Source organism: Melopsittacus undulatus, chromosome 4, assembly GCF_012275295.1.
Source record: "Melopsittacus undulatus isolate bMelUnd1 chromosome 4, bMelUnd1.mat.Z, whole genome shotgun sequence".
In the NCBI taxonomy this organism is placed as follows: Eukaryota; Metazoa; Chordata; class Aves; order Psittaciformes; family Psittaculidae; genus Melopsittacus; species Melopsittacus undulatus.
In genome coordinates, this window is record NC_047530.1 from 53,708,635 (window position 1) to 53,809,644 (window position 101,010).

Sequence of the window (101,010 nt, forward strand, 5' to 3'; positions counted from 1 at the left end):
CTGCAACAAAACAATGAGAGATTTTAAGTTCTCTCACAAACAAGACAGGACTATTTTATGAAGTAAAAACGTAAAGGTATTCCAGTCTATCAGTTTTTACCGACAAGAATTGCATACCCAGAGAATATCACTCAGATTACCTAAACCAAGCCTCTGAATTAGTCATATGAATAGCACTTACAAATAAAAATTCTAAGCAGCTTTCATTTGCTGATTGCGAAATTAAATTATGACCACCCATTCAATTCACATACCGCTTGTCTGACAGTCACCTGCACCACTTCAATACACGTAAAAGTTTCTCCAACAGACTAATCTTACACCTTTATTAGCTTTACTGTATCTCTCCTTTTCATGAGGGACAAAAGACATGAGTATTTTATGCCCATGCCACAGAACATGCAGTCACCGTGTTCCCTAGACTATTCCTATTTCTCCCACTGTTCTCTTCCCAACTTCAAAATAAGCTGAATTTATTCAACTTCTCATCCTCAGCAATTCATTAATTTTCCTCCTTACCTCAGACCAGGTCTTTCACCACAGTTTCATCTGGTCCTCCCATCTTCACAGTCATGGGTTCCACTTCAAATCTTTCAAGGGCTTAATCTTTCCAACATGTAGTATCATTTCTGAAGCTGTAGAGACAGACTGCTAGATACTAATGCAGACTGTGGTGCTTCCCTCCTACAGTAACTATCAGAAAGTATGTCATCTTCCACTCTCACTAGAGGGAGCCACAAGCATTACACAGGAGCAGGAAGCCGATCTAATCAGATCTTGCCATAGTATATTCCTAACTCAGTATTTTATTTCCACAACTATAGGGCTAAATAAGTGTAAAAGACAATATTAAACAAAACTTTTAACTTTAATATTCAAATTCAACACTAGTAAGAACAAACATCACAAATGGGAAACACTGTTTTAAACTAAAATTAATGAAGAGACAAGCCAGTAATTAGAACAGTTCTATTTTTTAGCAACATCTGTCAGGCTAGGTCCAACATTAGTACAGATTCTGATGGCCACTTCCTGTTCATTTTGGAACTTTGAATAGTTAATCTTTGTCTGCACGTCAAATTGCAGTTAAGTATACTATAAAACACCAAACTTATGTACATAAACAGTGAAGAACTTGAACACTTACACTAAACAATTATTTACAAGTACTTCAACATTCAAAAAAAGAAAAATAAAATAACCTCAAAGAATGGACAACTGAAGAGAATAAAAACACTTCCAGAACCTTATTAGAAAGAATTACAAAACATCAATAGCCAAGACATTAACAATTGCACTACACTAAAATACAGAGCCCAAATATTAAATTGGTGCATTATTTCACAATGCACTAGCTTTGAGAGAAAAATGCTGCCTTCACTAAAACGCAGCTTAGATTTGTTTCACGTAGTTGTTTTAACAAGAAGCCTAAAAACACAATAATGATTGTTTTAATGCTACAGTTTACAGCAAGGACAACAAACTAAAAATAGCAGCAGTTCCACTTGGCACTTAATTCCACAGGTTTCTAAGCTGTGGTTTATGCAATGCCTACAAAGTGCTCCCAGTTGAATATACAAATAAAATTCACAATAAAAGTCTACCTGACATCAGGTACATTGAATGTAGGTGGCCTTAAAGCCAAGAAACATATTCCCCTCTGCTCCAAAAATATCAGTAACTACCAAAGCAAGACTCCCTCCCTACCTCTTAAAGATCATTAGGTATATCACTTCTTATTACAATGCCGTTATGCTACAAAGCAGCACACCACTATAGTGGTTAACCCTGGGACGATGTAACATCTAACTGTGTAACTAAAAAGCTTATGGATGAACATCCAGGATCTTCTATGGACAAGATAGTAACAGAGTCCATTAACTCAAATGGTTAATACAGCTTATCAGCCATACTGTACAAGAACGAGCCCAGAAACAATTCCTGTAAAAATAGTGACACTGATCGAAGACAGGACAAGAAACCAAGAATTGAATTCTTTCAATTCCTTGGGCTTCAATCTGGCAGAGATGCTTAGCTATCCTCAGTAGTTCTTTTATATGTCATAGTTAGTATATAGTAAGACTAACTGAGCGGTTCATTTTCTTTCCAATGAGTCGAGATGGTCTATTTTGTGTTGTAGATCTAGTTGTCATTCTGTCAGTGAACAGTGCTCGCTCCTCAGCTGCAGCCTTTGCCATCTGTGCCTTCTTCAGCTCTCTGCAAGACATTGAGATCAGAGTCACACATATGCAATGGTAGCAGTAAGGACTATGGGCGTATCACAGCAAAAGCATTTCAAATGAATTACAGCAGTTTCAGAACTTAAGATCTGCCACTGATTTAAGTCATACTAAGACCATTACTCTCATCTACCTGTTTACAACCCAGAGGACAGAGGTGGGATGTCTGTTACTCATCTAGATGTTATTTCTTTTAAACAAGGGAAGGAAACGTCAAATTCACATAATTTGGTCAGATTTTGAAACCCCATCCTTTTACAGGCAGCTCAACACTTCACTTACCAGAACATGGTAGGATGCCGTTTATTTTCTAGTACAAGCATGTGATAAATCACCGAAGAGCTAGTTACTGAGGTCTGCCCAAATGAAGCATTCAGTCACAACTGAACTTTTGTGGAAGATTCAGACAGAGAGGCACATGCTTAGATTAACAAAGAACATAACCAGCAACAGACAACTCGGGAAGCATCCTTTTCCCTTTGTATTACCCACATCAAAGCTTATCACCAACTACATCTTTTTTTGCCTAACAAATAAATTTGAGCCCAAACCAAAGGTAGCATAGGTCACTGTCCCTGTGCAACGTTCTCTCAACTATTCTGTTTCAGAGAATTACTAATATTCAATCTGAGAAAAAAAAGAAGTTACTAAAACTCAGGAGAAAACTATTAAACAGTCTGAGTAAAGAACATAATTATCTTTATCAACTATTTCCCCACACACACCTTTTTCTCCTTTCCCTAAATGCTGACTTATGGCCAAGTGTAATATTTCCTCATATGCTTTTCTTTCTTCTATCCCAAGCTAATCCTCCTCAAAGAATTTCCTCTACCATAAGAACTAGCATTTGTAATGTCACTTTAAAACTGGATTTAAAAGCAAGATCAAATTTCACAAGCTTGCTGCACATTGGTGTAGGTGTATTTAGTTTTAAGTTACATACTTTACTTTAAAAAACTACTCCTGTTCTTGTCAGCCAAAGTATCATTCAGTAACACCCATGCCCCATCTAATCCTCCCCACATTAATACTGTGTCAGTTCACTGCAAGAGAACGCAAATCAATTTTTAATTGTCTTCCCTAAAGATTAAACATGCACATGTGCACAACCACCCACCACACCATTACCAGGACATAAGTTTTATAATATACTTCCATTCTTTTCTAGAAGTCTGATCTTGAATTCTTCCTTCTCCTGAAGAAGACAATACAGTAGAAAAGCATTTCCCTAGCAAGGATTCCTTTCACTGATCGTAACTTACATACCAAAGTGGTATCTTAAATGGGTCAAAATGCAAGAGGGCTAAAAAATAAAAATCCCAACAAACAAAACAAAAACACCTCAACTAATTTATAGAACACTACCCCCACAGTGCTAATAATTACTATGGAGAATTGCTCTTTTTTAAATCATTTTTTGATTTACAGTTACAAGAATGCCAGGCAAGAAGCAGTCTTCACAAAATATTAACTTTCCCAATTTCCCCTTTCACATATGATACAAGAATATGTCATCTTTACACAAGCAAGCTACTTCAACAAAACTGACCAACAATCTGCATGAACTGTCAAATTATTCTTTCTGCAATCAGTGTAATTCAAAATAAGATTATAAATATAACCATCTGAAACAGCAAGTCTGGCTACATTCAGACTGCAGCAGTGGCAAGATAAGCAGAGAGCAACAGAGAGAATCCAAATGCAAAGTTAGTACCTTTATTCAAAATGAACCATTCTGTAAGTAATCTTTGTTGTATATTCCCTCATAGAAAACTGCCTATTATGCATAACACATGCAAGGTTAACTGTAGTGAAAGATTTAGATGCCTGCTTCTTAACTTACTAACTATTTCTCTGAAACTTATGCAGAAATCAGACTTTCCTAAAGGGAAACTCTTCTTTAAAGCTTTAATTCAGAGTTGAGTGTTTGAGCAAGGGGTAGGACAGGATGACCTCCCGATGAAAATGATTCTCTGATAACTGAATAACACTGCTTGTATACAAGTCATATTAATTCAAAAACATTCCTGATGTGCCATTCCATTTAAGTTCAAAACAGGTCATTTAGGTCATGTTTTCCACCATGTTTCAATGTACAGACTACCTAGAAAAAACATACAGATGTAAATTACACTCTCCCTGTCATGAAAGCATGGCTTATGCTTGAAAGGATTTTTAAAAACCACAATGTTTCTTATGCCCTGAATACTAATAATGTAGTTGCAATTCCCTTAGAGTGTTCAAGAAGTTCCTTCTATGAAGAAAGTTCCTTTTGAAGTTACATAACCCATTCTGTACTCTCAGGTAAGTACATGCATACAGATTTGTGGACTTCATGCACAAACAAGGACAGTCCTGCTTTACCATCGCTCTACTATCATATGAACACCCATTAGTAACATTTAAGGTCCCTGAGGAACTACTTACTTCTGCAAAAGTGAGTTTTTGAATTTTTCAGCATTCAGTTCTATCCGGAGCTGCTCTGCGCTCTTTTTTGCAGCAGAGAGAAGCACTGAATGCTTGACTAGTGCCACAGCTGAAGGCCTTTTCTCTGGATCAGGATTAATCATAACCTTAGAAAAAAAAAATGAGGCATTCTACTTAAATCCAGTAATACAGTAAATTACGCTAATCAGTGAGCCACCAATAAAAGAGTTCTTACTTTTAGTAGGTCTAGTAATTCTTGAGAAAGCACTTGTGGTATTTTAGGTATTTTTCCTTGTCGAATTTCATGCCATTGGTCCCCATTAGATGGAAGTGGTTCAGCCCCAGCAGCACAGACAACAGTCAGAGCAAGAGCAAAAATATCTGCTTTTGGCAAATGAGTGTAGTTCTTGGGAAAATAAATAAATAAATAAATAAATAATTTACTAGGCATAGCCCCCAGAAGAAATTTAACAAACAGCTCAACTATTGAGCACTGAACACATCTACAGTATTACAAGTACTACCAGAGTTCAAAGGGACACCATTTAGAAAGCTTCCCCCTCAGCAAGGAGGCAGCAAACAGCAACTCATTACTCTAAGGAAAACAGCATGCAGACTAACATCACTATTTTCCACAAACAACATTACCTCTTGTAGAACTTCATTTGCAAGAAAACGGCTATCACCTTCCTCCACTTGTGGACTAGATACTCGAGTTACATGACCAAGGTCACCTACAAAACCAGAATGAGGTTAGTTTTTCAGAAGACAAACAAACAATGCAATTCTTTTTAGCACGTGTGCTGCTTCTCACCTATTTTAAATATGACTCTATCAGATGACCAGTCATCATCATCACCTTCTTCTGAAGTTATGCTTGGGACTGATGTCCGAGATATGAAAATATTACCTGAAAAAGAGCAGATTTGTAAAAAACCAACCAAACAAAAAACAACAAAAAACCCACAAGCAAAAAAAACCCCAAACCCAAGAAAAACCCAAAAAAACCCACCACCAAACCACAACTGTCCAATTTCTACTTCATCTAGTTTCACTGCAGTAGTTGTATACATATGCTGTTTTGCAAGAAACTGTAACTTACACTTGCCCCGCTGCTGGGAGAGGAGCCAAGTGTTATGCAAGTAGAGTCAATTACACAAAAGGACCCAAGATAAACGCAACAACAGCTTAAGTTTGCTAGCCAACTTTATAACTGACATCTTTGTACTGCTCTTTAGAACTTCAGTGAAGAAGTTACAGTTACTAAGGTGTGGCTAACTGCTCATTTTTCTACAGCAGATTAACTGAGAAAGTTGTCAATACAGAGCAAAACATTTTACAGACTTACTCGGTTTGATATCCATGTGTACCAGTGACATTGAATGAATGTACTTTAAACCACGAGCCACCTGAAGTAGCAAGTCCTTCAGTTCTGGTTCAGTAAAATAACGCATATTCCTGTAATTTTCACTTATGGCATCTGCTAAACTGCCACCTAAAACAACATTAAAGAAAACAACAATTATTTTGCATCAAACAGCTTACAAAATGACAACTTGTTTCCAAAAGTAAGTACAATTGGCTCCCAAAATAAACAGTGAATATGTATCAACAAGAACATGCTAGTGATGCACAGGAATGGCAAAATCTAGTGCTGCATCCCCCTTTTGTAGCCATAGAAAATAATAAAATTATTTTTCTGCTGTAGTTGCCTTGCAAATTAACAAGATACCAACACAAGGGAAAAAGATCCCTTCCCTCTCTTCTGAATCTCTGGCCCATTATCAACCATAGCAAATGCTCCAGAAAAAAGAGCCACCTCCCTTTTAAAAACAAACTCGCTGGTAATTCTCTATTCCAGCTTGTACTGTTGTACAGAGAGAGAACAGTTCTGCTGCCTGCAAAATGCCTCACTGTAGTTCCAATATTCTTGAATGCTCAAGACTTTGTCTAAAATTTTGTGCAGGTTTTGCTTCATGTATCTGATATGCCTTTTCAGATCAGACGCGTTTGAGACAATAATGTATGCGCTATGTGCAGGGCAATCAATTCCTAATTAGTGCTAGGGATTTGTAAGGACACCTATATAACTTCAAAAATTTGTTTTTAAAGCAAGTTCAGAACAAGCTGTAAGCTTTACTTACCATTGCAATATTCATTCTGTATAAGCATATGATCATCTTCTGCCCATGCTGAGTAGTATCTTACTACATGAGAATGCTGTCCCAGAACTGCGTGCGCATAGACTTCTCTTAATGCATTTTGCCTGGTACAGTCATAAAAATAACAGCACTCAAGAATGTTATGAGGTTGAATTAGCCTAATTTCAGCTTGATAGAAATATTCATTATAATACCATACCCCACTGCAAGCTCAGGTTTCTAATAAAAAACTTCATATTCAGTTCTGAGGCACCTTAAGGTGGATTTGTATTTATATTCAAATAGCTAAAATAATTAACATTGCATTGAAGGTCTAAGCATATAGAACACCAGGTTTTGTTGTAGATAATTCTTAATGGATCTACCACTTCCACAACATGCTTTCTAATCAACAAGCTTTGAGAAGCATCAGTAAAGACTTAGGAAAAAACTAATGATTATCATGAGCCAGGAATATCACTGAACTCAAGATTCACAACTTTTTGTATGTAAGTCTGGTATGCAATTTTGAGCATATCAAACTTGTGGAGTTCTATATTAAGTTACTATTAGAACATTTAATTATTTAATAATTATTTGATTAATTAGAATTAGTGAATTATTAGAACAGTGAGGAGGGAAAATATGTCATGAATCATAGTCTCCTTCACAAGTACCAAAACAAGTCCCAAAACTGAATCGATATGTCGACAAGGATGAGGACCTAGTTGGGAATACTGTTTTCCTTTCATATGCCAAAGGATCATCACTGCAGTTTATTTATATAGACCCTCCTGCAATCAATGCAAGTATTATTCTTACTTTGCAGGTCAGAACAATCTGTTTCCACACAGATAATTGGGATAAGTATCTGCTAGAAAAAGACCAGCTAACCTGTCCTCCACAGTACCGCACACTACTCATAAAAACACATAAGTGACTTCAAAACTGTATCTCTTTTACATTTAATCCATGCGTATTTACACTTTTGCCTTAAATTTCTTCCCTAGACACCAATACAAAGAGACATGGGAGGAAATAGTACCAAGAGGTGGCTTTTAACTTTTAATAGCAGGAAACACTCACTCATCCACTGAGCCAGCTAAGGGTTTCTTGGATCGCTTTATTGCATAAATACAGCCGTCAAGCCTCTTCACACATTTAAACACAGAGCCAAATTCACCAGAGCCAATTTTCTCCAACTCGTGAAATTCGGTTGCGTACCGTGATTTCATATTACTTTCTGTTATTGTTATCCTCTGTAAATATTAGAAAGGAAAACAGTTAGATCTGGAGATACACAAAATGCCAAATGTAGTATCAAGATCTAAAGATTAATCACCTTAGCTGGTCTGATCGTTTCATCTTCAGGCTCTCCATCACTTGCCTCCATGTCCTCTCCACAAGAGCTGAAATTCACAACAGTTTTTTTTGCAGAAGTAATATGGCTTAAATAAATTTAAAACTGAAGCCTAGCAGATGTTGTTATAATCAGATCTCAGTGAAATCATTATACCTAAGTTTAGTTGAACGTTAGACATTTCGTAACTGCGAACTCTTATATAAGGGTACCATTTTTTTTCCTCCTCAAGAACAGACTGTGTGCATAGTTTATGCAGTCAGGTAAAGACTGTAGGTCACAGCCTTGTCTATACTGTCTATCTATTAATTGGAAGATCTAGTGCTAAACCGTTACAATATCATCTCAAAGCAGATACTTTAAAAAGTTGCAAGGAAAAAATACTTTTATAGAATCAATTTGTAACAAAATTTTTCCAGCTAGAAGCAGTTCTAAAGGTAAGCTTAACAAAGGAAGATAAAAGTTACTCACTCATTCCAGTGCGTTCTCTTCCTCCTACGACATTTTCCTTCAGAGTTGTGAAGGAACATGGAATCAGGAGTGAAGGGATTGATGTTCACATGAGGTGTTCGTCTAATATCATCATCTTGTTTCTCTGATTTCCCAACATTCATAAATAGAGAGCCCCCTCGAAGTTTAACTGAGCTGGAGCCCATTCCTTGTGCTTTAGAAAGCAAACTCTGAATTTATAGGAAAAAAAGACATTTATAAAATTATTAGGCTTTACGCTCCACACAAAAACAGTTAAATGAAACACTAAATGTTAGAATAGTTTTTAATAGACAAGAAAGATTACAAAAGCAGTTGCTTTTTTATCTTTAATCATGTAATCACCTAAGCTTCCTGGACAACTTTCTGTCCATGAAGTAAACACAGATGAAACTCACAGACCATTCTGTGCTGTATCACCACGATTTTAACATACAAGATTTAGAAATTAGATCAGACACAGGAAATTATCTTTGGTGACTACAAATATAGGTGGTGATTAATACTCATGGACAGATGCCTCTTCATGAACCTACAAAAAGATGCTCAAGAACTGACACCAGTGTTGTGCTGTAAGTTCAACATCCAGGCCAGAACTTTTGGGTCATGATTTGTCAGACCAGGTGTCTTTCAGGCACATGATGAAACTGCCCCAGTTTGCACCCCTGTCTCCTGCATCCTGGTGATGATGTCAAACACTGACCTACTGGATCACAAGCAGGAGTATTGCCTTATCCTAGTGCCTAACACCTTTCAAAATAAAGAATTAACATAACTAAAGCCTAAACCATCATAGGAAAGAAGGCTGAATGCTTGAAATCTCAACTGCACTCTCCAAATCTGGAACAGATGAAGAGCCTTAAATCACTGTTTCAACACACATTTCGGTACTTCCACTGGATACCCTGGCCAACTGATTCCTCCAGATTCCAAAAGTAACCTCTCCAAGATAACCCCTGTAGAATTTGGGCACCTAATTTAAAAATCACACTGACAGGCAGGGTCAGGACCTTGTTTTGGTGTCACAACCTAGAAGCCTCTTGCAACTGTAAAGTGTCTGCTCCTTACTCGATACAAGATCATCACCAGTTTTACAATTTCCAAATAAGTACCGCTCATTTCTACCAGTGAAACCTCACTTAAGATGGAAGCTGTAGAAAACCAATTAACAAGGTTGCTTTCCTCGCACCTTAAATCAGTTGTTTTCGATCTACAGTCTACAGACCTCTGGGAGATTAACCCCGGGGATTATCCCCGGATTACTTCTAAAGGGCTATATAAAAAGTAATGAGGAAAGCAAGTCTATTGTCACTAGATTTAAATTCACTATACCGTGTTTTACATGAATGTCGAGTTCAAAAGTTGAAATGCCTTCCAAAAGTTTGCTATTGCCAGAGTTAAGAGCTACCCATCCCTTTAAGACTTCAAATCCATTAATTTAACAGCATCAGCTACTCAAAGAGCCTTTTACGTTTCACGAGGAGTGCAGGCACTGAGCTGGCGCTGGCATACGGCGCCACAACAGCAATGGCACTCGAAGGAGACGCATCGATTAGACACACAGGGCAAACTCCAACTCAAGCTTTAGCTTTCTGTTTACTTAGGGACAAATGCCCCCACAACACTAAAATATTTATTTTAAGAGTTTACTATTGTAGTTTCCCATTTTTGTAGTATATTTCCCACAAAATACAGCAAACGCATCACACTTATCTATGTATAAGTCATATATATGAAAGCGTAAAAACATTTTTACACATGTATCTTTCACGTACATCGCGGGGTGTGCCCCCAGCCCCGTTACTCTACGGGACAAACCGCAGGTTTGCGGGTCGTGGCCGGCCGACAGGCAGCCACTGCTGCGGAACGAGCCGGGCGGCGCCGGGCCCAGCGGGGGGCCCCACCCGGCCGGGCTGAAGGAGCAATGCAGAGAGCGACGCCCACCCCCTCCCTTCCCCCCCCCCGCTTCTCCCCGTCTGGGCCCACCGGGGCGAGCAACCCGAGCGTCTCCCCCCGCCGATTACATAACCGTAACGGACGGCTATGCGCGGTCCCCGGGGCTGACGCCAATTCGCCGTTGCGGCCAGGCGGGGCGGCGCAACAGGCTCGCGGGACGGACTGCGAGCCTGTCCGGGCCCCCACCGCCCGTCAACACCCGCATTTCAACCGCCGGGCGCCGCAGAAGAGCCCGGCCCGGCCCAGTCCCCCCTGCCCCCTCGTCCCGGGCAGGCTGCCCCACGGAGGCGATGCGGAGCGTCCGGTGCCTCACCTTGGGAGTGTGGGGCGTGTCGAAGAGGCGCAGCTTGCGGAAAGTCTTGTGAGGCGGCGTGCCGGGGTAGTCGGGCAACGGCGAGCTGGGCTCTTCGCTCCGCACCCGGTATCCACTAGCCGCGGGGCGCGGCGGGGAGCCACCGTAATAGCGCCGGCCCTTGTGAGGGGGAGGCGGCGAGGGCGAGCCGGCCATGAAATAGGCTCCGGGAGACTTCACCGGAGAGGAGCCGAATCCCTCCTCCTCCCACGAGTCCCCCTCGTCCGGCAGCGGCGCTGCCGCGGGTTCCATCTCCTCCTCCTCCTCCAGCAGGGGCGGGTCGCCCCGCGTCGGGGTGCGAGCAGCCGAGAGCGGAGAGTCTGCCTCCTGAAAGGCCGAATCCGCCTCCTGGAAGGCCGAGTCCTCGCCGGTGCTGTTGCAGCTGCTGCCGCCTTCCTCCTCCTCGTCCTCGTCCTCCTCCTCGCAGTCGCTGTGGGCGCTCAAGAACAGCAGTTTCTGCCGGATCGGGGCCGCCGCCCGCCGGGCCGAGACCCGCCGCGGCGGCGCCGCCTGCTGCAGGCTGAGGAAGCTCATGGCCGCCCGCTGCGGACCCCGCTGAGGGCCGCGCCCGCTGGCCCTGCGCTGCCCCAAATCCGCCGGGCGCAGCACGTACCTGGGGTTAACGGTGCCGCGGAGCACGACTCACCTCACGCCGTTCGGACTCCGCGGCTTTCCCGCGACCGTTAATCACGTGGCACACGCACCAGCCAATCACGCCCACCCCCTCGGTTTGAAAACACGGAGGGCGGGGGTGGAACTACAACCGGCCGCGTCACGAGGCGCTTTGGCGCGAACGCCGGGAGGGGGCGGGGCGGGGGCGGGGCACATGCGCCCAGGGCCGGCCCCGAGGCGGGCGCACGTACGTGTCAGCTCGCGGCGCCTCAGGCCCGGCGCCATGTTGGCCGCGGGTGCCGCCCCGCACAGCAGCGGTACCGGGAGCGGGCGTTGGACGGGCGGGGAGCTCGGGCTGCCTTCTGCCCTTCCGTGGCCGCAGAGACCCGCCTCAGAGCGAGGGAGTTGTGCTCCCGGTCTGCTGCTTGGAATGCACAAAGATCGCGTGGCGCCCCAAACCAGTAACAGTTCCTACTAGGCCAGTTAAAGACGGCATTTTTAAGCTAAGCCGTAAAAACAGTACATTCCAAGTAACTCGATTCAGGTGATATAAATGCAGTCAAAACAGCAGAAGCCTCAAATACAATGCCTCACGCTGTTAGCAATAACTCCTACAAGACAAAAAGGAACTCTCTGCACAGCAAATGTGACTACAATAGATGCCATTTATTAGGCTGTCTCTCTACACATGCCAAAACTTTCGGCTTAATTTTCCACCTCTTACCAACTTGATGAAATGTATCACAACAAAGCCACCAATCTTTCTCCTGTACCAAATCACCTTCAAATTAATCCCCTGGGAAATGTCCTGAGAAATAAAGCTCTTTCCAGCCACAGGAGCTGGTGCATGTCGCTGTTGAGTTTCCCTGTCCTTCCCTAGGCTCTTAGGGCAGCAGGGTGCTTGGAGTCCACAGCACAGCCCCTCTTCTGCCAGCCTGTGCTCCTCACCAGCCTCCTTCCCAAAGCCTGCGGGGAAAACCCCTCATCAATGGCACTCTTCTGCACAGAGCAGCACGATCTGCCTGAGTCTGAAAGCTTCTAAGATAACCAGAACACCTAAGACCCAGCCAATAGAAGGCAGAGGTTTGTACTTAGCCATGTTTCCATCGTTTGCTGATCTGTTGCTGGGTGGCTGATCCTCAATATCCATGGGCAGAAGCCTCAAAAGCAATCTGGGACATGGTTCCAGTAGCTGAGGTACAGATGTTGTTGCTGCAGAAGGAAGAGCTGTGATCAACAGCAGGGCTCAGAGACCCTTTTTTTGCTGCCTGCTGAAATGGAACACCCGTATGTCCATCAGGTAGTTATTGGTACACAGATTTTCCAGCGAAGCACAAACCAAAAATAACCAGAATACGTTTTTATCCTTTTTCAACACTGGTGCTGTTAATACAACTGCCGCTCTCCAAGTGCCCACATGCTTTCAGGAGGTAGGAAACAACATGGGGATGTTAGTGTCCCATACTCTGCTTTTGCTAGCAACTCCTCCTTTTTAAACCTTTTCTATGTGAAAATACCCACTTCTCTGTGGACGGCTGCTGTGCAGGGCAGTGGAACTGACTCCAGCAGCTCTCACCACTACTCTGCAGGGGGTGGCTGGCTGTGCCACCCGTGCTGCACGAACCTGAGAGCATTTGAAATTGACTGAGTGGACCAGCCATCATTGTAACTCTCCACTCACACTCCCCATGCCTGTGCAGTGAAATGGCTTTGCTCTGAGCTCTGTCACCTTCAGACATGTGGGTCATAACCCTTTTCTTTTGTAAAGCCTACATAGAAACATTTCTGCTTTAGTATCACATCCTTACCTGTTTCCCACACTTTCAATGGCCTGAAAGCTGAGACAGTTGTTTCGGTTTGGAGTTTTTTTGTTTTTCAGGACAAGCCACAGTGAGCCACAAGAGCACACTTTTTGACATTATGGAAACCTCCTGAAAACTAGTTTCAGAAAGCTGAAAGTAGCCAACCTAACCTATAAAAACAGGATTGGGCAGCATTTACAGAGGTACAGTTACATCAGACTAGGTGCTATAAAAATACTTGGTGTGCAGTAATTTAGAATCGCACTAATGTCCCATTAAAAAACCTAATGTTTAAAACCAGTGTGCTGTACAACAAATACTAAAGCATTCAAATTTTAGAACAGATGATGTAAGAGAAGGCTATTAAAAATACAGTCTCTATCTCTTCAGTTAAAGTCCACAGAGGGAGATGCAAAGCAGTCCCTAAAACATCCCAGCTACCATCTGCGGCTTGCTTCAGTCATATATATAGTTTTCTTTTAAAAAAGAGTAAAGAATTTAAGCTTCCGATAAACACCTTCCCCTGAAATGTCAAAGTTTCCTTCCCAAAATCAACCTAAACAGAACTGGTGCAGCTTTGCTTTCAGCAGTCTACAAACTAACACAGGTATTTAGTGAGGGTAAGCAGCAAAGTGAAATTCAGCAGCCCTATTGTATAGACTCTAACTAATGAATTGCTAATCACTTCAACAGTTTAAGTGGGGCAAAGTCAAATGGAACAATTCAGAATTTGTACACAGAAGGAAGTATTTTTGAAGACAAGACAGAGGAAAGGAAAAAAGGCAGAGAGAAAGAAAGAAACACCAGTAACAGCTTTAAAAAGAAAGTTTATTTCCAAACTGAGAGCAAATAAGAAAGGGAATTACTGAATAAATACGTATTTATAACAAAATGCATAGTTGCTATATAAGGACAGCATTTGTAGGCTTTATAAATGTGCTGTTCTGAATTTGCATCACCTGTTTTTCTGCTGTGCTTTGATGGGACCATAAGCGGTTGCATTGAAAAGATTATTTTTCCCCCAGACAGTGGCAACTCTATTCTCTTGCCCCCCATGACACCAGTACAATGAGCACTGGTAGGCCTACAAACAGCCTAACTAAAAAGCACCGCAGAGCCAATTTGCTTAGACAGAGCACATTAACAATCGTCACAGGAGGAAGAGAGGTGAACAGGGAAGAGCTGTGAAGGCTTCTCCTGCACCATACTCTAAGCCAAATTCATCACAAATTCTCTGAAGCTGAGAACTGCACCTGTGAGCCTTACAAACTAAAGCCCTGATCCTCCAAATGGTTGTAACAGCATGTAACCTTATGTCCAGGTGGTGACTGACTGATACTCCTGCAAATGTGAGCAGTTGAAGAGTTTTCAGGATACCTTTGCAAAACTTGCTTCTGTTTGTTTTCTGTGGCTTTTTTTCCCCCAATAATACTTTCTTTTAAATTAAAAAATAAGTATATCAGTCTGGTGCACTGAAGATTTTGATGCCAGAAATACTTACCGGGGCAACACACATTCACCAACAAACAAGTGCTTTTAACTAGTTTTCAGGCTCAAGGGAAAGTTCTTCCCTCTTTTGTAGGTAGCAAGGGAACACAAATAATGATGAATGGAAAAGAAATGGAACAATGGCTCATTTGTCTGGCTGTCAGAGGGAACTACCACAGAAGAAGGTACACTGCTATCTTATCAGGATTTCCTGAACTCACAAGTTCATCTGCAGTCCCCCATATTAGAAGAGTTCTGCCAAAAACTGGATTAAACCCATTCTGCATCATTACAAGGTGCAGAGTTGAATGGGTTCTCCATCAAAGGTGGACTTTGTGTCCAAAGAGGTGTCTGTAGTTGATGCTGCCAGTCCTTTTACTCTTTTTAGCCTATAGTCTGCATGCAGGTAGAGCATTTCTTAAGGATGTATTCACCCAGGAATTATAAATAGAGCAAGAAAACAAGGTAGAGAACAGAATGGGGAATTTGACAGCACCTAGGATGCTTCCCAAAGTAAAGAGCAGCTTCTGGGCCCAAAACCTGGGAATTTAAGGGAAGATTGGAAGATACTCATCAATCATAATACACAAGGTACATTAAAAAAAACCCAACAAAACAACAAAACACAGGCTTTGCCAAGCAGTCACATACAATTCAGTATTTCTCTGTGACTATGAGAGCACACTCTTTTTAGTGACTCCCTTTTTGCCTGTACAACTGCCTCTTAACACTTGAAATCTCTGCTTACAAAGTGGCAAAAGAATCTATTTGAGAGTTGTATTCAGATCAGCAGTTTCCTCCATAACATACTAAGAGCTGAAGAGACAGAATGATTGCCATGACTGAAAGCAGGTACAATTTGAATGCCCCATTCCTTTGCGGAAGTGAACTTAAAATGATCTGAATAGAAGATAGATCTGCAATTAAAAACCTCAAAATACCTAATGCATGTAAACTAAAGAGTCACTACTAGTTTCCCAGGTTCACTAGCTTGCTTTCTTTTCCTCCTTCAGGGAACATGTAAAATCGTTGAATAGGTACTCAACATTTTTTCCAAATTTACTACTATTCATTTTTTAAATCTCTTACACATTATCATGTAAGGTAAGACATTTTTCCAAGCATTTTTAGGGATGCAGATAAAAAGGCAGTAGCCTACTAAAAGTTTCAAGAAGTTCAGACACCTTCTTCCCACTAACGTCATCCTTAGGAGGTTATATACATTCAAAAATCTGTCTCTTACATCTGGAAAACATGGTTGAAAACAAAAAACAGCTAATCCTGCCTGTCCCAGTCTTTCAGAAAGCGCAAGACTTGTACTTCATGACTTTTCAGTCATTACAACCTATATTGAAAATCGGAATTAGCTCTATACGAAAGCAAAGAGCTCATAAGAGATGCAGCTTTGGAACCCTGTCTTCTCCAGAAGCTTTCTACAGTCATGTGATTGTTACACCAGGAGACCTGCCAGATGTTGGGCTTCCTTTCCTGTCTTGCCTCACTAAGACAAGCTCAGAAGCCTCTCAGCCAAAAACTGTAGAATCGAGCAATAACATTGTGGAGAGTCTAAAACTCCCCAGAAAAGTAAGTAAAATACAGCAGTCAGTCAATCTAAGGGCTGTCAAGGGACTTAAACAAAGGAAAGAGGAAAATGTTGGGGTTTTGACAGTAACATTGAACACTTTTGTTACAGAAATAACTCTGCACAATCACTTGTGCCCTGAAATTGTGTTTTGCCATTCCTTTGAGTAAAAGGCTCAAATAATCAAACCAGAACAAAATCCAAATAAAATCTCTTACTGCTTCAGAACCTGAGATGGATGGCATTTAAGGGGGTCATATTTCCATTAGAGATAAATATGCAAACTGCATAGGACAGAGTGTTTGCTTGTTGATAAAAGCTTGTATGTTTATTGGGATAATTAAAGTCTGCTTTGAGTATAACCCTCAGTTGAAAACGTCTGGTATCACATTCCCAATAGGGTTAGGTGTCAGCCACTTACTGCTAATGGTGATGATCTAATTAGACTGTTAAGTTTTCCTTTGGCCAACTGAACTTCACTAGCAGAATTAAAAACGGCATCCAAGGAATGTCAAACTCCTAAGCTACATTTTACAATACACATAACACAAAGAAAAATGCTTGTTTCTATGTATTATTTGGAGTGTAGTTTACTACACAGGACACAGAAAATGACAGTAACTCTTGATTTTTTTTGTCTTTTGTAATAGGGGTCCATAGGGAAGTTTTTCCATACATGAACCAAAAAATACTTTTGGGGGATCTAGTGTTCAAATATATATATTACTTTGCAAAAAAAAAAAAAACAAACAAAAAAACAAAACAAAGAATACCTTATTATGCACAACCAGCTGGAGTTTGAATTTATGCATCTGCAAAGACAAGGTATGTGTTAAGTTCTGTCTTTTTCATAACAAAAGATGCATGCTGAATAAATATATTTTTAAAGTTCCAAACAACTGTAAATAAAGATTACAGATCATTTCATTGTTTTCATTCAATGACAAACTAAGAGTGACTGAATATATAACAAGTGCCCTTGTTATATATTGACTGAATGTGTGACTGAATATGTAACAGGTGTCCTTGTTATAGGGCACTTGGTCAATCCAAGGTGTGCAATCTGACTAACAGCTGTAACGTTGAAGTTGCCAGATTCCAAAACACTGTTTATCACATCCTGACTCCATGCCGTCTTTTCCTGGTGGCTGATTACCTTTTAAGTATCTTCCTGTCCTTTGGAAGGATCCCTGACTGCACTCAGAGAAGTTCACAGCATACAGTCCAGCAAGTGACTCCCGGCAGTATTTGAGGGGTTATGAGGGTTTGGAACTAGAGCAAAGTTTAGGAAGATCATCCTTCCAAGCTCAGACGTTTTGTTTATTTGGATTATCAGCTTTGACCTTCTCCTGGGTGCTAAGCAGACACCACATGCTTTATCTTCTACACTGTGCCTGAATATCTCTGGTATCGGTCAGCTGATCAATTGCTGAGATTAATTATACCATCAGGGATTATGGCTGTCTACAACTTTAAACAGGCTTCAGGATTTACTCTTATAAAAACCCACTCTTCCAGCGTCAGCCTATTCATGTGTTCTTTGGCATTAGCTCTTTAGGGCAAAGACTCTCCTATTGTTATGTGTGGTGTTTGTGACACAATAGGTCATCAGGCTTGAGTACCGAAAATAATCGCCTCTCTCTTTTTACTACCGGGAGAGGCACTCGACTATAGTAACAAAAAGCAAAACCACGGTGGTGAAGAGCTGTAGAAACATTTAAAAGGGAAGAGTAGACTGCAGAGTCTAGAGAAACTGTGGTTTTATTCCTTTAAGGAAGGAGTTTGTGTAGACTTGGATTTCAAATTGAAAGAAAAATTCTGACTGGGAATGCTGGAAATGTGGGATCCAATTTGTAAGTGGAAGCGATATACTGAGTTGCTGTATATGATTCCTCTGATAAATTATTTCATTCTAGTGTGCCAAAGCATTCCTGCTGAATAGAATTTTCAAAAAGAGAAGTAAAATCTATGGGGACAGGATAGAGATTTCTACTGCCAAATGCCCAACCCTTTTTGTTGTATTACTTGTGTCTTCCTGAAATCCTTTCCATCAATATTCCCACCTAACCTGAATTCATCCTGTCCAGTTTCCATACAGGACCTTCTGACACCATCAGGCAGCATCAGCTTACCAAAACAGCTCCTTCCACTGCGCTCTGAATGGAAGCAGGGCAGAAAGTCACACAGGTCTCTCCACTCTGAAAACAAATCCATTATGAATGCAGGTCTCACAGCTAAGACACATGTAGTCACCTCAGCTTCTCTTTAAACACCAAACTGTCTTATTTATTCAGTAAGTATGTTTTCCTTTATAGGGGTAGCTAGCACAACATGGAAGCACAACTTGGGAGTTTTTGCAAGACTAGCAGGTAAGATACCAGTAAGATAAACAATTAAAAAACTACTGCAGCTTTTCCCGGCTGAGCTAGTTCTGAATGCCTTGCAGCAAACCAACTAGTATGAAGGAAGAATACTCACATTTGTACAGTGGTCAGAAAATGTCCTGGGAAATGAGAAGTAAGAACTAAAGTTATTTCTTTGCTAGAGTCAAAGCCACTGTTTCAGCCACCATTTCCAGAAACTATTAAGCAATAAAATATAAGGAAAAAACCCTTGAATGATCTTGTCAAAGGATATGTTTTTAATGTCTAAAAGGTAATAAGTACTAAGAAACTGACCTAGTTGACAGGCAATGAATCCTCCTTGCATAGTACATTTATCTCCGTGGGATATCAAGAATTACAACACTTTAGGAAAACTGGCACCTAGGTGAGCAAGCAGCCTCAATCCTATACAAAAGTTACAGAAAAACCTCAATGTTTCCAGGTTTTACTTTGGAATAGATCCACACCTATCCCACAGTACCATATTCTTCCATTGCACTTTTCAATTGGTCATCTGTATGAAAAACAAAAGGCTGCAAGCCACTCTGATACAGTAATTCATGATAAATTAGCTTTGTTCTATTTAAACTTGGCCTTTTTGAGGTCAAATACCTCAAGGTATGTAGTTATGGACTTAATGTAAAATGTGTACCTCACAATACTTATAAAACAATTACTTGATTAACATTTCGTCCAGAAGACGTTTACTCCTTCCGTTGAGAACGCAAAAGATGAAGCTTCAGTTTCAGAAGTGCTTTTGCCACTCATCTAAAATAAGCACTGAATTTTACATAAAGCCAAAAATTTTTAACATAACAAGCTTACTAACAAAAGACATTTTTCCATATATATAAAAAAATTACTTTTTACTGCATGTGTTAGACGTATCTACAATGGATTTTTTCCCTTTACAGAATGATAGGCATAGAGAGGCATTGTACTTACATCATCATTAACTAATTCCTTTTTTCTAGTAACTTGTGTCCTGATTTTCAAAAGCACTGATTATCAGCCCAACCTGGGCACTGAATGGTAGCAGCAGGCACTCAGAACTGTTGAAAATAGACTATTAGTACTTGTACTTTTGCTGCAAATGCACCATTTGAAAAGTAAACTTACCTCTTGAAAACAGGTATGTTTACTTTTTAAGTCAAAATCGGTTGCCTAATTACTAATTACTTACTACTTTAATCATTCTTATAGTGCTTTAGAATGTTTAAAGTAACTATTAACAATAATTAATACACTATAGTGGATTATGATCAAAATTAATACATCAGAAATTATGATTAATAAACTTTGAAAAATTTATACATGGCCATAAATAAATAATTTGAACTTCAGTCTCATGAAAAAGTAAACCAGTATGTCACACAACAATATCATCCTATCTAGACAATACAATCTCGCTATATTTTATTGCATATTAATTTGAGAGTAACATCTTAAGTAAAATATGTAAAGAAACAAAAATCATTAGATTTACTTCCTTTAATATTGAACAACCAAAGTGTCGCCTTTGTACATAATCCAATTTAAAGATAATATAATTAGCACTTCCAGCATTAACAGTCTGTATTTACAATGAATGAGACAGGGTAGATAATCCAAAGAGTATTCAAATCCGTATGAAACAAATCAAAATATGAAGATTTACAGCTGGCTCAAATCCAAGACTTTTCCATTTATGGAATGCAATTTAAAAGGCTCTGTTATCTTTATTACTTGTAAGGGTTCCTGAATTTATGATTTTTTCAATAGTATTTTAAATATTTGAGTTCTTCAGTAATGCCTGCATTATTCGCACATGACATTAAAAATTAATTCCAGTACTTATATTCAATTTTTTGCTTGTAGACCAGTCTGAAATCTGATGAAAGGATAACAGGGACATTTACTATATAATCCTAATTACATATTCCTGAAAATACAACAGTTGGAAGCAGGTGATGTCAGTCCATTCCAAGGGTTACGTACACAAAACTTACAAAATGTTCTTTCACTCTTGCATAAAATGTGTACAGTTTCAGTGAGTGTGGAACTTCAAAGTTTTTATGGGTTGCTGCTGGCATGGACCTTTGATTGAAAATAAAATACCTTTCACTCTATTGTTCTGGTAGCAGTTCTGGAAGTTAATCATCAATCCCTGGTGTTTCACCCTGTTGTATTCTGGAGGCTATTCTAATGGCTTCTTCCAGAGACTGCTGTTCTCCAAGCTGAAACAAATGCATTTAAACATAAATAAATCCAAAATGTTACATATGGATATAAATGTGTAAAAAAACACAACAAACCAAACAACACACAACACAGAACCAAACCCCAACAAACAAATTAAAGATGAAAGCAAAGACCTGGATATGGATCAGTTCTTTAGCACAAGTGTGATCAGGAGTCAGACCTCTTCTGGGTAATATATACTAGTAGCTATCTACTCGACATGGCAATTAAGCCAGCTTCTGATAGCAGATTAAACTGAGTTTCTATGTATTTACTAAATAAAGTTTCTTCAAAGAACTGCATGGTAAACACATTTCATGACACACAAAACAGATGATATTTCAGCTTGACAGAAACAACAAAGCTAATATAAAGCTTTCAAAAGTCATGGTGGCTGTTGAATTACATTTTAACATTGGTAAACAACGTTGGCAAACAATCTTCATTTTTCTTAACTCTTGCAGATCAGCTCTTTGAAACACCATATGACATTAATTTACATAAAATGTTTAACTGTTTTTTCAGTATCCTGACTTGATAAGAAAAACAGTCATGATGACATTGATTCTACAGTAGTTTAGGAAGGAAATTATCTTGTAGTAAAAGTACAAGGCTGTTAACATATCTGCAGTGGTCAGAAGCAATTTCAACTAACCCTGAATAAAGACAATTTTAGGAAGAATATGCACACCATGCACGTATGTCCAGTGATGGGAATACTGAAGACAACCTCAACCTATTAAAAACAAAGCTGGTCATTAACCTGTTGGCTCAGGATAAAGCTGCATGACAGTGTGAAAAGGAAAACCAGATTCTTTGCCAGATGGACCTAATGGGACAGTTCTAAATACTGCTTGTCATTTAGTCACTAGCTCGAACATTCTGGAGCTACTCAAAGCAAAGGCAGCTCTGTTATCACCTCCTTAGGACTTCAATTTGGCTGTCAGGCTCCTGGCTTTATCAGTATTTAGAAACTGAATGGATTCATTTGGAAAATCAGGTGCTTACTTATTCCTCTTCCTAACCCTATATATTATTTAAAATATGAGATCATATGGTTATGGGGTATTTTTTTTGGTAGGGGAGCCAAGCTTATTAGAAAAATTTTGTTGCATAGTTCTAGAAGTAAGAAACACTTCAAAAAACATGTATCACCATCTTACCTGTACTGCAATTTGTGTTCCATTTGATGTAGCCAATAATGTGACAGGTCTAGTTTCTGTAGTCACTAAATGGTGCCCATGTTGCTGATGTCCCATGTCTGATGAGGCGCTATGAAATGCTGCTAAGTCTTGAGCCACAATAGCAACCTTCAATACCAAAGGAAGATAATCAACTGGATGACAGATCTGTTACAATAGTTGTCTTTACTTTAAAGTTACAAGTTAAATTCAAACCTGTGATCATGCATGAGCATGATTTTATTGTGTAAAAGATAACTTTTTTAAGAAAGGTTGCCATCTCAAGGCTACCTGTTAGCTCTCAAAATATGAATTTCCTGAGAACTGCACAGAAATTCAGTCAATGGGTCTATAAGCCTGTGTTTATACATACAGAGGATAATGATTAGTAAGTATATTCACTTTCATCTGGTGCATTTTTCAAACAGTGGAATCCATTATTAAGTTAAAGTTTAAAAACTATTCACTATACTTCTACCTTAAAAGCTAGGTATTGTATTTGTATATTAAGAACAAACCCACAAATACATACTTACACAAATGCTTCCTATCTGCCAAATTAACTACAGTCCCATAATACTGATAATGTTACAGTTCATACTAGATTCTATTCTTAGTTCTGCCACTTATTGACTACGTGACTTTGGGGAAAACCCTTAACATTTCCAGGTCTTATTTTACATGCATGCACCTAAATAAAATGCCAGACTGGTTCCTTATTTTTTTCTTAGTGGCCAGTTGTTTTTAGAACATTCTGCCATATGTTATGTATAGCAGTGGAGTAGAACACATCATATGTATAAGTGTGAATATGAATAATCATTCCCTTTATGTGAAAGGAATGCTATGGCCAAGTGTTGAAAACTGCTTTACTTAGATAAATTCATGTGAATGACAGAACTGTGATGGCTTAGATAGAATCACAGAATAGTTAGGATTGGAAAGAGCCTTAAGATCGTCTAGTTCCAACCCCCTGCCATGGGCAGGGACAACTCACACTAAACCATATCACCCAAAGCTTCGTCCAGTCTGGCCTTGAACACTGCCAGGGATGGAGCATTTACAGCTTCCTTAGGCAACCTGTTCCAGTGCCTCACCACCCTAACAGTAAAGAACTTCCTCCTTATATCCAATCTAAACTGCCCCTGTTGAAGTTTTAACCTGTTACCCCTTGTCCTGTCACTACAGTCCCTAATGAACAGTCCCTCCCCAGCATCCCTGTAGGCCCCCTTCAGATACTGCAAGGCTGCTATGAGGTCTCCACGCAGCCTTCTCTTCTCCAGGCTGAACAGCCCAAACTTTCTCAGCCTGTCTTCATATGGGAGGTGCTCCAGTCCCTGATCATCCTCGTGGCCTCCTCTGGACTTGTTCCAACAATTCTATGCCCTTTTTATGTTGAGGACACCAGAACTGCACACAATGCTCCAAGTGAGGTCTCACGAGAGCAGAGTAGAGGGGCAGGATCACCTCCTTCGACCTGCTGGTCACGCTCCTTTTGATGCAGCCCAGGATACGGTTGGCTTCCTGGGCTACAAGCATGCACTGCTGACTCATGTTCATTTTCTCACTGACCAACACCCCCAAGTCCTTCACTGCAGAGCAAAGATGCCTATTTTAGATCATCCTATAACAGAACATTACACATCTACACAGGATTATATCTTACTTGTTGTCCTTCAGTGCCTTCAGCAGTAACCATTGCTACAGAATGTGTTCCTGCAGAAGAGATGACGGCATCATGGGCAGGTACTGTGATGGTGGTGCCATCTTGTGTTACCATAGTGATAGTATTGCCAATTGCTTGCATATCTGCCTGGGTTATGTTGACCTGAAACACAGAATAGTTTCTGAACTAAAAGAAGGTTTAATTGTTGCTCAGGTCACACCTAGTCTTAGTTTTTGGCAACACAACATATGTTTTAAGTAAGGTTTTAAAAAAAAAAAAACCCAAAACCAAAACCTGATGATAAGCATTTGAAGTGTAACAGCATATATCAAACAAATTCCTGTTAGTTGGTTCAGCAGGAATATTCTCAGCTAGCTTAATTTCTTCATTTGAAACAAAATGTGTAGCAAACTGGAACAAAAAGTCTATTAATAATGGGGAAAAAAGTCTTTTAAGCTGGTCATAATTAATATACTGGCCAAAAGATACAGTAGCATTACTCCACATCCTGACCAGCATGCTCATGCATTCCTCGAGAATCACCGTCACTCTTTGGCCAATTCCCAGTCTTAGACAAAGAGGCATCATCACATTCATCTTACTAATCAGGACCTAACATTCCATGACCTTTCAGACAATTATCTGTTTACAGAAATTAAAATATGGCTCTCAGTAACAAGAAAGAGAATGCATACTTGTGCCCAGAGACTGCAACTCCATGTTAATCAGATCATACCCCAAATAACTGTGTGATACATTATCTATGCAACTCACACAATGGACAATGTGATTCAAGGCAGTAATACTTGACACAGGAGCTTAACAGAAATACTAAAGGCCCTCCTAGGGCTTAGAACTTAAACCACAAACAAACAATAAAAATTAACAATATAAATTACTAATGTCTCCAGTATAAACACATTAGAGCATCAGATAAATGACTTCATGTCTGATTTACAAGGTAATAAAACATCTGAGAACTAAAGTCAAGCTAAAGGATAACCTAAATGGAAGAACTCCATGTCAAGACTTTCGGCCTTCATTTTAGAGGGTAAAAACTGCCAGTTACTTAGTGCTGCTGCAATGTTCAAGGCTGGTAATATTTAATTTCCAATTTGAATTTAGGAGATATCTTACATATGCTACTGGCATTTCAGCTACATTTCCAGCTAAGATAGAAACTTTTTCCCATATGTCTTCAATATATTACCATAGCTAAACCAATGAGTTGTGCTGAAATCCCCTCTTAATGAAATTTCATAGGAAAACCTTAAAAAATATATCCCTCGGAATCCTTAAAAAAGTATACCCATAGGAAATTTCAAGTGGGGGTAGTTCAAAGCATTCCTTAATCTCTTGATTATGTTAAAAATTGTAAGAACTGCACAATACCAAACAGCTTGTAAAGCAGGCACCTGGACTAGAGACATTTCTAAGCCCTCCACCCAACAACAAAATACATGCAGACAAAACAACAGTGAAGATGACTGTTAGGTATTAATATATTGTATTAATTAGGGATTTCTGAGAAACCTCAGGAACTAGGCTGTAACAATTGCTATGCCTGTTTTATTAGTGGCAAAGATAACAAGAAAAATAAATAAATAAAGCTTTGTATTAATGCAGTTTCAGATGTCAGAACATGGGGTTTAATTTAGGTATTTCACAGGAGGCTCAATCCTAAACATATCCTAACCCAGCTTCAGAAAAGCTTCTGTTCTAAAGAAACCCACGTATGTATTTATCAAGAATCCCAACTGATCTTAGAAAGCACATGAGTATCTGCTATACCTGCCTCAATCATCAATGTATTTTTGTCAGCTCTTCAACACTGTGTTTACTTACATGTTGGGTTCCGTCCTGGGATATTAGTGCTACTTGTTGACCTAATCCTGACTGAGTAACTGTAGCAACCTGTGCAGAAATTACATCTTCTCCGTCTACACCTGTCACATAGGCTATTTGGGAACCTTTGAGAACATCTTCACCTTGACCTATTTGATACAAAGAAGGCAAAACCGTAGTTTACATACTCTAGATGCTGCCAGGAAAGCAAATGACAACAGTTAAATGCCAGCCTGGTTTGAAGGTTTTAAACACTCTGACAGAAAAAAATTTAATGGAAAGAGGAGAAAAATAAAAGCAAATCAGCAAGTCTGTTTTAGGAACATGGGGTATAATCTTTTAGCAGTGAGTTTTATCACATAAATACTATACATAAAGAAAATACACACTGAGTTTATTAGCAAATATTTGAAATGGTGACTAATTAATTCATTATATGTTAACCTCTCCATACAAGATGCTCCGTGCAAACACAACTGGCAGCTTTTAAAGGGTTATTAATTAACAAACACACAGAAGAACACAGGGTTGCCTTTGTGTGACTTCAGTATCTTAACAAATGTTTAACCTCAGCAAATGAATCTTATAATTTCCTTAAAAGGAACTAGATTCCAGCAGATCTCCTTGAGGCTTTCAGTGTAGTTTCCCACATATATATAGGAAAATAACTTCTTTGACCAAAACAGTTTGTGCACTGATTTCCAATCTTCAGTCACATGTAAAAACATCACAATTTGACACGTGGTATTTGTCCTATCCCAGTACTTCCTTCAGTCTGATCTTTAATAGCCATAGGATTCAGTGGCAACAGTCACACTGCAGCAAATGAACTCATTTTCATCTTTGCTTCTAGGACAGTTTACATAAACTGCTATTAACCACAGCAAAAACAGCACAGTATCAGTGCAGTGCAAAGATGGATTTTCCTTTTCTCAAGGCAGCGCCTTCACTCCTGCACAAAAGACTGTCACCAAGCATGGTGTTCTAGATACACTCTTAGAAAAATACCAAAGAAGAATTCAGTAGCTTGCAAACATAAGCATTTTAGATTCTCCCAGGTCCCTCCCCACATTCATTTTTATGGCAGGTTTGCTGGGACTGCATCTCAAATTTCTCTTATCTCCAGAACTGCTGTGAATAAGTTTATGATCTGATCAATTACTCTCTCAGTTTCTGTTTACGAGTTGTCTACCAGACTAAAAAGTCCTACAAAGAAGTTAAATAACTTTATTAAGTGCTTCAGATTTTTATCTATGCTTTCATTTCCTTGGTTATAAAAAAACCCAGCAAAATATTATCCAGCTCAATTTTATACAACACAAGATTTCACAACTGAAACTCTAACCTGGAGGGGGCTCAAAAAAAGCCTCTTGTTCTTCTTCAATGGGCTCCGTGTCATTGTGCGCTGTCCGCTTATGCATAGCAAGTGTAGAAATCTGCTTGTATGTTTTCCCACAGTGATTACAGTTATAGGGTTTGGAATGAGTATGTACAACATGATGCTTGTATAAACTAGAGTACTCCGTAAAACGTTTGTCACAGCCAGGAACTGTACAGACATAGGGCTTCTCCCCTGTATGGAAAACAAAAGGGATAAGGAGAACTTTATTCAGGATGCACAGAAAACAATGTCAACAAATGATATCTGGTGACACAACTTCATTACCAGCCACATGTCAATTTCAAAGCCAACAGTGAAGATCAAGCTCACAGAGTTTATTGATGCAGCTTCTCACTGTCTTTTTTGTAGAACAACTGCCAGTAAAACTTGGCCCCTTTTCTCTCCATTCCATCTAAAACATCCTTCTGATGAAGGCAGAAGGATACAGGCTGAAAGCTGCAATGCCTGTTTAGCATTGTATTGAGACTTTTGTCCTTTTATTACTGGAAGCCCCACTTCTCCTCAGTAATCAGGTATGCTGATATCCTAGCACAATTTCAATTACTTTTGAGTCTTTAAGCTCTGAAAAAAGCTTATGGGAAGCATATGTTTAAACAATTATGGTTTCATATGAAAACAACTTTAATTTAAAGGTCAATGAAAGAAATGTCCAAATTATGAACTAAAAAGATTATCTGAGATACAAAACATACCTCTATGAAACCTGTGTGTGCTTCCATAAAATACCTAAGGCTACCAAGATTATACAGCTATCACTGGCTTTTACATTTTGGAACCTTTGAATCTGTGCTAATTATGTCTGCTAACTGATCAAGTTGGATACATATTTTTACCTCCACTCTATAGAAAGGTTTTGAACACTGCTCCAGCAGCAAGGAAAATACAGCTGGGATGAAACAATGACTCACAATGATGAGCCCAAGTCATACTCAGACTTGTACTTTACTGTTATTTATTTTAAGAAGCAGCTCACAATGGAGACAAACCCCAGAACCATATAAGGATGTAGCCCAATATCCACTGAAGATGAGGTTTTGCATTCATTTTAAAGAATTGTGTATCCAAAACAAAATTAATCTGCCTTGACAACAAGGCAGGAAACCTAACTGCTTAACTGTCCTCAGCTCAGGGTAGACAAGCCCAAATGAAAGTGCCAAGACAGGTCACATAAACATGACTAAACCCAATTACAATGTACCAAAACAGTGTTCACAAGGAGAATAACAAAGCCTTTCCCAAGCAGATTCCACTTCAAAATACAAAACATCACTCATATACCTGTGTGTATTCTCACATGATTCTTATAATTAGTTGCACTGGCAAAAGCTCTCCCACATCCTGGCTCTGTACAGTAATAAGGCCTTTCGCCTGTATGCGTCCTGATGTGAACCTTTCTAATATTAGATGTTGTGAATGACCTGCCACATCCTTCGAATGGGCACTTAAAGGGCCTTTCACCTGAAAAATAAAGAAAAAATGGCACACATGCAAAAATTATAAAAGAACAAAAATCTTCAGTTACACTCAAGACTGAATGTAGGAATCTAAAGCTACCTAATTTTCTCTTTGAGATCCAGTGGGAAACATCATGAACATGCCACCGTGGAGTGTTACACTGTTTAGCCAAAACTGTCAAAATTCAGGAAAATCATACTATCTGTAAACTAAATTATGAAGTATTTAGATTAGTACTTTGTGATGTATAAAACAGACTCAGTTGCTTGGATTAGCTTCCACACTGTCCATATTCTAGTATGTATTTAACACTCCTCCCCATTCATACATACATTACCTAAAATAAGTATATAATAAAATGTTTACATTTGTCAATTGTAATTCATAAAACTAAAAAAAAACAAAAAAAACCCCAAACAAACAAAAAAAACCTCCTTCATGATTTAACATATAACCAAGATACAAGTGGATCAGTAAAACTCATTATAGAGAACACTCTTTAAGGACAGATAGCCCTGAAAATCATTTAAAGCCTGAAAAGCAATCACAAATACAGGTTATTTTAAAATAACTCTATTAATGCAATATAAATCTAAGCACAATAACTTAACATCATTGCACCAAAACACTTCAGTAGATAATGTCTAATATCCCAATACCCCTGACATTTCAGGTCTATTAGAGCACACAGAGCAGGAGAATGAAGGGGGTTAACTGTGCTGTCCTGTTGTAATTTAACACTTCCTAGAGCTATGTAGGTTCCACCCACTGTACTGCTTACCAAAGGGAAGAATCTGAGAGCCAGAGAAGACACATTACCACTACAGACATAACATTAAGTATTTAGAGACAGAAATAAAAAAACGAAGTCCTGATAGAGACATTAATACCATGAAACTCTGAAGTAGTTAGCTCCTTGGCAGAGGAAACTATAATTCATTCCTTAGGGCAACAGCTGCTTCAGAAGGTTTTTCAGCTTTCTGCCAAGGCAGTGTGTGTGTGTATTAAGCATACACGCCCCAGTGTTGTGTTACCATAGCTCCCCTAATCCTTGCTTAAGCATAGGATCTCAAATCAAGCCTGAAAGGAGCAGGGCTGCAGAGTCAGCTCTGCCCAACAACAGACCCTGCCTTAGAAACCAGACAGAAGACTCTTAAAGAATGCCTGCAAGAATGTCACCCAACTGGTTGGTGAAGCCAACGTTTTCAGTTTCTAATGCACTTGTTAGAAAAGCGACCTGTTTCCAGGTAACAGAGATTTCTAGCACTCGAAATGCAAAGCAAGTCAGAAGCTTTCAAGCCCTATCCCACAGTACCTGTGAGGAATCATCCACTGCAGCTTTTCTGATACCAGAATGGTATGTCTAGGGAAGTCATGGAGGACCCTGGGCAAGCATTTGACAGCAAGAGGAAGTGAGACTGGACTGCCATGAAAAGAAAGAGCACTGGCTAAAATAGGCAGAAAATGAAGGAAGTGATACCTTGCTCTACATGATAAAGGAATGCAAAGTTTTGGGAGCCCTGTGAGAGTGGGCAGAGCCCAGACTTGCCTCCATCAGATGCACTGTTGGAGCTTGCATAGAGGTGTATGAGCATATACCTCTCCATCCATCTGCTCAATGGACTTGGTGCAGTTCTCTCATTTTCTTGGTTTCCTGAAACTACTCATGCATCTAAAAACTTACTCCCCTGAACTCCAGTCCCTGGACTGCTGGGAGCTTACAGCTGTATTATTAGTATTGTTTAAATGTGTAAATGGTTACACATGGCTGGCTCAAGTCTTTTGTCTCCATTGCTAGATTACATGAAAGTGATTAAATTATTGTACAACTTCTGTGGCCATAAAGAAGTAAAGAAAACATTCTACAGCTAATCAAGCTATTGTCCGTACTACGGAAGTCTTTTAGCTCATAGTCTGTACTTGTTGTACTACATAATGTTAAACAGTTCTCTTCTAGAACTGAAAACAGATAACAATTTTCTGTCTTCATTCTGATGACCAATTTAACATCAAAACAGCACTAACCCCAACAGACTGTCCTTGAATACAGAAGCCCAGCAGAACTTTTATTGCCTGCTTTTATCCCTCCCCGCTTTGTTCTTTTTAATACAAGGAAAAAATATTTCTTTTGCTTTTTTTTCCTCTCTAAGATTCAGAAAGTTTAGTGGGAAAAAAATGTTGGTGTTCTAGCAGGCAGGTAAATATACATAATAGAATAAGTGACAGGTTATTCCTACATATGAGATTTGGGTTGGTTTTTTTTTGTTGTTGTTTGTTTGGGTTTTTTTTAATTGGAAATGTCAGAAACAAAAGAGACATTATGGAAATTTGTTCACATATGTGTGCACCCATAGGGTTGGCCTTTCTCATACATGCTGTCTAGAATTTACTGCTTTCAAATTAATCTTTTTGAGACAAAACAGAAGATGTTATTTTTTATGGATGTGGATGTTTTGATAACAGCTGTTTTTCTGTGACATTTTTGTTCATGTTTCTGATACGAGAAAGGAGGTCAGGGTAACAAAAAGCTCAGAACTGAAGACCTTCATGAAGCTGTCATGCAAGTTATTTTAAAGCACCAAAACCTAAGACCACTGCCATTTCTAAGAGGCAAGCCACATTATTGAGGAAAAGCAACTTGTTCTGTTACAGCTGCAAATGAAACTGTAAAGGCATCAAGTAACTCAGTGACAGTGTAAGTGGTACACTGACAGAAGTTAGCACATTTGCCATAGCAGTGTGAAGGCTTAAGCACTTTTTCCAAGATAAGCATGCTGGATTTTCAGTAAATGCTGTTTTGCTCATCGTGCTTCAGGAAGAGAATATACACAGGCTGATTTCATAAGTACAAAGTCACAGAATAGGAGGGGTGACAACAGTACCTGTGTGGGTTCGGATATGTTTCTGCAGGTCTCCTGAAGTCTTGAATGACTTGGTGCAATTTTCTTCTGTGCACCGATAAGGCTTTTCACCAGTGTGTGTTCGGACATGACTTTTTAACCCATACCCTAAATATCAGAAAGGATGTTACAACTGTATAATCACAAAATTAGGATATCATAAACCATCACCAGCAAAAGCTACGCTTGCCATTCCAATCAGGAAGCTCCCGGGTGAGTAAAATTTGCTCTTTCACTCTTGACAAGCTCTTATTCTACCATACAGAACAGCAGAACTCAAGATACACTTTAGAAATTCTTTCATCCTTCATTTATGAAGAAATTACACTTCCATAATGCTTCTTCCCTTCAAAAGGATAAACTGCAATGATTACAATGTAGACAAATATATATTTTTGTCTTCTGAGGAAGCTGTATAATCTATATTCCACATACTTTTTAATCTCTTACCAGCAATATAATTAAAATGACAACTAATTATTTGCTTATACAAAAATCAGTACCAATAATGAAGTCATCACAAAAAGAACTACTATTATCCAGGCTTTAATTATGTTAAACCATGTTATTAACATCATCACATATAGGTACCAATTGACAGCAGTCATGGACGTCCATTCTCTTTAAGATTACTTTAAGGAACTCATTGTCATCAAGAACTCTCCCAGTCTAACGCAAGCTTCCGATCAGGCCCTCTGTAAATTACTCTACAAAGACCATTTTACCAGGATTTTTCCTTCTGCACTTCCCTGAAAACATCATGACTAAAGAGCCCTGAAACAGCCATTTCAGAAATGTTCCATCTGTTGCATTGGGAGAGAATATTACATTATGCAGTTTTGAAATCTCTTTACACACACTATGCAATTAAACTTGGGTGCAACTGTTTCAGGATGGTTGTTTCCCTTTTGAACTTTCTCATCAGCATTTCTTTTGCTTTTTCATATTCAAAGAAACAGTACTTCATGTATTAGCTGATTTTGTTCTGTTTTGTGGGGGTTTTTGTTGTGGTTTTTTTTGTTGTTGTTGATTCTCTCGGACCTTCACTTTTCCAAGCATCATGCTAGTTTGCATTCAAAGTAAAAGAATAAAATTTGAAGCAAGATTTGTTCTTTCACTTTCTTCCGTATTTCATTCTTCATAACTACATTTTGCATAATAGAATTCAATCTCAGGAAAAGCATCATATAGAAGCAGAGTAGTCTATATGAAATGTACAGCTCACTCATGAGAAACATGACTGATACAGATACAATAAATATCACTTAAAGCAGCTTCTTCCATCAAAGTTCCTTCTACATGTGGAACAGATCAGGTACTTACCTCATACTAACAGGTTCAGCTTCTTATTATCACCTCAATTTATACTATTAGCTAAGAAAGGACTATTTAAATAGCATGACAAGTGAACAGTAAGGGAAAATATTAAATGTTTCATGTCATTCATCCTTCAGTAACTAAGTTAAATCCCCTGTACTTTCTACACTAGCTGAAATTATGACCTTTGTTTTTTTATTGCAGTTCTCGCAACCAAGATTTTAGCAGTTTAGAAAAGGCAATATTAAAAACTTACTTTAAACAAGCACTAGCAAGCAGGAGGAGCTAGTCTACCAAGGATTACCTGTTGCAAAGGCTTTGCCACATCCAGGATGTTCACACTGATATGGCCTGTCTCCTGTGTGTGACCTTTCATGCACCTGTCAAGACATCCAATAACCTTAATGAAATGTTGTATTTCAGTATTTCAACACAGAAACAGTTCATTCTCAAATACAATGTGTTTTATTTCTCTTCATATGATTCACATTCAAGTGTCTTCTGATTTTTTTTATTCCACTGAGCGCTTCTAATGATCCTCTTACATTTCATGAAACCTCTACAGAAAGGACACAATTTTAGAAACTGGGACACTGCTTTTAGAAACTATCTCAAGACATTTCTTATGTGCTGGCAATATAGGAGCCTAACACGATCCTACACCTGCAACTGTCCAAAACACTGAGCAAAATCAGCAAAGCACCTGGGACAACCAATTATTGGATATAAAATCAATCCAATAAACATTTGATAAACGAGCACAATTATGACTGCCTCTTTGTCAATTTCTGTTACTTTTAACCACATAATCATGCCTGCTAAGTAACAACACTCATTTTACATCTCATCACCTTAAGATGGTGAGCTGTTGTGTATAGTTTTCCACAGCCATCGTAGTCACAGCGAAAGGCTTTCTCTCCACTTGGCTGAGATTTTGCATTCACTCGTGTTCCATGTCCTTGCAAGACAATCTTAAGTTTAAAACAAAACAAAACGCAATAGATCAGAAGAGTCACACATTTCATTTTGTTATATCAAGCCACAGTTGATTCTGACAGGTTTTCTTTTCTCTCTCTCTCTGCTATACCATATATTTCTTAGTCCTCAATAAATAAATAAAAAGCATAAATTCTGATGAAAGGAAGGAAAGAAACTAAAATGTATTTACTTGTAGCTAGTAAACTTAAATGCATACATTAATTAGCCAAATAATAACAAAGACAAAATAATTTGAAATATAAGCCCAGTGGCAAGATGACCGAATTAATAGACAGAAGAGGCTTAAGTTACATTGGATACAGGATCCATTCCTAAGGGAGATTAACTATAAATCAGACCACCTTCAAGGATAAGTTCATGCAAAGGCCAAACAAGAATTAAATGCACTTATAATAAGCACTTTTTGAAAAAGAAGGAAGGAATTTTGCTCTTTGTCAGTGATGCACCTGTTTTGATCAAACTAACTGGAGCAATCTGAGCCAGGTTCTACTCTTGTTTCTGGCACAACGCAACAGGAAAACATACAGAATAGCTTTGCAATGCAAACTCCTTTTAAAGGCTTCTTCATACAGACTAAAGAAAGAGGCAGAAGCCCAAATGTAAACATTTTAATACAACTTTACACAAATCAATCCAGACTTTTTTTAAAACGTCTGTCTTTCTTTTAAGCTTCCCCTCTTTTCTTACGGAAAAGTGTGTTCAGAGTATCTCTAAGGAGCTGTCTCTAAGCTATCTCTAAGGCTGTCCCCAGTCTTCACACTCTCAACTAATTCTTCTTATTAAGTATGAGGTCCATCCAGCAGTGTCTCACCTTGGCAGTGCTCAATAACCTGCTTTAGGTTACCAGTTGCCATTCCTGAATCCCAGAAAGCTCCTCAATTTCATGTGCCCTGTTATGGTGCTCTTCCAGCAGATACGGAGTTGGTTAAAATTTCCCATGAAAACCTGGGCCTGTGAATATGAGGCACCTTACAGTTCTCTGAAGAAAGCCTCATTATCTTTCTGATCTGGCACTCTGCAGCAGGCAGCACCATAATGGCACACACACTGCTCTGCCAGCTAATTCTGACCCATCACCTCTTGACTGGCTCGTCACTTATCCCAAACCAGAGACCTATGCAGTCCTGCTGTTCTCATATGAAGAACATGTCCCCCTCCTCTCCTTACCCCTTGGCCTTATTAGAGTCTGTACCCATCCATCACAGCAATCCAGTTACCCTAACTATCCCATTACATGTCCCTCATCCTAACAGAAGTGTAGCCCTGCAATTGCACATATACTTCTAATTCCTCATTCAGACAGACCAGATATTTGATTGAGAACAACTTCTTATGGATTATTCAGGGAGGACGTGCACTGTTACCTTCGGACTGTTCTTGAAACTAAAAACGTAAAGTCAAATGTGAAAACTTTAACCAACTGAAATGTACAACTCTACCACTTCAGAAAAGCTTCTCTGGAACAACAAAGAAAAACAACCTCATGACTCAAGAAACCCATTACTAATACTACTGTTTAACTTATGATACAATGAATTATTAAAGTCACTTTAATACATTAAATATCGTGAAGAGGAGGCTTGGTTGAGAACCTGCACTTGAGCATTGATTTATTTTTCCTATCAGTAAATCTGCTAGTATTTCTTTGTTGTTTCAGCATATAAAATATGCATATAGTTGCTAAGATCTGATATAAAGCTGAAGTATGCCAAAGATTAAAAGATTACAACAGTTCTATAATGTGCTAATATCTGTAAGAAAATAACCAGACATAATTTTAAGATTGATACAAAGAGGAGGGACAAATAAAACAAACAGAACTCTTAGGAAAAGATTATCTGAACACTATAAGCACTTGTGTGTTAAAAAACTTCATAGAAGTATGTGTTTCTTCATAATACATTAGTTGGTATGATTTAAAGATTTGTAAGAAATCAGTCAGCATTATCATTCAGCAAGGACAGATATAGCATTAAAATTACTATTCTTAGAAGACAATATACTCTAAAGAAACAAAAAAATTAGAAGTTAGAAGGCACAAAGTCAGAAGAATGTGCCAATAAAGCCCCTTTGTAATAATGTGAAACATCGTGAGGAGCTGTATCTTGAAAATACATTCAGCTAGACAAAATTTACACACACACACCTCCCCCCCCTTTAAAAGAAATCACAAATGCATCCTGATTTCAGACAGGTAACCGGAGAATTAACAAAGGTAAAGATTTCAGGTATGATTTTTATATTGTATACACACAAACTTCAGTCACATGATTCTGCTTTTATTATGAACAGATGGGTATGAGAGGTTTGAAAGGTAATAGCGTGGGATATCCATCTGGGCACACGGTCTTTGTTTTCACATGTAGAAATCACAAAGAGGTTTTATGCTTTTTCCTTTGGTGGAAAAAATGTAACCACATGCAAGTTTGAATGACTGCTTAAAAGTATGACATCTGTTCTGTTCTTGTGTTACCTGTGGACTTAAAACTTCATCAATATATACTTATTTAATACCTTATCTAAATGTAAGACTATTTTATCAAAAGTAATATACTATTTCAGAATGAGTTACAACTAGGTATCTACTTAAATCAAGACATAAACATGATTAAGATTTTCCTACAGAACTGATAGTTTTGGAAACCTTCAGTTGGTCAGAATTTGAGACTAAGCCTCAATGCCTTTTGAAATACCAGATCTTGTTTTGTTTGGAACATATAATGCTCTGTAAGACTGGCACATTTCCATGTGGCATCTATGTTGCCATACATGAATAAGATAAAGCCACCTCCAAATTAACTATGATTTGGGGCTAAGGCTGAAATCAACATGTAACTTGATAACAGTTACAGATAATCTAGCTTAATAGTCTCTTACTTCCAAGTAAAAATAAAAATAACCAAAACCACAAGATCTTATCTTACTCTTCCTTGAAATTTGCATTTTGTTGGAGTTGTATCCCTATTACAACATACAAGTGTGCAAAACCTCTAAATTTCTTGATTTCAGGAATATATTTCAAGACCATAAATAACACATATTATCTATTCTCTCACTGTCATGACACACAGGCAACAGTAGGTGTCTGCATCTTTATATACTGTGGGACCTAGCTTTAAAACAAAAATCAAGAATAGACACTTTTGAAGTAACTGTCAGAGGTAAGCATACAATTCTTCCTTTCACAGATGCTGTATTTTACCTTGGAAGATACTTTTCCTTTGTCTAGTTCATTATCTCTTAAATCAGACAAAAAGGAAAAACATTTAAATGACTTTTCCATTTCTGGTTGTAATTTAAGTATGTGAGGGAACAGAGGTTTTATTATTTTTTGTTGTTGGTCATAATTCTTTGAAGCCCAGAGTATGTTTTGCTTTGTCATTTCCTTTAATAAAATATGTTATGATAACAAATACAATTCTACTTATGTAATTTTATGAATCACAGGTAAAAAAAAATCTTAAGAAGCTGCACCTGTATTTTCCATTGTCCTTTAAACGTTTAAGTTGATGTTTTCACATTGAAAAGGTTTTTATACTTCTATGTACTAACAACAGGAATACAAAGAAATGGAAGTATTTTTCTGCTGCTTTAAGCATTCACTAGGAGCAACATTCTTACCAACTGATAACTTACAAAACGTGCAATAAAAGTCAGGGGCTTTAACAGGGCAAGTGGAATAAAGAAACCCATCACTAAAGAGGGAACAGTTCCAGACATATGCCTGGAATTGTCTCTCTTGAGAAGAAAATACTTCATTAAACAGCAGAGGTTTAGACTAGATATAAGGAAGAAATTCTTTACTGTAAGGGTGGTGAAGCACTGGAATGGGTTGCCCAGGGAGGTTGTGAATGCTCCATCCCTGGCAGTGTTCAAGACCAGGTTGGATGAAGCCTTGGGTGATATGGTTTAGTGTGAGGTGTCCCTGCCCATGGCAGGGGGGTTGGAACTGGATGATCTTGAGGTCCTTCCCAATCCTAACTATTCTATGATTCTATAATTGAGTCAGCATTGTTCTGCTTTAAAGACTATAAAGAGTCAGTTCATTCTCTGGAAAATAACTTGTGAAATACTTACACCATTACTTATAAAATATTCAGGTCAGGTTGGAAAATCTTAGAAGTCCAACATAACTTTTAATTACCTTTTAACAGAAACCTCCAGAAAACAGTAATCATTAGATCTTTTTAAAATCCTGTGTAAGGATCTTGTACAAAGTGAGACATATGACCTATCTGTATAGGTTTGAGATCTAAAATGCCTGAAAGGTAGCAGCAGACCCTAATTCATGGCCATTGCTGGATCATGCACATTGCTGGGCAAAGACGACAGAAGAAATACAGGTACTGGGCTACATACCTGCATTTTTTTATCTTGTTCATTTTCACCTATCATTCCTGTGCTACTAACACCATCATTTCCATCAATAGATACCTGAAAAACAAAATTGAAACGGAAAACAACAATTACAGCTTACTTTTATTCATCTGAAAAACAGAGGGTTACAGACAGTTTCTGACTATTGTTTCATAGCTCTCTAGCTCCCTCTGGAAAACGAGGTTATCCTACATTAGCTCATGTAAGCTTACATTAGCTTACATGGAATCACCACTTGAAGCACCTGCATTATAGAATATCTCAAATGAGCATCTCATAATTGTCTTAAAACAAGGTAGGAAAAACTGCAACAAAATATGTTAAAATAATACACTGAAAGATGTATTGCTTAATTTTACAATACTTCATTCTGACAAAAAAATAAAAAGTAAATGTTTACTTTTACAATAGGGATAGATCTCTACACTCGCTGTTCAGCAGCATTTACTTGTTTCAAACAGCACACCTCCTTTGTAATCAAAATACATAAGACAGTGTGTTACATCTCAATTTGAAATTACAACAGCTACTCAAATTAGTCAAATTACAACAGCTAAGCAAGACTTGTGTATTGCTCCCTAGGTTTAGTTTTTAAAAACAGGAGGAGAAAAGTATTACTGCTTTCCAAGGAGTTTTAAATATTTGAAAGAATATTAGATCTTAATTTGAAACTTTTATTTAAACAAAAATACAACTGCCCAGTTTAAAAAAAAACACCAAAACCCCACAAATTCTCACAATCATTAACTCAAAGAACAGTGTCTTATTAGCCACTGTAGAAAAAAACTAAAGTATACTTTACATAGTTTCCTTAATTGTCTCTGTATTGAGAACAGGTGTTCACAATACTCTCTGTACATACGCATCCATGACACTCAAGCCTGAGGATGCACCTAAACCTAGTCTAAGTGATTTTATTTTTCTCTAAAGTAGTTTGGCAGGAACACTACCTCTGTTATGCTGGTACACTTATGCCCTTCCACTAAGGAGTTCATAGCAGGCTCCTGCGGACGGTAATGGCTGTATAAAGTATCTTGCTCAAAGCATCAGCCATTAACATTTCACTTGAAGACTGAAGATGAACTTGTCCCATAAGAGGTTTTCAGACTATGCTATCTTTCTAAATTAGACTATTGTGAATGATATACTTTTGACAACTTTTAGCTAAAACACTAACAAGTGCCCATGCAGAGGCAAGTTTACATTAGAGAGACTGCAAAGACAGTCTGCAAGCAGGTAATTCTCAGGTGTTTCAGTTTTGTTTTAAAAAAAAGGGAACAATAGCCATTTGGGACCTTCTCCTGAAGAATTTTTGAAGGAAGGGGAAAGAACCTGCACAGACAGGAGACTTGAATCAGTTTACCCTGATCTTCCTGTTGTTTGTTGAGAAAGAAACTGCTGAAATGAAATTAAAGGTTCATCAATGCCACTTAAAACAAATGATCCAAACGGGATATGCATGCACATGTGCAGACATACACAAATACCAGGAACCGTACTTTGCCAGCAGCTGGGATATTGCAAGCAACAGCTCATGGAAGAAAAGTATATATTGTAAACTCTTCGCAATTCCACTGCATGTCTTCTGACTTTACATTCACTGAGAGCAATGATCTCTTTCCTTGGTTGCTTTGGGAGGCAGGTGGCAATGACTTGGTCCAAAATTAAGAAGACTTTAGTTAAGTTCTCTTAGCTGGATGTGTACATGTACTATGCAAGATGTGGGAAAGTAGTACTATGCCTAAAGGATAAGCAAGGGACAACGAAAAATGTATGTTTCACCGCTTCCAGTGAGCTTCTACACAGTCCTCCTGGATCTCTTTGCATGAACTCTCTTAACAGTCTTGACACTGATCTTGGGCAGCCTACTGATCCCAGCTATTTCTGCCTATTATGTAGGACAGGAGAACAGAGAAGAATCACCATTCTCCAAATCTGCATTTAAAATTTTCTTCATCCTTTTAAGTTTTGAAGAGAAAACCTTTGTTAAAAAATCCAAGACACCAAATTTTAAACTTCTTTTGCAGTATTGGGAGAATACTGGAAGGATTCCAAGAAAGATCTTTGAATCCCTCCTAAATGCCTATCTTAGATTCTAAAGAAAGATTTAGTCTGCCTTCAATTAAGAACATAAGAGCACCTATATTGAGTCAAAATAAAGGTCAATCTAGTGCACCATTTTGTTTCCAACAGCCAGTAGCAGAAGCTAGGGAAGATGAAAGAACAGATCAAGCATATAGGGATACATTGCTAAAAACATTTTTCCAACCTACAAGCAATAAAAAAATAAAAAATCCAGCAATAGTGCCTGAACAAGAATAATTTAACTTTGTCCTTCTTTCCGAACAGTGTCCTCTGAAGAGACACCTTTCCAAAGCTGTATTTTAGAGAAAATTATTTCTTAATTATAATTTTAATTCTTAGATCACAATTGGCTTTTGCTGCCTAGGATCTTATGATGCTACATTAAAACTTTTTGGATAGAGAAAATGTTTTTCAATATACCTTGGCTGCATATTGCTCCAAAGCACTGATGGTATCTGGGTCAATGGCAGCATCTCCTGTATGAAGACCTGCCACTGTGCCATCAGCTTGAATGGCTAAAATGGTATCTGACTGTGGCATTTGCACTGCGTGGTGAATGTAGGCCGTAGTTCCATCCTCCAGCTGGACTGCTTGTAATGCACTCTGGTCATAACTGTCTGAGAAATAATATTACAAACTGTTACAGAAGAAAATGAATAGCAATGTCTGCATGTTACACAAGAATACTTCTGCTTAGGAAATGTCTCCGAAAGTCCTACGTATGTGTGAAATATATAACCACTATAGATGCAAAACAAACACTTAAAATATTACCATGAATAGCGCTGATGAAACTTTTTCAAGACAATACCTCCATAGCTTTATTTTGGCACGGTTTTATAAAAGTGCAAAGCTAATTTTATATTGGTCTACCAGGAAACCAGGAACACAAATATGCTTTCCATTCGTACCCACCCATAATAAAATGAAAATAATATATCAGATTTTAGAATTCATAGATCTGATCAATTACCTAATGACAAAATCATCAATAGCGTGCTCTTTAAATTATAAGCCAATTTCTACATTCTTTAGCTTAAGAGTGATTGATTGATACCTGTTTTCTCTTCTCATTTTCACATGCAATTATTGCTGAAGTCTGTTTAAGGGCTTACATTCTCTACTAACATGGCATATACTTAGTTTAATGAGATTCTGGGCTAAAAAAGGTGAAATACACCAGGTTTGATTCTGTAACTGTTATATGAGGCTCAAATAAGGAACTGAACCAGTTCAATTTCAACAATGTTCAGATGTCACAAAGTAAAAGCAACAAGAAATCTTCATCAGGAATTACACTAAATAACATCATAGTCTACTAACAGTACCATATTTTATACTGCTGAAATTCTGTTGAACTCTGATGTAACAAATCACACTTTAAAAAAAGAATTACCTTTTGAGGCGTGATGAATAAATGCTGTAGTTCCATCCTCCAGCTGAACTGCTTGTCCATCTTCCAGACGCAAGCTGTCTCCTGTTTGGAAGAAAGAATTACAATGCTTCAACAACAGTCTAAAAAATCCATTAGTTGGAAAGACTAAACACAAGTACCTAGGACTACTAGGATCTCTTCACAACTGTTGCCATTAAAGTAAAAAACCAAGCTATTACAATGACCATTACCTACTTATTATTTATCAGTAATACACTATTCATAGAACCACAGAATGGTTTGGGCTGGAAAGGACCTTAAGATCATCAAGTTCCAACCCCCCTGCCATGGGCAGGGACACCTCACCCTAGACTGTGTCACCCAAGGCTCTGTCCATCCTGGCCTTGACACTGCCAGGGATGGAACATTTACCACTAAATATATTTTAGAATACATATATATATATTAGAATATATAAATAGATATTTAAATATATTTTAGAAACTTTTTTATATCTGAATATATTTTAGAATATATTTTTTTTATTATCACACTTACTGCTTTTAGGCATGGATACATGTTGAACATAAGCAGCAGAACCATCTTCTAATTGAATCACTTGTCCATCCATTAATTTACCATCTGAAACATAATTAGAATTCTTAAGAAAATATTCTCTATGACCCATCACAGTTCAAACACATAGCTGATATTTTATTGATATTTTAATCCAGAAAGTATCACCAAAAAATAATGTTTGGTAAGTAAAACTAAGTACAATATAACTATACACACATTTTAAAATTCTGGGATAAATAACTGGAAAAGTCCTGATGTTCTATCTAGTAGGTAGAATGCTGATATTAGGGTTTTAAGCATAAAGATCATCTCTCACTTTTGTTTGACTTATGTTCCACATTTGATAGTGCATCTTACTAATAGCAGAAATACTTATTTTATAGTATTACTGGAGTATTATTTATAGTATTACAGTAATACCTGTTAATTCCCAACTGGAACTGGAACTACATAAACATTTTGCCTGACTTCACAATCCAAAGGGGTTTACAATCCAAAAATGGTCAGAAAGGGAAATCCGATTTGAATACCAATCATTTGAATACCAACTATTTGAATACCAATCAGCTTCTAGTAATTTACCTACCTTTAGAATTGTGCTGTATGTAAGCAGTGGAGCCATCAGCAAGGGTAACTGCTTCCAAACTTACACCTTCCATGTTTTCTAAGTTGTCACCATCTAACAAGGAAAAAAGTTAATATTCACTAATACCAGCATCAAGCTCTAAATATCACAACCACCTTTAGAAATGACCTCATCCCCTTAAGGCATAATTATTTAAAAAAGAATAATAGGAAATAGGTCTTACTTTCTTTCTGTTTTTTTGAACTTTAAACATACATACACTAAGGTCCTATGGGCAAGATTTTGCTCTGTAAAAATGACAGCTACAATGTTACTTTCCTTAACTAAAAAAGTTACAATGACACACTCAAAGCTGAGGTTCTAGGAGAAATAATAATTAGGCCATGTATGTCAACAGTGCAGTAACTATACATATACTTGCATTGATAACTTGCTTCTGCACACTACTACCTGTCATTAATAACACAAATCTATATAGAGTAAAACACAGATTTAGGAAAATGTTTTTAATAATGGAAAATCATAATGAAACTGTCAGAAAACACCAAGTTTAAACTAACCCTAGATCATAAACCTATTTTAAAACTCAACTTGTTTAATACATACTTAGATATAAAAACAAGTTACAAAGGATAAACCAGTAAAACTATAGTGAGAGTCTTCATTTCCTATTTTGGCACATTTATTCTCCTGTTACCTTAAGATATCATTTCATTTCAGAATTAGTGAACTTAATCTCAGTTAAGTAAGAATATTTTCTGTTATATTTTTCCTTTAGAATACACTTTGTGGTTTTTAGAGTTTTATCTGAATTTCAAACAGAAAAAAAACCCAAAAACAAAAATGTAGAAAGATTTTTAACCTGGATATTCACCTTGCACAGCTACAGCTTCTGTTAGACAAAGAGTCACATGCTGGGCCTCCATTCCTCCTCCAGAAAACTCAGCCATGCCCTGAGAGTCTCGATTTATCTGAGCTAATAACATTGTCTACCTAGAAAGACAGTATTCACAAAACACAGACAGAAAATATAAATACAGAACCAGAAGTTAAAGACAATTCAAGGTTAATTAGATGTTTAAACAGCTGCTACAAATATTTGATGTTGCACTCCACATAAAGAAGATATAGTGAATGATCAACTTACCTGAAAAGCACTCCAGCAGGAAAAAAAAAGGTGATCTGAAATAGGTTACTATTACTACCTCAATTAACTGAGCTGTTAAGAACTTCAGGTAGTAGTTACTAAATTGAAGTGCATCAACACATTTAGATTTCAGTTAAATATTAATTATTCAACCAATGTATAAAGAATAATGGTGGTAATGATGGTATAAGTAATGATATCTTTTAGTCCACAGAATTAAAATAAAGCCGACAATTCACTCATGGCCATCTATGACAACAGCTGGACTTTAACTAAATAAATGAAACATTTCCTGGTGCCAGTAAGAAGTTTAGAATCTATCCAATGCTGGGAAATACACTATTAGTAAGTCTGAGCGAATGATCCAATTACTTAACTAAACTTCCCAAGAAGGTTTCTAGGTTTAAAAAAAAATAATAAACCAGAAAATAATCTCTCCTTGAAAATTATAATAAAGTATGTCATGACAGAATGTATTAATAGGGCAACAGGATTAGTGAGTGACTACATGCATCTCATAGAACCAGGTACAGCCAGCCCTTTGGATACACAATTTTTAACCCACACATGTTTCCATATGGGAGTTTAAAAAAATCTACTGAACCTGAAAGGCTGTTACTAATTTTTGGTATTATTAGATTAAGAAGCTATAAAGGAAATATGTAACATTGCATTTTACTAACTCAGATGCTGGCTTACATCTTGGGCAAGGAGGGGAGGAGAGGACACACACAACACAGAAAATCCTCCTAAAAAACAACAACGAAAATGCTGGCCCTTGAGTTAATATAACATTAGATGCAGAGAAGGAAATGACATGGAGTTGCAATCTAGGCTACACAGCATTAAGGCAACTTTCTCCCAGCCACAGTCCCTTGATAGTCAAGACTTTTTCTTACAATAAGAAGCAGTTAGATAATATCATAAAAAGGTTACAGATAAACAACCGAAGTTTTTAATCTTAGTATGGTTCTATGACCTGCTTTTTTATAACCCAGAAATCTGACCTTGAACAAGCAACTCAATGATCTTAAAGACCACTGAGAAACTCATGCTTACATCAAAACTAAAGAATAATGAAAGCAGAATTAGACCATTCAGGTACCCCACCGTGCCTGCAGTATTTAAAAGGTTTGGTACACTCGTTTAGTAGTTGAAAATTATACCCAAACAACATTTCCAAATACATCCAAATGACTACGAACCAGACCATCTCCTAAAGAGGCAGTCACCTATATGTTTCTTAGCAGAGAAAAAGTGGATCCACACCCAGCTGCTGTAGGTCTGCTGCTTTTGCTGTCTGAAGTGCTTTAACCTGAGTGCTGTGCACAAAGCAGATGGGTCACTTATGGTCCAAACCCTGCCAACTTTTAATGTGATGTTATACCAAGTACCCACATTACCTCCTGAAATTGACCCGTAGTCCAAATCAACTTTGCATGTATGAGAATATTATTGACAATTTAGTTAACTGTTAAAAGACCAATTAATGGAACAGGTATGGTCTACTAAAGAAAATCAAAAGTGTAACTTCAAGAAGATTTTAAGCCTCCTGTGCAAAAAAAACAAGGTTTTTTCGCATGCTACACTGAAAATCACATAGTTTGCCGATGACACCAAGCTGTGTGGTTCGGTTGATACGCTGGAGGGAAGGAATGCCATCCAGAGGAACCTTGACACACTTGTGAGGTGGGCTGATGCCAACCTCATGAAGTTTAACCATGACAAGTGCAAGGTCCTACAGCTGGGTTGGAGCAATCCCAGGCAAAGCTACAGGTTGGGCAGAAAAGAGATTCAGAGCAGCCCTGAGGAGAAGGACTTGGGGGTGTTGGTCAGTGAGAAAATGAACATGAGCCAGCTTCAGTGTGTGCTCACAGCCAAGAAAGGAACTGTATCCTGGGCTGCATCAAAAGGAGCATAACCAGAAGGTCAAAGGAGGTGATCCTGCCCCTCTGCTCTGTTCTCGTGAGACCTCACCTGGAGTATTGTGTGCAGTTCTGGTGTCCTCAACACAAAAAGGACATGGAACTGTTGGAACAAGTCCAGAGGAGGCCACGAGGATGATCAGGGGACTGGAGCACCTCCTGTATGAAGACAGGCTGAGAAAGTTGGGGCTGTTCAGCCTGGAGAAGAGAAGGCTGCGTGGAGACCTCATAGCAGCCTTGCAGTATCTGAAGGGGGCCTACAGGGATGCTGGGGAGGGACTGTTCATTAGGGACTGTAGTGATAGGACAAGGGGTAATGGGTTAAAACTTCAACAGGGGAGATTTAGATTGGATATAAAGAAACTCTTTACTGTTAGGGTGGTGAGGTACTGGAATGGGTTGCCCAGGGAGGTTGTGAATGCTCCATCCCTGATGGTGTTCAAGACCAGGTTGGACAAAACCTTGGATGACATGGTTTAGTGTGAGGTGTCCCTGCCCATGGCAGGGGAGTTGGAACTAAGTGATCTTAAGGTCCTTTCCAACCCTAACTATTCTACGATTCTATGACTTTCGTGTATTTCAGATGATCTGGACAACCACATGCTGTGACTTAGACACTGCTACTGTTTTCTCCCAGTTCCAACGCCCTTAAACTTATCGCTTCCAATACATCCTCTTCTCAATCCTCTGTCCTTCCACTAGCCTTTCATCCCCAGCTCCAAACTTTCTCCTTTAAGTACCAGTTTCCTTCTTTAGCTAGTCTTACAGAACCAAATTTCAAGCACATCCCTTCTCAAATACAATCCCATCTTTCTTGTCAAAATCATCTATAATACTCCCATGTTTAAACCAACTCCTGCAACTAGTCCCCAAGTCTTGTCTCACTGGTAATCTGCTCTATATGACCATCACACCATTGTCTATCACTTTCTTGACTCTTTTTCTCAAGACAGTTCATGTTCAGACCTATCTCAGAAGCAAACCCCCTGTAATGGAGACCGTAGCACTTCCAAACAACAAAACCACAGCTTCCATTCACTCTTTGGTGATGCAGCAGGTTTGCTCTGCCAATCTGCTGAGCAGGGATGAACACCCTAAGCCAAAAGTGATTGTGCTGCTTTCAGCTTTTTTTCTTCTTCTCCACTGGAGAAGACAGGCTAACCAGACAGGGCTGTGAGCGCTGAGGAAAAGGAGGGGGAAAGAACCAAAGGAGCCTTAAAATTGGCCTATGTTTTAGAGAAATGTCTCTACCACAGAGATGTTGCTGCCACTGCATTACCTTTTTTTCTGTATGTGTGGTCAGACACAGGAACATGTTGACTGCTCACCCTTGCAGGTGTTGAAGACTCAACTTGACACAGCCCCGGGCAGCCTGGTCTCATCAGACCTGCACTGATCAGGGCTGAACTAATTAACTTCTGAAGGTCCCTTCCAACCTGAAGTGTTCTGTGGTATCTAATCATTTTGATATTGCATAAATTTAAAACAGTATCACCATGCTGTTGGTACATCATCCATCCTGAAAAATCTAGCCTCCTATCATACTTTTATTAATTTACCTTGCTTCTTTGAAATCAATCTGTTTTTACCAAATTCAAGTCTCTTCCCTTTCTTCACCTTTAGTCACTCTCTTCCCTTTCTTTTCTGCTAACTGGCTTATCCACTGCTTTCTCCTCAGCTTCCAGCAAATTTGCCTTCATCCTTTTTCCAACCCATATCTCACCATCTTCTTTCCCTAATCCTCCCCACTGCGCTTATTTCTGTGCATCTGCATCACTAAGCTTTTTCTTTAAACCTCCTGTCTGCCAGAAATTTTGTCAGCAGGAACCTGGGAGAGAAAGATTTCCTTTACCCACTTCAAATATTGCACCTCATTAGTCAAAAAGCAGCTGAAAGCATCCATTTTTAGGAAAATACATGAGCTCTGGGGTAGGGCCTTGGATGGCTGCTCAACAAGATTTGCTCACATGTACGCTACTTGATCTCAAGAGCTGTCCTACAGAAAAGAAGCAAGTAGAGGCTTAGCCATGAGGTGCTCATTGAAGTGAAAATTTGAGACCTGACTTTGTGAAGTCTTGCAAATCTTCACAGATGATACACAAGTTGCAATTTTCAAAGGCACATTAATGACAACATTCTGGAAGACTTTCACAAAGACAGGAATGCAAACTGCATTCCTGAAATGATTCATCACCGAAACACTCCTATGGTATTCATGCAAAGAAAATCTTACCATCCTTTAAGATGGTTAAGATACTCCTCATTAAAAAATTCAGCCTGAGACAGAACACGACTGGACTGAAAATATCTCTGCAAACAGTGGAAGCAACAGCCAGTTGCAAGAAGTGATGATAAAACAAGTCTCGCGCTGTTAGTTACAAAACAAAACCAGCTCATGATGCACACTGCAGACTTTACTATGCTTTCTGACAAAAGCTGCACAAGCAATAAATTTTTCAACTCAATCTAGCAACTGGAAACAAGAGTCTCTGCTGAAAACTAGGAATCGAACAACTAAGATCATGTGGGATTTAGGCAGATGGAAAGCATAGTCAGTAGAAGGCATGCTGCCATGGAGCACAAAGTGGGTTTGGGGCACCTGGGAACTCTGGCAGCTTGAGGACAGCATGAAGAGACCATATACAGTGGAGCCTGTGGCAAACAACAGCTGGAAAATAGCAGGAATTTGCCATTTAAAGAATTACTATGCCACTGGACAAAGGAAAATATCTGCAGTGACAGTAGCAGAAACTCCTTGGAGAGGGAGTTAAAAAAAAGCCCAAACTAAACAAAACAGAAAGATAGTGCTGCTTAGAGGATGATGAACATGAAATGGAATGAAGTTTGTAATACCAGTCATGGAAGAAAACTTATGGTTGTAAAATGCAATCTAGAATTTGCAGGAAGAAAGAACTGGAAAAAAAAAAGGCAGAAAAAAATGCTACTCCAGATATTCAGCAACTTTGTGATTATTCTCCCTCCTTGTGCAGACAGCACTGGGAAGTTTAAAATAATACCCATCTGTTTCATTTGAAAAGAAATATCACTTTTATTCTTTAATACACTTCTAAGCAATGTACAAAACTGTTGTAATTTTATAAAACTTGTAAAAACAACACACAGAATCAAAACCAGGGCAGCAGAATGGCAACCAACACATAACCCCACAATGCTGAAACTTCATTATGGAATTTTAGGAAACAGCATTCCCGTGTTTGACAAAGCTGGATCCCAAAAGAAGTTCAAATATGTCAGCACAGTAACATAGTTCATCTGATTAACAAATGTTTGAGAAATCAAAATTAGCACCTATGATTAATATTCTGGTTAAATGCATTTCAACTGGTAATTAACATGCATTACAGCCTCCGGGATCTCAGTGCAAAAAAAACACCTGATGTAGCTGAAAAACTGACTAGCCCAAAGTTTTTTAGAGGACCCAAGTGCTACATAAAGTAATTGGACAGCTGTAAGCTCGGAAATAAAAACATAGCAGAACTTTCTAAAGTCTTACTTCCTCATATTCCCATATACACCTGTATGATGATCTTTTCCAGTTTTACACTAGAAATCTGTAGCATGATCAGAACTGATATCCAGATCCTGGGATGCTTTGATCAAATGCTTCAGTACATGATACATGGATTTCTTTCTTCATCACCAGGCCTCAGCTTTTTCAGTATCTTATCATTGCACTGAAACACTGATTTCACACTATAACTGGTCAAATCGACCTTTAGTGAATAAAAATAAATTGTTAAGACATTTCTAAATTTCTACATGCTTTCTCCTACAAACTGGACACCTTTTAATGTATTTTTTCTGATCTCTTGTAAAGGCAAGCAAAACATAATTAAAAAGCAATTTCCACCACATCAATCCTCCATGGTATAAAAACAAGGCTGAAATACAAACCAAAAACCTCTACTGAAGAATACTGTAACAGCAGTTGATCCAGATAAAGGGGTAAGATACACAGTTTATTAGTGAATGACACAATTATTTCCTAGACAGCAAAGAACTGTTGCGAATTACGAATGACAGGCTCTAACCCTGGCCCTGGAGAAGAACCTAATTGAGGCTGGTAGCACTGTCAGTTGCATAAGTATGATGTACACCCTATGAGTGGCAGCACAGCTAACTTGCAGGGATTCATCACACAGAATAGACGTTTGCAGTCAAACTCAAGGCTTTATTTTTTTTCCCCACTCTTTTTGCAGAAACCTTTGTTTCACCAGAGATACATCCTGATTATAATGCAGTTCCAGACTAATTCAATGCCACAGTTTGGTATCTTCAGAAATGACACATAAATGCAAGAACAAACTTATTACTGCCATAACCAAGAACAACTCTTCTGACTTCAGTGTGAACAGCAAGAACCGTATTTAGCCACACATAATTACTTTATGTACTAACAATCATTTTCCCTTATTGTCATTACCATTTTTATGGTAATGTCATTACCATCAGTTTACATTGTGAATTTAATCTACAAATTGTGAATGTTAAAAGTATTGTCAGAGATCAACGCCTGCATTTTATAAAATATAAAAAAAAAAAACCAAAAAAAAACAACCAAAAAACCAACACCAGTGCAAATAAAGAATGTTTAAAATCCTTACTCTAATATTACAAGATCATGCGGTCTGTGTGTCATTTCACATTGTGGGAGTGCTAAGACTGCTCTGTTTTTTGAATACATGGGACTCAAAAAAGACTCACAGATCAGAAAGCCACCCACTAAGAGGTCCTGCACATGCAGAGAAGGCTCAGGCTGATCCCAAATATGACTGCTAACGTTGCATGTTCCTTGAACGTATTAAAGAAGAAATTACTGGTTAATCAATGGAGGCCAGAATAGTTCCATCAGTTTATTCACTGTCAGAAGCGCTGACAAAAAGCTAATTAAACTTATGCTGCAGCTCTGGGACTAGCAAATGCTTAGCTCAATTATCACATTTGCTTTGGGCAGTACTATTACAACAGGACCGCTTCTAAGTAACTACTTCAACCACCAGCACAGCTTCCTGAGCCAGAGATTGGAAACAGATCTGGAAGTTTTCGGAGAAATCAAATTCCAAAAATCCTGCATGAAAGGTAACAAGCAATTGAGATCCATAGAGCATCATCTGCAGAGGTACAGACACCAGGATCTGGAAAATTTTACTGAAGTATAAAAAGTATACTAATGCACCTGCTTAGTGATCAATGCACTCATGAGAACATTATTCTTAATACACTGCTGTACAGGCTTGCTTAAGAGTGGAACATATAATCTGTATAGAAACATCAAATTCAAATATGACTGAAAACACACACCATTCAGAACACTTGTGTGTGCGTGTATGAGATGGTTCGCAGTTGTACTGCAAAAGGAATAATGTAACTCACCTACCAAAACAAGTCAGCGAGTTTCTCTCAGCTTAGCCAGACTTGTATAACCTATGCTCAGTCTCCCTTCTTTTCTAAAAGCAAACCCCATTTCCTCACTGGAGACTGACTACTAATAAATTATTTTTGTTTTAATAGAAAAAAACAACAAAGGCTAAATAATTACATTATTCACACTCTGAATGTTGGGCCTCAGATCAGAAAAAAGCTTAAGCTATGATAGGTCACCTGATTTTCTGCTTCATATTTGTAAACACCTTTACACTTCTAAGGAAAAAAGAAAACAAATATCCAACAAACTAACAAAATCAGACAACCAAACACCTTTAAATAATTTTAGCACACATTAGTGACATAAAGCACTAGGTTTCATTCTAAGTGGATTTTCCCCTAAGAAGTCAAAAAGTAAGAAACATACTTGCTCAACAAACCTGTATTTTTAAAACTACTGGCTTTTGGGGGCTGGTTTTTGTGTGTGTGTGTACCAAATACATACACACAAAGTCCACAAAGAAGGCATACAGATGATGCATGTCAGCATTATATTCAAATTACTCCTAGAAATGAGCAATGATGGCTATCTACAGCAAATAAATACCATTAACTTCTGAAGCACGTCAGGATTAATCTTTAAATCATAAACCTTCCAGTTACACTGGTGAACATTTTAAATAAAACTAGGAATGGTCTGAGAATAAGTGAATATTTAAGGGCTAAAAATCCAGAAGAAACGAGACCAACTATTTCTATCAATGTTTTACTGTCATGTCAGACTTCTCTCTTTAGTTGTCAAGAAATCACAGAAGTGTCTAATTTACATCACCTGCAAATCCACTGAGAGTACCAACAAAACAGGGAATTCTTAGTGGGTTGTTTTGTGTGGTTATGAGTTACTTAGTGATCTAATAACTGCACTGAAAATGTACCAGTGTTAGCCATAACAGTTAACAGCAGTGCATTTTTTTAGTCTATGCTTGTATTTCAGGAACTAAATGAACAGCCAATGGATTGCCAACCTTTACCGTGGAATTACAAATGTAAACTGAAAAATGGTCCATTTGTATATATTCTAAGAAACTCTGTGTAGTGCCATGTTAGCTCAGTATGAATACAATTAGGGTATGAGCAACACCAATTAACCTGCAAAAAGAGATCCATCTTCCAATTCTAGATGCGTCTGTCATCAGAAATGAAGTCCAAGAGCATTAACTCAAGAAGTGTATACAGAGGAAAACATTCAGCAGACAGTAAAATGCAGACTGAGGGAATAACCAAGTTAGTTGTAAGTTAACATTGATGTCAACTCTGAATATCACAGAACTTGCTGGAACTGTAAATTCCCTTCAAAAATGATAATTCAGTTTATTTAACAAGTATTATCTTGGTGGAGCAGAGTACAATCCCACTACACAATTAAAAGAGCAATGTAACCCAGAAAATTTTAGCAGACTAAGTCATTGGAAGCATTCACTAATTTAGTCCAGTTCGGGTTTTAAGTACCTGATGCACACAGGACCAACCATACTCCCTTAAGTAAACACAACGGAGGGAAGATCATGTTAAAGACTTCAGGTAAAGGCAGAACCCCATAAACTCCACTGTGCCATGAGTGAGGCTTCCTTCCCCCCTTCCCCAGAAATGTGGTGTCCAATGGACAGACACCTCCGATTCCTCACTCAACCCTCAGAACAATACCTTTGTGCACCCCTGTTTACAGGAGCTTGCATTTCAGAGCTGAATTCTCACATTCCAGAAGAGGATCCATCTGTTCAGATCACAGTCCATCCTAAGGATCAATAATCTGAGCAGAAACCTTCCGTGTTTTGGGATCTTTTGTGACACAAGGCACAGAAACAGACTACCCAGTTCATGTTCTCTTTCTTCCAGCCTAGAAGAGATTAAAACCCAAAGTACCCACCAATTAACACAAAAAGAGCAGAAAGCCTGCTGTAGAGCTGTAGAAATGCACAAGAGATCTAGCACAGGAAGAAAGCCCGTAGCAAAGGCAAAGGTTGGTCTGAGATGCTATGGTATGTACAAGCACATGTCAGAGCCAGCAGAAGTTACAAAAGACGACATAAGAAGCAGAAATCACATGGGTGATGAAGGAAGAGGTTACAAGTCAAAATGCAGACAGGAAAAGACTAATGAAGGAACTGGGACTCCAAGAGCACTGGGATCTTCCCCGCGGGCACTTCCCTTTTGTCCATTAAAAGGCTTGGAACTGGAAGAATTGCCCTGATTATCAGGAATGTGCTGTTTGCTTTGTGTGTGGAAACTCATCCAAATTCAGGTGAGCCCTATGCTTTGGAAAACAAATAGTTTAGCAGGTGCCAATTAAAGACTCCTCAGGATTTAATAACAATGTTTCTCAGACTCCAACTATGCTGAGAGCACGTTTTAACCCAAACCTCTTAAGGCCAAAATTTACATGCAACAGCAAGAAAGGATTAACATCCCGCACTCTTAAATGAAGCCAAATTACACTGTAAAAGAAGCAACCCAGTTCAAAACTGTAGTCTTTTTAGCTTTAAAACAAAACCTACACATTTTAAGACAAATGCTAAATTTGCACAAATACACACAATGTTTTAAACTATGCCCAGAAAACAGTGTCCAGCGAAATCCCATTTCCACCACCGAAGTGAAACAAAGGGAATCCTCAACCTAATCCCTCCACGGATCGACCAGACCCGCGGGTGAGAAAGCAGCCCTGAGGCAGCCCACTCCAGCAGTGCAGCAGCCTGGGGCAGACCTGCGTGCTGCACAAACTACCAGTCCCTTTCTCCGGGACAGTATATAACAGCAAAGTGTGGGGCCCGAAACAATACATCATTTGAGATATTCTAGAGACAAACATTTTGACATCTATTACCAGGGACTGTTCATCACTTCATTATTGCTGTGTTTGTCTCCTCTGAGAAAATGGATTGCCAGCTCATGACAGAAGTATTTTGATGTTGAAGTATCAAATGCTACACAGGCATGACAGAGTGAAGCTCGTGTGACTTCCCAGCTAAATAAAATTTTACACTCGCTTAAGTGTTTATTTGAGCCTTTAATACAAAGAAAAATAACTCTTCCTCAGATAGGATACTAGAAATGAATCATTATTCCATTACAGTAATGAGAATAGTTCATGTAAGTTATGCAATTTGAAATACATTTCTCAAAATTGCTTAAAATGTTTATTTTTACATCTCATTTAAGCTGCAATCTATTACCAAGCAGTCATATGTTATTTGACTACGTAGCCCTGAGTTTCATTTTTTGCAGTGATTCAGACCAATAGCTTCTGACATATATACAGCTTGAAAACTCAAGACTTTAATGCATGAGATACAAAGAAACAAGCCATGAAAATACAGTTGCATTGTACTCTGCCATTCTAAAGCCCTAGGGCAAATACACAAAGAAGCTAAAATCTACTGCACAGACACTACTTCTCTTAAAAAGCTACCAGTTAAGGACAAACGTGATTTTTCAGGTACAATCATCCTGAAGCTATAAAAGAAATACCTTGCATATAGTCCTCTGAGGTGCAACAGATTTACAACACCTGAAAACGGATCTTGAGTACTGCATGACAAGAGAAAACATTTTCTTTTAAAGTCTGTCAGGTTGAAGCTTTTGTACAACTGGAATCAGGAATAACGTTCTTTAGAAGTACTGGTACAGCTCTGAGAATAACGCGAAGTGTACTTCTTTGACAGATCAAACCAAACCCTTAAGAGATTTTATACACAACTGGAACTGCTCAACCGCAGGCTTGCTTTACCAGCAAACTTAACTAGTACGAAAGTCAGCTCATTTTTTCTTTAGGAACGTCGCATTTAAGGCCTCGTTAAGAAAAAAAAAGAAAAAAAAATCTTTGCGTTACTGCAGACAATTTTTCTAGACAAACACCTTCTCGGTATCCTGTTCTATGAGAAGTTCTAGACAAAAACCGACGAAGGACACAAGAAAAAACAGCTGTGAAACGCTCAAAATCATTTTGCCTGGTATTTTCGCGAGTTGAGATGAGCTAAACCAGACGGCTTCACTAGCTCCGTGCAAAGCCCTTCTCCTGTACTAGCACGGGACCAGCCGCGCTCACGGCAGCCACTACAACACAGCAATGGCAAACCCAAGCAACTTCGTGCGAGAAAACCGCACCGCTCCTTCCCCAGCGCGTGCGGGCCGAGCCGCACGTTAGGCCGAGCAAGCTCCGGAGACAATTAACGCCGCTTTGCAAGCTTGCTCTTCGTCAGAATAGAAACGACACAATAAAAAACGGAAAAAGAAAAAAAAAAGGCAAAAATATATCAGCCAGATTCAGGCGCGGTGGGAGTGGGGCAGGGTGCGCACCAGGACACCCCTCCAAGCCCTGTTGCAGCGGCTATCGGGAGCCCCGCACCCACGACGGGGCGGCCTGCCTGGGGCGGGGGGGGGGGGGGGGTCTGCGGGCCCCGCGGTGCGGGCTGCCGGCGGGCAGGCGCGGACAGGCCCGGTGAAGGAGCAAGGGGAGGGAAGGGGCTGGGCCGCGCGGAGCGGGCGGATGGCGGAGCCGCGGCTTTATTGGTGTGGGTCGGTGCCGGCGCTGCCCCCGCTCGCTGCCCCTCACCGCCTGCTTGCGCTCGGCGAGGCCCGTGGCGGCGGCCGGCGGCGGAGCGCAGCCCCAGCCGGAGATGGCGGTGGTTAGAATAAGGCACACTGGGTAAAAACACATTTATATACTAACCTCGCCGAGAAATTTTCCAACAATTCCTCCGTCCGACCACCATGCACCAGGACAGGAAACGGCCGCCTCAGCGCCCGCCCGCCTCAGCACCGCCCCGAGCAGCGCGGGCGGGCCCGGCGCACAGCGCCACCGCCGCTCCCATTGGGAGCTCCGCGCCGCGCGTCACCGCCTCCGCTCGCCATTGGCGTCCTCCGGGCCCCTCGTCAATGCCCATTGGCCCATTGGCGGCCCTGGTCCCGCCCCGCAGCTTCATGGCGTCTCTGTTATGCTGGGTTCGGGGCCGCGGCCGCCATTTTGTACAGCGGGGAGCGAGGCAGGAGTGCGTCAGCGGGGGAGCAAGGGAGCCGGGCGCCATTTCCTGCCGCAGGGACCCCGCGGGCCGCTCAGTGGGCACCGCGCGGAGGGAGCCGGTGAAGGAGGAGAATGTGCGGCCCCGGGCGTGCCCTGAGGCGGCTGCCCCAGGCATCCGGAGCGGCGCGGCCCGAGATGGACGCCTGAGGCTGTGCCGCCAGGGACCGGCGGCTCGCCCGCAGCCGCCGTGGGCTCCAGCCCCCACAGACGGCGCCGGTGTGTCCCGCTGGGCCTGAGGTGCCGCCGTGTCCGCGGAGGCAGGCGGTGCGCGGGGCTCCGAGGCCCTGCGGCCGGGCTGCCCGGGGTACGTTATCTTCTGCCATTTCAGCCCCGCTCTTGTGGTTAAGGACGCTCTTGTTAAAGCTACATTGAGAAGAAGCGTGCAGCAGCCCAACAACGGCTCCTCGGGCAATTAAAGGATATTACAACTATTTCGGTAGATCATTTTTGAAGAAAATCCAACACTGCAATTACCATGAACTATGACCACTGAATATGCCCAGATCTGTAGGGCTTACTTGAAGTTTTTGAACATAAGACATTGAAGCATTTAAGATTTCTGTGCCTCCAGAATGATAGCTCTCAATTCTCGCAGTCAGTAACAGCTAAACTAGCTTATTCTGGAATAGGGCAAACAGCAGTTTTCCTTTCTTAGTCCCAAGTTTTCCTTCTTGTTTATTAATTGGAAGCTTTCACCCACCCAGAACACAAATCACTGCCATCACATTGATTTGACGTACAGTAGCAGACCCACGACAAGATAGAATTCGGTTTTGGGTTTACCAACTCCTTTATGTTTATAGATCACTCATTAACATCTGTCAGATCCTCAACTCCTGTCCTATTTTGAAGTGCTTGCTGTTTCTAGCATCAACATTTTGTTGTAAAATGCAGAAATACGACAATACCAAGCCAGTGATAAACCGTTTAAGACAGAAGCTACATACTGATAGTAATCTGTATCACAACACTATACAGCTTTTGCTCATTCCTGGTTCTGGGTATGTGGAAGGCCCCACAGAACACAGGGAAGAGAAAAACCCAGCTCACGGAACTCAATTCGGCTGTTACAGACTGTAAAAGCAGAATACAGGCAGCCTTGGGTGTTCCAAACTTCCAGATTTGTATGAATTTGTACTTTTGCCTTCAGGTGAAAACTTGGGATACTGAACGGAGCGGAAATGCAAAACTGCAGTGCTCTTCCTAACTACATTTAACAAAAATAACTAAAATGCTCACTTGTGCATAGATATTCAGAGGTGGTTTTCATCCACTGCTGATCACATACCAAAGATGAAAAGTGAGAATAGTTAGCAGGAGAACATATGTATGAGGAAGGACTGAAAAGGACCGCACTGGAAACGTGCAAAAATAAAACCTGCTAAGCTTCGTGATGTTTCTGTTTGAGAGCTGATGGTGGCAAGAGGAAGAAACTTCCTTTAGAATAAAAATCATAAGGCGATTGAGGTTACTAGACATTATTAAAAAGATCTGCTTGTTTATTGTGAGGTATTTGGTAATTATTCCTCTGCAGACTTCGTGAATCTTGCAGTAGTAATTCTGGGCTACAAGAGATTTGAACAGAGCCTTGCTGTACTGTGCTGACAACTATGAGAAATTCTTTTAAGGGGAGTGATTCAGGAAAAAAAAGTTACTAAATTTATCCAATATGGCAACATATTAAAAAACAGTGTTTGAGAAAGCGTCTTCTACTTAACACAGTTAAAGAGAACTGTGGTTGTGCCTAACATTTGCCTGAAGAAGTATTTTAGAGAGGAAAATAGAAAGCTTAGAGCTATGTAACGAACAGGACTCTAAAGTACTATAATACAGCTGCATTCAAAACACCACACTGAGATGAATGAAGATAGGGGTTTGCTTTAGATGTTTATTAATCCAAGATCTTCCATAATAGAAAAAAACAGAGGCTTTAAATTTCCCACCTCTTCCTTTAGAGTTGCATTATCCTTGAAAATGGAATGGATAAGTGCAAGTTCTAGGAGGAAGATCAATTTTAAATGTGACATAAGTGTTATCACTGAAATTGATATATTGCATCACAAAATGCACTATCACCACCAACAACAATGCAAAATTGTTTTGCAATTTATATAAATACATTTCTTGGAGCAAAAGAAAGCAAAGTTCTAAATCCATTCTTAAAAAATATGCTCCTTGCTAACCAGTCTAGCGACACAAAAGCACCCTTGAAGTAAGACTGTATTCCTCACACCAAGATAAAATTCTTCCCTTGACTCTTGACTTGAAAAATGTAATTGTTCCAGAAAGGACAATGGCACTAAAATTGGTGATTTTCCCCTCATTTTTTCTGTATGCTTTGTTTATGGAGCCTTCTCACTCCTGCTCTGTTGTATCTTCCACTGAGGCAAAGTGTCTCATCCATCCTAAAAGGTTCTCTTACATTTCTGGGGATGTGTAACAAGATAAGCAGATACCAACAAGCAGATGCTCAGGAATTATTTATGTCAAACTGGGCATTTTTCAAGGTCAAGGAATGCACAGGAAAAGGCATGCTGTAATTATGTCTCTCACTTTTTGTCCACAAAAATAAAACCTTGTCTAGAGATATCTTGAAGCCGGTGTACACCTGTACGTGCTCATGAGCTACACATTTACAAAACCCAAACAGTTCTGCTATATGCACTTGGCCAGTCAGCTAAAGATTCAAAAGTACTACTGTGGTACTCATACCACTACTGTAATGGATACTCTCATTCAAGGCTTAATTTTTTAGGCTTTTCCACATCAGGTGCAATATCCATCCTGTTAAGTCCACAATCTGCTTTTAAAGTGTCCCTTTGGTATTCGGCTAGGGCAACGTGGCATTATAGTCCTGGCTCAGTCTCTCACATAGCACTGCGTGTGCAGGGAATTCTGTTTGCCGAAGAAAGGCAGACTAGAGAGTAGTGACTGGAAAAACCCATTACACCTGCCCAGAGAAGTGCTAGCGGTTGTGCAGCAAATGGAAGGCAGAGCATGGTGCTGGTCAGCTCATCAAGGAAACCCCAAACCACCAATTCCTGCTACTCTGCTGATGCAAAAAAACACACCACACAAACCAATTTTCTGAAGACTGCATTTTGAGTATCATAATATATATATATGTTCATTTCATTTTTACAGATATAAACTCAGATTATTTTAACCTGTATTTAAATTTTGGAGGCTTACATTAAATTAAGGTAGCTTGTTTAATATCCATTGTAACAGCAGGTGACATTTTTATATAAAAACAGCCAAAAAAAACCCCAAAAAAACAACAAAACCCAAAACATTTGATTTAAAAGACCTGACACCAACGATCTCAAGGGAAGATCAGAAACCTATGGATTTTTGCTTTTAGAAAAGAAAAAGGGGGCATTTAAGCCAACCCATTCACAGCATCTCCCTGCTGGCTTCTTCATACAGTGGTTTTGATAGTGGTCCCAGAGGGATCTGTATTTTGCCTCTCTAGCTAAAATACTAGTAGTTACTATAGCAACTTTGAAGGAAGAAAATTGTGGCTTCAAAAATGAAAGATTGGCAAAACTTCAAATATACTGTCTGGATCAGGCAGACAACAGCACACATGAATACTGGGAGCGCAGGAAGAGGGGGACTGAAATGCAAGAGTAGTGCACCTGCACTACTACACAGGCTGAAAAATACAAAGATATTTTGCAAAGTTAGGGGAAAAAATTACCTTTGCAGGTGATAGCCCAGATTAGCCAAATTAAACTGCTGTGTTTTTAAACAGACTGCATGTATAGATGTTTCATCCACATACTTCAATTGACTCTGTAAGAGCAGAACTTCACACCCCGTATTTATCTGCTTTAGAAAAGATAACATTTTCCTCAGTGCTTACAGTACATACATGTATCCAAATTTTACCTTGTACAGTGAGATCTTTAAGAAAAACAAAGGACACAGAGGGTGTTGCTATTTTTTCTTTAGCAGCAATGAAATATCACTAACCCCTTTTTACATAACCGAATTCAAGTCACAACCAGAGGTGACTGCACCACAAAGTCACCAGGTACAAAACTGCTAGTTCATTTTAAATTAATACCTGGAAATTATTTTCCCCAATACATCCCTTATTTTTTATTTTTATAAACAGCAAACATTTTGCTATTTTTGTACATAGGCTAGCAGGCTTGTTTCAATATGAAAGTGCTAATTCATTTACAGATTTATCAGTTATGTAGTGCTACATTAAGTGTCCAATATTCTACATATGAACAATCTTTATAAATGGAAATGATGGAGATTAAGTAAGGCTATCTGATTACCTTATCTTATTTACATTAAAAGAACAGACACCCAATAGGAAGGGAGAAATGGGAAATAAGTTGGGCAAATACTCATACTGCCACAGGTGTAAAAATCAAGTCTGCCTTTTAGCTTGTACTGTAAATGAGACATTTTAAATAGTCCTGCAGCCCATGCCTGTATTTTTTCTTCAGAAAAAGAAAAGCTGCCTTCATGATGTCCCCCTCTTGATTTCCAATTTCCAAAGTGTGTCATTTGAAGCTTTAAATTCAGATTCTTCCTATCTTCAATAAAACCTCTAGTTTGCTTTCCAGTATTAGGTTGCATGACCAGGTCCCTCTTCTGGGGCTTTTGTCCAATCTATTTATCAATTAGCTTAGAGTGAGTTGTAGATAACATGAACCAGTTCTGGAACCACTATTGGGAGGAACACAAGCTCTTCACTACAATCACACAGTAGCAGGAAAAGTGATAATTCAATTCATTCCTGGGGCAGGGCCTCCAAAATTAAATGAAGTTGGCACAACCGGAGCATTGAATTTGTATCCTCCATGCTTTTCAATCATTTTGGATTCTAAAACAAAACAAAAAAAACAGAAGGAAGATATTTTAGTGTGTGTGTAGGGGGAAAAACAGATTAAGATTTTGTGACTGACCGTTTTGAGGCTCTCAGAGATAGAGGTTTAATGTGGGGGTAGCCAAGAGAGTGATCGGCACCCACAAAGTGGAAGGGTGCCAGGCCCCAAACAACAGATGGACTATTTATTTATCAATATTGTTATAGCTTTGCTTAAATTAACTTATCTTTTAAAAGCCCACAATTCAGCTTTTGGACATAAGTTTTTAATTTTTCACATTTCAGAAATAGGACCTGAATGGATGGTGGACTTCTAAACTTGCTAATAGTCACCCAGTTCTTTCTAATTAATAGACTTTTCAATCAAATCAGTAACAGAGCACATGTACAAAAAAGCAGTACACAGATATTAACTAAATATTCTAGTGTTCCTATCTCAATTCAACAATACAAGGAGAGACAGACACTGAAGCACATGAAACAGGCATTTCACTATACCCACATTTCCTCACCTGTAACTAGGCAAACAATCTGCAGTTTAGGTTACTAGATCATATAACAAAATTCTGAGAGAAAACTACCAAGTTCATCCTTCTCATTTTCAACCAAAACTTAAGATCTTTAGGCATCTGGGGCCCACATATCCATCACTGCAAATAACAATGATAGTTAAGCTGTCTGGTTTTATTAGCTGCATATTCTGTCCTTCAAACATTACTGTAACACTAGTTTTCACAAGCTCTAATACACGGACAACTGAAAAATTAGATTGGTAATTTATGTTGTACCTCTACTACAATCTAGATAATGCTGAAGGTGGTTTATATTATTCCCAGGTAAAGATAACAACACTTGTGTCTTATCTTCTAGTCTAGGATCTTCCTCCTACCTCAAAATATCTGTAATCTCTCTATCTGGGAATACATCTTATTATCTAGAGGATCTGCATTTTGTCTCAGTTTCTTTGGAACACAGGCCAGAAAAGTGCTGCCATGGCTCATGAAGGACAGGAGGAGAACATGACATGGGGAGCATTGCTTTGTTCCCTCCTGGCTCCATAGTGCACAGAAGACATATCTCTTAGCTTATGGAAATTCTTCTTACCTACATTAATTAGAGATAATTATATTCCTTCTAACAGGATGTCCCCATATGTGGTAGGTAACCTAAATGGGGTATCACTATGCTCTGATAGTAAGCACGATTTTCCTGTAATAATCTAGTTTCTCGAGTTAAACGTCATGATCTGAACTTAACTTGCACTATGAATAAGCAGCTGAAAAAGAAAACGACAAAACAACTCTTTCATAAAGTGCACGAGTAGAACATATCCTCATCAGTATGATGTCTAGAGCTTGACAGAGGTCACAGGGAAACTATGTTATAACCATTAAAAGTGGATCATTCTGGATACTTACAAGCTTTGTGAGGCAATTTAGGCTGTTTTCTGACAAAAAGTACTTTAAAATGTGCGTTCTCACTACCAATCTTTTATTGAAAGATTTCTGAATTTCTCTCTTTAAAAAATCCTGTAATTGCTCAGTAAGATGCAGGATATGAGAGTGGACCCATCACTCAAAATTTAGCCTTGACTTTAAAGAGCGATATATATATTGTCTGATCTCAAACACCTGGGAAAACTGGCAAAAAAACCCCAAACCAACCAACCCCCCCCCAAAGATCTGCCCCCTTTCCTATATTTTTAAATCTGTACTATCTGTATTGAAGAGTAACAATCTGAAATATTTAACAGGCTTGATGATATAGCTTTACAGATGGCTTCTACTTGCATAATTTGATATTCTTCCCCCCATTGTCTATCAGTATCTATCCCAGCTGGACTAAGTCACATCAGGAAATAAGTTATCAGCCACTTGATGTGTCTTTTACCACAGCTAGAGTTCATCCACCTTCAGGTAATTGAATAATTTGTTTCCCAATATAAGCCACTATGACAAATATGCTTTTATTTACTTGGCCACTTCATTAAGTCATTTCTATCATTCCTTACACCTGTGGCATGCCAGACAATTTGTGTATTGAGGCTTTCTGACTTGACAGTTTTAAGAGATTTCAAACACTTCTGGAGTGTAAAGCAACCCTGCTTTGCTGAAGACATTATCAGGCTTGAATTACAGACATTTTCTGTGTCATGCTTCTTGAGCACATAAACAGCATTCAAGCAGCAAAGGAAGCAATTAATGGTAGAAAGGGGAGAAAATACCATGTGCTGCCCGCCTCTGATCTGCCAGAGTTGCTATGTCCTGCAATTGTTTTCTTTGTTCTTCATTAAGACCCTGTGTCAAAGCTTGGTACCACGCAGGGTTACGATTCTGAATTGCTGCAAGAGAATGAACACATAAGCAAAAGGAAACTGTTCATTAAAATGTTCTGTAACTCAAAGCTTACTAACTCACTCCCATTTTAGTCAGAATAATATTGTTAGGGTTACGCAATTCAAGATGTTTAAAACCACTTAAAAAAACCTCTGACCTCTTCCCTCCCATCATAAATTCATTAAAGCATCTCCCTCTACTCTTAAAGTTTAATGACTGATTCCCCCTTTCCAAAGACAGAATTTGTCCAAAGCACATACTGGAAAGCCTGTTTGGAAGCACTGAACAGGTTCTAGTTTACAACGGTATACGCTAAAGTTAAAATAAAATTTGTTAGCTAGGAAATTAAATAAAGTTACTTACTCTGAAAAATGGTTTTAAATATCTGATATTCATCAATAGGGTTGTCTTCATCATCAATAATTGTGGAATAACCTTCCAAAGCAGTCTCTTCAGCATCATCTTCTTCCCAGTCTTCATCATCTCCATCTTCACCTGCCTGTTTTGCTAGAATTTCTAGATATTCTTGACCATCTTCATCAATGTCATCTTCATCACTCCCCAGTTCCTCTGAATTATACAACACACAAAAATAAAGTTTATTTCAAGAATAGCAAGAACAATTCTGTAGGAAGATGGCCGATTATGCAAAACAAGCAGTGCAACAGCAGAGTGCAGACTAGAAAGGAGGAAGGCTCATGGAACTCCTCTTTTAAAAGTACATTCAAAAAGGCTACTGAAAATAATGCTTGAGAAATACAAAATGTCATAATATGAATGACAATATAATGACGAGTCCAGAATTCAGAAGCAGAGATAAAAAAGAAACTCAGCTTTAAGTAGATAAATGAAAACAGATACTCCTTTGTGTATGGAAAACTGTTCCAAACAATCACTCAGAAAGACACCAAGTTGATGATGAAAAGATAAAAATAGGAAACATGAACTAAAAGCTTAAGAAAAATACAGGAAAAGGTGGAAGAAAGAAGCAGGGGGAAGTTGTAGGTAATTTTGAACTTCATATAAAGAAGATGGCAAATAATGTGAAAGCTTGTGAAATAACTGTATGAAGAAAGCCTATGAAGGGTGACAAAGTTGAGATTGTGCTAGTCCAGGGCACACGGGGGAGAGGAAAACAAAAAAACCCCAAAACCTATTATTCTCCACACACAGCTAAAACACTAGCAGCTCATGGGACAGTTTATAATATATAGTCCAGGCTGCACAATGGATTAGGATGACTCCTTGAAACTCCTTGTGCTGACTCTTAACCCCTCACTCAAATGGGAAATATGTCCCAGTAGTAACTCCTTTCAGCAACAACAGCATCCACACATAAAAGCTAGCTTGATGTGACTTTGAAGAGACAGCCTAGGAAATTACTTTCCAGTCCCTCTTAAAAACTAAGTCAGATAGACTTGAAAGTCATTACAACATGTCCAGTGTTATCCCGCAGCTTTTGATTTCTGGAATTGGGAACTCTGAAGGATTCCAAAAGGGAACTGTCCTGGCTTCATCTGAGATAGAGTTAATTTTCTTCCTAGTAGCTGGTGCACTGCTGTGTTTTTGCTTTAGTTTGAGAGTGATGCAGTGGTTTAGGTGTCGCCCGGTAGCACTTACCCTGATCAAGGACTTTTCAGTCTCTCATGCTCTGCCAGTGAGGAGGGACACAAGAAGCCAGGAAGGAGCAGAGACGGGACACCTGACCCAAACTAACCAAAGAGGTATTCCACACTACAGCACGTCATGCCCAGTATATAAACTGGGGTGAATCATCCAGAGGGACCGACCACTGCTCAAGTCGGGATAGGTACCGGTCTGCAGGTGGTGGGCGACTGTATTGTGCCTCGCTTGTGTTCATAGTTGGGGACATTTTTGGTTGTTTGGGGAGTAAAGTGAGTGAGTGGCTGCATGGTACTTAGTTGCCAGCTGGGCTAAATGACAGCAGGAATTCAGCATCTCCATTCAAAAAGAAAAAAACAACAAAGAAAATATACAAAGTATCCGCAACATTTCAGTTTCCATACCTGTCTCCTCATCTTCTTCAGCTTCATCATCATCATCACTGTCATTTTCATGTTCTGCATGGCAGGCATATGCTCTTTTCAATCCATTAAATAAAAGGATAAAAGCTGGCAGGATCTGGCCAGCAACTTGATTTAAAACCTGTGGTATTTGCTCCAGATCAATAAGAGCACATAAGCCAAGCACACACATCTTTCTATCGTGAAGTCTACAAAACAAAACAATAAAAAGGTTGCAAGTTTTGTTACAGTTTACAAGCAGGTAATAAAGGGGTGTATCACAGAGAATAATCTTCCAGACTAGAAACACTTACCCCAAGAAACAGTCCACATCACTAAGCCACTGCGTTATGAAGTGATTAGTGACAGGCTCCACATTATTGGGGAAACGAAGATTTTCCAATGTATTTAATAGTAGATGAGGATTGTAATACAAAGCAGCTATGGCAACCTGGAGGCACATTGTTCGCAGTTCACTTGTTTTCACTTCTCTGGTCAATCTCTCTAATGCAGCTTCCACAAATAAGGGTATGCACTGAAGAGTGAGAAACGTTACAAATTTAGTGATCAAAAATAAACGTTGGAGTTCTGTATTTCACACTAAAGTTGAGAAATGGCATAAACCCAATGAGGTGCATAAATGCAGAGGGCAAACAATGCGAATAAATATTAAGTGCCAGCAGAAGTCATATACAAAAAGGAAATGTAAAGGTGGAAAGATTTTATCTACTCCAGGCACATGGATTTTGTGACATCATGAAGAGTAGATGCAATTCCTGGTCCTGTAATCCCGTGTGACAGAAAAGAAAAATAGAGGAAATGTGTTTCCAGAAAAATCAACTTAGTGGTTTTTTAATATCTATAACAAAGTCAAGAGATAATGCTAACATTCCAAAGAAACAGCTTTTTAAAGGACCAGCCTCTTCAGAGATGTCACACTAAAAAAAGCCAGTTTGGTGTAGAAGATTTTCTTTCAAATGAGTTAAAAATTAAGGTTTCCAGGGACCATATCCACAATTATTAAAAAACATGCAAGTGTTTAAACAGCTATTATACAGTGCTTGTCATGCACACAGCAGAGGCACATGAGTTCCTCTCTCAAATTCCAACCTCCACATGTGCATATTGAAGACCCTGGTTCCTCTATGACATTGGGATTCTAGGAATTTCATTTTCATTCTTATTTATTTCAAGGCTATTAACTTGACAGATAGAGTCATTTTCACCAGAATTAACTTACAATATAATCAATCAACTTCTCGAACCAAGATGCTCCTAGAACAGTACTCTTCCAGATTCACAAAATCTGTCACAGCTTTGCAGTGTCCTAAACTCTGGAGACAAAGTGTGTAATAACAGCCTCTGTGGGGCTGCTAACAGAGTGACACTGAAGTAGTAGACAGGATTATTAGCTACACTACACAAACTTCTTGGAAGAGAACTGATGTTAATACATAATCAATTCATACTCAAGAATAAAATAAATTTTGAATAGTAGTTGTAACAACCAAAGTTGTTACCAACCTGATCAATGCCGCGCCCTTTACACTGAAGAATAATTACTTCTAACAGCTTTGCTGCGTGACATTCTGCATCTTCTCCAGCAACTCCTGTAAGGACCTGAAAAAGAAGAATTACTGTTGATGATATCCCTTCCAGAAGTACTTTCCATCCTCTGCTCTGCTTTGAAAAGCTGACATCAATTTACCCCCTGTATTACAATGCTAGTATAAACACCGATCAGTACAGCAGCCAAACCTACAGCAATGGCTCAGTATCATAACTAGAGATTGAAGCATCGTGGAATGCTGGTAAAACTCATCTATATGTACAAATACTCAACAACTCTATGCATAGAGGCAGAGCTTACAACAGTAACGATATAAGCATCAGCTGCCATTTTGCAAAGGTTTATTTCCATACACAAAATAAACTTTTCTTATGCATTCAAATACTGAATTAGTAAAAACTGTATTTGCAAATTTGGGATACCTAGTGGGATATATAAATACCTAACAAAACAACACCCAAAACGTCTGGGTTAAAGATTTACTGTGCTCAGCTAATAAAACACTAATCGCTAAGAGGTTAGAACAGCTATTTTTCTTTTTTATATATATAATGTTCAAGCATCTATAATCAGCCTGGTTGCAATTTGTTTTCAAAGAGGCTAACAAGAGCTACTCACTATGGTATCTAAACATCGTCAAAAGAATTACTCAGGAAATATCATGGACAGGGCAGCTGACAATTCCCCCTAGTTCTTACACAGACACAGCACATGATATCCAGAATTGGAAAACTGAACTCCCCACAGATCACTGTTGGAGATTATAAAACATTAACATCACCTTACAAAATAGTATTAACTTCCTCTCACAGGGCTATCATTCTGGAAAGCTTTGTATTGTACATACTGATTGGATAAAGAAAGCCCAGTTGGCAGCTACCTATAATACACACATGCTGAGAAGCTAAATACTGCTCCAAAATGACAGAACTGAGTCAAACAACTCCCAGCTTTCATCACCAACTTAGCATGAACTTGGGAAAATATCTCTCTATTCGTATCCCTCTATTTTCCATCCCTGCTCATAGATTTAAGACCTTTAGCATACATATATTATGTGGTATCATGCCCATAGTGAGGCTACAAATCTCAGCTAAAGAAACTGTCTGCCTTTTGCATTATGCATACACGTTCTGCATGCCTGTACACACAGTGTATAAGACACCAAAACACGGGAGCACAAAACCCGCTTCCGTTGTGCATGATTTATTTTCCCTTTTTAGCAAAAGCATATATCTGAAATTTGATGCAACCCCTTAATTTCTCTGCAATAACTTAATTTGTGGAATCACAGAGGACGCTAAACAGCATAATGCTGTAGCAGCAGATGTCAAAAATTCTTCAGAGTCTGCTGTTGTGGAAAACATTACCCAGCTTAAGAGTGTATTACTTCACAGATCACTGGTTTTATCACAAAGGAATCTGCTTACCTTCTTGCACATACTGTAGATCATTTCAAGATACTTCGTGTCTGACAGAAGTGTGTCTGTATCAACAGTAACATAATTATGCAAGAGAGGCATCATGTCTGTATGAACAGAAGAATGGTCACAGTTAAGATACTGTCTGTATGTTTTATTAGATGAGCTGTTCAAATTACGTTGAAATCTATGTATTAATAGGTTAATTCCAGTTCTTGCTTAATGTTTGTCAAGATAAGTATGCATCTTTAGCAAAACAAGTCTGGTTGCAGCATAGCAGAAACAAATACTTTAAGCATAAACTCACTTCAGTGTTCTCCTAACACTGCAATCAAGATGCAGTTCACTGTATGGCTCAAATCACTTACATGAAACCGTTTGTCTGATTTATGTTACTTACCAGTAAAATAATCAAAGCCATCCTGCTGAAAGACTTCAAAAACAAGAGGAAGTAGCTGCCACATTTGTGCAGAAACTTGTTGGCAGGTCAGACTATGTGCCAAAGAAAAGATCTCCTCATAGAACTCTAAAACAAACGGAATCCAGGTAAATTTCATGCCTCTCCCATGCACTTAAAAAAAATAAGCCAACAAAAGTACATATACCTAATACATGCTGCTGCAAAACTGTTCCAATCACTTGCAAACAGATCCCTTCCAGCTGCTGAGTGATCTGCAAAAATATGAAATTTATGACTGTTTTCAATATTTTTGAGTTGAAATTAAACACATTTTAAACCACTCAAAGCAGTTTCTAGACAATATTATACAATATTCTATACAATATAGTCTTCTAAAGACAATTCAAAATTTCTCATATTTTAGAGCACTAAATGTGTAAGAGCAGCACTCTGGCTAAGGACCTGTAAAACAGTTTTTAACACAAGGTGGTTTTGGAGTATTCTTTGAATAGTGGAAGACTCATTATAGGGCATCCAACCGTATCCTGAACTGCATCAAAAGGAGTGTGACCAGGAGGTTAAAGGAGGTGATCCTGCCCCTCTACTCTGCTCTTGTGAGACCTCACTTGGGAGTATTGTGTGCAGTTCTGGTGTCCTCAACATAAAAAGGACATGGAACTGTTGGAACAAGTCCAGAGGAGGCCACGAGGATGATCAGGGGACTGGAGCACCTCCTGTATGAAGACAGGCTGAGAAAGTTGGGGCTGTTCAGCCTGGAGAAGAGAAGGCTGCATGGAGACCTCATAGCAGCCTTCCAGTATCTGAAGGGGGCCTATAGGGATGCTGGGAAGGGACTCTTCATTAGGGACTTTAGTGATAGGACAAAGGGTAATGGGTTAAAACTTATACGGGGGAAGTTTAGATTGGATATAAAGAAACTCTTTACTGTTAGGGTGGTGAGGCACTGGAATGGGTTGCCCAGGGAAGTTGTGAATGCTCCATCTCTGCTGGTGTTCATGGCCACATTGGACAACGCCTTGGGTGGCATGGTTTAGTGTGAGGTGTCCCTGCCCATGGCAGGGGGGTTGGAACTGGATTATCTTAAGGTCCTTTCCAACCCTAACTGTTCTATGATTCTAAAAAGAAAAGCCTGACCAGTAACCCCATGCAGCAGTTCAGTCCATTAAGAGACACAATAAGTAAATATATGTATTAAAACAGTAAACAATGGAAGTTGCAGGAAGCATTTGCTGTCCAGAAAAGAGAAATATATATAAAAAAAATAAAAACCAAACAATGAACAAATATAAACCATCTCCCTAACCCAGCTTAGGATGTTCATATTGTATTCAGACAGTAAGTGGAAAGACTGGTCTACAGATTCAAACACTCTTCCCAGTATTTATTATTCCATGGCAAGACAACTCCACCAAAATAGGCCTGTTTAGGACCCTTACCTTGCACAGGGACAAATAGGGGTTGAGTTTCTGGTCTTAGCTATGCAGAACAGGATATGAAACTAACCAGCTAAATACCCTTATCCCTTGCAACACTGGTCATCATGTGCGAGATTTCTCTACATACAAATGTTTTACAATTCAGTTCCTCAGGAGTAGCATACCGTTACCCAAACTTTTCATTTAGACAGCAAGAATTTGCTGACAAAACCAAGTATATTACAAGCTTGCTGAGCAGCTTTAACAAGTAAATGAGCTGAACTCGTCCCTTGTTTATTGCATGGCAGCACTGTATTGCACCCTTGGGCATTCAAAATTCATATAATGCTGCTCCCTCAGTGAAGTCTTCAGAGCCCTGAGAGTACAGTTTATTACTGTTTAGTCACTAAAAAGCTATAACGTATTTATCAAAAAACAGTAGCTGACTTTGTCAAGAAGGATTTTGATCAGCATCTTTCAAACAAGCTGTGCTCTGGACAGAAGTTAGTCCATTCAATATAACAAAACTAAATAATAAATGTTTTAATCCTACAGTGCAGATTAGGCATGTAAAAAACCTATCATTTAGCACAGCCACAACAGCTGTATTTACAGTGATTCTGCTGCAGAGAGCAAACTAAGGCAGCAGAGTCAATGTTCAAAGCTAACTGATATTTTATCTATTTTCTTTAAAAGGCAGAACTCATCAGATCAAATGGTTCTTCCCAGGTGAGCTGACAGTTCCATCCGTTAAGAGACAAGTTTCCTCTCTCATTTGAACAAGGACCTACTTTCTTGTGGGAAACAGTGTAGCAACATTTATGCTTTATTACTCCATGTATTCTGTTAGAAATGTGACCCATTCTGTTACAGTTTTCTTGTATTAAGTACTTCACTGCTTTCTATTTTAAGCTGTTTTGGCCAATAGGATAGTTTTTCAGATAACAATGTTTCCAGGAACACCGGAACTACAGAAGACTTTCAGTGTCTTAGACAACACATATTGCTAACACATAATTAAAGTGATTTCTACTTACTTCCTTGTGATCTTCAACTACACTGAGAAGTGTATCAATAGTATTCAAGATTCCCATTGCTGTCACTGCTTTGTCATCACTGCCCTCCTCATCTGGTCCAGTCTGGATCACCTGGTTAAATGTCATTGCCTGCATGTAACAGCAAAACAAACCATATATACGTCATTTAACAAGGACATGCTTGGAGATGAACAATTGTGCAAGTTTGGTACTCTACACAATTTAAGGAGGACTTCTGCTAAGAAAATGTATATGAACATTAGAATCTGACTATTCCATTCCAGAGTTTGTTTTCAGGACTGATGAAATTGGAATGTTAAGCCCTTTAAAGTGTCGTCCTGTATCTATTCATGAATAAGAAGATACAAATGACATTACTTTCCAAGCAAAAGAATACATTTTCTGCAGCAAGTTTTTCTGACACAAGGTTTAATTGCTAGCTGAACTAGACTGGACCACTTTGCAGGCGTTCCCAGAGAGGACATGCAAACAGTTTAAACTCCAAGGCAAAAGCTTTCAATAGAGAAGTAATGAGCTGACCTCTGTTTTTGAAACCATTGGTACAACTTTCTAGATATGGCCATTCAAGTTCTGAGTTTTTCCTGCAGAATCAATTTCATTCCCACATTACATACAACATATTTTCACACCAGAGATTTTTATTAAAAATCTGCTTTTTAATTTCCCATTTTAAAACAGAAAACCTAAGTCACATTGTAGAGACTACCTCAAATGTGCCACTGAAATTCATTATTAACATTATAGTGAAAAAATACTAAGATTTTTCAAACAGTTCTATAATCATTCTAATAAATTTCCATTTAGCTCAAGTTATGAAGCCACTTTTCAGAAAACACAAGTCTAAATGTAAAAGAAAATTATCTCTATCACTGCACTTAAGACTGGAGAAACAACAGGTATTAATTGATGGACAACTATCTTAATTTTAAATACCAATCCTTCACATATTAAACATCTTCCTAAGTCAACAGAAATTCTTACCAAATGCTGTGTCATTTCTACTGCAATTGGGGTAACTTCTTCACTATATTCACAGATCATCTTCTGAATCACATTAGTAAGATCATCATTTTCAGTTTCTCTTATAATATGAAGTAAAGCTTGCATTACAGGTCTAATGAATGGAGTAATATATTCTTTAGCTGTAGAACAAGTGGAAATATTTGAATTTACATTCTTACAAAACTACAGTATCAGAATATGAAAGTCAATATATACCTTTTAGTGCTTTGGCATTAATATGCCAAAACCATGAGCAATAAAAGACATTACAGTATTACTAATATTCAGAACAATTTTTAAATAGAAATATCTATCAAAAGGATCATAACTGAAGTATAAAAATCAGAGTTCTTTATGAAATGCAAGATTACTTATCAATGCAAATTTTAATTGAACGGGAATGGGTATGTACGCATTTTTGTCAAATTAGACAAAGTATCTGACACAGAATTTATATTTGTTTGGTGGCATTTATGCTGGCTTCAGGAATACTGAGCAATGGAAAGATTGACAGGATAAACACTTTTTTTTTTAAAAAGGATAAATACATGCTGACAGATATCCCTGTACTGCCGCTGGATTTCTGATTCAATGATCAGGTACTATAAAATGGGATTTGTTGTACCATGAAATTGTAATATAAAATTTTCCAGTTGGAAAACTACAGTAAGTGATTACAAATTACAATTTTAAGTAGTAAATTATCATCAGGAAAGAAGAGAGCAACTCTCCCTGAACACTGCAATATTAATGCCTATTCCATTAAAACTTGCTGCAGCTTTAAGAAAAGAGAGCTACCTTTCTCTTGATTACTGATCAGAACTTGAAGTGCTATTGCAGCTTCCACTTTCACAGGCATTTCCCTATCATCTATCAGACACCGTCTTGTGAGTTCTAAGGCTGTCTGCAGATTCTGGTCACTCTTAAATTTGACTTCACAAAAATAATGAAGAACCCAACAAGCCTGAAAAAAAAACAAACACATTGAACAAATTCAGATTTACAAAGAGTATGGACGGGATTATCGGCTACTTGTATACCAATAACCTACAGAAGGTATTAAACTGAAGTACAACTACTGCTGAATAAAGATACTGTAAAAGTTTCTAACAGACGAAGATGTTTGAGAGTATGGAGGCTGGCCAGTGGGAGGCTTGTCATTCAGACATCACTAAGCCAGTACTATGATCTCAAGTTCATCTCTGGCCACAGGTTTTGTGTGAGCAGTACAGTCTAAATGCAAAACACATAAAGACCATACCACCAGACACAGATGGGAAACTATGCACACAGTTCTGCAGCCATTTTAAAGCTACACAGTAGCTATCTATAAGCACACATAAAGACTGATACTAGAAATAAGCATACAATTTATTACAGAAAAGGTACAGAAAGGAGCATGTTTTTTAAGAGGGGAAAATATAAAGCATATATATTCCTGAACTCTTCAGTCGGAACAGATAGTGTCTTAACAGTAAATCCCACACTTTCTTACCCGTGCTCTCATGTAACCCAGCTCACTGCTGAAAAGAGGGAACACATGATTCTGCAACATATATTCCATCTGATCTTTATATATCTTCTTCTGTTAGAAGATGAATAGAAAAGCATTAGTTTAAAATTCATATAAAAATGCATTTCCAGACCAGTAAAAAAAAGTTACATATAAACTGTGAGCAGTGTAACAAAACCCTCAGACTTCTAACTTTCCCCTTTATAAAACTGCACTAAACAACAATGAAATTACATATTATAATGAAACTTGGATCCTACACAGACTTTTACAATTTTCAGTCAAAATAGTGACACTTCTTTCCTGTAATTTTTTGACTCCTACAGACACCTTTTGTTTGGCAGTACAGTACTCTCGTATGAAAGCAAAAGTGGTCAGGGCAGTTTCTCAGAGCCATGGTCCAAATATCAGAGCCAAGTCCATGGCTTGCATCTTTTCTGCTACCACTCTAACTGAGCAAGGTTGCTAATTTCACTCTTTTCTAATTTCCTCTCTTCTATACACAGAAAAGCTTTCATTAAATCAACAGCCTTTCATTGAATGGATTTTTCCCCCCCTTCCTTTCTTTCACAAAAAGGGAATGTAGTCAAGTGCAACCCCGGAAACAGTGTAGCAATCCTTATTAAAAGCAGAGAACTTAAAAGGAACTTAAAACAATGACCTGAACTTGTACATGACCTAATAAAACTTGTGTAATTAAGCTGACAACAGAACAAAACCAATTAAACTCAACAGCTTTAAAAAAACAAATGGCAGTGGTTCTTGTAAACTCACAGAGGTATTCTCACTTCTTCTAAGACACTATATGCAAAAGAAAGGAAAGGAGGCAGGCAAGAATCAAAATAACCACCAGATCTGCTATACTTACTTTTAGGAGAATTTCAGCCAAAGAACCAATCATATGTAAAGCACCATCTTTCTTACGAGGGTCAGCATTTGGCTCCGTAAGGATCTGATAACAAAAGCCCATTGTCTTCTGCAAGACCTAAATTACATGTAAAGTTAGTAAAAGTATTTCAATCAGTCATCTCAGGTATCATTATTGGTGCTCTGAAATGCTTAAATTGCTAATAATCTGCTGCAAGTCTGGAATTTGAAGCATGTTTTAGGTCTTTGTTATCAACACGCAACATTCTTGATAGACAGGTCCTATGGCAACTGGCAAATAGAAAAATCACATAATGGCTAGTGCTAAATAAATCTGAGAGAAATCATAAATTTTAAAGTGCTATGATATGACACAGAGCAGAAAAGTAAAACTTTCATTAGTAGGTCTATTAGCAAAGGGAGACTATAAATTAGAGCTATAAGCTAATGCTGTATTTAAGTAAAATCTTTGAATAATTTACCTCTTTCCTTTTACTACATGATGTAAACAATAATGTCTGAGCAGCAGTTGTTGGAGAAATGAAGTCTTCGAATACATCTATGAAGTAAACACATAACAGCTATGAAACTCGGTCCTTTACTACAGTTCATGATCCTAATGTAATCTAATGATTTAACATGAAACCAAAGAGCAACAATTTTCCTTTTTTTTTTTTCCTCAGGTGGTTAATCATCCTTTCTCAAAATAGCTATTCCAGCCCAAACAACAGTTACACATGGCTGGAGATCCCCAATATATGTTTCACCTTTTTCATGATCACCGATTCTCTACATGTCTGATATGAAATTGTGAAATTGCCTTCCTTAAGATAAATCTTTTTTTAACAGTAGAAGCATTGACATACATGTTATTTGCTGTGCAGGCAAGCACACGTAATTGAGTTAAAAATGCTCAGTTTCTTATTTTTCTGCAGTATAGGATTATCAGAGCCTCTTATAATACTTGTACTGTTCATAGGTCTGCCTCTGACCTGAGGGCAAGAAACTCACAAACCCATCAAGGTTTATTGTCCTAGACACAGAAAAGTTCTAGCAGAAGGAGGAATTTCTTCAGGAAGACTGAATTATCTTCTTTCTTCCTTATTCTGAAAGGGCTGCATAGGCTGACAGCAAACCTCAGCAACAAAGTACCAAGCCACGGAAGACAAATCTGCAATGCCAGGCTTACTCCATGTTTCATTTGCCATTATGGTAAATCTATTCTGAACTGTGACATGTGTGAATTTTCTTAAGATTGTAAAAATTCCAGGGCTTGAAATACTAGCTGTTGTAAAGCATAAACTTGTAACAACATTAAACTTATGCAACTGTTGTTAGCAAGCCATGGACTGTTTTGACTTACAACAAACTTTGTAACTGCCAAAATTAGCTATGTTTTCAAGTTCAGAAACACCTGTTGACTACGCTGTCTCTCATTTCTACCATTATATCCAGAAGTTAGCTATATGGAGCTGTATTATTTGGCTAATATGAACCAGTTTTATCTCTTTTTTTAAATTTTATTTTAAAGATAAAACCCACCCCCATTTTCACAAAAAACACAATCCTGTCTTTGTGCGAAGTCATATTTTCACATGAGATTTCAAATTCTCACCAAATTTCATGCGAATATATTCATATGGATCTTCTTGCCAGAGCTCTTCATCAGCATCTGTATAGCACATCAATGGAAAAATAACATCTTGGATAATTCCCTGCAATAAAAAAAAAGAGCTGAAAACAAGCTAAACCCACTAAATCAATCTTAATATTCTGTCCTGTATTTCACAAACATTGCCACCCCACCATCACTTCCTCACCTAAAATATATTTGGACATCGCAGTGCCACCTTACAAAAAGGGATCTTTTAAGTTAAGCAGAGCTGAAATGCAGCACAAGCTATTATATTTGCTTTGGATAATGGTATGTGAAGATAATTCAATGCCATAAATTCAGTAGGTAACAACATCTCCAAATTTGTTGCGTTGCTGTGTTACACTGTAATCCTTCATATATTAAAGCACAAAGGACTGACAAGAAAAAAAAAGGCCATCACCCAGCTTTGCTCATGTACCAGAGTAACCTTCACCAAACAGGTTTAAACTCTTTCCACCAGTAATTTATAACATAGGTCCCCAAGAACTGAATTGTAGCAAGGCTAGGAACACCATAAAGACTGACTAATGTACTACTGCGTCACCTAAGCATTAAACCCCAAAAATGGTTTACTTGAATATGTGGTTTCAGATTCTTCCACGTGACTGCATGTGACACTCCTTGATTGATGTAATTCAGTGTTTGCTGCAGAACTCTAGGAGCCATGTACTGCTTTTCCTTGTATTGATACAACACCTTCAGCAACACCTAGAAAAATCAGATCTCATCAGTAGCTTATACTGAACAAAGACCATTTTAACCAGAAGAATTCTACCCTCCCTCACAATCCTATACAAGAACTCCTCTATATCCAATAAAAGAAATCCCTCTTTATTCATTAGACTAGAATGGGTACTGACTAATCCTTCTACTAAATGTCATTGTTAATTTCGTAAGGCAATTTGCAGCTAGTATCAGGTTATGCACATCTTTTAAAAATACAATACTTTAATGAAAAATCATGGCAGTCAGGTGAAGCTCCCAATGACTGGAAAAAGGGAAATATAACCCCCATTTTCAAGAAGGGGAAAATGGATGACCCAGGGAACTACAGACCAGTCAGTCTCACCTCTGTGCCTGGCAAAGTCTGGGAGCAGATTCTCCTGGAAGGCATGCTAGGGCACATGAAAAACAACAAGGTGCTTGGTGACAGCCAGTATGGCTTCAGTAAGGGGAAATACTGCCTGACCAATTTGGTGGCCTTCTATGATGGGGCTACGGAACTGATGGACAGGGGTGGAGCAGTTGACATCATCTAACTGGACTTGTGAAAAGCGTTCGACACTGTCCCACATGACATCCTTGTGTCTAAGTTGGAGAGACACCAATTTGATAGGTGGACCACTCAGTGGATGAAGAACTGGCTGGATGGTCGCACTCAAAGAGTTGTGGTCAATGGTTCAGTGTCCAGCTGGAGACCAGTAATGAGTGGTGTCCCTCAGGGATCAGTGCTGGGACCAGTCTTGTTCAACATCTTTGTTGGTGCCATGGACAGTGGGGTTGAATGTGCCTTCAGCAAGTTTGCTGATGACACCAAGCTGTGTGGTTCTGTTGATACACTGGAGGGAAGGAATGCCATCCAGAGGGACCTTGACACACTTGTGAGGTGGGCTGATGCCAACCTCATGAAGTTTAACCATGCCAAGTGCAAGGTCCTACACCTGGGTTGGAGCAATCCCAGGCACAGCTCCAGGTTGGGCAGAAAAGAGATTCAGAGCAGCCCTGGGGAAAAGGACTTGGGGGTGTTGGTCGATGAGAAACTGAACATGAGCCAGCTTCAGTGTGGGCTCACAGCCAAGAAAGGAACTGTATCCTGGGCTGCATCAAAAGGAGGGTGACCACAAGGCCAAAGGAGGTGATCCTGCCCCTCTACTCTGCTCTCGTGAGATCTCACTTGGAGCATTGTGTGCAGTTCTGGTGTCCTCAACATAAAAAGGACATGGAACTGTTGGAACAAGTCCAGAGGAGGCCACGAGGATGATCAGGGGACTGGAGCACCTCCCATATGAAGACAGGCTGAGAAAGTTGGGGCTGTTCAGCCTGGAGAAGAGAAGGCTGCGTGGAGACCTCTTAGCAGCCTTCCAGTATCTGAAAGGGGCCTATAGGGATGCTGGGGAGGGACTCTTCATTAGGGACTGTAGTGACAGGACAAGGGGTAACGGGTTGAAACTTAAACAGGGGAAGTTTAGACTGGATATAAAGAAGAAGTTCTTTACTGTGAGGGTGGTGAGACACTGGAATGGGTTGCCCAGGGAGGTTGTGAATGCTCCATCCCTGGCAGTGTTCAAGACCAAGTTGGAAAGAACCTTGGATGACATGGTTTAGTGTGAGGTGTCCCTGCCCATGGCAGGGGAGTTGGAACTAGATGATCTTAAGGTCCTTTCCAACCCTAATTATTCTATGATTCTAAGACAAAACAGACATGCTAATTCACTACCAACACAGCCCAAAAGACCTTTCCCTCAGAGATTTACTCTTTCATCTTGCTGCTCTTGGGGGACTGAAATTCATGCCCAAACACTGGACTGATAAAATACACTTACACAGTCTACTGATTCTTGCCTATTTGCAGACTTACAGCACTGACACTGAATGAAGAATATATGTGGATGAAGAATGATGAACTCCCACGCTCCCCTTGCCTTTCTGGACTCAATTCTTCTCCTGAGGTAGCATTCAGAACTATACAGAGATATTTACATTTGCTGAAGTCCATGGCTATCCAAAAATAAGGACATTAAATGGTCATAAGACCACCATGAGTGATTAAGTTCCAGCTCACTGGAAATTCTGGCATTGATAATGCAAGGAGGTTTTCTTTGTAGCCCAATCCAAGTCAGTGACAACACTGCACCTTTAAAAGCAGCAGCACCAACTGGAGGGAAATGACAAATCCCATTTCCAGGCTTACATTTTTCTCATAAAAAAAAGTTTGAAAAAATCAAAACCTGAAAATATATCTATCAATCGGCATCATCACCAAGAAAACATTTTGGGAAAGAGATCCATTATTTTGAAGTTTATTACACAAGCACTGAAGACTTTTTCCCAGAGGTGATGTCTCACACTTGATTTTAAAGAAGATGCAGTCACCCACCATGAAATTCTTAGCTTTATAAATGGTTTTATGCTCTAGGTGCGTGCTGACACCCCCAGCGGATGGGATGCCACCCAAAGGGACCTGGTCAAGCTTCAGAAGTGGGCTCATGTGAACCTCATGAGGTTCAACAAGGCCAAGTTTAAGGTTCTGCACCTGGATCAGGGCAGCCCCCAGTATCAATACAGGCTGGGGGATGAAGGGGTTGAGAGCAGCCCTGCTGAGAAGGACTTGGGGATACTGGTGGATGAAAGACTGGACATGAGCTGGCAATGTGCACTTGCAGCCCAGAAAGGCAATTATATCTTTGGCTGCATCCAAAAGATCAAGGCCAACAGGACAAGGAAAGTGATTCTGCCCCTCTGCCCTGGTGAGATCCCAGCTCTGAAGTCCTCACCACAGGAAAGACATGCACCTGTTGGAGAGGATCCAGAGGGGGTCCACAAAAATAAGCAGAGGGATGAAGCACCTATAAGGACAGATTCGGCTGTTCAGCCTGGAGAAGACCTTATTGCAGCCTTTCAGTTCTTAAAAGAGGCCTGTAAGAAAGATGGGGAGAGACCTTTTAGCAGGGCCTGTTGAGGGCCTCGTCGACAGGACGAGGTGTGATGGTTTTAAACTAAAAGAGGAGAGATTCAGGCTGGATGAGATACTTTTTTTTACAATAAGGGTGGTAAAATACTGGCAGAATTGCTCAGAGGTGGTGAAGGCACCATCCCTGGGGACTTTCAAGGCCAGGCTGGATGTGAGCAACCTGCTCTAGCTGCAGATGTTCCTGCTCATGGCAGGGGAGTTGGACCAGATGACCTTTGAAGGTCCCTTCCAACACAAACTATTCTATGACTAAAAACATATACATTAGGGGTTCTTTGTTCTAGGTGAAAGTAGTAATCTTGGGTCTTCAGCAAAATAGACCCTATTATAATAGTCTTCTCTGTGGAAAAGCTTGTACAAAAAAGTCCAGTTTGCTGGTGTACTTAAATTTTAGAAAGATCTGAACATTGGGGTTTTGTTTTCTGAAAGAGAGATATTCTCCACTGTAACAGGACAGCACACAGTCCTTGAAAGGATAGGGAATAGTCTTTGGAAATGAGGACAAAGCTGAGGCCTAACAAATGTCTTTGCAGCCACACCTGACGACCTAGGACAAATCTTTTGGTCCTCTCTTTCCATAAATCTAAGCAGTTTCATGATTCCGATGGAATAAGAAAGTAAGAAGATTAAGAAAAGGTTTAAGAATTGCAGTGACGGAAAGCAGAATGTGGGATGGAGGGTCCAGGGCAAATAAAGCAAATGCCACAGCTGTGCCAGAAGAACAACCAGGCAGTAGTGTTCAACCAGGGCTTAACTGTGGTCATCAGGTCTTTCAAAAAGGGATAAAAGTCAAGGGATTCCAGCTAGGCAGCTCAGCTTGTTTTGCCTAAGCTTAAAAAAGTTTAGCTGGAACTACTGCTGCATGTACTGGATTTATTTTTGTTGAGGGGTGTGTCATACGCAAATGAGAAAAAGATAGAGCAGATACAAAGAATAATCAAAGTGATTATGAGACTATTACCATCATTAAGTTTCAAGGTTATACTTGAACAACCTTTAATCCTGTACCACATTTACCCATTACTCCTTTAGTAAAAGCATGCACACACTTTGGCAAGTAAAGAGCTCAGTGAAGCATGTTATCAGTATTTGTATTCCGCAGTATTTCATTGATTTTTACTTTTTGTATAGAAATATATAGTGTTAAAAAATCTTCCATAACTTTTATCTGAAGGATTCGATTTCTTTCAGTGTACATCCAAGATCTATCTTTTGCACAGAAATAAGAGGACAGCAATAGTAGAAATAATCTGTTTTTGTAAGCAAGTTACATTATTGTACAGGAAGATACTGCAAGCATTTTAAGGTACTGCTTTTTAGCAATTTTCTTTAAAGACTTAAATTCTTGGTGTTTCTCAAATGCAGTAACAGTAAGGATCAAAACTGATTCAAAGAAAATGTAAAGAAAAGATGCAAAGTATTTTGTTGAACTGTTTAAATCTATCTTTTCAAAGACTTCTTTTGTCCATATAGGCTTTTGTCAGAATTTCAGTTATCTTGGAAGTGCAAAGCAACCGGTAAGGTCTTTAAGAACGTATAATGATTATGTCTGATGTCATCTACAGGTGACAGATGAGCACCTCAGAAGGTGATGCTGACTCCAATTGGACGAGTAGAATGCTGGGATATATTTCCTAACACTTAATGTGACAAATGTCATTTCCTTTTCAACACTTTGGATGTCCTACAAAACCCATGTACTTAGGAGAAAACTTCCCAACTTTTGAAGTCCTGTAATGCAGTATGATTTCATTTGGGATGAAAACTAAGAAAACTGGAACTGATCTAAGATCTGTTCTTCTCCAGATAAAAATAAAGGCTTTGAAGAAGACACTTTTATCCCCCGAGATTTTCATGAACTATTTACACTTGCAACCTTATCACCTTAATATAAACAGCCAGTATGAGGAAAATGTACAAAAACTGCTTGAAGTTTTTTAATAAATAAACTAGCTTCAAAACGAAAGAAATCAGCAGGAGCTGAGACTCAGATCCAAAAATTGCCCAATACTGATTGGAATTTTCTTGCTAGTCCAAAAAGTTCAAATTATTAACTTTAAAAACACATGCACTGTAAGTGAGGTAGATGACAATTCCTGCCCCACCAACCCATCCTGTCCCTTCCAGAAAACCTGTAGGTTGCTGCCACATGTAGGACTATCTGAATCATGAAGTTTAGAAACATTATTCATTTAGAAGTATAGAAACTGCTATAGCCTAGAAGATGAAGCATGTATAATAGACCCAGTAGAAGTGGCAATTCCCAGACAGGGAGATAAGTGGAAACTGACCATTAGACATACCTGTAAGTGAACCTCTGCTTGCTCAGGCTTTTGCAGAAAGCTAAAAGCTTATTATTTACTGACTTCAAGTCAAACAAAAACTCACCAAGAGTTAAAAGTCAAGAAGGTAAACTACACCACATAAATATCATACCTCTCCCAGAAAGAGAAAAATTGGTAGCATTTATCTGAAGCTTATCTGAGAGCTTGTTATATGAGACCTATTTACAGACTGTCAATGCTGCATAGGCTATTTCTAGTGGATTGTCCTATGTGGCAAGTTAGTAATTGTTTTTAATTGCTTTTAAACCCCAGATGTCAGTGCTTTCCACACCAATGTACTTCAAAAACTCACAGTTGTGAAGCAAGAAGCCTTTAAAAAAAATTAAGAAAATAAGAAATCACTACTAACTCTAAACTTATGTTAATACCCCCCATATTCAGTGTTGCTTACTTGCTGAACACCAACAGCAAATGCCTTCAGGAACACTTCGGCAAATTCATTATACTCCTTGGAAACATTACCAGGGCTTCCATACCTAGAATTAGAAGCAAGTGTGCAAATTAAAGGGTGTAGCAATATTATTTACTTGAATATTTATTTGTTTCTTTTTTTTTAATGGCAATGGAAAATAAAATACCTCTCAAAAAGCCTAGCTAAGATATGCAAAGCCCACTTCTTGCATTTCCACCAAGGCAACTCAGGTCTATCATCTTCATCAACTTGAAGGGTTTCCTTTAGGGGAAGAAAAAATAAAAAGGGAGAAGAAAAAATAAGAAAAAGCATTTACCAACTATTCACAAAAGCTCAAATTATATATATTTTGAATAACTATACACCATATTTTGCTTTTAACCTGCCACTTGCACTTCTAGCTTTATAGAAGTATAAAGTACAGCATATCTAAAAATACACTGCTTGATATATGCTGCATAAATGATGAACAAGTTCTTGAAACAAGAATCCAAAGTAATATATTGTAATTTGCTATAATGTGCTAATTCGAAAGCAACAGAGCTCCCATACAAGCTACACAACTTCAAAATTTGTCTGGTCTGTTTAAAACACCCTGTTTAGCTTAAAAAGTATTTTCTTGGCATCTATTGAGAAAAAAACAATGCAGAGCTTAACCATTCTAGTGAATGATAAATATTTAAGATTAAATTCATAAATAGCCAAAAGCCACTTACAGCTGGTACATCCCTATCGACCACAGTCTTCAGGATTTCTATCCATTCAGTCAGGTTTTGCTGATTTATCAACTCCAAAGGTAATGTGTACTTAACAAAAAAAAAGGAGGTGGGAGAATTTATTACAAAACCATTTGAAAATAATGTTACTTTCACAGTTTGAATTTCAGCTCTTCCAAATCTTTGTTCACACTAAGCTACCATTAAAGATTAGTAAGTTACTTGGAAAACCAGGCTGACGAACTTAACACACCCTAGTCTTTATCTTCCATACCCTCAAAGGTGCTAGAAGTCTTTTCTCCAGTTCATTCTGTTTATGCAATGCTAAGATTCTACTTAAAGAGACATTACAGAAATTTCTGAAGCAATTAATACCATATTCACAGTTTAATTCCAAACTGCTGCATTTACACTGGTAAATCTGTATAGGCTGGTCTCTGGTTTTCCAGAAAACACTCTACCTTAGAGGATAGCATGCATAAATTCTATCTAATGTCAACCAGGAATATCAATATACAAAAAGTACAACACAATTAAGCATACCAAAAACCTGTGATTCATACCACCACTAAGTAGGAGAAATGATTCAGGTGTAATCTAATATTGTTAACATTTCTGTACTTTACAATTTTATAGAAAAGTATATGTTTTAAATTAAATTACTGATGAAGTTTATACTAAGTTTATTATTTTTTACCTGGACAAGGGCATAAAATATTTTGAAGATCTGTTTCTGGATGAGGACAGACTGATCAGATGGATCATTCAAGAGCTGAATAAAACTATCCTTCAGAACTGGTAGAAAATGTTGCATTGCAGCTATCAAAGGACTCCGCTCCTCTGGCTTCTTGTACCTTAAGATAAGAACAAACTAGTTTTGTAGCTGTTTTTGTAGCTTTCGAATTTTAAAAGTCCACCTTTCCCAAGTGTAGACACAAGTAGGTTATATTACAGTTCACAATAACATATGATTTTAAAAAAACAAAACCAAAACCCAAACCCAAACAATTTGCCATTTCTTCTCACAGAATTTGAAATAAAGCTAAGCCAGACATTATTAGAGCTGCCAAGTTAGTCAGTAAAATGCCAGAAAAACATTTATCAGAGTTCACAATTTATAAATGTATTTCCAGAAGCTGGGTTACTCCACTGACATTGACCAAAGTATACTTCCACAGCTTACCATAGAATGGTTAGGGCTGAGAAGGACCTTAAGATCATCTAGTTCCAACCCCTTGCCATGGACAGGGACACATCCCATTAGACCATGTCACCACATCTTACCATTTAATTTGCTCAAATCTAACCATTTTGTAGACAATGTATGTTTCGAGGCTATGCAGCAGACTGAGCAGGGCTTTGACTGCAGCCTCCCCTGAAATAGTACTTCAGATCTTTCAATGCTGGTGACAGGCCAACAGTTTGCATATGCTGAAAACAGAGCTCCATCTCCTTTCTCAAAACTTTTCAATAATCCTGAAAGGAAATGAATCTGGATTTTGAAATCTTCTCCCCAATTTTTAATTTGTAAAGAAGAAAGTACTTATTGACTCAAGAGTTATCACAGCAGAATAGGATTTGTCCATACTGGTGATAACAATAAAAACAAATTACAGTATCACTTAGAGACTGTACAACTTTATTTTTAATCAAGAAATTAATAAGCCTTATTTTTTTATTAAGAAATTAATGCTGTAATACTCTTGGACTTCTGTGGAAGACTTTGGGGTTGGAGGATTGTATTTTGGTTTGGTGGTTTGTTTGGATTTTATATTTAATATTAGTGAAAAGTCTACCAAAAATGTAAGTATCAATACTCAAGTATATCAATACTTTACTATAAATACTGTCAATTTCCAGAAATATAACAGGCTAGTCAATCTGCTGCCAAATGGCACATTCTGTAAAACTACTAGAGACCACTGAGCTCCAAAATCCCATTCAATAATATAGTTTCCATGTATTTTCCAAAACAGAAACCTAAATATAACAGGATTAAATGTCTCTCAGGAAGACTCAGTTTCTTATTTCCACAAAAGACAGTTAAAAAAGACGAGAAAAAAAGGCTATGCAGAAGGAAGTCATTCAATCTTGCTGGCTGGAACTGGAAGGGGAAAAAAGTTTAAAAGCGCCAAGATATTTACTTTCCAAGAAAACAATAACTAAATGTTCCTATAACTCAAGCAGTAAAAATCTGATCAGCCACAATGCTATACAGGTTTCCCCCCAAATGACATGTTATTTAACAAATTTTACAGTGACCTGCTTGCACCCATATTGTTACTCAATTGAAATGTGCATATTCCTACATGACTTGTAAAACTAACCCTTGACTTCACCACATAGCTAAACAAGTACAAGCAGAAGCTTGCTTCAGCTAAAGGGCTTGACAAACTAAGATTATGAACAGACATGTTCATAATCTTAAAATTAAACTTAAACTTAGTTAATCAAGCAATGACTGAGCTCATATCAAAATTCTCCCCTAAACAGGGATGGCTGTTCACTAGAGTGAACACTTCATGTTTTATATCTCACAGATCTCTGCTGTATATTTGGTTAAAAATGTTTAACAAGTGAGAAATTACTTTATTTTCCTTTCCTAGCAGAACTTCAATTTTCAGCAACTGAAAAAACCCAACATGGGATTACAGAGGTCTTTATAGCATTTCTGTGGAAAACAATTTTTGAGAAACTGGTATTCACCTGTTTTACTCTATCTATATAAAATTCAAGGAATTAGACAGTGAAATTTTTCAACGTAACATTTGAAGTACCTGAAACAAAAATGTTACACACCACAGTGCCTTTAAAGAGTTAAGTTGCGGATTCCATCAGTTCCACTACCACAGTTCCCTGACTCCAGGTTTGCTTTCTTTTTTGATCCAGTTCACGTTTGCTTCCTACATGTCAGCAGCAGTAGGTAAGCTCTACATACCTCAAGTGCAACCTCTACTTTAAAGCCCTGATCATAATACCAGATACAAAGAACATAAACCTATATCATAGCCCAGTACCTTGCATACCAAACAGCAGGCTTTGGTAAAGACTTCCTACAATGGGTTGGTCATCCAACTATCAAAATGGCTATCAAAATGATGACACCAAAGTCCGTAAACTAATTCTGAAGTTCCTACCATTTAAGATTTCACATATTGAAATCTCCATGTTTGTTGCACTGATAACTAAAGTACAAATTAGGAGTCTAAATCTGGTTTAAATAAATAATAATTTTCCACAAAAGTCATGATTTTGGGCAGACTTTCTTACTGTGATGAATCCATAGAGAAACAACTACCAAATCAAAGCTTTAATATAGCCTTTTTTTTTCTGATCTCAAACCTTTAATTTTTTTGTAATTTTTTTAGTGGAGAAGATACATGAGCCAACATTTGCATAGCAAGTACCCAAAAATATTTTCTAAAAGTAGATTTCTATCATCACTGTGCAATCCCATATGCAGTCCTACATGGTTACAGTGCACATACAGAATACCAAAAATACACACAAATGTATTACTTCTCTGCTTTTTCATATGGCAGAAAAAACTTACTCGTAGTTCTTCACAAGTTGATAAAGACAAAGAAGAATTCCCAGCCAGCAAGCGCTGTTGTCAGACTGAAGATAAAATCCAATTTTCTCCACAACTGCAGTCCAGCGACTAGGATAATCATGCTTGATAATATGGTGAATGCAAGTAGTAAGCTGTACTCTAGAAAGCAAATGCACATGATTAAATAAGTTACTACTATTATTTTAATAATTTTATAGTAGTGTTGAAGCAGCCAATCCTGCCCAAACTTAGACTAATGTCAAGTTTTGTTTAGAAGGTTTAGGTTCTGTTCTGTCTGCTTAATATTCTCAATATCCTCAATTAGTATTTGAGGAACTTTAAATCTCTACATGCCACACAAGCTGAAAACTATTTTTTCACTTAAATTAATTTAACGCTCAGAATGCAGTGTATGACGTTAACACTTACCATGCAAGTGATCTTAGTAGTGCGCAAAAACAAACCCCAGAAACCCAATGGTCAGAAACCACAGCCAATTCGTGTACAGTTTATAACTCTGTACCTGATCAGCTCAGGAGAGTGAATAATGGCTTCTACAATATTTTCACGGATACAGTGTCTATCTTCTTCTGGGATGGAGTAAGGTGGGATCTCTCCTGGTGCAGTTTCACGATCTGGCCAGTACTGGGTTATCATGTTTTTCAAGTAGATAACCCCTGTCAGACAGAAGTGGCAAATCAGCTGATAGGCATTCAAAGAACAAACATTTTGAAAGGAAAAAAAAAGAAGCTATTTTAGAACAAAACTGATTGAAAGGACACATTCATTGACCATCCCTGAGTAGGAGAATCAAAATACATAAATTATGCAAATTATTAACCTAATAATCTACTAGTTGATACCCTTTTACCCATTTATTGTGATGTCTGTATTTTTAGGTTTGCAAAGGTTTCACATAAAAATACTAGGCACATTGCTCTTACCTGTGCTACAGATAAACAGTTGTGTAACATTTTAGCAACACACTTCTGAAAAATCCTTTGTAATTATTTTCTTGGTATTTGTATGACAACAAAGCTAATCAATACTAATGACTAACTATAAACATCCCTTATAAGCAAAAAAAATCCAATTAAGTTTGTGACACCAGAGTGAATGCTAAGAAGAAACAGAGCCCTTCTATACCAACGTTATGGGCCACTGTAGTTTGTAGCAATCAGGTTGCTGGCACAAATGCCTGCATTTACCATTTGACAACTGAAGCCAAACTGCATATGTGGCAAAAGCTAGATGATAGCCATTGGAAAGAAAAGGACTTATAAAATGCAACACGAAATCTCAAATGACAAATTAATAACAAAGTTACTATTGATCTAATTCTGTGTACAAATGCAAAAAGCAAATTCTCCTCCCGAATTTCATATGCACATTTTGAAGATTCAGAAATCAAAGGGTTTCTCAAAAGGTCTGCAAATGAAAGAAACATTCAGCAGATACTAGCTATTGCAAGACTCAAATGATGCAGACTTCAATCTGTCCTCAGGGGGATTTATCATGCCATTAATTGCTTTGCAAAATATGCACTGTTTGTAAGCTATGTTTTGTTTGAGTTGTTTCTGCTCTCTACAGATTGCTTTGGGTTTTAATTGGTTTACACTGAAGGCAGTAGATAAAAATGCAAGTTAGTCTTATGCTACAACTTTGAATAATTTAATATGCAGAAGATCCAAATAAGTGATCTTTTGCCAAGAAAGGTTGGACCAGATGATCCTCGAGGACCCTTCCAACCTGGTGTTCTATGATTCTATGAAGATCATACTTTCTGAAGTGTCAGAAAAAACACCGCAATACCATATTAAAAACTCCTGTCAAGTAATCATAGCAGCTTTAAGGTGATCTCTGAAGTTGCTAATATTTGATATGAAATTTTACTGATGGCTCATGCACAAATCAACAGGATTGCAAATTATATTATTCATTTTCTTCCACTTAAAATTCTTAGAAACATTAGCATTACTAGTGCAAGGTTAAATTACCTCCTTGCACAAATGCACTAGCATTATAAACTATTCTGTTTCCCTGAAGACCAGTATTCACTAGAGATAAAGGGAAGCAATAACTGAAGAGACAGACACCTTTTCTTTGTCTTCCCTATTCTGTGTATGGTGCAGACAGTGCATGATGACTGCAATTCAAGCAACTCCCAACTTCACAGTATTTGAGATTAAAATCATCAAGATTCTTTAACACTATCCTGGTGTGTGCACCATTAAACAGAATACAAAAACGAAAACCAAACCCAAACCCAACAGATTTGAAAACTTGCCTGCCTGTCTCACTGGTAAATCCAGTTGCTCAGACATAGTGATCTGAAGCAGAGTTGAAACAAAGTTCACTGACTTATGAGCCTGTAGGGAGAGAAGAAAAAGAGAAAATAATATTATTTAGTCATACTTTGTGATGTTTTAGAATACTCCTGCTAGGTTTTGTAACATCTTTATCATGATGTATTGCAATCAGTACAAAAGCAGCAACTCGGAGTTTCACAGTAGTCAGCTAATCAACCAAAGCATTCCAAAGCTTCATGCTTGTTATATTCTCAAGACAACACGGGGGAAGAAAAATAGTACTCTTTAAGGTAAGCGACTTGAAGGAATCATTAAACAGGCTTCAGAAATCAGTCTTCCAGTCCCCAAACATTTTCTTAATTCAGAACAAATACTTGAAAGAATATTATCTAAATAGCCACAAACCCCAAGCACAGCAAGTTTACAGTGACCTTTAACAAGGTATGAATTTATTATAAAATAATCTAAGAAACAGACAGCAACCATGTTTTAAAACTAAGCCCAGCCTTAAGCAAGCCTGTCCAACTCATAGTACATCTTTCTGGAAAAAAGAGCTTCAAGTGATATTTTATGCACTACTGCATCAACGGTTACTGTAACTATACACCATACCATTAGCATAACTATACAGCAAACTAACAGTAAGGAGACCTAAATGGAGTGACATCTACAGAGTATCAACCCTGAAAGGACTTGCAAGAGTTCACTTACAAACAAACAAAATATGGGTTGTTCTTTTTTCCTTAAAATAATGAGAAATGTCATAGATACAGTAAATAATACTGCATTTTCAACATGAGGAAACTAACCTTAACATTATTATAGCATCCTTTACCCACCTTCCTAAGCATTAAAAACTCAAGATGTTAAATGAATTTTGCTGAGAAAAGGAAGCTGTGATCCTTAAAAATAAACTCTACTTTTTATAATTGGAGACCACTTTTCCTCAAGGTCAAGAGCCAATGGACATGAGCTGCAGGGAGGGAAATTCCTATTTTTCAAAAGGAAAAAAAATTCCTACTTTTCACAAGGGCAGCCAAGGTCCAGAACGTTCTGTGCACAGAGGCTATGGGACCTTATCCTCTGAGACATTCAGAACTCAGCTTGGCAAGTTGAGTCCCTATCCACCTCACCTAACTTCCAAACAGCTTTGCTTCAGGTAGCTGGACCAGATGATCTGCAAAGGTCCCATCTAACTAACTACACCATAATTCAAATTGCCAAGATATACTTCTGCTTTATCTTCAATTACAATTTAGTATTTTCATATGTTCTGTGCAGCCTTTCTATCAACGAAGACAACTTTACCTGTTAAACTCTTAGGAAAACACCTCTTATCTACTTGTTCCTCATTTTACTACTCCTTACATACAGCACATAAATCAGTATTTTGAAAACCACTGAAACTACACTATCCATTTATCAAAAATAACTGTCTCAGTTACTGCAGCAAAGCAAATTAATACATAAAAAGAAATAATCAGAATTTATCTCTTCTTCTAGTAGGACTAAAGCTCTTTTGACAGCACAAAGTAATGTCTACATTACTCTCAAGTGTGTAACACTGCACAGCTCACTCCTACAGCACCAACCTCTTCTCTCCAACTTTACCTTTCCCTAGGAAATATCTCCTATACATTCTAGTATAAACCAGTGTAAAAGGGACAGCCTTGGACATGAGATTTGTTGGTGCATTGTACTAGGACTTGATTAGTATTGCTTGGTTTTTATTGCCTGTTATTTAAAACTGTTTTTAAACAAAGAATGAACCTGACTTAAAATCTCCCCAAAATATTAAAACATTACTGTACATATCCTGTGCACTAAAAAAATCTACAGGCTACAGAAAACCCACAGAAGTTCACAGACCCTCACATCTGGTCCAACTGACATGTTTATTTTGTAGAGTGTGTTTTGATGAATTGGGAGTAACTGACACTGCGATATCAGCATGAATCTTTCTGACCCACATCCCTCCGATATATCCAAAGTCATGAAGAAGAAAATAAACTTTCAAATAAAAAAGTATTTGTTTCCAACTGCCAAGTAATGGTTGAATAAATACATTTAATTCACTTGTTGGTATTAATTTCAACTACAGCTCCAGTCTGTTAAGATCCTTGTTATCTTAAGTAACATTAACAGACACGTCTGCCACACATACCAAATGACATCAGACCCTAATTCAGCACAGTATTCAGTTATATGCCTAAAATTAATGTCAGCGGAAGTACTCCTGTACTTAAGCGTGTTACTATGAACTTGCTGAAGAAAGCTTTCCATTTCAATAACCTTCAACTCACCTACAAATAAGGTCACATTACCGTCTGCATAGAGTGGACTTAAAAGAACATGATAAACTTAATGGCTACCTTTTCTATAGTAAAAATTTGCAATGTATTTCATTATTTAAAATGGAAGAACATTTAATCCTACGATTTTTAAAAGGATTACCTTCCCTTTTTCATGATGAATGACAACTATCCTTTTAAGAAAAAAAAATTAAAATTTTAATTTTAAAAGCAAACAGCAAATAAAAGCAGACAGTGCAAAACTGTCACACTGCCACAACTAAAATACCAACGTAAAATACCACGTAAAATACCAACATCTATTCTTCATTAAAAAATAAGGACTGAGCCTATGCCTATAGCATGCTACAGAAGCTCCCTAGAAACATCAACTATATTAGTAAGTGGGACCAATATATGTTCACTGGATTTTTTGAACCATATCATGTTTTAAAGGATAGGACAAAAACACCCATAACTATAATCTTTTTTTTTAATCTTGCAAGAATCATCCTGATTAACATCTCAAGCATCAGACACCAACCATGAGGATGAGTTACTTTATCGCCTTTAGTGGTTCACACCAGAAATTCACACTAGAAATAATTTAGGCTTTTAATAAAAGTTAGCATAAGTAAAATACCTTGTACTTTCCAAAGTCTCCTCTTAATCCATTAAGTTCATAACTAAGTTCAGAGCTACATTATCACTTCTATACATTCCTTATGGAACATAAAGGACTTCCAAACTCTTCACAGTGATCACCTTCCCATGTCACTGAAAGGAAGGTTGATTCCAAAGAAACTGAAATGGAAATGTGGGGATCAGGAAGGGCAGCTACAAGAAGCTGTAATGAATGGTCAAATAAAACCCCAGCTTCTACAATAACCTGTCACTTGCTTCCTTGTTTTGCTTTACTATTAAAAAGAACATTCAGTGTTTCATTTTCACCCAGAAAAAAACATCTGAAATTAAAACAAGACACCACATAGGCGCCGATTTTGTATCTACAGCATTAAGAAACACTGAACACCCATTCATTTCAGCTATTTTAATCATTAGTATTTTTACTCTCCAAAGATGACTGCCTTTTGGGACATCATGTTCCTCTTCACTGACAGCACTGCTAAAAAAACCCAACCAAACAAAACACACCACACCTACTTTATGTACATATTCTATGCAAATACTATCTCTTGGTTTTAGTGCATTTGATAAAGCAGAATAATCTGTTATAAAAAAGGTTTGTATATACAAAAGGTTTTGAATATAACAAAAGGTGAGCAAATAAAGATTTATTAGAGGTCTATCAGGGAACCCTATGGGAATGTAGAGGACTCTGCTGGCCCTTGAATGCCACAGTCTCCAGAAGAACTGGGTACACTGATGCAACTTCAGTGAAAGCCACTGGTGAGTAGTGTCATTCCACACAGAAATCCCATGGCTCCAGGATGCAAGAATTAAAATCAGGATCTCACAGCAGTTGCTATCACATACTCTAAACTGAATGGAGAACCAAAACTATTTCCATAACTTTAAAGTTTTGACATTTATAAAACTTTGTCTTTTATCCTATTGCTCCCTGTCTACAAATAAACCTTTAAAATAAATATTAAAATTTAGAGAACTTACAATAACTGAAAAAAAAGGTTCTATCACAGTCAAAGTCTGTTTCCCAACATGTAACTCAACATTAAAAAAAAAGCCAAAGCTAAAACCAAAAGTCATCTCAAGTCCTTTCCCCTTACAAATTCTCCAACATGCCATGTCACTGGTATGACTTTGTTGTCTAAGAGCCAAAGAATTCAGGGACTGTTCCCATGAGCAATCTTTGCTATGCTGCCTCACTAGCTGAGGAATGTATTCTATCAGACCACAAACGTTGCACCACTGTCTGTTAATATCAATCACTGTTACAGAATGTACAATCGTTTTGCATATTTCACTGCAGTTCTTCCTAGCACAGTAGGTTTCTTAACCATGTGCTAAAACAGTCTGGGAAAAGTGTTATGCCAGCTATATAATCTGAAAAATAAATCAAGTTTGAAGTTCACTTTCAAGAGTCCAGTTTGTGGCATATGAACTATCAACAGTTAATTTTGATGCAGAAAAAGCATTTTTTCCCCTGTAACGATGCTCACTAAAATCAGATATATTCATCTGTAATACTAGAATTACTCATATCTCACAGTCTGCAGGCCACTAAATGAAAAAAAACCAACAAGCTTCATCTGAGGTATGAAGAACTTCATGCATTCTTCTTAGACATTAAGAATTTAACATACTATAACAGACACACTACTACAGATACCTCCTTTACTGTCACCAAAAAAAGCAAACCAGAAGAGTAATACTGTATGTTGCTGCACTAGAACCCTAGGCTATTTATATAGTTATTCAAAGTAGCACATATTAAAATAAGGTCTACAATTAATTTTTGAAGGAGCTGGAAAAGTATGAATTCAACACAATTCCCCCATTTTAATTTTGAAAACAATCTACATGCAATTTTTAAACTAGACCATATCAGGAGAAGGGAACCACAACTATCACACCGAGATGAAACAATTTGCGTTTCTCATAGAAAGGTAAGGTCAGGAACTGTAAAGCCACTGAATCAGCCAACTGCTCTGTAGCACTCTCTCAATTCTTTTTTAAGAACTCAGCAGGTGTGGAAGTAATTCTGACCTAAAGTTTTTGCAAGCTAGATCTGCCACCTCTTATACAGCTACAATGTATATATAAATCCAGTTTAAGGTCCGCAAAAAATATTTATCAGATCTTGCACACGTTCTTGATACTCATTCCATCAGAATACTGTCACCAAGTTCTGAAGCATCTGCTTGCAGAGGAAAAAGGCATGTGCTCTGAGCAAGTACACACAGTAACTATGTGCTAAGTCATAAGAAAGTGGCAAGTCGCCCTGTCTGCTAGCATTTTACCTTGTACTGGTTAACACACATCAGGCATATAACTTCTCCCTCATGGAGACAAAGCTCCCTTGGTTCCTTACTGCCCTCAAGGGGTTTTCCAGTGTTGGACCAGCCTTGATATGTACAGTTTAAAACCATCCTTTCGCAAAGCATCTCCATCCAGCATGCACCAAAATATACAGATGGAAGATAAGAGAAATTAAAATCATCAAGTACTTTCAGTAAAATGCCGTACCAACAACTTTAAAAGGGAACCCGTGATCTGATAAGCAGAGTCAGGAAACTCACGCTCTGTTCCTACTCATACTACAGTGTATAGCCATAGGTGTTAAGATATGAAGACCATGTTAGAAAATATTAAAAACCAAAAGAAATCTATGATGGGGATAAGCACCTACCCCCAAGTATCCAAGCCACAGCATTTAAACATTTGAAAACTCCTGTGTGAAAGGCACTGTGTAATAATAAGCACCTTGTTTTTTCCCCTTTGACAACATTTCACTCCAAAGCTCCCAGTAGTTACTGTCCAATCATTTAATCATTCCATCATTATGGCATTTGTATCTATTAAACAGGCAATCAAGGGCACTGAACTAGGCCCTGCTGCATTTTGTTAAACCTGTGGTGTGCTACAGTGACTAGTCAACAAACTAAAGCATTTTTCCTTTCCATATATCTTATACTAACATATATAACATGAAAAAACTTAAACATAACTTCTGAAAGGCACTTTTTCAGTAGAGCAACACGAGAATATTTTCCTAAACAAACTCTCTTAAGCTTTGTCTTAAAAAAGAAATATGAATTACTGGGGATTGCTCCCCCTCCCCCGATGTTCTCAAACACAAAAATTGGGGTTTTAGTCTAAAACGCTGTCTCAATAGCTCAAACACACTGGAGCTGATCTCAGATATTTGAAAGACGTACATAACAGTTAAGCTATAAATTCCCTGGAATTACAAAGAAATCTGAAAGTGAGGTAGTATCTAGCAACTGCGCTTTTATAAATATGTTGATATTAAAGGATGGAACAACACTGTGTATTATTTTCAGAGTGTCATTCCATTGCTGCATAGTTAAAAATATCTATTTTCATCACCATTTCTGAGAAACACTTTATACACGCAGTGGAAAGACTGTTTCAAAAGGCAACAACATCTTCTTCCTGCTTTCCAGTAGCTTACTTGAAGAGTCTGGTTCTAAGCCCTTGTAAAAGACAGCTTTCTCCTGTAAGACAGGGATAGAGACGGACAGTCACCTCAGGGTACATCATAAGCTGGAAACTACATGAGAAGCTGCTGGTCCAAGAGCTAGTAGTATCATTCCCTTTAATTTATTCCCACTGTGAGGACTGAAATATTGTTTTTGTGGTTTTGTGGGATTCCTTGTTTTTTTGGTTTTTTTTTCCTCTTTTTTAGCATATCTCAACTCTGAAAGTTCTCACAGCTTTTTATGTGCAGGCAATATAACTTGATAAAAACTTAGTGAGAAGAAATACAGCATAGAAAAAATCACGACTTAGACAAGGTCAAGGTTGATTAAATCAAAAATTCATACAGGCTGGTTCCACTCTCCATTCAGCGGAAACTGTTGATTGATAGGGTATGATGAAGATAGATCTAGATACTTTACTCTTCCATTAATTAGGAATATCAACTACTGACCAGAGCACGCTCTTTTCTGATGAAGTAAAATGACCATTCTATGGAAAACCAGTCGCATCAGCTCAACAGAGACACTTCAGACAAACTAAACTAAAAGGTCAACCAAGGACAACTATTAAACTTCAATTGTAAAAACACTTGTGTGTGTCTGGCCATGTGCAAGAACAGCATTCACTGCTGGAAAGTTTCATCTTAACAGAGAAAGAGACCCCCGTACCTGAAATAGAATACGAAGTGGTAACACAAGTGCCCTAACAGTTCACAAATTTAGACCAGTATCCTGCAAGCACATGTGTAACTGTCTTCAATAAACTTATGAAAAACGATGTGACCAGAACTACACACAGTGCTTGCAGATTTTGGGTTTAATAAATACTTTTATCACAAGAGGTCCGTGAAAGATCAGCAAGGTTACATTTCCAACAATAGCAATTCTTATGCACTGGTCCAGTAATGTCCGATGTTTTTAAAGGGGCACAGATATTTGGATTTTATACCAATCTAATACTTGTGTAGTACATGACAGATCATGATGCTTTGATTCAAAGTGTGAACAAAAGCTGGTTGCTGGTGAGCATGATCCTTCATGCAACAGATTTAGCCATTTGCTGAAGACGCCGACTGGCAGAGAACTTAATTTCCTGGACGTTCAGCAACTCAATACCTGCAGAAAATAACTAAAATAGGTTTCAAGCAAGTTACTATATATAGATATCGACATGCACGTAACACAAAAAATGGCATTTTGAGGCCAGCTTAGGGTTACATATAGATTATTGTCTTTATAGGCACTTACATTATTTTCCTTTGTTTAAATAAAACCCACTAGAATTCTTTTTACCAAAGCATATGGAGAAGACAGCCAGCCACTTTGCACAAAGCTCAATTAAACACTGAGTAGTTTTACAGCTACCTCTTTCAAATGTACCTAATATTTATTTGCCATTCATTTACTAAACAGCATGCAGAAAATTCAGCTGAATTACACCTTCTTATAATGCAAGAAGCTATACCTTTAGTTTCTGAAAGTTTCTCTACTGCCAGCAGAACATTTGGACAACCTTCATCTAAGCTCTGCTGAACATCTGTTGCATTACATGTATTTTGTTGGGTCTACAGTCTGCTTAAAAGCAACAAAGAAAGACATTTGTGAAAAAGGCCAACTAAAGGCACCACAAGCCTGCTACACAGGCTTATCCCTCACCTCCTCCCTCCAGCTACCACTTTTTCTGAGCCAAAAACTAGAACACCCCTTTCTTCAAAATGTCTAAGTCTCATAGTTGTGTCTCATCAAGAAAGGAAAGCTTTCATCTGCCAAAGGGAACAAAACTACAGCCTTCTTCCAAAACTGAGACCTGTGGAACTAGGACCTGCTGGTTTTCTTATATCCCAGTGTGACACATGAATACAGTCTAAGCAGATTACATACCTGGGTTGGGAACTCGGTCTTCCCCCGTCTTTCAGGAACCTGTCGATACTACACCCAGAACGCACACCTACCTTGGCAGAACTGCTGATGAACCCGGAGCCCAAAGGATTTGTACAAACACCAAATAACGCCAAGCTGTCGGATTTGCTTCCCAACTCGGCCCAGTCCACTCTTACACTAATAGGCTGCTCTGCTTATAAAGTGATGGGGTCTTGGTGCCTCCTTTCCCAAAGACAAATTACTGCCTTTCACATCCACAGCCTACCCCTGGATAGTCCCAGGCAGGAATGGGTCCAGCTTCTGAGCCACCGGCGGCCTGCACCATCGAGAATTTTAAACACCCCTCTATAGATTACCCTTTCCCCGACCGAGCAAGAAGACAATGGAAGTAATTTGTTACCCACAGGAAAGGCAACGGGGGACTCCTCCCCAGTGCCCACCGCTCTCTGCCGCTTACCCCCATCCCCTGAGCAGCCCCGCCCGGTACGGCATGGCCTGGCCTGGCCCCGGCTGGAGGCCCCGCTGCCATGTGCTGGGGACAATGCGAGCCGAGTGGCCGGGCCCAGCCTCCAGCCGTCATGACTCCAGGCCGGGACCGGCGGTGGGAAGGGGCCGAGGGCACGGGAAAACAGGGCTCCGGGACCGGGGTGGGGTGGCGTATGTGGAACCCCGTTCCCGTCGCTCCCTCAGCCCCGTCCCTGGGCGCCCTCACCCCCTCCCTCCGGTCCTGCCTGGCTTCCCCCTCACACAGGCCTGCCACAACCCCGCCGTCCGCGCCCGTCCCCCCTGCCACGCACACACAACCCGCTTCCCTGTATCGCGGCGGCCGTGGCCCCGGGCCCAGGCCCCGCCGGCCCCCTCACCTCGTTAAGCTGCCTCTCGGCAGCTTCCCGCAGCGCAGGATCCATGGTACCCCGCAGGGCCTCGATGATGGTGTTGGGGTCCATGGCGGCGAGGGGAAGAGGAGAAGGCGGAGGGCAGGGGCCGGAGCCGGGGCCGCACCGCTCCGTGCGCACATGGACCCGCCGCCTCACAGCGGCCGCCGGCGCGAAAGGAAGACACAGCGGCAAAGGCCCGGATAGAGCTGCCCCGCGGCACCGGCAGGGGGCGCCGCCGCTTCCGCCGCCCACGGCACGCCCCTGCGCCGCACGGAACCATGGGACTGGTAGTCTGAAGGGCATCACCGAGCCTCTCGCCAAGCCAGGCAGTGGTTGGATCGGGTGTGTGAAGGGTGGCAGTGTGTTTGATCCCGCACGCTGGGCGGAGGGGAAGGCAGGGACCGGGACAGGGACAGGGACCGGGACCGGAGTCCCCTTCCCGGTGAGGGATTGGCCTCTGGGCCGCCACGGCGGGGAGCGGCTGCGGCCTGCGGGGAGGCGGCCTCAGCCTGGCGGTAGGCGCTGCTGCGGGCTGGCAGCGCTGGCACATCCTCGGCCGCCTCAGGATTGAGTAGGATCGGGGTTTTATGAAAAGTGCCTCCTTTTGTCACGCACGCTTCCCGATTTCGTAGCGGCTTGGATGGCTGGTGGGAAAGGAAGGGTGCGTTCGTGGAGGCATGGGGTTTTTTAAAGGCGCTTGCTTTATAATGGGCACAGGATGCGAGCAGTTCTCAAGCACTTGGGAAAATGGTGGTTTGTTCTGCTAGTGTTAGTTTAGCAAAAAAACAAACAAAACCAGCCAAACAAAAAAATCGCGAAGATGTGTCAGATATTTGTCAGAAAATGAATATAACCAGAGCTGTCATTTGCAGAGGGGTTGACGCAGTCACAAAGTCAGAATTGAAGTGCTGAAGCTGGTCCTCTAAGGCACTTCTGCAGGTTTTATCTTGCAAACCTCTTTCCCGGACCCCCCCTTGTGGGGAAAGAGCTTGCGTGGCCTTGTGAGGTTAAGAGCTATGCTGGTGGTGGTATATGCCTCTGGTAGGGTCTCCCATGCCAGACAGGTCTCAAGGGTCAGACAAAGTGTGTCCATGGGCAGGATGGGCTCACTAGCCTTCGGGCAACCATCCTAGGAGAAGGACAACTCTAACTTCAAACCTGGGCAGATGGAGCTAGTTTAGCTCTGTAAGGCCATCCATCAAAGAAAAGGCTACTCTAATCAAACCTACGACCTGAGGACTTTGCTGTCACCGTCCAAGCTCGCTAGGCCATGGCAGGTAAACCTCAGGCCAGTTCCTCCCATGCTGCGCCTCACCTAAAACCTCCACTGTGCAGGCCCGAAGGGTTTACCCACACTTGCCCTGTAGCAACAGGAAAGGGACAAAACAGCAGGTGATAAGGTGCACTGGAAGTCGCAGACCCAGCCCTGCATGCTGGCAGTTCAGGACATTGGTCGCTTCATAACACAGTTGTCTCCTTTGAAAGCTCACGCAGAATTAGTCTTGAGGAGAAGAGACAATGTAGAAAGAATTGTGCCTCGCCTATAACACCTGGAGGGACCTTTCACTGGGCTTTTTGCAACTGGAATTGCCTATCCCACATTGGCCTTTTTAGTCATCAGCATGCCTGTAGTAAGCATGGATAAAGCCCTTCCCAAATCTTTGTTCATGAAGTCAAGCCACGATGATGATGATCTTGCAAGCATGGAGGCACTGAGGTAATTTCACTTAGATGACTAATAACAATAAAATAACCAATGCTACTTATAAGTTAGGTGCATAGTGATTTGTAAAATTTAATTGGTATCCAGAATCACTCATTGTCATGTCTTCTTTTGCGGGGTGACATGCAATGAGATACTTGAACTCTGAGAGTTACTCATGAAAGGGGAATTTATGGGCCAGTCAGATAATGAAGACAAATGCCTCACAAACAGCCCATCTCGAACATGAAATGAAGGTACATGAACAAAGAAACTGTGTATCAAATAGAAACGCAGAAATGCAAATTGATACAGAAAAACACATAAAGTGATACAACGTAGAAAATTGATGAAGGACTCTTTACTAGTTTAAGTTAAACGATTTCAGGAAATGCCACACTACAACTTGATTCCCTTTACCATCTCCCTGCTATGTTGGAGGTCTTGCAAATGTTTACATTACACAGAGTTAGCATGAACCACAGGCCATTCCCAGCGTGTAACCTGGATGGACCCAGCTTGGTTTTGCGGGGCACCCTCTCTCACTTGGCCACCATCCCATGAGAATGGCCCAAGGCAGGCTAACCAATAGCA

The 101,010-nt window shown here is 39.0% G+C and overlaps 3 protein-coding genes and 1 non-coding gene across 4 annotated transcripts; all 4 read right to left on the reverse strand.

The window, feature by feature from the left end:
- Positions 1–849: 849 nt before the first annotated feature.
- Positions 850–11,641, reverse strand: WEE1 (WEE1 G2 checkpoint kinase). The gene is made up of 11 exons (XM_005153250.2): positions 10,927–11,641; positions 8,640–8,848; positions 8,151–8,217; positions 7,895–8,067; positions 6,812–6,933; positions 6,016–6,162; positions 5,482–5,577; positions 5,316–5,401; positions 4,903–5,073; positions 4,668–4,813; positions 850–2,217 (listed from the first exon to the last, which is right to left on the reverse strand). The coding sequence occupies exons 1-11, from the start codon at positions 11,497–11,499 to the stop codon at positions 2,067–2,069; spliced, it is 1,941 nt and encodes a 646-aa protein (XP_005153307.1). The 5' UTR covers positions 11,500–11,641; the 3' UTR covers positions 850–2,066.
- Positions 11,642–19,682: 8,041 nt separating this feature from the next.
- On the reverse strand, positions 19,683–56,094 carry ZNF143 (zinc finger protein 143). Its single transcript, XM_034061882.1, has 16 exons — positions 56,007–56,094; positions 43,695–43,813; positions 42,821–42,913; positions 42,214–42,297; positions 41,677–41,757; positions 40,701–40,897; positions 38,178–38,252; positions 33,671–33,790; positions 33,124–33,199; positions 31,485–31,610; positions 28,426–28,605; positions 27,091–27,318; positions 25,746–25,894; positions 23,901–24,062; positions 22,217–22,363; positions 19,683–21,049 (listed from the first exon to the last, which is right to left on the reverse strand). Exons 2-16 carry the CDS (start codon positions 43,804–43,806, stop codon positions 20,966–20,968), a joined length of 1,914 nt encoding a protein of 637 aa, XP_033917773.1. The 5' UTR covers positions 43,807–43,813; positions 56,007–56,094; the 3' UTR covers positions 19,683–20,965.
- Positions 56,095–58,219: 2,125 nt separating this feature from the next.
- On the reverse strand, positions 58,220–98,921 carry IPO7 (importin 7). The gene is made up of 25 exons (XM_005153253.3): positions 98,700–98,921; positions 89,498–89,579; positions 87,734–87,887; positions 87,211–87,369; positions 84,355–84,511; positions 83,658–83,747; positions 83,108–83,202; positions 82,921–83,005; positions 77,067–77,201; positions 76,452–76,551; positions 75,319–75,395; positions 74,838–74,954; positions 73,952–74,041; positions 73,255–73,420; positions 72,436–72,596; positions 71,434–71,562; positions 69,166–69,232; positions 68,961–69,086; positions 68,570–68,667; positions 67,094–67,189; positions 65,884–66,104; positions 65,573–65,778; positions 63,909–64,115; positions 63,434–63,550; positions 58,220–61,206 (listed from the first exon to the last, which is right to left on the reverse strand). Exons 1-25 carry the CDS (start codon positions 98,781–98,783, stop codon positions 61,109–61,111), a joined length of 3,117 nt encoding a protein of 1,038 aa, XP_005153310.1. The 5' UTR covers positions 98,784–98,921; the 3' UTR covers positions 58,220–61,108.
- On the reverse strand, positions 73,574–73,755 carry LOC115947206 (small nucleolar RNA SNORA23). Its single transcript, XR_004081156.1, has one exon. It is a non-coding gene; the product is annotated as a small nucleolar RNA SNORA23 (small nucleolar RNA).
- Positions 98,922–101,010: the final 2,089 nt, after the last annotated feature.

What these genes read in the sequence shown, in the direction of transcription:
- WEE1 (XM_005153250.2), bottom strand. Translation starts at nt 11,499, where the DNA reads ATGAGCTTCCTCAGCCTGCAGCAGGCGGCGCCGCCGCGGCGGGTCTCG. An exon ending in CAAATGAAGTTCTACAAGAG is followed by an intron (nt 5,074 to 5,315) that starts GTAATGTTGTTT and finishes TATTTTCCCAAG; the next exon opens with AACTACACTCATTTGCCAAA. An exon ending in AATTACTAGACCTACTAAAA is followed by an intron (nt 4,814 to 4,902) that starts GTAAGAACTCTT and finishes TTTTTTTCTAAG; the next exon opens with GTTATGATTAATCCTGATCC.
- IPO7 (XM_005153253.3), bottom strand. Translation starts at nt 98,783, where the DNA reads ATGGACCCCAACACCATCATCGAGGCCCTGCGGGGTACCATGGATCCT. An exon ending in TTAGCTAGGCTTTTTGAGAG is followed by an intron (nt 83,006 to 83,107) that starts GTATTTTATTTT and finishes TTCTAATTCTAG; the next exon opens with GTATGGAAGCCCTGGTAATG. An exon ending in TAGAAATGACACAGCATTTG is followed by an intron (nt 71,563 to 72,435) that starts GTAAGAATTTCT and finishes TGTTACATGCAG; the next exon opens with GCAATGACATTTAACCAGGT.
- ZNF143 (XM_034061882.1), bottom strand. Translation starts at nt 43,806, where the DNA reads ATGTTATTAGCTCAGATAAATCGAGACTCTCAGGGCATGGCTGAGTTT. An exon ending in TATTCATCACGCCTCAAAAG is followed by an intron (nt 40,898 to 41,676) that starts GTAATTCTTTTT and finishes ATTATTTCTCAG; the next exon opens with ACAGTTATGACCAGAGTGCA. An exon ending in ACATATCCGAACCCACACAG is followed by an intron (nt 28,606 to 31,484) that starts GTACTGTTGTCA and finishes TTTATTTTTCAG; the next exon opens with GTGAAAGGCCCTTTAAGTGC.